Source organism: Sturnus vulgaris, chromosome 1 (assembly GCF_052056855.1).
Source record: "Sturnus vulgaris isolate bStuVul1 chromosome 1, bStuVul1.hap1, whole genome shotgun sequence".
In the NCBI taxonomy this organism is placed as follows: Eukaryota; Metazoa; Chordata; class Aves; order Passeriformes; family Sturnidae; genus Sturnus; species Sturnus vulgaris.
In genome coordinates this window covers 146,032,730-146,176,908 of record NC_142243.1, presented here as the reverse complement: position 1 = coordinate 146,176,908, position 144,179 = coordinate 146,032,730, and the positions used below count along the sequence as shown (strand labels likewise).

At 41.8% G+C, this 144,179-nt stretch overlaps 1 protein-coding gene and 1 long non-coding RNA gene across 4 annotated transcripts; one reads left to right on the top strand and one right to left on the bottom strand.

Moving 5' to 3' along the window:
• Positions 1–28,105: 28,105 nt before the first annotated feature.
• LOC148225575 (uncharacterized) lies at positions 28,106–110,929 on the bottom strand. Its single transcript, XR_015808519.1, has 2 exons — positions 110,636–110,929; positions 28,106–29,878 (listed from the first exon to the last, which is right to left on the bottom strand). It is a non-coding gene; the product is annotated as an uncharacterized LOC148225575 (long non-coding RNA).
• On the top strand, positions 88,687–95,568 carry LRATD2 (LRAT domain containing 2). Of its 3 annotated transcripts, none has more exons than XM_014888481.2 (2): positions 88,687–88,772; positions 89,588–95,568. In XM_014888481.2, the coding sequence occupies exon 2, from the start codon at positions 89,593–89,595 to the stop codon at positions 90,484–90,486; it is 894 nt and encodes a 297-aa protein (XP_014743967.1). In that variant the 5' UTR covers positions 88,687–88,772; positions 89,588–89,592; the 3' UTR covers positions 90,487–95,568. The 3 variants fall into 3 exon arrangements, with proteins under 3 accessions (XP_014743967.1, XP_014743969.1, XP_088035354.1); XM_014888483.2 differs by lacking the exon at positions 88,687–88,772 and adding an exon at positions 89,114–89,161; XM_088179228.1 differs by lacking the exon at positions 88,687–88,772 and adding an exon at positions 89,299–89,431.
• Positions 110,930–144,179: the final 33,250 nt, after the last annotated feature.

Below are 144,179 nucleotides of genomic sequence, written 5' to 3'. Positions count from 1 at the left end.
CACTCAAGTCCATTACTGGTGAAACAAAGAATAGAGAGAAACTTATTTACGGGAGAGATTTTCAATTTGAGATGCTGCCTCATTTATTTTCCTTCCTTTGCCTGTCCCACAGTAGGAGGAGAAATACAGCACTTGGAGAGAGAAAAGAATTAAAAAGAAAGTGAGCTTTCTGAAAATATGAGAGCTTCATCTTTGCTCTTCAGGAATATACATTTGGAAATTGGAATATTTTGGTTAATTTAAGTTCACCAAGCTTGTTAAAACAGATTTATCTAGGACAAGTTAATTTTGTCCATTTCATCAGATATATGACACCAAACTCAGAAGAACTTCTCTATTAGGGACAAAACACATCTAATGATAACCTGCAAACCTCTAAAATGGTATTAATGAAGACAAATGAAACTCAAGGACAACAAATTTATTTCTAAGCAAATGAAATGCTTCTTATGCACATTTTTCAATGGACTTGAAAGAAAAAGTCATTAAAAGCACCTGAATATATGCTTTATTGTTTCTTTGAAATGTGAGTCATTAAAACAGACACACTGGCTAAGAAAATGAGTAGTCTTTGAAGCTATCAAAAAGACTTATGCTGTAGATACTTATCTACAGTTATAGAACTTAATTTAATTCTTGCTTGCTACCATTTTTTAGAAGTTTAGTTTCAGCAGTTCCTTCACAAAATACAGAGTAGATTTTGCTCATCTCCATTTCAAATGCTTCAGGGAATGAAATAATTTCCAAACCTGAGCAGATCATTCTGAATCTTTCTGTGAGTGACAGGAGTAGTTTGCAAGAACTGGCTTTATTTTTTATTATTATCATATTGTTAAGGTAAGCATACCTGTCATTCAGAGCAGAATAATGAAGTGCCAATCAATTTGTTTAATTATTAATTGCTAAAGGTTGACTGCAACCTAAAGATTTCATGGACAAATGCACAGTTGCAACAACTGCTTTGTTCATGACTTTTTCTTTAGTTATGTCTCCCCTTTGGAGATCAGCTCTGATTTTTCAGGATCAGAATCTGTCATGTCAAAATATAATTGATATCTACTTGTGATTATTGACTGTCTGGAAAAAACCCTCCCAAAACTCTATGCAGTCACCTACAGCTGATAATGCAGTTCTGCTGGGCTGGGGAAAATAGATGACTTTGCATGGATTAGGTTTGCAGCCAGGACACAAGCACGAGCAGAACTCAGGACCCTCTGGAGAAAGCAAGAGGACTAGAAGCTGGAGTGCTTTACCTGTGAAAAGAGGCTTGCTCAGTCTGGGAAAAAGGAGGCATTGGGAGGATCTGATAGCAGCTTTCCATTGCTTACAGGAAGGTCATTTATAAGCACCACTGTCTTTAGGAATTCTGCCAGCCCCAAAAGAGCATTTGACAATAGATCAGGGAGTCCAGGGTTCTTCCCACAAGAATCTCCGTATCATTTGTGGGGATTTCTGTATAGGCTGAATTCAGGCATGATGAAATTTTCAGTGATTTAAAAAATCTTATTTGAGCATTTTATATAAGCTCCAGAAGTATAAAGCCCTCTGCTCTTTGTAAACACTTGTATTTATTTTAACTCTTACCTATCTCATTTAGAGGACAGAAAATACAGGGAATTGTGAGAGTCCAGAAACCATCTGAGTCTGGTGAACGAATGCATTAGGGAACTGTGGAAACACCAACTTTGCCATCAGACATTCAAATAAGTCAGATCAACTGGATACCTAGGAACCTCAATCATCTTTCTGGAAATCTGCATTCACCTCTAGATTCAGCCAGCAACCTTCAGAACTGCCTCTAGACCCTGCCAAATAAAACAAATTCTAAGAGATACTTTATCATTCTGGAATTCTTTCAGAGGGTGTTTCTCTGGGGTTGGAATGCCAGGCAACTCATCTTCCTTGTGTACTGTGTTCAGTTTTTGGTCACTCACTTCAAAAAGGACATTGAGATGCTGGAGCATGTCCAGAGAAGGGCAACAAGTCTGGTGAAGGGTCTGGAGCACAGGTCTGATGAGGAGCTGCTAAGGGAGCTGGGGGTGTTTAGTCTGGAGAAGAAGAGGCTCAGGACAGACCTCATCACTCTCTGCCACACTCATCACACTGAACAGAGGCTGTAGCCAAGTAGGGGTCAGGCCCTTCTGCCGTGTCTCAAGGAAAAGGGTGAGAGGAGATGACCTTAAGTTGCAGCAGGGGAAATTCAGATTAGATACTATTAAAAAAAAAATCAAAACACTGAAAGACTGATTAGGCATTGGAATAAGTTGCCCAGGGTGTTTGAGTCACTGTCTCTGGAGGTGTTCAAGACTTGTCTGGATGTGGCACTTGGGATTGGTTTAGATTACAGTGGTGCTGGTCTGACAGTTGCACAAGATAATCTTGAAGGGTTCTTGTTATTCCTGAATGGTTGCTCCTAGACCCAGGAGACCTAAATGATTTTATATACACCATTGAATCTGATGGTCTTCTGGGACTTTATTATGGTGCTGACAGTGGCCCTTGAAAAGGCACTGCACCTCCAGAGATCCACTTCTGCTGCTCTTCATTGATAATGAAGGAAACTCTTCCTGATGGAGTGTGCAGGACACACGGTTGGATTTTTCTGGTTCTGTCTGGTGCAGAAGAATGTTCTCCATATATACAAGTTAATTTACAATGTGGGCCCAGGAGTGGCTAGTTGGGGTTGAGCTTAGAGAACAGCACCATGTTATCTCTGAATTTGTAAAATGACCACTATTTGCTTCTAATATATACAGACTGACTATACCAATTGCTGGCAGATTTAGAGTTTTATATACTTCATAAAAAAAGAACCAATCTAAAGTAGTCAGGAGGAAGGAATCACATCTGGACACATAGGCAAGCATTAAGTAGCCTTTCTAGGGAAGTCCCAGCACTTACTTTCTTAAATAGCGGTTAAAAAGTCTTTCTCAAACAATTTCCTTATAAATTCACATACTCCAAAGGTCAAGCCAGAGCCATTGTGAAATAGGCTTTAAAAGAAGCATAAAACTCCTGTCTGACACAGAGTCAGTGGCAATTGAAAAAGCAAAGACTTGGGAAGGTTAAAGGCTAATTACTAGAAGAAATCTGGCCTGCTGGCCTGAGGTCTTTGAATGGGAGCACAGTCAAATTGGAGTTGTGGGATTAATTGGGTGAAAGACATTGTCACCTTGACATTCATGAAAGTACTTGAGAAGAGCACTGTTTGCTGATATACTGCAGACAGTTCATTTGAACCATGGAGGTAAGATATCTCTTTTCCACAAAGATTTCACCTTTGCTTTTTAATTGGTGTCAAATACAAAAATTTAAATCTCTGATGTGAGAAACCATATTTTCTAAAGTTTGTAAATGCCTCTTCCAGTTCTCACTGTAATATATGAAAAGTAAATGTATATCCCAAGGACAAAATTTCCAAACCCAAGGCTTAACAAAACGAAAACTGTAAAACTTGCAAGCTGTGAGTCCCTTTGGAGCTCTTTGTGCTGTAGGAACATAATGGGCAGCTCTTTGTGCTTCTTATAAATAACTCTGACATCCAGTGATCAGCAGCATGACCTCAAGCCAGGCAATTCAGCTCTCTACTTCTCTTTACCCAATAATTGTGATAGGATGAATAGATATCTTATCATCAGGGATGACAGTTTGGCTACAGGGGGATCAGGTACATTCCTATGCATAATAAATACTGTTTGCTGCAAAATTTCACTGCAGTCATATTATATCAATGTGTGGAATTGTCTTTTCCTTCTGCTACATCTTTTACTCATAATATTCTTTTGCCTCACAGCATATCTATTCATAAAAGTTTAGACTTCAGGGTACTTTTATCCCTTCAGGCTACTTTTGAAACACTGTGTGGGAGATGCTTGGACAGTTTTGTGAACTGGAAGTATAAATTAACACAGCTGATCCCTCCTGATTAATGCTTTAGAATACCTCAGATCTTCCTATAAAGGCCAGTTAATACAGCACAGGTCTCTCTCATTGTTTTTGTTTTTTTTTTCACTTCAGCATCACAGTCCAATAGAAAATAAATGAGATTTCAAGAGAAATTCCCCAGCTTTCAAATCTGAATCCTGTCCAGCATGCAAGCCTCACTCCTGTACAGAAGCATGATAAGCATTAAGAGCTGGTAAATCCTCAGCAGAGACAGCAGAGATCCACTCTGGTTCAGCACTCCTCATACAGCTGCCAAACCCTGCACTGGGTTTCTGTGTGATGTGATAATCCAGTGATTCCAGAGGAGCCGCCTTTCAGGGTGACAAAAACTTTGCATATCTGGAAATTTAGTTTGGTCAAGTATCATGGAAGGACTGGTAGGCACACTCTCCCCAAAACTGGACACAGCAGTTACCTGAACCAAAGTGGAAGAAAAGCTCTGATCTGCTTTTCAAGTGTTTTAAAAGAGATAATAATCCTCCAAATCCTTAATTGAATTACGGTTCCAGTGAAAAGGACTGGTCATTTTTATGAGATATAATTACCTCACGGTGTTCATCTGTTAAGCCTGCAGTATGAAATACTCACTCTGTTGGAGATAATCAATGTTTCACTGCCAGTGGATGTGAGACCAGGATTTCAGACACAGAATATCAATGGCAAGTTACGTGGCTTGATAAGTGAGACATAGCAAGACTCTTTACTTTCTTGTGAATTCAGATGGGAATATGCACTAAATGCTGCAGTTTTGTAAAAGAGAGTGCCTCATGGAGCATTTCAAACAAGGTGACTTTCACATCATCAAAAGAAAGAAGAAGCAAGCCCGTGACTGAGTGAGAATACTTCTGTCAATTCAAAATCTTCAGGAAGTGAAACATTTAGTCTAGTTTATTCTGTTCTAAGAGTTTTTTCATTGTTTTCCCAGATAGAGGAAATCAGAAGTTTAAAATGGGAATGAATTGTCAGACTATTGATTTAAATGTAATTTTGAGGTTACAGTTCAAGTTCAATGAAACCATTTGTTGGGCCAGAAATTCACAAGCATGTAAAGTCCTATTCAGACACAGCCTGCAGTTTTTACTTACTAGAGCAACTCTATTGAAAGCAGACTGTCACAAGGTGAAGAGAAAAAGCAAGAGTGATAGATGCACTAAAAGTCATGGATGCACAAAAGGCAGCACCAAAAATCAGAGGTGGACAAAAGCCACTTAAGCTAAAAGATTACATTTATCATATTAACAAATGCTTGCAAATTATGACTAGATATATTTAGTTAGAAAGTAGAAATCAGTTTCTGGTTTCAAAGGAGTAAATTTGTTTATCAGCCTCCTCAATACGAAAAATGGGAATAAACTTCAGATGGAGTTTGATAAAGGTATAAATGAAATCAGGGACTGCTTCAGGTACACACAAAATATACAGCTGCTAGTGTAGGTACCAGGGTGACTAGAGCAACAAAAAAAATTGATCAGACTCCCTAGACATCTCTACTTCAGAGCAGATTTGTGAGTCAAACTTAGGCAAACCTTTAATTTTTGCTCAGAACCAGCCCCATGACTCCACCTGTCCCTACTGCCAGGGTGGGAGCAGCTGTGCCAGTGCTGCCCCTGCTCGAGGGAGGCAGGGCTGGACCATGGCTGGAGGAGTTCCCACAGCCAGAGGGCTTGGGCACAGTGTGGGATGGACACATGACAGAGCTGGGAGGTCAGGGGATGGGGCCAGGTGCCTTCTGTGTCTCCCGTGCTCAGGAATGGGGGTGCTACAGAGCAGCCATCCAAGTAAAAGCTGCCTGCTCCAATGAGAAATTGGAACTGCCTGTAGTGGTCTCTAGTTTTCTGTTTGGTTTTCAGTCCACATTCCTAACTTCAGTCCTCATCAAGTCAGTTCTGCCCTAGCCTCTTACATTATGAAAACTGATTTACATATCCAAACAAATGGCCCTCGAAGGGAATATTCAGGCTGACAAAACATAATTCATGCTCATCCTTTTTAGAGCTATCTTTGCATTAAAGAAAGATTAACAAACAAAACCAAGGAGATAATGAAAGAAATGTCATGGAACCACTGGGAATTTTTGAGAAACTATTCAACCATCCATGTACATTCATGAAGATGGGGCTGGGGGTAAAGAGATTTCCCAGTTGACACGTTTCTCCACTTGTGAACATGCTGAAAGATCACTCATACGTTTTCAATGAAGTCACTGACAGTCAAGAATGCTGGAGGCAACAGCTGTTGGAGATTGATTTACCCCAAGGCTATTTAATCTCTCAGCCTCTCATAAGGATGCTTGCTAGGGGGAAGGTAAAAAAGCACTACTAAAAATTGTATTGCTTTCAGCAGCTGTTGTTATTCCTGAAAGCCAAGAACGGGTCAAAAAAATGTGATGAAAGTCTCGGTTTGTTATCAGCTATAGGGGTGGCCAGAGCTTACTGCTTCCTTTGGGGGTAGGATTTCCTTTGTGGAATGAAATACAGTAAAATTTCTAGCTCCAAGAGGGCTTAGTTGCCTGGGAGTTACCATGAAGTGTACATATGCCTTGGAATTTCCAGAATTATAAGTATATTATGTCAGTGTGGAGTGATACAGGTCATGAAAGGCAGCCCTTGTGTTCAGTAACAGGAGCTGGGACAATTGAGCAGCAAGAAAAGAAAACATAAAACATTCATTAAAATGGTGGAAAAAAAATTACTGAAAAGCAGAGTGCAGCTGCTGTACATGCCAGTTACTATTTCTGAATGGTGTCCTCCTGTGAAGCTGAGTTCTCATTAAATCACTTTGTCCAACCATGCATTAGACATGTAAGACATTTGCCTACCTAGCTGAAAACACAGCACATGCATCTCCCAGCAGAGCTTTCTTCTGTAACCACGTATTTTCTGTGGTTTGCTAGCAGAACTTTTAAAACAGGGACTGCATTTTCAGAGGGAAGGAAATAAATTTGCATCTTTGGCTCACCAGGGGCTTCATTGCTGTGAACATGCAGGATGCCTTGTGACTTCTCAGATCCCACCACTGGGCATAAAACTTCTGTCTGTTCCCTCCAGCAGTGCAAGCTGTTGAAGACAGTGCTCCATCCTGGGTATTAGTTGTCTACAGTCTGACATCCTTCCAAATCTTTCCTGCATATCACTCAGGATGTACCTACATCAGGGCTTTAGCTTGCATCAAGAATACGATTTTGAAGCTAATCTCACATTATCCCCACTTAGGGTGTTTTGGTTCCCATCATGAATTTGTCTTGGAGACCATGAGCCAGATTCCTGTCAGACAAAACTGGAGTGGGAAGTTTGCCTCAGGAGCATACCTCATTGCACTGCACCACAGAGTTCTGCAAGACCAGATTAGAGCTAGCTCAGAGTAGAATAACCCTGAAAAGTGAATAACATGGACATTAGACCTTTAGTATGAGCTGTTTCATTATGCAGATTTGCTCCTACCAGTCCTCAAAAGTTGCTGATACCCACATAGCCATATAAGTATACCAGATAATTAAAATCCTCTGCATAAAAGGAAAAAAAAACAAACCCAAAACAACATCAGGTAGTAAAACTATAGATGTAAAAGACACAGTTATCCTGTGTCTATTTTCCTATCTGAAAAATATTACAATCAGAGCAGGATGTGTATTTTTCATGCCATTGCTGTCTCAGCTATAGAAGTGTTCTCATGAGTAATAAAAATGGCAGCAAAGATAGAATTCAAAAATGGAAACCTTTGGTTATAATGGGGCTAAGATTGCTTTAACTATTCCTCAGGAACTGAAAAAGGGGACAAAGCCATAGAAAAGGTTATAATGCTGAAAACTAGTGTGCTCCTATAACAGCAGTTAACTTTACAGTGTATTCAGTCACACCAGTGCAGCATAGACTATGGATGTCTGTAAAGGACTATATAGGAACTGTTTGGCACAGGGCCTTGGGATTATTCCTTATCCTGTGAACTTGATTCATAAATGAATTTTATCCAACCTGTTTGAAATGTTTAGTCCTGAGAAAACTGAGAAAGGGTCATTTTTGGTGAGTGGTTTTGGTCTACAGGGAAGAAATAACCAAACTACTGAAAATGTCTGTTCCACATGTATTTAAGAGAAAAGTAACTTTTTGTTGCTATTGAGAAGTTTTCTCTCTGAACAAAGTGGGAATTGGAAAAAGAAGAAATTCAGAAATTAGAGAAAAATTAATTATGGATTCTATCCATCAGAATCTAACACTTTTTCTGCTGATAGCATCAAAGGTTGAATCAAGCAGTTTTGTTACTAGTTTTCAGAACATATGATAGTCTCACAGTGGTATGACTAGATAGATATCCAACTCCTTTTTTATATCCATTTGCCACCAAGCTGACAGTCATTTTACACTAGTGATGGAATAGACAAGTCCTGTGGCATGGTTGCCTTCTCAAGCAAGAAGTTTCACGCACAGATTATTCAATTTCCTAATTGCAGTTTAAAATAACCCAAAAAACAACAACAAAAACAAACAAAAGTCCCCCCCACAAAAAATCCAAACAAACCCTAAAGCTTCTGAGCCAGACACTAGATGGTAACTAGATGGAAAAATGGACTAATGAAAATACTTGACACTTGCATGAATTTACACATCCTGTAGTTATCAAACTCCCGCCAAAGTGCAGCCATTCCTGGTCCATGGGTAACCCGTGTCCTTGGAAGACCATGGCACAGATGTCTGTGCTTTTTTTCGGTAATTGTAGGCAAAAAGCAAAGCTTGCAAAGGGCCTGACCAGAGCTCCTGCTGATCTCACTGGAGACCACAGCCTTTCCATGGGGCTGTTCCTCAACAACTGAAAGAGAAGGGATTTGTTCAATTCCAGTTCCAGCGTTTATAGATGTATGATCCATCCGAATTCCATCCTCACAGGTCTCCAGGATAATTTTCTTTTTCCTGAACCTATCTTTCCACATCTCTTGTAGACACCTGAAGAGACGCTGATGCATCTGCTTCCCCTGTCATCTTGCAACAGCAAGAAAGTATTTCTTTTTTCAGCCACCAGATAAATTCCTGTGATACTTGAAAACAGGAGGGTTTAGGGACTGTTGGTTTCAGTTTGTTTTGTTTTGTTTTGTTTTGGGCACAGCCATGGCCATCCTGGCTGAATCCTTCATTCCAACTTCAGTCATTGGAAGCAAAATCACCTGTTCACTACAGGGAAGGGGACGGGGATGGTTCCTATCAGTGCAAAGGGGGCTGTAGCCAACAGAGCCCCTGGCCTCTTGAAGCTGCAATGACACACTCAACTCAGGTCACAGTGACAGATGTAGGCTTAGCAAAGGACCCACTTTCATTATTACATATTTTAGTGGTTTTTTTCCTTAGTAGGTTGTAGTAATTGCTGATACCATTACAAAGGAGTGAGTTCAAGGTATTATAAATCAGATAACAAACATACTTATCAGGCCTGTTTGTTTCTCTCTTTAGACCAATTTCATAGCACTTGGTTCTGTAATCCAACTGCCTTGATCAGTGCTGGAACATGGAGAAAAATATAATTCAATTTCATGAGAGAGTCAGGATCAAGATAATCTGGCAGGTGTTTGATCACTTTAAAGCCTTCACAGTTTAAAACCTATTCTCACATATAATCAATGTCCTACTGTAGATGGAAGTCTTGGGAGCAAGAGACAGTTGCTTCTGTCTTGTTCTTAGGTGTGAAAATCAGTCGAGAAATGTGAAAGACTTAGAACATGCCATTCCAGAGCAATAAGTCTCAGCTTGCAAAGGACACTCTAGTTAGGCAATGACAAATTCCTTCCTCTCATTAGAGACCAGTTCCTCAGTATCAGGAGCCTTGCCTGGAATGTGTCTTTGAGCTCCAAGGTCATTCTAACGATAAAAAAAAAAGAGATCTTGATGGCCCAAAGTAAAATCCTGTGCAGCAGCTTTCTCAGACCCCACAGGCCTTGTGTGAAGGAAAGAGCAGCCCATGAAGCTGTGAGCTGTTTTATGGCACATGGAGAGGTCAACTCCTGGGGCAAGTACAGAGAGACAGATAAGAAATTACCCACACCATTTCAGAATCTGTATCTGGGCAAAAAAGACAAAACAAGGCAAAACCAAAACAATAAAAACCAAATAAAGCAAAACAAAACAAAAACCTCAAAAAACAACAGCAACAAAACAACAGCAACAAAACAAACAAAAAAAACCCAAACAAACAACAACAACAACAAACAAACAAAAAAAAGCAAACAGACAAAAAAACCCAACAAACACCAGTGTTGCTTTCCACAAAACAGGACAAAAATAAAGGAGAACCTTTTGTGGCCCTTTCCAGTGGTAAGGAAATATTGGATGATGGTAGAAAGCAAGGAAGCAAACCCAATTCCTGGGCTCCGTGGTACTGCAGACTTCTGAAGTCTCTAAAGGACAGTGGGATCAACATGATAAATGGAAAAAAAAAAAAAAAAACAACAAAAAAACCTGAAAGTGGAAAAGAAACATTTTTACCTTCCCAGCCCTATCAGCCATAAATTACAGCAACATGGAAACTCAAAAAAATATCACTAAAAATGGCTTTCATTGATCTGACCATCCCTCTGCATCCAGAGACAATGGGGAATTCAGAGCCACAAGGTACAACTATGACAAAAAGCAAGGGAAAGGACAGGAGAGAGAGTTAGTACTGATATTGAAGTAGAACAGCTTCCCTACAGAAAAACATTAAAATAATTAAGGATTTATAGGAAACGTTGAAGAGACTCTTGAAAACTTTACTAGTTTTATCCTCAGGCCAAGGAATACAAGTCAGCTGAATTTAGTAAAATTATCTTTACTTATTTGCATATAAGTGCCTAATTATTTGCCTATTACAAAAATTATACACTTGCTTCTAACACAAAAAGGTTTTGTTTTCCTTGTCAACGGCTGAATCTCAGACTAGATAACCTAAATATTTCAGGGAAATATTACGTTCTGAAATGTCTACTTATCTGAGATGTTTTGGCCAAAAGAAGAAAATCCCAAATTTCCCAGCTTCCATATCAGATAACTTTTTACTGAGTAAAGCATTTTGCTGGTGGAAAAATGAAGAAAGAAAAAAAAAAAGGAAAAAAGGAAAAGAACCACAACAAATGTATATAAAAGCAGAAAGTGGAAACTTAAACAGCTGTGTGTTCATTTATATAGGTGCAACCTTCTTAGAGTCAGCATTAGTCCCAGGCTGACTGCAAATGCCCTTTAAAAAACATTGATCAGTCTGTTGTGTGAAGGTAGGTGTGGACACTTTCCTCCAGAACACTTCCTCATAAAAATGTCTTGAAGGAGAGATGAGTTACAAAAGTGAGTGTTTGTGTACCTGTGTCTGTACATGTGATTTCTGACTGAAGGCAGGAAGGAATGCTCTGCCTCACAGGGGAATATCTCTGTCCCAGATTATTGCAAATGGGGTGAAAAATGATAAAAATTAGCATGATGCCTGGTCCTATTTCTCAATTCCTCATGGAGCCTGGAGGCACAAACTATTCAGCAGCTGGGCTGGGAAAGAAAATTCCCCCTCCATGAAACATTACAGCACAGTTGAACACATTTATGGCTGCACAAAACTTTTCATGGCATCAGCTATTTTCTTTTGGGAAAGACAAAATACTTGAAAGCATAGCTCTGTTCTGCTGCTGCAATTTTCTAAAGAAATTTTCTCTTTTGCCTGAAAGAATAGCCAGTCATGAATATGCATGTATATGCAGGCTCTGGGCAAGGCAGGAGAGCAGAGTGGCTTCCCCAGGGATGCTGCCTGCAGGATGTCCCAGAGGAGCTGCCCACTTCCAGTGCCCACCAGTTCAGCCTCCCAGTGGGTCTCAGCACAAACTGGTGGCCTGCCTGCTGGAGGTGATCTGAACAAACACACCAAAGTGCAGTAATGCATTGCCCAAAGAATCTATTTTAACACAAATTTCTCTCTACCCTTCACCACGAAATTCACAGAGAGAAAAGTGGATGAAAAAGAAACAAAATGCAGGAAGATTTAACATCTGGAGAGCAGGAGTGAGAGCTGCCTTAATTGATTACTGTGATTTCTTTATCACTTTTGAAATTATGTTGTCTATGTAGGAAGTGGTAAAATAGAAATATATATTTTATATATATATTCTAATATGTGGTAATATAAAAATATATTTACTTGTTTTTCACCTTTCCTTATCCTGAGGTCAGAGTGATTCCAGAGCAGCTGGATAGCAAGAAGGCAGTTCTCTGCCAAGCCTGGGTTGGAGCTATCAGCAGGGGCACCATCAATGCCACAGGTCCTTGCAAGTCCACAGAAAATCAAAGAATATCCAAGCACATTTATACAGAAAGTGTGCATCAGGGAAAAGCAGTCATCATAGGGTCAGAGGGGGAACAAGCACCTTCCTAAGATGATGTTAACTCTAGGGGTTCTCCAATGTGCAACAAGACCTTAGAAGTGTGTCTGAAAACTGAGTTTGTCATGCTCTTCCTAATATGACTTAGGTTGGGAGTCACTAGTTTATGGGGTTTGTCTTACTAGCATAATATTACCATAGCTCAAAACCAGTGACTGTGAAGCCACAAAATCCCTTCCTGAAGCAGTGAGATGAATGTAAGATTAGGATGGTGAAAAGATTTTCAAATTTTTGGTTTGGTTTAGTTTTGTTTAGTTTTTGTTTGTTTGTTTACTTTGATTTGTTTGGGGTTTTGTTGGAGTTTTTTGGTTTGTTTTGGGTTTTTTTGTTTTGGTATTTTTTTCTTTTTTGTTACACACTTTCTGATTTTTGTTACACAACTCAAGAAATTCATTTAAATATGCCAATAAAAATTACAAGTACTGAGAATTTGTATAAAATAGGTTCCCCATATGCCTCACCATATTGTTTCAAATTTTAGCAGCTGGTTTTGAGCCTACATTTTTAAAACAGCTCCTTGAACTGGCCTCCACTTTCTAAGATCCACAACTCAGCCCTTATCACCAGAGTCAATTGTGTAGAAGTAAACTCCAAGGTCCTTTTTCTGAAATTTCTAGCCCTAAAATGAGCCAACCCATGGATGTCAGCTGGCCAAAGAAAATTTTTTTCTGCATGTGACCAAAATAGCAGATATGCTTTCCCTAGCCTATGTGACTTACAAAACGTGGAATGGAATATTACAGGACTGAACTGTTCTGTGGTTTTTTTATTCATCACAATTTTTCCCTCAAAGTGAAATCCACACAATTAGAAAAAGTGCAGCCATCATGCTCCCAGGAATAAGTAAACCTGAGATACCTGGAAAACAGTTTCTGTTATTTGCTTCAGAAGGAATGCTTCAAGATACTAATTGATAGATCTCATCTTCCTGTCTGAAATCAACTGTCGTGTCCATTACCAACATCTGCTTGGATAGAGAAAAGTACTGGAAAAGGCAGAAAGTTTAAAACACAGCAAAACAGAGAACTTCGCCTGCCTGATAAGTTGGATAAGTGACTGCCTGCAGAGCTTTGCCTGCTTTTGAGGGAAAAAAAAGCTCTATCTAGAAATGAACCCTTTTTGTGAGCACAGGAGCATGCAGCCAGGTTATCTTTCCATCTTGAAATAGTATTACAATGAAATAGTATTAGGATTATTTTGGGGAGGGGTTTGCTAGGTATAGCATTGTAATTTAGAAGACTAAGAGTTTGAAGTCAGAGTGCTGGACTCCTCACATGATGTGTGACTTTCAATATACCAGCATTTCAATCCCCACTCAGTCTGAACAGGTAAATGGTATATTACATGGAAATGTTTAGATGTGTACTCTGGGCCTTGGAAGATGTTTAGGCATTTGAATTTACCTGAGTTTCAGCAATGTAGTTCTGCTGAGGACTTTTTTTATTTTTTTTTTTTTTGTAGTGTTTGGGGAAGAGAATGAAGATGTCAGACTCACAGCCCAGACCTACTAATTCAAACTCCTTGTTCAGGATTTTTTTCTCTTTCCCCACTTACTACTCAGATCTCAGAGTTGACCAGACCCATACAAGGGAGACTCTGTCCTTTGTCAGTGATTTTGATTTGAATGCTGTCCAAGCACCTGAATTTAGACTGCACTTTTGAGACATCTATCCTCCAGCCACAGAATCCTTAGTAACAATTTTCCTAGCAATGTTTTCGACAACTATTACTGCATTGTAAAACTGATGTAGAAGAAATACTCAAAACATTTTCTAATATTGATGGTTTGGTATTTTTTCCAAATAAGCAGCTTCAGAGATGCTAAAAGCACGATTCCTCAGTGTGGAAGTGAGTGTTTCCAGTGCAAGCATCTACATTTATGCTCACTGCCTAAGCAGCTTTTAGTCAGTGGTGAGTTACTCCATATAATTTAGGGTACACTTTCAAAGTAAAATACACTCACATCTGGTCCAGAGGATCCTATTCTGAATGCAATTGACTTTATTGACTGTATCTCTACCGAATTTCAGAGGTGCTTAGGCAGCTCATCCACACACATATGCATTGTAGACATCTAAAACTGGCAGATAAAAATCCAACCTTCGTGTCTCAGTTTCACTGATACACAATAGAAAGGATACTTTCTAGATAGATCTTTTTTTATACTCAAGGGTAAAGCTTGTCATTTGGATTCTTGTTATTAAAATCTAAAGTGTAAATTTCCATCATTCCTTGCACTCAGATACACTTAACTCATTCCCAAAACTATTGTATCCTGTACTTTTGTTTTGCCTCCTCTCTACATTGTTGGTTGCAGTTTTAAGAGGAAATCTGGTCCTTCCCTGAAGAGATATTTTTCAGCACTGCGAATTCAGCTGGGATTAACCAAAGTTCTTTGGATTTTTTGAGAGATGCTCATGCAAGTGCTGGTTCTCTTTCTTCTTCTCTGTTTTCAAAGAAGTTGGCACTGCTTTATCTCACATACCCACAAGAAGCAAAGCAAAGGAAAAAGCTCCCAAACACTGTGATGAGTTCTCCCCTTCAAAGAATACTAATGTCAACATCACACTTTGATCCTCACAGGCAGTCAGAAGTGTTTCAGAAATATCTCGTTATTCAAATATTTAAGAACTTATAGTGAAGATCCACAGCAGGTAACATAATTTAGAGGTTGTAGAACTCTGTTCCATAATAAAACATACTGCTGTCCTCATACTTAGCTGCACCAGATTTTTCTCTCAGAGAGAAGTCAAAGGACCTCTCACCCTGGTATAGATCTGGGATAACCCTGCCAAACTGAACAGAATTAAAAGGCTGTGAAACAGAGTAAATCACAGCCACAGCAACTCATTTAATTTTAGCAGAGCTACTCCAGGTTCCCAGCAGTCTAACTAATTGCTTGGCCTTGTTCCACTTTCCCTAAAGACTGAAGCATACATTTTTTTTCTATTAAATATTAACAGGAGCCTATGTATCACTTGTCAGAAGATGCTTAGCAAACTGAACACCCTTCAGCAGCCCCTCTGCAGTCCACTCACAACTTCAGCTCTAGGGTCTGTTCTAACCCCAGCTGTAGGTCAAGGCTTTGACTGAACCTTAGACCAAGATCCTCAGTTACGGTCCAGAAGGAAAAGTTTTCATCAGAGACTTCTCTGTGTAGTCTATGCTTTCCTTTGGCAGCCCCTGCAGCCACAATCCCACTGAAGCTGATTTTTATTCAGGACAAAATTAAAATGTATAAAGTAATAAAAACAATAAACACAGAAAAACACACACAAGAGTAAGGTGACCAAGGCAAAACAGACAAATACCAGTATATGTAAATGGTAGCTGAGGAAAATAACTGGATAACAGCAATAAGGCAGAGTCCTAACAGCTGTTCTCCATTCCATGCTTTTCAGCCTATCTATCTTTTAATAGGTGACATTCCCTGTCATGCTCTTCAAACCTCACAGGTTTATTGCTGTTTCTACAGTGTAGCTTCCATTCCCAAAGGCTGTATGCCTGACAGGGGAAGAAATGTATGTAAAAAAGATTTTCCCTGTATTCCCTTGGCCAGAAGGAGGCTGTGCATCTTCCATTCAGAAGTGTGACAGTTCCGAAAACTTGCCAGGGACCCTGATGGGCTTTGGGGCCAAAACGGTAGCAGTCGAGTGGAGGACACTGACACAACAAGTCTGACACCAAAACCTTTTGCGTTGTGGGTGGAGAGGGCAGGGCTCAGTCTCTGGGTACAAATCCCACACTCGTGGGAGGGAGGCAGATTGTAAAGTCATTTGGTGCCCTCTAATGGCAAGGATGCTTTTAACCAAAATGATCCAACGAGTGTACTCAACCCCAAAACAGTCGCTGTCATCACTGGCAAGCTCAGTTCAAGGTATAGTCCTATTTTAAACATTAGTTTACTGGTTGTCTTGACTGATAGGGTCTCTCTCTCACACTAGCTAATTTATTTTGTTTATCATCTGGGCTTTGTAGAAGCTGAAATATCTTGTGAATTCAAATAAGTGAGATCTTACTAAGCTTTCTGAGGATTGTAATGACACAGCCACCCTCTTAGCTCTGCTACATCAGGAATGATGTCTGTTTGCCCGGTCTAAGATGCCATAAAATTCTGCTGGTGCCATGGTGGGGACATGCATGCTCCATCTGCAGTGACCAAAACGAGCACTGGGCAGTGCATAACGTGCATGCCTTTTGTACAGATAAATTTTATGAACTACAGAGTATACCTCTTAAAGATTTAGAATTTAGTGGAGTGCAATGAGAAGTTCAGTGTTCCCTGTAATCATTCAACCATTCACCTTCTGCAGTCAGATCATGGGTGTTAACCTGAACGAGGAACAGTTAACCACTGATCAGGCCAAATTGCCTGGGAAAATGGAAAACTAGGGAGAAACAGAACTAATTATAAATTTAATCTTTTCCTTTTTTTGCTGCTCTCTCACTCCAAGCTGGTGGTATTGCCTCCAACAATTTTCTAAGCCCTATCAGGGTATCCCGAGAGTTTTATAAGGTACATGCCCACAGAGCAATACAGGAAACTGCAAGTTTCTGTGCACCTTGTGTGCCCTGGCAGAATGGAAACTGGCTATCATTTCTTCACATGTTGGTTAAAATCAATAAGCCTTGGAAGAGCTGTGGAAGAATCACAGGATGCAAAGTAACTGGGTGATAACGATGTAATTCAGCAAAGATAAATCTAAAGTTATGAACAGAAAGAAAACCAAACACAACTCTATCTATATAGAGTGATAGGCTCTAAATCAGACTTTAGCACTGAGAAAAGTGATCTTGTAGTAATTGTTCATGCAGCGACTCTGAAAAAGGCAAATTGAATCAGTGAAAAAAAAAAGAGGAGATTAAACAAAATATAATGGCATTGTGCTCAAATTCTTTGTTGTGTCTAGAACCGTCTTTGTCTCTGGTAGTCTCAGCTCAGCAACTGATGTCAGAAGTAGAAAACATGCAGGGAAGTATGGCAGAGATGTTCAGTAAAATAGAGTAGTTTCCATGCAAGAAACAATTGAATATTCAAAGACACACAGAGTCATCGAAAATGTGAACAGCTGATCTGGTGGTTTTCATAGCACCAGAAATTGAGGGACTAGCTGCCTTTTAGATACAGGTTTAAAAGCAAAAAGTGATCCTTCTTCTCTTATGACCCACCCCCATTATATGTTGAAATTAATTGCCACAGGATTTTGGTGGGGGGATAAAGATGAGCTGGTCCTATGATAGACCTTGAGTTCAGGGATTTCATATCATCCGTGGTGGAAGGGAGAAGAGAGAAATTGTTCACAGAGGCAAGGGAGAAGAAAGATAGTCAGAAGTTTAACTTAGAGACCTATGACTCTGCAGGTCTTCCAGATTTTGTCTGCCTTTTCACTGCTGAATGTGAGGAAAAGAGCGTGTGAGAGAGTGACCTGTGGCTGAGACAATAATGAATGTCTGTGTCCCCTGTGGCTTAATCAGATATTTGACTCGTTTCCTGAAAATCACAAGACAGAGGAAAAGCAGATGCATGTGATGTTTATTTTGGCATTTATTAATAATATAAAAGCTTGACATTGCTCAAAATGTTTTATGTTGAAAAGCTTCCCTAGAATATTCAAGTACTAATAAAAAACGGTTTAAAGCTAGGTAATGTCATTTCTTCTCATCTGGCACCAAGGACTTTTTTTTCTTCCCAGGTGCTCTTGAATTTTTCAATTAATTTCTCTTTGGCATCTATCTGTCTCCTAGAGAGATAATAAATTTGGATATGAGGGTATTAGGGTTTGATAAAGCCACTGTTTTCTTCAGCTCATTCCAACAGCAAATCTCAATATTAAAAACACTTAGCTAATTATCCTTTGAATTCATCTTGTATTTTCACTCAACCATGAATACTTGCTATGCCTTTTTCTACAAAATAAGATTCCAAACCTGGTGGTTTTCTTCCCTGAGTGCTGATCACACAGTAACCATGTCTCTTGCTGTGATATTTGCAGTACGTGGCCAGAAAGCTCTTTGCAGTGCAATGTTGATCCCATCCTCTTGCCTCTGCACCAGTTAAGGTGTTCCCCTGACTGAGTCCTTTAGAAGGATGCTCTGTCAGGACTCCGAGCCTCCCTTTGCATAAACTAAGGAAAGAAAACTCTTCAGGTTCTTGAGTCTGTCAGGAAAAGCATCATTTTTCAGACCTCAAATAACATTTATGGTTCCTCACTACCTTGTCGCACAACACTCTTTCTAAAACCCTGGCAAATTAAATGATGCAGTATCCCTGTAGCACCAGAAGAGGTACCAGAGGCAAAATGCTTCAACTCCCACTCCAACATTTTTGTACTATACAATTACCCTAGGACTTCATGCCTTATTTCTTGCCCAATATCCCTTCCTTATTCCCCATTTTTTTTTCCAGAGAACCTGCTGTGGAGGATGTGGATCCAGTTTGGCAGCTCTTACCCAAACAGCCTGGTCCTAAATGCCACAATTGCTATGAAAGCCAATTACTGCACAGTAGTTCATCAGACTCATAACTTCCCCTAAAAAATTAATATACAGGCTGGAAAGTATTGCAGAAGAGAGATTAATTTTTGACAGACTGAGTCTTGGTATGCTTCCATGGGATTTACATTTAACCTCTGACCCAGCTGAAGGCTGTGGAGGAACCATGAACAAAAGCAGAGTTCTAGTTCCTGTCCCATATAATTTATTTCCCAAATGAATATCTGGTATCTGCAGGCACCATGAATTACAGTTCAGAGAGTTGGAGAGAAGTTCTTGGTGTCACAAAAAAGCACCCTCCTAAGGTCACTTAGATGAAAATGCCACTAAGGTGATAATACCCTTCAAAGAGCTTTTTGTCCATGGATGAGCACTTTGATTACATTGTGCTACTGCTGCAAAGAGAAAGAGATTTTAAGCTTTAGAGCTGAGAAAAGCTTCATTATGGTTCCACAGCCTCAGGCATGTGAAAACCAAGTGCTTCTTCAGCACCTTTTAGGATTAAACTGATGAAGATGAGAAGGAAATAAATTTTTTATCGGGTATTTTAACAGGTCATCGCTCCAGAATGTAAGCAAAGGCATTTTCTTGGTGGGCTTTGCTATATTCCTGGAGAATGGTTTCCTATTTCCTCCTTGCTGGTATACTCCTGCACAAATGATTAGTATTTCAGAAGGTAAAAAAAGATATTCCTGCATAGCTCCCCTGCGTGTCAAAGTGCTTTTGTTTCAGAGTCTCTGCTTAGAGTCTAGTATAAAATGCACAGTCTGAAATACAGCAATAGCTGCCTTAGTCTGCTTGTGGCCACAGAATCACACAGTTACTCAGGTTGGAAAAGACTTCTGAGATCACTGAACCCAACCTTTGACTGATCATTACCTTGTCACCCAGACCATGGCACTTAGTGCCACGTCCAGTCATTTCTTGAACACCTCCTGGGATGGTGTCCTGGCTCTGGCCAGGACAGGACTCATTTTTGCAGGAGCCAGGAGGAGCATGGCCAGGCCCCAGAAGCTGTTCTCGTGTCATGCACGGAGTCTCTTTGGTGGGGTGGTGGTGAAGCCTGGGGTCTGGGCTCCACATGGCGAGCACTCGTGAGAATCATTCATCTATCATGTGCACTCTGTTATGAATATTTGCTTTTACTGTTTGTTTCCTTATTTAAATTGCTGCTTCCAGTAAATTATTATAATCTCACCTTATGATCTTTATCTTTTGTGTCTCTGATTCTCCTCTCCCTCCCACCTCAGAGGGAGCAGGAGATGGGAGCAGGGAAGAGTGTTTCAGTGGGAGCACTGAGTTGGGGAATACCATTCCTAAGCCATGACAGATGGTAACCACTTCCATTAATCCATCCCACTGCTTAACAACCCTATCTGAGACAAAACTTTTTGATGTTCCAGCCTGAACATGCCCTGGTGCAGCTTGAGGCAATGTCCTCTTGTCCTCTCACCTGGGAGAGGAGACCAATGTGGCTACAACCTCCTTTCAGTGAGCTGCAGAGAACAATGCTCTCCCTGAGCCTCGTTTTCTCCAGGCTAAATACCTCCAGGTCCCTCAGCCACTCCTCATAGGACTTGACTTGTGCTCCAGACCTTCCCCAGTTCCACTGCCCTTCTCTGGACATGCTCCAGCACATCAGTGTCTTTCCTCTAGCAAGGAGCCCAAAACTGAACCCAGGATTTGAGATGCAGCCTCACCACTGCTGAGTATTAGGGCACAGTCACTTCCCTAAAGATGTGAAGTATTTTAATAAGGGCCACATTCAGGAGTTCATTATAGTTTAAAATAAAGAAGAGTTTGGGTTTGTGAGAAGAAGGCCAAGAATAAGAAAAGGACTATGACAATTAAGGACCAACCAGAGCACTTCACTAAAGACCAGAGTAATCTCATCCTTCTGCAATTACTAATCACATGAGAGATCTGGCAGAAGTCAATGTTGTAGAAAGTTATTATAAAGAAGATATTTTCATCCCTGTTGATCTGAGTAGGGATGAAAACAATATAATGGCAAAAGCAGAATATGGAACGAGATTCCTCCCGTTATTTAAACAAAAAATCAGAGTGTGCAGCCTTCTGTACAGTGACCTCCATGCTGTTTCAGACAAGGATCTTTTAAGGTGTTGCTTTGCACTGTCCTAATGAAAGGGGAAACATCCCAAACTCTCCTTGATATCTCACAAGGAACCTCCCTTCCACAAAAACAACAAAAAAAAAAAAACCAAAAAAAGCAAAAAACCCACACATAAACAAATAAAAAAAATAAACAAAACAAAACAAAAAACCTCTCCAGGAAAGCTAGAACACAGCAGTGCTATCCTTTGCTATACTCTGCAGTGTTTTCCTCTAAATAATAATACCTGCCTTGAGAATGATACTCCTATTCCCAGCAGCAGGGACAATAATGTTATGCTCACATCAGAGCAGTGGTGGTGGCCAAGAACTGTCAGGTGTTTGTCACCACAATAACCACATCTCCCTATTTCTGAAACATCAGCTCCCGTTTTCCCAGCTATTCACAGGCAGTTTGTTTTCCTGGCAATGACCACACGGTGGTGATGTATAACCATCAGTTCAACCTTCAGGCCTGGCTCCCGGGAACTCGGTGCTTTGTTAGAGGAGCTGCCAGCTTAGAGCAGTGCTCTTACAAGGATGGCTGGAGAGCGAGCCCTCTAAGCCTGCTTTACCTCACAATTTATGCTCACTGTTTAACTGTTTCATTTACGGGGTTGTGTAGCTTTCCAGCCAAAAATATCCTAGAGTTTTTCTAAGAGCAGATGTATCTCTCAGCAGGTACATCCAAATGCAGCAGTATTTGGAGTTACTCATCATGATTTTAATTTATTTGTCCATCTGATTCAGCTCCTAACCTTTTTTTTTTTTTTCATTTGGTTATTTGGTTTGGGGTATTTTTGGATATTGAAGGTTTGCTTGTTTGGTTGGGTTCAGTTTGGAGGTTTGGGGTGGTTTTTTTTTTGTTAATATCCTTTGGTACTCTACCAACTTCCCAGGGGAAAGAAAAAACAAACAACCACACTTCTGAAAACTCCTTTAAAGTCAGGTAATGATGAAAGCTCATTCTTCCAAATTTCTTCTTAAATGTCTTCCTCAACAAAGTTTTCCAGCCACCTTTTACCAAGGGCAGCTGCTAAATGGAATGTGTACTGAGTGGTCATTGTCCTTTGCATTTTGTTCACAATATAGGTCTTAAATTAGCTACTGTATGTCCTTGGCTGAATGTAGACAGTGACAGCCTGATCTAATATGCAGTGAAGTCAGTGAGAAGCTTTTGGTTTTCCTTCACTTGGCCCTGAATCAAGTTCAAAGTTGTCTGGTTCAGGAACCAGATCTTCTGTGCTTGTACAAGGATGATTATTCTCCAATACAGATGTAGGTTACAAAAAAAATCCATTACGACTTTGTGCACAAAAGGAGCTATAAGTAACAAAGACAGCATGTCTCAAATCAACAGAGAGATTAGCTCCAGCTTAATTGGTTTGAAACAAGGGCAGATCATCAACTGGGACAGGAGAACTGGTTTGGGCTTAATAAAAAATGCATAATTTCCCACTCACGAATTTTGCTGCAAACTCGTACTGAACTTTTAGAGAAAAAATTATTTTAATGATCTTTTTGTTTGGGTCTTTCTACTTCTATATTTTGTCAAGGATCAGAGGAATACACACTACCACAGAAAGAGGGCTCTTTTTGCAAAAGAAGTGACTAAATACAGGAAATATAAGAAATATCATAAAATATTGTATTCAGTATATATTCTGAATATATTTTGTATGCATTCAGTATGTATTCTGAATATATTATATTCAGTATATATTCATGCACCCAGGCTTTGACAGTTCATACAGGCCACTCTAATAACAGTTTGCCCTCTTGACTGGAAAAATCTTTCTGGGCTTTGGAAGTGTAGTTGTTTGGTATCACACCCTTCCACTGGTGTTTACAAGTCTCAGCATGGCTTCTTAAAATCTTTGGAAATGGACAACACATTAATCCACATTCACCTCTTTCAGATATTTATCAGATACTTGAAGTCCCCCATGTGGCTGCTGCCCACCCAGGAAGAACTGAAATTCCCTGCACTTTTTTGCTGCTGAATGTTTTGGATCCACCCAAGTCCTCACAATACAACAGAGATTAATATCTCCTTCCTCTGACCACCCTGACTTTAGACAGCTCCACTACTATTTCCATAAAACACTGAATTAGGCCTCTCTCAAAGGCTGGCATGCAGGACTTTCTGCTCTGCAGATGAAACTTAATGTATTAGAGCTCTTACTGGGATCTCAGATCTTCTTGTTTTTGCTTTGGATGAGACCTTGAATCAAAATCTTAGAATCACAGAATCATAGAATGGTTGGGTTGGAAGGGACATTTAAAGGTCACCTAGCTTCGCCTGCCCTGCAATGAGCAAGGACATCTTCAACTTAGTCACATTCCTCAGAGTCCTGCCCAGCCTGGACTTGAGTGTTTCCTGGGATGGGACACCAGCACTTCCCTGGGCAATGTTCCACTCTTTCATTACCCTCATCATATAAAATACCTTCCTTATGTGTAGTCTAAACCTACCCTCTTTCACTTTCAAGCCATTGCCCCTTGCTCTATCACAACATGCCCTAGTCAAAAGCCTGTCCCCATCTTTCCTATAAGACACCTTGAAGTACTAAAAGGCTGCTATGTGGAGCCTTCTCTTCTCCAGCTTACAGAGAGTTGAACAGTCCCATCCCCCTCACCCTTTCCTCACAGCCCTCTGATCATCTTCATGACACACCTCCAAACTCCCTGCCTGTCTTCCTGGCACTGGGGACCCCAGAAGTGGATGCAGCACTCCAGATGGGATTTCATAAGAACAGAGTAGAGGGCCAGGATCACCTCCCTCAACCTGCTGTCCATGGGGCTTTTGATGTAGCCCAAGACACATTTGGCTTTCTGGGATACAAAAGCCCATTGCTGGCTCATGTCCAGCTTTTCCTTGACCAAGGAAATCCAAGTCCTTCTTCACAGGGCTGCTCTCAATCCCTTCATCCTCCAGCCTGTATTGTACCAGGGGCTGGTCAGACCCACTTGCAGGACCTTGCACTTGGCCTTGTCAAACTTCGTGAGGTTCACATGGTTCCACTTCTTGAGCTTGTCCAAGTCCCTCTAAGTGGCATTCCATCCCTCAGGCCTGCCAGCTGCACTCTCAGCTTGGTGTCCTCTGCAAACTTGCTGAGGGTGCACTCGATCCCACTGTCTGTGTCACTGATGAGGATATTGAGTAGCACTGATCCCAGCGTACAGTACAGATCCTTGAGGGACACACTGGTCACTGACCTCCATCTGGACATTGAGCCATTGACCACTACCTCTGGATGTGACTATCCTACCAATCCCTCCTCCACCAAACGCTCCACCCACCAAATCCCTCTCTCTCCAGTTTACAGAGAAGGATGTCATGAGGCACTGTGTCTGAGGCCTTACAGAAATCCAGATAGATGCTTCTCTACTGCCCAGAGCAGGTCCAGAACTTGGCCAATATGGTATTTGGAGAGTTAGTCACTATTCAAATTGCTCCTCACATAAATTATATAAACATCAAGAAAAGGATTGGAAAAATCTCTAGAGCCCATGGTCAATGTTCTTAGCTAAGAAAGTAAAGAAGAAAGCTTCAACCTGTCTTTCCTCAAAATCCATGAGAAATTAAGCAAATTAGTTATTGTTATGGTTTGGAAAGGAGATATATCTTTAGAATCTTTAGAATCTTTAGAGTAGGTATCTGATTCAGATCTATGAAGGCTCCTAGAAGCTGAATGCTGCAAAACAGCTCAATTGTCCCTCAGATTAGACAGAAAATGTAATTATAAAGTAGAATATGACAGAAATTAGATCAGTCATAATGGTGACTAAATTTTCTCTCCCTGATTTTTTGAAAACTTCTGGTTTGTTTTGTTTTGCACTTAGAAGGGATTAGGTGTTCTATCCTCTTCATGAAGATATTCTGTCCTCTCAGTGTTCTACACTTGACCCTTCTTTGGTCATAATGTGATCTCTGCAATTTCAGAGCATACTCTTCTTCCAGTGCTATACTATATAATCTAATGAAATAAATAGGGGTAGGACCTGTCACAAATCCAGTGACAGTCCCATAGTGCCTTACTGACAATGGTTACTTCAGGGACATGGAGATATTCTCTTGGCTTTTCCACAAATGACAGAAGAGCAATGTCTTACCTGGAATTACACAATGAAATAAGCTGGGGTGAGACACCCACTCCTCTGCTTAGTATCCTTCATAAACACAAGTTGAGATTGTGTAAACCAAAGCAGAGCGTGGTGGTTCCTTACCTGCATAGCACCAACTAACACATGCTGTCCTTCCACACCTTCCCCTGGGACCACAGACCATCACCCTGGTCTCCAGTGGCTCCTCCAGGAAGCACTCATTGCATCTGCTGCTTCTCCTTGCTTCTTCAGTTTGGGAAGATTGAATACCTTCATAATTCTAATTTTTTCTTCATCCTCGATCTGCTGATGTCTGCCCAAAAGAATATTTGGTTGCTTTCAGTTGTCACTGCCTATTGTATTTATTGGGCACTGGATGCCAAAGGTTGTGTGATCTCTTACAATGTGGGTGGAAGAAAACTGGAACCAGGTAAAATTGTTCCAAATCCCTTGACCCTTTATGCCAGAGGCAACCCAGCTGGGAAAGTGAATGAAAAGAACAGTTTCACTGCAGATCAAACATAGTGTCTGAGCTGAGCTCTCCTGGGCCAGTGAATTACAGCGGCTAAAAATTCACATCTGAGCACAGGATCTGATTAAAACCTAGGTAAAATTGTAGAATTAACAAAATTATTTCTTTACAAAAATGCTTAGCTGAATCTAGGCTCAGAAACGCTACTCTGTATGAGCAAAACCAATCTTTTGTTTTCAATACTGGGGCCTGTTTGCTGGGCACTTCCAGTGATGTTAGCTAAAATATAAATTGCTGCTTATCAGTCAGACCTTTCCCTGAACTAACACCATGGCAGCTCCTTTTCTCTCTCTTGGAAGTATCTCAGACCTGAGAATGCAGACATGCACATATGGAGGAATATTCACAGGGCTTTTCACATGGCCAACAGGAGCTTTCCTCTCACCTCTAGACCTCTCACGAGCAGGAAAAAATACATCTCCTAAAAATAACTAATTGACTCCCAGTTTGCTTTATGTTGTCATGTGTCCTGAGAATTTTCTTCAAAACTTCAACATGTCTGTTAAGCAAGACTGGTAAGCCACTAGTTCTAATTAGGAGAAACTTTGAGGTGCAGCCATAGCAACCTGCCCTAATCTCAACTCATTTGAGATCCTCTTGGACTAAACAGTTAACCCACCTCCCTCCCTCAGCACATTCCTCAGCACTGATAACCGGGACTGGAAGTGATGCTGAGCAAGTTCACAGATGATACAAAACTGGGAGGAGCTGTTGACTCCCTCGAGGGCAGGGAGGCCCTGCAGAGACCTCACAAATCAGAGCACTGGGCAATCACCAACCATGGGAGGTTCAACACGGGAGAGCTCTGGATTCTGCACCTGGGATGGGGCAATCCTGGATGTGTGGATAGACTGGGGAATGAGAGGCTGGAAAGCAGCACCGTGGAAAGGGACCTGGGGGCCCTGGTCTGTGGTGAGTTGAACATGAGCCAGCAGTGCCCTGGCAGCCAGGAGGGCCAGCCCTGTGCTGGGGGACATCAGGGACAGCATCACCAGCCAGGCAAGGGAGGGATTGTCCTGCTCTGCTCTGCACTGGGGCCTCACCTGCAGTCCTGTGTGCTGGTTTGGGTGACACAATGTCAGAAAGACATGAAGCTGTCAGAGAGTGTCCAAAGGAGGGCAACAAAGATGGTGAAGGGCCTCGAGGGGACACTGTAGGAGGAGTGGCTGAGGTCACTTGGTCTGTTCAGCCTGGAGGAGACTGAGGGGAAACCTAACCATAGTCTACAGCTTCCTTGTGAGAGGAAGAGGAGGGGCAGACACTGACTTCTTCACTCTTGTGACCAGTGACAGGACCTGAGAGAATGACCTGAAGTTGTGTCAAAGGATGTTTAGATTGAATATTAAAAAAAGGTTCTTTACCCCGAGGGTGGTTGGGCACTGGAATAGGTTCTCCAGGGAAGCAGTCACAGCACCAAGCCTGGGAGAACTCAAGAAAGATTTGGACAAAGCACTCAGACACACGGTGTGACTCCTGGGGATGGTCCTGGGCAGGAAGAGGAGTTAGACTCAATAAGTCTTGTGGGTCCCTTCCAATTCAGCATATTCTGTGATTCTGTGAAATTACTTTCACCAACAGATACAGAGAGCAAGGTTCCTCTGATGAAATAGAGATGTTTCCAATGTCTTCAGTTAAAATTAGAGTCAAAGAGTCAAGGACAGCTAGATCAAAGGGGATCTTTAGTGAATCTTTATGTAAATCAAAGCCCAGTTGTGTGGAACTCACCTGGCCTAACATTCAGTGTGTCTGATACAAGTGTCTACCTCAGGTAGTATCTGGTCTGTGAATGGTCAGTGGAGATTTAACCAGCACAGTCAACAGATATTTTGATGTGGTTCATCTAACCAAACACAGAGCACAGTTCACAGAGGTGAACTGCATCATAAGCACCTCTGAGTCTGTGAAGGGACCCCAGGGAGGCTTGCTCAGCTGTACATACACCATTTAAGGCACTGCCAGCAAATGTGAGTTGCAGAAACTCGCAAGACCACAAATTGTGCTGAGCTCTGGATTGCCATATTCATTCCTTTATACAGCTGTCAGTCAGGAATGGTTGTAGCACATTTCAAACCACACAGGAGTGACAACCCTCCCTTTCAAATCTTAAGTGCTTCCTTGACCTTAAAGGAGGGTCATCACAGACATAGTTATTGAACAAATTTAGCAGTGTTGAATAAACCTGTCCTGTGTGAATGCTGTAGCATCATTCAGAGGGAACCCTTTGAAATATCTAAGGCAGAACATTTTTAATGGAAATTAAAAATGAACAGCCAGTGCAAACAGATTCTGTGGATCTTCTTTCCTATTCCTGTGGTGCTAATTTCTGTTTGACAGTCTATCACATGTTAACTGTAGTACCTGGAGGGAAGAGATTGACTTCAGAGCCCTAATACAGCCCCAGAGGAACACCCTGAGTTTCTCTGCAGAGTTGCTGATTGCTCCTTGGGTGCTACTGAGTATGGGGGCTGTGCTGAGCAGCTGGTAATTTCCCTTTAACATCCTGCTGGAAGAACTCCTGCAAATCCAGACGTTGGACCGACTAATAGAAGTAATAAAGCTGATTCCAGGTACATTTATTTTAACTACACAATAAGACACAATGTTAAAACTGCAAAGTGCCAGCCTGGTTTTCTGCAGTACATAATATGTCTTGCATTTTTCACAGTAACCAGAAAGGCATAAACATGTCAGAGAAACTACCCAGGATGCAGAAATATTCCTTGCAGAGTCACATAAGAAAAGGCAGGCACCATTCTTTAAAACCAAGCATGCACAATTAACAAGAAAAATATTGCCAATAAAAAAGGGAAAGATGGCCAGTGAGTATAATTAGATGGGATAGTTCAGGGTGTGGGTTTGGCAAGAAAATGACAGCTAGAAGTAACAAAAGCACTTTTAAGACAACTGATGCTTGTAGCTGCAGTTTCACAGAATCTTGTGAGCAGATGGAGCTTCACAGAGGACTCATGGCTGAAGCTCATGGTGAGTATCTGTCAGAAAAAAGTTGAGTGGGGTCCCAGAATGGTCAAAGGTTTGGTTTTCTATGGGAAAAGATCTCTTTGTTGCTATTTATCTCCAGTGAAGGGTCTGACTCAAAGGTTTTTAAGTATCAAGCTTTCAAATCTGGGGTGTAAAATCTAGCTCATCAAAGTTCCCATAAATTCTTTGACTAAATATTTCTGAGGACCTGACTCTAATTTTAAAAAGGACAAAGGCAAGCAGAATAGGGAGGCTGGAATACAACATATATAATGGAGTTTTGTGCATTACTCTTTACTCATGCACTGATCAGCTGGCACAGCCACCCTCATCATCTCACCCCTGTCCCAGCAGGACCAGCCCTCTGGTCATGACATGCCCAACCTCATGGAACTCCTCTGAGGCAGGAGATCATGAACTGGGCCCCACTGGGATCTAAGATACAAGTTCATATGGCCATATGGAGATGCTGTGGCAAAACAAACACTGGACTGTGCTCCTTGCCTTTGTTGGGATTCCTTTGTCACCGAACTCTTCATCAGCCCGTTGTATTTAGGAATACAGATCATCTCTAGTCTCTATATTGCCACAATAACAAACAGCTCAAACTCAGTGGGTTCAGCTCCAGAAAGCATCCATATGGGAACATTCAGTGAAATCCAAGGATTGTGCTGGAAACAGCTGGCAAATATACAGAACTGGAGGCAAGACTGCAAGCAATATAGCAGCAAGCACCACAAATTCAGTATGGAGAGTGTCTTTTAAAATGTAAACGTCCTCAGTGCTTTGCAGCAAGAAGCAATAAATGTTTTATAATATTTTAATTGAAAGCACATAAACTGAAATTATTTGAAAGGAAGAATCCATGAGTGTATATTCAGTGTTGAAGAGACATAGAAGCAGATTTGTGCCAAATTCCATTTAGAAATATACATTGAATGGGTTGATCTCAAAAATCCTTGAATTGCACAAAATTGGCCTGGAAGAGACCTCAAAGACTCATGTAGCCTAGTCATCATGTCTCAGAGCACAACTGAAGAAGCTCAAAAAAAGTCTTTACCATTGTTTAAGTCCTCCAGTAAGAATATCCTGGGGTCTTCTCAGGCAGAAAGAAAAGCAGTTCTTCCGCAGAGAAGCTCAAAAACTCAAGGTCAGTTTACAGTACGCCAAGAGGAAACTTAAATGTGGGAGGTGCCTTCCCCAAATATCTTCCATCCCCATGACTGGCTTTTGCTGGGTCAAGGTTGGGTTCAGAGCAGCCTTACTGAGTATTCATCATCTGATGATTATTCTTTGTCGATACACGTGGCCACAAGGCCTGCAGATGATTCCAGCTGAGGAAACCAAAAAAAGGAAAGGTCTTTTTAGCTAGAGAGAAATGTGTTTTGTCTGTAAAGCTCGAAAAGTGCAGTAACATTCAAAGCCAGTTTTCATCCCTGGGGGAAGCCTGTGGGGTACCCTGGAGAGAGGCAGGACAGATAATGTCAGTCACAGGGGAGCACATCCACTCTCACAGCCAAAGAGAGGCTTTACTGGAAAAAAGCTTATTGTATCATAATCTATTAAAAAAAAAAAAAAAGGCTTGCAGTTGTGAAAAGGCCTGATCTTAAGAAAACTTGCATAAAATAATCTGTGTTTTCTAATTTGACAGATTAGTCATGACTATATTATGCCAGAAAACAGAGCTGCACTACAATTAACTAGTCCTTTATTATACAAAGTGCCCTCCTGTTTTATTTAAGTAATAAGGGATAACGACTCTATCTAGCAAGCGTGCTGTGCTGTGCTCTGACTGTCAGGTTTAATTGACTGTCTGCTTCTTGCCCAGCCCCCAGGGCAGTGCAGCTGAGCTCTCTCCTGTACTGGGCTGGATTGAGAGTTTTACTCCAGCCTGCTTAGTAGCTGAATATAGATGAGTTTAATTGAAAGCTCTGCTAGCGGTTTCTAAAAACATGCATGTTTTGCCCTTTAAGAAAACTTGAGGGGTGAAAAGGCATAAGCTTTCCTGGCTTTGCTATGGACATCTTTACTGTGGACGTCTTTGAGAAGTATTTTCTAAGCATTTTGATTGCAGGACTCCAGGAATACCAGAACAAGAGAAAATAGGAATCACTGTACTGAGTCAGATCACCATTTTCCAGTAGTTTCCAACCTGTGTAAGTAGACAAGAGAGTTCTTAGGGAAACATTTTAATCATGAGGGCAAACATGCTACCTCCCCATTTAATTGCCTGCCAACAGTAAGCAGGACAAAATCATGAAAGAGCAGTCACATCTTTATGTTCAGTAGACCTTAATGGATTTTTCTTCGATAAAGTAATTCTGTTCCTCTATGGTTTCATATGATCTGGTAGTCAGCTCTTGAACCCACAGCAGCTTTTAGTGTGGTTCTCCACAGCTCAGCCACATAACACCTGAAGATCCCTCTCTTTCTGTGCACTTTGTCATTTTCTAGCTGCACACAGTGCCCACCAATCTCATTCTTGGAAGAGACAGGGAATGATAATTACTGATGTGCCTACTTCTGGCCGCTCATGGTTTTATAGACCTCTATCATATATCCCCTCAGTAGTCCCTGAGGTCTCCTAATCAGCTTAATTGTTCCTTGCAGAGAAGTTCCATACTTTTATTATCATTGTTGCCTGTTCCTGAACCTTTCACAGTTTTGTTATAACTCCCCTGAGACAGGGGAGCAGGAACACACACTAAGATGTGATATTTATATAGAGACACACTGTGCTGGTTTTGGCTGGGGTAGAGTTAATTTTCTCGGTAGTACATGGAATGGGGTTGTGTTTTGGATTTGTGCTGGAAACACTGTGGTAATACAGGGATGTTTCATTTACTCCTGAGCGGGGCTTACACAGAGTCAAAGCCTTTTCTGCTCCTCAGCCCTGCAGAGAGGAGGCTGGGGGTGCACAAGGAGCTGAGAGGGGACACAGCCAGGACAGCTGACCCCAGCTGACCCAAGGGACATCCCTCACCACATGGCATTGGCTCAGCTCATAAAGCTGGGGAAAGAAGAAGAAGGGGGAGGAAATTCAGGGTGATGGCATTTTGTCTTCCCAGGTCACTACCACATGTAATAGAGCCCTGCTTTCCTGGGCGTGGCTAAACACCTGACTGCCCATGGGAAGTTGTAAATTAATTCCTTGTTTGGCTTTGTTGGCACATGTGGCTTTTGCTTTACATGTTAAACTGTCTTTATTTCAACCCGTGATTTTTATCACTTTTGCTCTTCTGATTCTCTTCCCCATCCCACCACATAGAAGTGAGAGAGCAGCTGCACGGGGCTTAAGCCATGACACATACTCACTACTCTGTTCATTAGCCCTTTACTAAAAACTCCTAGATCAGATTGGTTTTTCCAAGTGTGTGAGCACTGACAAAATGTTTATGAAGATAATATCTTTGTAAACAAGGTATCCAGAGATTGTGTTCATGAGTAGTAAAGTCATGTGAGCTCATCATTTATTCAGACAGCTTTGGACCATTTTTTGTGCATTTGTATTATTTATTCACACTGAATTTATCTACCATATTATTGCTAGGGCAATACATTTTGCAGTTCTTCAGAGTTGGACTTTGTTTCTAGTATCTTAATTTTGTCCTTCTTTCCTAGATATTGATATGTTGGGCAGAATGAGCTGTAGCAATCTCCTTGTAGAACTCCATTCCATAATGACAAATGATCATTTATCATATGTCTTCTATTTCCTATCTTTTATCCAATTCTTTGAGAGCTTATGCTGAAATTCACATGTCTATATGATCATTTTAGAGGTTATGTCAGGCACAAGAGTTGATTTTCATCACTGGTTTCTACCTGATACTAATTTTAACTAAAGACAGATCCCAGCATTAGCTCTCTGAGGTTACAATCTGAAGGTGACAGTCTGGCAGATAGCATGTGAGACCTATTCCAAGACAAAGATCTTCCCCATTTCAACACCATCCTCCTCTCCATCTCCTTCCCTTTGGAAAAATCACAGTACCACGGCATAACTTAGGCTGGGAGGGTCCTCAGGGGGCCATACACCCTACTCAAAACAGACTATCTTTGATGTTTGATCAGATTATCAGGGCCTTGTCTAGGCCAGTTTTCCATATCTCTAAGAATGCAGAGACCACATGTATTGAACCACATTACACATGAGGAGAGAACTGGCATACAATTAACTGCAGCATATACATTTGGAGTTTCTCCAACTTAAGACAGTTATATTTGTGTCACCACCCTTTGGCTTTTGGTGGTGATGTATTTATCCCAGCTCATCTTTATTGTTCTGCTGGTGCTTTGTATGATGCATATTAGACAATGTTGATAGGATTTGGTTACCTAAATATAGATATGTGCAATCTGAGATGCCCCAGTGTATTCCTTCCAGCTTCTAACCCAGGCTGCTGAAAAACACAGGTGTCTGCTTTCTCCTGTATTATATTGGTCAGCTCCCAGATGTGTCTTAGACACAAAAGGCCCATCAAATAGCACAGACATTTATGTTTAGTCAACTAAGTAATCTTAGCACAAAAATTCAGTCTAGGCAAAATCCATTTAGGTTTGGCTCTTCATCTGAAGGGAAGAATGTTCAATCATAGCTCTTCCCTCATAGCATCACTACTATCTATAGATGCAGGCCAAAGTTAAATGTTTTCCTCCTCCTGTGATGGAAGAGCACAGCTTTTCCACTGCACTGTACCCATGCATTCCACTCTTTTGCATGATAAAACAATGTTTCAAGTGATGGGGAGTAAGCAAAGCATAGTTCCTAGGGCAGTGGGGCTGGCCGAGGGACAGCTGAGATCCTGCTTGTCCTTTCCCTACACAGAAGCATCCTCAACATGCATCTCAAGTCCAAGTCTTAGATATAAATAATGTTATAATAAGAAAAACTACAGGGAGCTCCTCCCCTTGGATATGGCTTACATTACTCACAAGTTACAAATGAAACAGGAAATGGGAAACCCATGGACCACAAAGCAAACTGTTAATATAAAATGAGCTGGTGGATCCAAAGCACTTCTTTTTGTATTCTTCAGTAAAAAAAATTTTCATTGACATCTTCTGCCCATGCTGTAAGCCTAGCAAGTGTTGCCTTTTACTTCACTGGTGACAATCTCTTTGAAACTGTTTTACTTTACAAAACCAAATCCTCCTTCAAACGATATGTTAAATGAAGCCTGAGTACTGTGAAAAGGTTGTAGTGGCCTCTGAGCAACAGGGAAATAATTTTACATCAAATTGATTTAATTACATGAAAGTCTGCTTTTACCAATGTGTGTTGATCTGTGAAACAGTGAAAGAGAGTGTGAATTTCTGTTTTGTTCCATTAGGGTAATGTTAACAGAAACTAACTTAAAAATTTCAGTCCTTTAACTAACTTAACTAGCTGAACAGGTATTCCTTCCCATTTCTTTCTGCCACTGCCTGAAAGGAGGTTGTAGCAAGGGGGCATTGGTCTGTTTTCCCAAGTAACAGGTGATAGGATGAGAGAAAATGTCCTTAGATTCTGCCAGGAGAGATTTAGATTAGATATTAGGAAAAATTTCTTCATTGAAAAAGTTGTCAAGGATTGGAACATGCTGCCCAGGGGAGTGGTGGAGTCATCATCCGTGGAAATATTCAAAAACCATGGAGGTGTGGTGCTTAGGGATATGGTTTAGTAGTGGATCTGACAGTGCTAGGTTAATATTTTGACTCTATGAACTTAGAGGCTTTTTCCAATCCTGATGATTCTACAATTCTCACAGATCATACAATCCCTCTCAAAAAGTAGCAGAACTATTCAGAAATGTTTTTCTGTCCTTTTCCCATATGAAGAGAACACTTCTGTTTTCCACATTAATTTATTCACAACCAGCCTTTGCCCGTTGTTTTCATGGCAGTGCTGTCCTGAAGGCCAAGCAGCTCTCATCTTTTTCCTGGTGCTTGCCTTCTTGTTGTGTGTGCAGACAGAAACAAATCCCTGGTGCCTGCAGAGCACTCAGAGCTCTCTGTCTCCACAGCCCTTTTCTGCCCCTTTCCAGGCTGTGTTCTTCTTTTCTGACTAAGGGTGACTGGCTTTACTGTCATAGTGTCCAAATCCCTTGGATTTCAGTGCTCTTAAAAGATGAGCAAATGTTTAAATCAATCAAAATACAGGCAAAGGACAACCAGACATGATGGTTGCCATGCTGTAAAATGTTATCACCTTGGCAGCAAAGAGCTGATCTCTGGCAGCATGAGTGTTCCTTGTCCCTTCCCATGCCAAGCTGGTTAACCACTGTGGATGCAGAAACTAAGCTTTATCCCAAGTTTATTTCCCATTGTAATTCACTGGCTTCACGGATAAGGTTCTTCTCTGCAACTTTGCTCTCTGCAACTTGCATGGCCATGATTTTCAGTTCAGGTCCAGACTGGAATTTCCCTTTGCTCATTTCAGTGAAGAAATAATCTTAGATTTCCAAGAGACTGCTTTGCAGAGAAGAAGCCCACCTGCATGAGGATGGATAGTCAAGATTTATCTGCAATATCTAATCCTGTTCTTAAACTCGGTAGGAGCCTACACTTTGGAGAAAAATCAACAAGAATAAACCTATGAAATTACTGACAAAGCAGAGGCATTAATGTGGAGAAGCCTGACACTGAGATTTGTTAGGCTCTGGAACTGTTTCCCAAGGTTAATGATAAAAACACCATCCATCATTTAGGTCTTCTAAAACTAGTCAAAGCACTAGAAAAAAAATGCACTTTCAGAAAACAATGTTCTATTATCAGGAAGATGGGCTGGATGACCTGATAAATCTTTTCTACCTCTGATCTTTTGTTCTATTAAAAGCATGGAAAGGCTTTTTTTTTTTTTTTTTTTTTTTTTCCCAAAGTAGATCTGCCAAATGTGGTTGGTTGGAAAGTAGAATAGGTAGACTTTTATTCTGGACAATTCTGAAGTGATGCTTGTATATCTGATCCCTTTTAGAGAAGATTTTTTTTCCAGTATCCCTTAATATTCCCTGTTGTAAATATTTAAACTCATCTTCAAAATTCCAACGTGTTCTGTTAGCCCCTCAGCAAAAGACCAGTAGCTTTGCTGACAAATGACAAGATTTAGTTTTATACTGCTCATCTATCATTATCAGTACAATGGACAAAGACACCCTTCAATGGTAATATCTGGTAGGGAATCAGTGTAGAGATAATTTCATGGCATTCTAGTCAGTTCCTGGTTTTGAACTTCTGTACAAAATATAATCAGTGCAACAGATTTAATCTCCATTGGGATTTGCCATGAAAGGCAAAGCAAAACCTTGCCATGATAGTCATCAGCCAGCTCTGAAAACTGTCCCAAGTGCTATGAGTAGACCTGACACAGGGTAAGACTGGTTTCTAGCAAAGGCTTTTAGGTGATTAACTACTAAAGGCAGTAGGCAGAAAAATGGTTTCAGAAGAAGAATAAAATGCTAGGTCGCCCTCCTGCTATGAACCTTTACCTTAAGTATAATTCTCAGAATGGTTTGGAATAATTCACTCTCAGGTGCCTTTACAGCAACATGATGGGACTTAACAGTTTCATCTGTAATATCTAAGAGAAAATTTTCTCACTCCTTCAGAAGTGTAGGGGTGGTTCAAAATTCCTAAAGAAAGGATAATGTTTTCCATTTAGTACTTTAGACTTTTTAAAGTAATTTTGATAGATGTCCATTATATTGTTGTGTTATTTCCAAAGTGAAATATTGGAACCTAAGTGGTTATTTTCAAAGTGATAGAAGTCTTTAACATAAAAGGCATTAAGAACTAGGCAAGGCTGAGGTACAGCTGTGTACACTGTAATTTTTTCATCTGGGATAAAAGATTTCCCCATGTGTACAGCTGTGTTTGCTGATTTCCTTCTATAAAAAATGTAAAACAAGCTAACAGTGAGACATCATCTTTGCCTGGATTGGCAGAGCTAAATCCTGATTTACACAGCTGGCATCCTTTTACACAGCAAACTACCCACATTAGCACTCCCCAGCCTACTTGTCAGATGCTTCTTCCCTAAGCATCTTGTTTTTATCTTTCCTACACTTTGTAAGAATTTACCTAATACTAAGTGCCACAAATATAAGTGTTCCTCCATAACTACCCCATGGGAAGAGGAATTTCTTTAGAGTCACTTTATCGTCTGCCAATAATTTGCCAGAATTTGGTCCTCACAGGTTATCTTACTGAATTTGTCCTACAGCCTGCCACAACCCCGGCTCTGCAGAAAAGGAAAGTCTTTTTCCAGATCCGTTGAGGATTCCAGATCCTCTTTTCCAAAAAGCTAAGCACGGTGACTACATAGAAACACATCAGCCAGCTAAGGGCCACCTGAACACACAGCATGCACAGGCTTGCACAAGCTTAGTGACTATGTGCACAAAACCAGACAGGTATCATCAACAAATATCTCTTCCAGCTCCCACAGCAGACCAGTGAAGGGCTGTGAATGACATTGCTATTATCCCTGCTGAAATTATCTCTAGGTTGTACTGCTTGGTCCACAAATTAACTAGGCTGACATGGCCTGATAGCAGTTCCATGATAAGGAGAAGGATTCAGTGGCTATGGTGGTTTAATGAGCTGCCAGGACAACTTTGAGAAAAAAAAAGGTTTTTCTTCCACCAGAGAGTTCAATAAGCCAGTGTGTTGGTTTTTCAAGGTGTGGTTTTTGGTGAAGGGCCCACAGAGGTGGCTTCTGTGAGGAGCTGCTGGAAGTTGCCACCATGTCCAGCAGATCCAATCCATGATGGCTCTGAAGATGGACATGCTGCTGGCCAAGGCTGGGCCAATTAGAGAATGGTAATGCCTCTGTGATAATATATTTAAGAAGAAATCAAAACAAAGGTAGTGGCGCAGTTTGAATTCCAGCTGTAGAAGAAGAGGAGGTGAGAACATGTGAGGGAAACAACGTGGAGACATCAAGGTCAGTGCAGGAGGAGGGGCAGGAGGTGCTCCAGGGGCCAGAGCTGAGATTCCTCTGCAGGTCATGCTGAGACCATGGTGAAGGAGCTGTGCCCCTGCATGGGGGATGCCAAGATCCACCCACAGCCCATGGGGATCCATGGGGAATGCAGAGATCCACCCACAGCCCTTGGGGATCCATGGGAGATGCACTTATCCACCCAGATATCCACCCAGAAAGAGCTGTCTCCTGTGGGAAGGAACCCCATGGTCTCACAGGGGAAGGATTCTTCTCCCAGAGCAGCAGAACAAAATCTGTGATCGTGATGAACAGACCAAAACCCCCATGCGCTGTCTCCCTGTGCTGTCAGTGGAAAGGAGGGAGTGGGGGGGAAGGGCTAATTTACTTCTCATTATCCTCCTCTGATTCTGTTAGTAATAAACTCATTTTCTATGTCTAAGTTGAACCTGTTTTGCCCTTGGAGTGTTTTCTCCCTCTTGGTCCTCACCTCAACTCATGAACCCTTCATTAATTTTTTCTCTCCTCTGGCCAGCTGTGGCAGGGGAGAGTGAGTGATCAGCTTTTGTCCGTGCCTGGCCTCAAAAGTGTCAAACCAGCATGGCCAGTTAGGGCACAGCCCCCAAGGCAGGCACAAGGGAGGAACAGAGGCAGCATTTTCTGGTGCTGGCATTCCCCAACATGTCCAATGATCTAAGATCCTTCTGGTGTTCCTAAGGTCTCTATTTCTTCAGCCTGAGTCCTCTGCTGAAGAAATCCACTCATATTCTGCTTACGCCCATTGCACAGTTAACAGAAAGTGAATCATAGGGCAGAGCTTCCCTGCATCTGAGTGGTAACAGGATGGTTTATTTATCTGAGGATTAGGAGTGAATGAAAGCCTGGAGTACTCAAGATGTGACACTCCAATACACAGTGAATCATTAACAGCAGCTAGTACACCTTGGAAAGGCAATATCCAACCTCATGCCAGACTCGATGTTACAGCAGTGACAGGACCAGGAAAAATAGCTTTTAACATCTCTGAAGGCAGAGCTGTAAAGCACTGAGATGCCTTTACTATGACAGGGACACACCAACAGAGCACTCATAAGGGTAAATCACACCTCCCTCATTTATTGGGGGGTGTTGAGCAGGCTGAGAAGGGAATGTGTGAAGAAGGGAGGTGGGAGTTCATCATGATCAGTCACTGATTTTCCAAAGGGCTGTTTTGAAGCTGGCCCTGGGCCCTGTTGGCAATTGCAGCTCCACAGTGAAGGACAAACATCGGGGCTCAAGGTTTAGGGCAATGGTGAAGGCTTGAGTCCAGATTTCACCAACAACCAGATTTCATTAATGTAACAGAGACTAAGAGGAAAATGTGACACAATCTCTCATATCACATTCATGGGTTAGATTCTCTCTTCTGGGGGAATTTTGGCCAGTACAACATGATGGCTGCGTTCCTGCCAAGGATGAGACTGGAGCTGCTGATACTGCAGCAGAAGCATCTGTGCTTCATACAGATGGCTCTGGCCATCCTGTAGACCAGTGAGATTTACAAATTAGCCCCATGGCAAGTTTTTCCAGCAATGGGGGAGTTCCAGCTGCTTTCATCTAGCAGAGCTCTGACAAGAGCTACAAAGCTAAAAACCTCTTCACTCTCACACAAATCTTTTGCCTGCCCCTTTTAGCAAAATAACTGAAAGCAGTAGTATCAGAACACCCTTTTTAAATAAAATATTTTTCCCCCCAAACATTGGAAACGCACATTTATCTATACCTATTTTACCTCCATTTTACTTCTCAGCATCAAACCCTACAATTTCTCTTCCATTTCTATATACTGTGCTGCACAGCTGACATATTGCTAACCCCATGCCAAAGCACAAGCTGTAATAATACTATCAGACCAGCATTTCAGAGAGTTTTTCCTCACTAACCTGTGTTTGACCTTTAATTGATAAACAGCAAAGTGGATCTGATAGTAGGGTGATGCAGAGGCCTTCTATCTCTCTATAACTTCAACTGATTGCCTCTAAAATTGAGATAAAGTGATACAAGACCACAGTGCCTGATATGAGAAAACACATTACTTAGCACACAAGCTGAATGTTGAGGCAGAGCATGGAAGGATTACAAAAGTAGAAGAAAGACAAAAGAATGTGGAACAAAAATGTCTAGGCCGAGAATCTTGGTTGATCTGTCAGAATTAGTCATGCAGTTGTATACAGATTAAAACCACCTTGTTTGATTAATCTCAAGGTTTACCAGGGAATTTAGCCACACTAGTCATTAATTTCAATGAGCATGTTTGTAGCCAACCACCTTTGTTGACTCTGAAAAAGTGTATGTCTTGATATGACATATTTCTTCCCATGAGCTTCTCATGGACTGAGAGCAGCAACAATGAAGAAGTGTTTCTACATGTGCGAGTTTATCCAAAGGAGGTGCTTAATGTGATGATATATTTTCAGCTGCTACTGCTCTTATTAAGAAGAAGATGAATATAGAAATATTGTTATAAATAGAAGGCCACATTCGTGACCATGTGCTGTGAGTCATCACTGTTAATTATTCAGATGTATTTTCAAAGATACCTGGGGATTTGCAGAAATGAATGGTTGTAGAATAAGAGTTTAGCTATTTAGTATTTTTACTGACATATATGTATAAGTCTAGATATGTATCTATTTGATTTTCTCCTGTTTACAGATTCTCCCTGTAAATAAAGAGGAGGAACTATCACATGCTAGAAGTGGCTAACATCACATGATGCAGTGAATACTGAACTGTGCGTGCAAACCAGCTGACAAATCTCCCATGCTAAGCTTTATTGTATGAAAACTATTTGTCAGGTGCTTGTGACTAACAGATGGATTTTTCTAGTAATCATGACCAGCTAGTGGACAGCAGACTAATCCAAAAAGTGATGGTATTTCTAATGTGTAGTGTTCTCAGAATAAATTGCTTTCACAGCTTTATTAGCTACACATGATCAGCCATGGGAGTGTTTTTCTTCTGTGTCCATTTTAGTTGTTGAGTCTAAGTGATTTTTTATAAGAACAGTAGCAACAGAGTACAGAAAGAGTGAGAATGTACAGGAGTAAGGGTCCACATTGAGGCTGGTTATATTTAATCAAGGATAGCCCTAGGAATCATTACTTTTTTTGAAAACTAAACAATACAGGAAATATTCCCAGCCTGGAATGGAGTTGTCTGCACTGACAAATATTGCAGTAGTTCACAGTCTGATTCAGATCTGGGACCACTAACATAACATCTTCCCAAACCATTCCCAGTTGCAGTTCAGCAGCTAGCACCAGTCAGGGATCATTCCTGGCAGGTTTTGTATGTGGAACCACACAGTTTCAGAGACTTAGGGACCAACACATCAGCAGCATGGATGTGAAATCTCCTACACGAGTTGTTCTCACTACCAAAAAATATATATTAAAAAATCCAATCTACTGAGGTTGATGTAACCCCTGTGCCCAGGAAAGCTTTTTCACAGAGTACCAACTCCTCTGCTTCCACCACATTTTTGCTATCCTTATTCCTAGTCCCTAGGACTTTTGTGGACCCCTGTGTTTCATTAGCGTCTTTATCTGTCCTTGCCTTCTTGCTCCCTGTGAAGAAGGAACTGGCTTGGCTTGGTCTCTTGCTAAGCCAATATTCAGCCCCACAGCTCAGCATCTGCAGAAGCTGCAAGAGCAATGCTCTGCACAAGTTCACTTCACTGTCAATAAATGTTTACTGGCTCTCCCTTCCAAAACTTTGTCTTCTGATTTATATCTCCTTATTTCTTAAGATTCATAGAATGTTACAGGGTTAGAAGGGACTTTAAAGATCATCCAGTCCCAGCCCCGCTGCCAGGGACACCTCCCACCAGACCAGCTGCTCAAGGCCTTATCCAACCTGGCCTGGAACACTGCCAGGGCTGGGGCATTCACAGCCTCCCTAGGCAACCTCTTTCAGTGCCTCCTCCCCCACAGAGTAAAGAATTTATTCCTAATCTCTAACCTGAATTTCCCCTCTTTCAATTTGTACCTATTACTCCTTGTTCTATCAATCACTACAAAACCCCTTATTTTTTACAAATCATTCTGAGACCTTTTAGCACCTTATCTCAGTCCCAAAGTGCCTCTACTCAATGCAGTGAATAACCAACCAACTTGTCTTCACTCAGCTCATTTGCTCTAGGAGGCACAATCCATCTCTGTTTTGCTAATTATTTCTCCTGATTACCATTCCTGCAGCAAATGCCAGGATTCTTCCTTCAGAGAACAGCCAAGCTAAGCTTTATTTCAGATGTGCCAATATCAGAAATACATTATTAAAATAATAATAAGCAAAAGAAAAGCCATATCACCTGCTATCAACTATTGTGGTGTCTGATAAGTTGTGTGCACCATGCACACAATGCATGGCACTGTTGGACAGCACAAGTTTTCTCTGTGATCAGAGGACAGCCAGTGCTTTTGAACATATAATTCAATAAGGGATTTGTTGAAATCCAAGACCACTAGCACTACAATCCTGGGCTTCCTCAGTGTTTATAAAAAATACCCTTGCTTTTACATTTGTAGGGAAAGTGTTTATCATGTATCCCAGAGGACCAGCATTACTTTTGCTGCACAACAACAGTGGAGCTCAGGGTGAAGGATGGTGTGTAAATACCAAATCTCTGACCCACACCCTCCTTTCTCAGCTCCACATCTTCTCCAGAACAAGCAGAGAGGGGTTTCCATGCATATACAGAAGAAAGAAAATCAGCTCTCCTCACAGCTAGAATATTTGGCCATGCCCTGAGAGCTCAGTTAAAAAAGGTCTGTTTGATGTACTAGGGATGGAAGAGAGCCTTTTCCTCACACCAGTTGCCTGTGTCTGTAGCAGGACTGATATGAATTCCTCACTGCATTTGGTGTTGGGGGATACCACTGTGCTGGCCAGCAATTGCTCACCTTGATAAAACCTCAGGAAGCAGCCCTACCTCCTCCTGATGCACACTGCAAAATGACTGTGCCATGGCTGCTGGGGATGCAGACAAGAACAGGTCCCCTACAAAGAGCCATTATCACCCAGCCGACACAGATGCAATGTGTTGCTTCTTTACAGACCACGTTGGCCAATTAAATCTATCAACCAACTAATTTATGCCTTGCAATGGGTGAAGTAACAGGAAAAGAAATGTGTCTTGTTTAATTCTCGTCTCTGTGGCAGATGTCAGTAGATTCAGTGCAATAATGTCCTGTATAAAAAGTTGTCGGGTGCCACTGGCAGTAGGCTGAGGAGAGCTCCACTGTGACTCCATTTCCAGAGTTTGTGCAGAGCCTCCACCGAAAGGAGCTGCTTGGCTTTGCCAAGGCAGCTCCCGAAAGGCTCAGTACAAAGGAGCACCAATAAAAGCCAAATGCAGGAATTTGTGCCCCTCTTTGTCTTTCTTTGTGACCAGAGCAACTGGCCTAAGAACTGGTACTCATTACCCTGCACCTTTGAAATCCCTGTCATTGTGCAGGGGTTACTTCTGGGGCTAAATTCTTGTCTTGCCACCCTGGAACAAATTTGGAAGGTTTCCATGTAAACTAAAGGGTCATACTTAGATTCTTATTAAAGAGAAGAGAGTTCCTCTCCTGAGGTTTTTCTAACACAGAATTTTTTTCCATTTTTATTTTTTTTCCTCATCTTCTTTCTTCTTTCCTTGTTTTGCTTTTGGTTTTTTGTTGTTGTTGTTGTTTTTTGGGGGTTTTTTTTGTTTGATTTTTTGTTTTTTGGGGTTTTTTTTGTTTTGGGTTTTTTGGTTTTTGGGGTGGTTTTTTTGTTTGTTTTGGGGGGGTTATTTTGGTTTTTTTTGTTTTGGTTTTTTGTTTCTTTTTTTTTTTTTTTTGCAACTTGGAATCTTCTAATTTTTTTCATCAGAACAATCTAAAATAATCAAATCAGTCTGTAAGTTGCTACAGATTGTTGCTATGAATTATCACAGTCTTTGTGCCAGCATATTGATTGCTTTAAAGTCAACTGAAAATAGATGCACATCCTGGTAGAGCCATAAAAACCCTCTACAAGAGCAAAGAGATAATTCATCAGTACTATTCAAAAATGTAGCTTGCAGGTACAGGAGTATGATTAGCAAATAAGAGTAAGTGCATCTCTGACAGCTTCAAAATTGTGACACATACATGCAGTCAACTGTCTGCCAATACCTTAAATAAACTGATTGTCTAGAAGGAAGCTTTTCTGATCAGTAATAGAGGATTCAGGTAAGGATTTTCCGGTTTTGTTTTTTGGGTTTTTTTGCAGGTATAAGGAGTTGATTTGTATACATTTTATAACACCAACAAATCAAAGCACTCTTTCAAATATTTATTAGAATTGTTACTGTGGATGTACCTTTATTCCACAGTGAGCTGTTTTATAATTTATGATTTATAATTGTATAGATTCTCAGTGTGCTGTAGCTAGACTTTGTTCCTCTCTCTGCCTGTCGACTCAATTGGGTGCTATCTCTTCCATGCTAGATTAGTGCTCATTAGCTCTGATAGATGTTATCCTTTCAAGCTGTTGCTAGCTTGACTTTGTGGCTGGGTTAGGAGGAAATTGTTTCTTAGAACCAGAGCTGAGAGCAAGCCCTTCAGTGCAGATTTTTAACTCTCATGGCTGTTGCTGGTTGTTAGACTGCTGTGCTCATTGGTGCTGTACTATGGATGAAATTGGTGCCGAGCAAAGGGAGGCTGCAGATGTTCTAAAGCAGCCATTTCTACCCAGCCTTATCAAGCCAGCCTTGCAGCTGCTGAGTTACTTTTCACCTAACATCTGAAAGCTGCTCAGCAACCTAAGTGAAGAAATCACTGTGACTGGAAATGTCCTCTCAGTTCCGCCAGGCATGTTAACAGAATGGGGTGGCTGAAGACAAAGAGAAGGGGAAAACAATCTTGTCACTACCTGCGTGGTCCTCTCTGCTTGGAGATACAAATCAGAGACCAGATCTTCGCCTGCAGTGGAGCTCCAGCATCTAAATGTATGTGGAGACACTCAGCTTTAGATGTGGTAATCTGGAGTTGTCTTCGACCTCCAATTTCCCCATCTTATCAGGAGTTGAGGGAACACCAAGGGGTGGTCCATCCCACCCTGTTATCCAGTAGAATTTGAATGAGTCACTGCCTGCAGGTGCCTGTGTCTGTGCACTCATTGGAGAGGACACAAAATGCAGCTTAACCTGGATACCAGTTACTACAGGGATGGAATTAGATTAGATCAATCCTCTTCCTGTGATTCCCTTTACCAAATATCCCAGCAAAGGCTGTGGCCAGCATCATTGGTTTCAGAGGGAAGGAGCAAGACATCTGCCCACAGGAAGTTTCTTACCTGTCAGTGTTTGGGGAGAAAGTGTACATCTTGCATGAAGATTAGGTTGGTGCTCTTCAAAAGTAACTGTTTCCCATTAATACTGGATATTACTGTCTTCTGTACAAACAATCTGTTTCTGAATTTCACGACACTCTTTTAAGTTTATCTATTATGGTAATGAATTCCTCAGGCAAATTGTGCATTGTCTGAGGAAAAAATCTCCCTGCATCATTTTTTTCTGAATATATTTGTTATAGTAATTAAAGGGCTTCACTTCCCACAATGTTTTCTTTTAATGTTAGCTTGAACTCTGCAGATTGGAGATGGCTGCTGCATGCATAGAGGTGGGCTAATCACAAGACTGTAATTAAGGAATGCATGAGTTCCTTAAAACTTCTCCAATATGAATTCGTCAGAAAAGCTCTTCATTAGCCATTTGTTTGCCTCTTTGTTTTGCTCAATCTGTACAAATTTTACATGCATATACATGTATTTCTGTGTCAGCCCTAGCAAGGACAGGATCTCTTGGCCCTGATGGATGCAGATAGTTTTCTCCTCTTGAGTTCCATTTACCAGTGCAGGAAGTCTGTCTTTCAGGGGAGAAATCGAAACCCTATAATACTTTTGATCTGTGAGTTTAGTGCAAACTGACCACTATGACACCTCTGAAGTGCTGGGAGGTCCTCCCAGACAAGGCCCAGTTTGGTGTCCTGAGATTACAGTGAGAACCAGTTCAGCTGGTTCACTGCCACAGATTAAATAAACAGAGACTGGCGTTTGTTTTCCTTCACATGAATGTGTTTAGTGGGGCTCAAAATCGATCAGGAAAGAGATGTTTGGAGCAAAAAGACGGAATATTTTTTATTTTGGTATTTGGCTGTGTTGGGGATTTTTTGTGTTAGGGAAAGTCTTTTGGCTTTGAAACCTGCCTGCCTCAGCTACATAGGTATATCAGGAGGGAATCTGTCAGAAAGAAATGGACATTTGGCAGGGAAAAATTTTCAAGTCAGACATAGAAATTAATCCTGATTAGGTTTATTAGGGTTGCAAGAAGGGTAAGTACTTATTCCATGCACTCTTTAAGGGAATTTAATTTCTGTGTGTTCTGGTCGGGTTTTGTTTTGTTCCTCCCAGCTTTCTAAGCTTCAATTTATATGACACAAACCAATTACCAAGCGGTGCTGCCTTAACCTTTATTTGTGCTGATCCACTCAAAAGCAGAGATAGTCACTCTCCAATAGATCATTGTGCTTCCAGAAGGGTTGTTGTAAACCAAAAGAGCTGCACTGTGCCTGCCCTTCAGCATCTTCTGGCATTGCTGATAATGGCCTTTCACCTTCCCCTGGCTGCTGGCACCTCTGCCACTTTTAGCATTTAGGCAGATAATCTTTGGGGCAGGGTCGTAGAGTTGACAAAAGCACAGAGGGGTGGTTCTGCTTCATGGAGCAGTGGAAACTGAACAGGAACAAACTCTGAATTTAGATTTAGAACCCCTGGGTGCTGAATAAGCTTGAGGCAGCTGTGGTATAGCCCAGCTCACAAAAGGGTGCTCCCCAAAACAGCTCCCAGTGATGGATGAAAGCACCTCTCAGTTCTCTGAGCCTGAGTGGAGCTGCTTAAAGAGAACCATATCTTAATCTGACATCTCTGAAAAGTGGAGATGTCCAGGAGGGACATTGTCCTTGGCACCCACTGCCTGATGCTCCAGCCTGCCTACAGTGGGGCAAGAAACATCAATCATGGCTGAATTCTCCAAGTTGCTTAGGAAAACAGAGACAATCAAGAATCTGAGGATTTTTATGTTATATGACTGTTACAAACCCTTGAAAACACAAGCTACTTCCCATTTATCTGCCACCTTGACCTAACCCAGGCTCTGGGATGTACATTGCTACAAAGAAGTCTCTGTGCACGATCTTTGCCATTTCTCAGAGAGAACAATGGGGAAGGAGGCAGCAACTGAGTTTTTTCCGGGGCCTCTGGCTGACGTTTCTTCACTCTTTGATCCCGAGAGGGAGTTCAGGATAAGCAAAAAGGCAGGTTTGCCTGTCAGTAATGACTGGAGGAGGGTTTTTGGAAGAGCCTTCGGGCGAGTTTCCTCCCCCCACATTCCTGTCCCTGTTACGGCATCAGCAGCTCAGACAAATGGTCGGATACACTTGAGTGCACAGCCCTGCAGTGCAATGGGAATGCTGCCCTCATCATGACTCTTGTGTTTAGGTATTTCAGGCAGGAGGAGGGGTTGGGAAGGAGAAAAGAATGAGATAAGAATGTGTGAAGTACTTTTTCTTTCTCTTTTTGCATACTGAGTCTTTGTTAGAAAAGCTGTCAGCTGTGCACTGTGTTATGCCAAACAGCTCTACTAATCTCTTTGCATGGACAGCAAGGTCCTGCTCCAAACACTTGAAAAGATCCAACTGGAGCATTATGATCAGCTTTCCTCAGAAACTGATCCCGCTTTGCTGAAAGCTGTATTGCAGGCAGCATTGCTGAAGCCCACGTTTTGGCTTTGCTCACTGGTGTGAAGCCTCCCTAGGGCTGCATGGCTGTAAATGGGAGCAGGAATTGGCTAGAGAGGTGGTTCACAAAACAGACACCGCCAACTTTGTGGGACTGGATGGGGCCAGCCCTTGGGTATTGCACCAAGACACTGCAAAACTCCGTGTGTGTTTATGTACGTGTGTGCTTGTGTGTGCTCTGCACCTGCAAGCAATTTGTTGGGGAAATCTTCACAAGCCTCTAGGAACACAGAACTCGTGTGATGAAGTTTGAGCATCCCTTTGTGCTCCCCTGGGACTGGAGAGAAAGAGAGAGAGAGGACACGTGTCATTCTTTCAGATTTTTATTTTTCTTAGCAAAAAGAGGTAACAAGTCAGGTGTCACATGCAAACAAGGATTATTTTCTCTTGCTTTTCCCCTTAGCAGCTGAGCACTGGGCAGACACTTGAGTGAAAGGACAGGCTCAGTTTGCCAGGGAACCAGTTGAAATCTGAAGTTATTCAGTTGAAACCAATAAAGAAATGGATCAAAATTTGGCCTTGTGCCTGGCTGTGGAGTCCATTCTGAACAGACTACAGAAAAAATAGCTGTGGATTGCACACCGTGTCTGCAAGGGAAAGTGGAATTTGCCAGTGAAGAAAACTTCTGATTTATAAAGCTTTTGAGCAACTTGCTTTGAGATATTTGCAGCCCCTTTAAAAAAACACCTCAGCTGTAATAAGCTTATGTGTTAAATGAACAAGTGTGGAAATTAGGACATGAGATATTTGCATAGAGGCCAGGAGATAATTACTGGTGATAGTCCAAGCTGAAGAATAGTATCTATTGTTTCCAGAAAACTAGTTTTCATAAAACATGAACTTCCTGTACTCAAAACACTAACATCAGCAATGCCTACAATATTATGTAGCAAAACTATTAACAAATAAGTACATGGGGGAAAAATCCCATCCTGGACAAACTGTAAAGGATTAAACCTAATTAATTATTAAACCTAATAATACAGCATGTTTAGAATGTCTCTGCATGTTTTAAATGTCTCTGTACTACTTTTCTTTCCATTTAGTATAAAGTGCAAGTATATGCTGGTGAAAACCACTGTATTTTAGTTACAGAATGGCTAGATTTGAAGCATATTTGTACATATGCAGAAATGTAGACATTTATTAATGACCTCTTAGGTCAGGAGGCCTGCAAGAGCTGGGTATCCCCTTGTTGGGCATGACTAGGAATAGTTCAAGACTTAGTCGAAGAGGGTTGGCTTGTAATATACACTAGGAAATATAATTAGTCACTAGAAAAAGAATTAATCTTTACTCTGGCACCATATGAGTTTGGTTCTCTCAATGTGAAATGCAGTCACCCAGATCGAGATCTCTGAGACTAGTTTTTGTTTGGTGAAACAGTAATTAATGCTGCATAAGGGAAAAAAAAAAAAAAAAAAGATAAAGCTGAAAGAGCATTGATGGAAAAGTGGCAAATGCCACAGGGAGTTTTAGGTCAGTAAGCAGGGAGGACAGGCCTACCAGACTTGCCTCGTTTGTAAGCCTAACCTCTTGACTGACAAAAAAGATGCTCTTTAGCTGGAAATTTCCTGTGGATGCACGCAAATGGAATAAAGAAAACCAAATCTGTGTTTATACTTTTAATCACATGGAAGCTCTGAGTGTCCTGGTGAAGAAAAACCCCATTATTTGCTTGGTGTTACACTTCTCCTCCCTGTGCATCTGCCCTGGGTCACTGCTGGAGACAGATGCATGGGCTCCTAGCACCCAGGGCTGGCATGCTCGGGTCCTCCTTATGATCCTGTGACTCCTGACAAATAACAAAATGCTAAAAATGCTGCTGATTGGTTTCAGAGACAGAGACCCAGAAGGCCAGGTCTCAATTACACCCAATTACACTGGATGTACTATTAAATCAACTAGCAATCAAGGCTCAGTGTTTTAAACAGTTCCATGGACACCTGTGCCACTCCTCCTAGTGACTTCCCTAAAACTCCTCATGAATTTACCAGGACCTCCGTGCCAGTGAGGATGGAGCAAGCTGAGGAACGTTTGCCTGAATGCTCTTTTTGTCCTCGCTGTCAGTCTGTGTCACACCAGCAGATGCTGGGAGCAAAAGGCCAGGCCCCATGTGGTCTCAGCTACAGTAACTCCATGGCAGCAAGCAGAGCAGTGCCAGGCTAAATCACTTCACAGATCGTATCATCGGAACTACAGAGGATTATAATACCTGTAATTTTATCCTGCTAACCCAAACCCACCCTCCCCCCCCCCCCCCCCCCCCCCCGGATTTTTTCCTTCTGTTACATTCCTCATTCTTTTTACTCTTCGAAGGTCATCTCTTGGTGGAAACAAATGGTCAGGTATTGTTATGATATGTGTGGCAGAAGAAGGCAAGATAAGGCAAGATAAGATAAAATGCCATAAAATGTCTGTGCACAGCAACAGAATATTCATTTCCAGGGAAATTGGTGTTTGCTATTTAAGCCTGCTCATCTATTCTGCCTACTCCCTACCACCAAACTGAGAGACCTCCTCACAGTCTTTTCATGTCTTTCTGTTTTATCTTGTTGGCACGTTGCAATAGCTCTGGGAAAACCACTGTCACTCCCTTTTACTCCAAAGGAAGTGGAGAGAGCTCTGAAGCCTCAGAGGTACAGAGGCAACCAACTTTTGAAGAGTCCTCCAAGAGTCACACCAGACATGTCTATACAGAGTAACAAGCAGAATTTGGGACAGCTCTGGGAACCAACCCCAAGTCCTCTAATAGCTGAGTAAGTGCACAATCCATCCCATTTGGCTTCTCATAGAGGTGGTGCCTTCCTTGGGACTACCCGAGGGTCAGCCCCTAAGGCTGTAATTGCAGTGTAAAAAAATTCAGTAAAGGCAGGAAGGCAGGAAGGAAGGCAGGAAGGCAGGAAGGCAGGAAGGCAGGAAGGCAGGAAGGCAGGAAGGAAGGAAGGAAGGAAGGAAGGAAGGAAGGAAGGAAGGAAGGAAGGAAGGAAGGAAGGGTAAAATGCACGTATCCACCTAACACAAAGTTTCATTTATCTAAACTGATGTGTGTCAGTGACTATTTATTATGGGAAATGGGTGTGGGTGTGAGTGTGTGTAGGAGAGTGCAGCACAAGAATATATCTAAGAAAACTGAACAAGCTGAGTAAATCAATTAGAAGAAGCTGACCAGGATGGGACAAGGACAGAGGGGGTCTCAGAACACAGGGGTTGGTCTGGGGGTGCTGAGGTGGGACTGGAAATGATGTCTGGTTGCTCCCACTCAGGAATAACAGGCTTACTGCATGCTTGTAAATACACAGAATCATATTCAAGATCTCTAGCCCCAGTTTGTCCTCCTAATTAAAATTGGCTATAATAGCTGAGAATGTGGCAGTCTATACAGATCAGACTACCCTTCTTCATGCTACTCTTTCAAAATGAATATATCTCAAGTTGGTGATTTACCATTTTATCCTCCCAGTTCATATCTAGATGAAAATTTCTGTTGTTCAGTTACTCACCCCAGAAAGAGCACTGATAAGGTTTTCAAAAACATGGTCTTGGGAGAGCCATGCCCTTAGACCATCAATATCTCATCTTGTGCACCATGCAAGTACTGTACTCAGAAGGAAAGATAGGAAATATAATCTATTCTCCCTCATACTTCTGTGCCATTGGGAATTAAGCAAACTTGCATTCCAGTTCCTTTCACTGAAAACGCTCTCGACGGATTTATCAAACTGGGATGCCCCTCCAATGCCTTAGGCAATTAACAAAACTTCTTTACATTATGAAGGCTCCCCCCCAGCAATTTTAGACACAGACACACACAAACACACATATTCCAAGGGGTGTACTCTCCTGTCACTTGATGCTAAAGATGGGCTGATAAAAAAAAAGGCAAAATGTTCAGAGATCTCAGTAGCAGTAACAAGCCATAGATATGATGATGTCAAGGGATGCTACCTGGCACTGCTGGATAGAGCCAATGTACCCTGCTGCATTGCACTGGAGGCACAGTAAAGATACACATACATGACATAACGTTTTATATGTAAGAATATTTAATCAACTTTTGGTGTAGCAGAAGCAGTGACTGAGGCAAACCTTCCAAACAGCTTTGTTGACAGAAAAAAAGAATGGAAGTGCTTTGTAAACTGTTGGTATCACATACTGCATATGAACTTTTGACATGGCTTTCTCCCTGCTGTTGTTCACTGTATGCCATAATCCCTTCCTATCCTGCCAGATTTCAATCTGTATCACATAACCCTTGCTATTCCTCCAAGAAAGGATTTCAGCAGCATCATAGATTTTGTGCAATAATTCTATTTGAAAGTCATTCTTGCAGTTAGCCTTCTGGCATGCAATCTTTTAATATGTTTTAGGCTCTCAGATTGATTCTCAGGAGTTTGCAGGTCTCAGCCTCAATAGCAGGATCCCATCTTTGGATAGAGAACAAGAAACCACTGAAGAGTGGAGAAGCCAGACCTCCTGTACTATGCAGGTATGAACAAAGTTTTCAGAAAGGAACAACTGTTTTTAATCCCCTGTGTAGAGGTCACATGTTCAAAAGTGCTTAATGCTTTAATAGCTCCCACTATAATCCTTTTAGATAAAATTTAAAAGCCTGTATTTATATTTGGATCTTCTTGACTCAGTAGTGAGAATTGAGCTCTGAAAAATTCAGCTTCCTTTTACCAACAAAGCCTAAATAAATATTACTAAAGAATAAATATTGTAGTCTGAAATTAAAAAAAAAAAAAAAAAAAGGAAAGAAAAAGACATAATGTGGGAACTTCCCTTGTTACCTTTTCAGTTTCACTTTTGTGGGAGCTGCACAAATATGATTCTACTGAGGGAAAACATTGACTGCAATTTTATATCAACATTTGAATATGTGAAAAAATAACTTGATAATTTCCAGCTTGATATGAATGTAGTTGCATGGACTTCAAAAGTCCATCTTGGGAAAAACTCAAGAATTTGTTTGAAGCAGGAATATTAAAGGCCCTCATTGCTTTTTGCAATTGTGGTTACCTTGCAGGGTTTATATAAAACTTGCTTTGCTTCCTGAGATTAAATTATATTATTTCACCTGGTTTATCTGTAGGTTTTTCTAAATAATTTGATAAATGCTCAAGTGTTTTGTATTGTGTTTTCAGTGTTGTATATAAACTGAGCAAAAGGTGAGAGGGGTTCAGACCAAAGAACAAAGAACCAGTAATCATCTGGTATCAGCATGATTACCAAAACTTCACATGGTATCACTTCTGTAACCAGGTTATTGCTACTTCTCTTAGTCTAGAATGCTATGCCCCAAATCTGCAACATTTAACATAAAATCATTTAATGGTATAGGTTGAAAGAGACCTTAAAGGTCATCTCATTCACACCCCCTCTGCCACAGGGAGGGACACCTTCCAGTAGATCAGATTACTCAGAGCTCCAACCATCCTGGCCTTGAATATTCCCAGGCTTGGAGCATCCACAGCTTCTCTGAGAAGCATGTTCCAGTGTCTCACCACCCTCATAGTAAAGAATGTTTTTCTAATACCTAATCTAAATTTATTCTCTTTCACTTTGAAACCATTCCTCCTTGTCCTGTCTCTACATGTCCTTGTAAAAAGTTTCTCTCCATCTTTCCTGTAAGTTCCCTTCAGGTGCTGAAAGGCCACAATTAGATCAACCCAAAGACTTCTCCAGGCTGAGTAAACCCAATTGCCTCAGCCCTTCCTCACAGGAGAAGTGCTCCATCCCTCTAACCATTTTGGTGGCCTTCTCTGGACCTGCTCCAACAGGTCAATGTTCTTCTTCTGCTGGGGGCCCCAGAGCTGGATGCAGCACTTATGAGTGTGAATATAAGAGCCTTAGGTTATTCTTAGGGTGATATAACTTAATTTGGTACAGGATTTTAATAATTTCATTTATATAATAGACTCAGAATAATTTATGTTGGAAAAGATGTCTAAGATCAAGTTCAACTGTTCACCCAGCACTGCCAACTCCAGCACTTAACCATGTCCCTAAGTGCCACATCTACATGTCTTTTAAACACGTTCAGGGATGATGGTCCCAACGCTTCCCTGGGCAGTCTGTTTCAGAGATTTTTTATATCCAAATATCCAAACTAAATCTTCCCTGGTGCAACATACAACCACTTCCTCTTGTCCTGTCCCTTGTTACCTGGCAGAAGAGGCTGACCCCCATCTTTCCACAGCCTCCTCTCAGGGAGTTGTAGAGAGGGATAAGGTCTCCCCTGAGCCTCCTCTTCCCCAGACCGTCTGCTGCTCCTCATCAGACCTGTGCTCCAGACCCCTTCTCAGCCTTCTATGGACTTGTTCCAGCCCCTCAGTGTCTTTCTTGCAGTAAGGTCCCAAGATTGGACACATATTCAAGGTGCAGCCTCACCTGTGCTGAGTACAGGGCGATGATCATTTCCCTAGTCCTGCTGTACCATAGTTTCACAACCAGACAAATCATCAGATGACCTTGAAGTTGAGTAGAAGACAACCTCAATGCCCTTATAAAACAAGAAATTTCTGTAGGTACAAATAAAAGGACAACTTGTGTCACCACTGCAGAGAAGCTGGAAAGAGGTAGAAGTGAGAGAATTCACTCAGAGTTCAGAGAAAATGTCTGAGAAGAAAAATTAGGCGCTGTAAATAGCAAAAGTCTGAAATTCAGTTTTAAGTTTTTTTGTAAGCAACATGTCAGACAAATAACTTAAATTTTATTCAGCATTGCCAAGGTTAGTAAAACCCTTTATGATCTGCTGGCTACCATCTTGTATAATCTAAAATTACTTGGGTGACCTGCTCATGCAAACACATTTTTTTTTCTGACATTTAAGTGACAGGAGAGATGGTAGTAAATGACTGGTTATCTCAGGAGAGATACTGAAGTATTAATATATGGCTCTGCTGAAATATATGTGAGATGCAGTGTGTAGCCACATTCAGGAATACTGAATTGAAACTGAGATGGGCAGAGAAGGACTCCTAACATTACCAAGGGAACTTAACTTACTAGAGGAGAAAGAAATGCTGGAGAGAGTGTCATTGTTCCTATTAAATCTGCCAGACAGTAAAAACTGCCAAGGAATAAAAATACCTAAGACACAGCCTGAGGCCCATGTTAAGGCTGAGCACTGGGACAGCTACCTGCCCTTGTCAGTAGCCAATGCTATTCCATTGTGGAGAGCTAAGCTGCTCAGGTGCAATCCAGAGGTGGACAGAGGGACACTGAAAGCCTCTGAGACCAATCTACTAGGAGAACTCAAACTGCAATAAGTAGAGCTGAGAGCAAGAGGAATGTACTCCTGCAGTGGAGCCTGGGGTTACACAGCTGACTGAGGAGGTGGAAACACAAATCCTAGGCATTTTTCCATCAAAGATGGTATAAATTATGTTCTTGTGTCTTCTGGGAATGATGAAACCACTCAGTGGTAATTCAGTGGCAGGGAGAATACCTTGTTTTAGCTGATGAGGAACCACCTTGCAATCAGTAAAAGTGCCTGTTTCAGAAACAGCATGTATTTTTCACCCAGGAAGGTCATTACATGAAATAGAGCCAGGGGCACTGGAAATAGATAAAAGAATCCAGTACTGTTCAGCCACAGCCCCATTGAATAGGCTAAAGAATCAGGATCCTTCTGGATTCAGCTATCATACATTTGTTTTTTGCACAGTGGCCCATCCTCAGCAGAGTATAGTCCCATGAAGATTTTAGATCACACTGGTGGAAGCACATCCCTTGAGAGTAAGAGCTGCAGTACCTTCTCTCAGGCAGATGAAAGTCTTGGTCCCAGACTTGCTTCTTTCTCACAAGAGTTCTAGCCAGAAGAGACAAAATTCAGCTGCAGATGCAGAATTGCTGAACCCTCAGACAACATGGGTTTTGTGGCCCTGTTTTTGACCTGGAGAAAGGACTGGAGAAAGGTAATTTAGTTCCTCTCAGTCATAAAGAAGCTAAGCTCAGCCCCTCAGACAGCTTTTCTGATCTGAGACACAGTGAGCCAGCCTGTGAGAGATCCTGAGCAGAGGTTAAAAAGAGCTTCAGTCAGTCTGGCATGAAAACACCCACGTCCCTTATGGAGGTACACTGGTCTCAGCAAGGCAGCTGAAATGTGTTGTTTGAATAATGACAGCAATTAACATGAAAACAAATAAATACTGGATGTGAATAAATGCAGCATGTAAATAGAGGGAAATGTAAACATCATTATCAAGGTGTGTAAGATTCTATAATGACATTATGGAAATATTAGGGGGAAGAAAAAGGTAGTTGATTAAGGACAGCAACCAACACATGGAAATAGGAATACTGGTCACACTGGCCCAAGGATTTCATTGTTCCTTACTGGATACTGCTTTTTTCCATGGTTCTGCTCTTTTTATGCTCTCCTCTGTATCAGAGGGAACTTTCACCCCTCTGATTACATCTCTGTTCCCATTCTCTCTAGATGGACACAGACTGTTGAAAGTGGAAGGCAGATTTTTGCACTATTCACGTCTTCATTCAAATTACCTTTAAGCTCATTGAAAACTAAGGTCTAAATAAAGGAGGAATACAGCCTGAAGAATTGAAATAAAAATGCCTAAGGGCTTCTGCAGGATGTTAATTAACCTGGTTCATGTGGGGAAGATAGTTGATAACTCAGTTAATATTCGATCTATTTCAAATTTACAAGAATTTAACTGTTTTACATACCATACTCTGTAGAAATCCCCCACTGGATTTCACCCTCTAATGTCTATAAAATAAAGGCAATACATATTCTTAGCACATAAGCAATAAATAGGAAATGCTCTTATGGGATACACATTAGTTCCCACAATAAAAGAACACAAATCAAACCCAGCAGCTGAAGAGCAGATGAGCAAATGATTATTTTGGGCCTCTAATGAAATGATATTGTGAAAGGCATTAGACAGATTGATTTGAGCTCAGCTGACTGACAAAACTACCCATGCTGTCCACCATTATAATGAATCTACCTAAACCATTTCCTTGAGTGTCTGCACAGGTGTGTGTATCCCTATGCACGTGTCTTTGTGCTTCACAGCCAATTATTCATTGCTATTTCTTTATAGTGCAAAAAGCAGTCTAACTTGTACAGATCTATGCTTTAGAATTAGCTATGAATACACTCTCTGGGTAGGACTCCTGCAAGGATTCATTTTCAGTATTATCTGACAGTCATTTCAATTAACACATTTATCAGCATATTTACAACATGCAGTGTGAAATAAAGATCCTGTTAAAGAAAGAAGAAAGCTGAATCAAGAATCTCAGATTAAAAACCAGTCAAAATTAAATCATTATCACAAATGAATATTGAAGCTAAAAGCACAGTAAGAATAGAAATTAAGATTGGATATTTATACCATTAAGGAGGATATTCGGAGAAAAAAATATCAGGATTAAAAAGAAAGCAAGATCAAGATATTTTGCTATATAAATGTAATTTGTTCCATTTCCTTTAGCAGAATTCTGCCAACACCCATTAGTGATGGATCTGACATGCAGTCTTAGAACCTGTGAAGATCAAGGTTTGGAAATTGTTCCTGGAAACAAAGATCTGCATGTGGGTTGAAATAATTAAAGGCAACAGCTCAGGCTGAGGAGTGGCTGACTAGGAATCATCCTTGTAGAACAGACCTGGGGTGCTGGGGGACAAGGAGTTGAACATGAGTTTTGCTAACCAGCTTTATAGTGAGAAATGTCAACTGCACAAAGGGCTGCATTGGCAAAAACACAGCTGAGAGTCTGAGCAAGTGGATTTCCCTCTCTGCTTTTCACTTGTGAAGAGAACACATCCAGACTACTGAGTTTAGTTTGGGCTTCACAGGATAGCAAAGTCATCAATGAGCTAAAGCAAGCTCTTCACTTGGATGGTTAGGGACCAAAGCAAATGATGGACAAGATGAGGCTTCAGAAGCCAAGCTTCTGCCAAAAAAGAAGGCTGAGGGGAATAATGTTAGTATTTTCAACTACCCAAAGAGAGTTTAAAAAAGAGATGAATCCAGACTAAGGGCTGGCAGACACAGGGTACAGCAAATGGAAACTAGAAATACCAATTAATTATAAGGGAAAAGTTCTTCACAGTGAGGGTGGACAAACATTACACCAGAGACCCAGAGAGGCTGTGCAGCCTCCAGTCTAGGAGATATTCAAAGCAAGGCAGCACAAAGACCTCGAGGGACCTGATCCAACACTGATGCCACCCTGCTTTGGCCTCTGGAGTTCCCTGTCAATCATGGCTTTGTAAGATTTTAAAGAAGAATAGAAATGAGGTGTAGGGAGAAAAACAGAAATGTCACTGCTCAAAATGAGATTCAATAACCAAGGAATATGTAAGTCAGACAGAAAAGAAGTGCCTAAATTGAATACTAAGCCAGGCCTAAAGAATTGTCATCTGGATATAATAGGCTTAACAAAGACAAACTTCATCTCCCTTTGGAAATCAAAGCCCTGCAGGCTTCTTGTAGGAGGTAATTGAAGACAAGAATAACCTTGAGCTCTAGTCACACTGTACTTATTCATTGCTTATTTAAGACATAGCAACCTATTGTATATTGCTGCAATTTGTATAGCTAATTATATAGAACTCCAGTTACACATTGTGTCTAATTGCTGGAATATACATTCTCTGAAGCCATTAGTAGTGCTACCACTGACTCATTTGAAGAGTCTAATTTAGCCAGCTGAATTATCTGACTCATCTTAGTGGGCTCATCTCAGCAGGCTTTTCTAATGTTGCCCTTTGGAGGAGCTTGTCTCTGTACAGAGAACCCGGGGAGACTAACCTGAGGGGCATGCTCAGTGCCCTGGGAATGCTGCCTTTTCTTTCCTCCTTGATAAAGGAGGGATGCTAATAATTGATACATTCACATTTGATGTGAGAATCAGTTGATGTCTGAGCAATTTAACTATAGGAATACTAAAAAATCTATTCCATTTTCCAGAGCATAAAAATGACCTTGTTGAGAGGTTGGAAGGATGAATTGGAGGAAGGGTTGCTGACCACTAAAAAGCCAGATTTCCAACAATATCAATTAATATGGTGTTTTCAGGGCTGTCTGAAAACCCTGCCAATAAAACAGTGTTTAAAGGAGGTCCAGTTAATTAGGGTTTGAAGAAACCAGAAGATAGGCAAAAACTCTATAATAAAAATTGAACTAAGGAAAAAAATCTGTAGTAGAATGGCTTCAATGAATAGGGAGCTGTGCTGAGTTTTCCTCTTTGTGATTTGTGGCCACTGAGTAGTTACACAGGTACTCAGAGGGCTTATGAGGCATAAAAATGTTTGAAGATGCACATAAAATAAAATACAAATTCTAGAATATTAAAAGCAATGTTTCTGAGGTCAAATACAGCTGCTACAGCTGAGTTATATATTCTATACAATAATATACTCTATATTCTTACAGATATTCTGTACATTCTACTAAAATAGATTTGTTGCTGTACTTTAATGGTAACTGAATAGGGCGGGAGAAGAGCCTCAAATATTTCATTTCTAGAATGGAATTACCACTTTGGAGAGCAAATGAGGAATATGGAGAAGAAAGAGTTACAGATGGGGAAAAAGGTAAGAGAGAACGGGGTCATGGAAGATATTGCTGATAGTGTCAAAGAGAGCTGAGGGTAGAATGCTGGTTTGGAAGAGGTCATTATGATTAGTGCAGTGTGAAAGGAGCTGAAGAAAGGGATTAGGAAGGGTCTGGCATCATCAAAGTCTGACTTTAGGTACTGCATTTAGCATGTGCAGGGTTGAAGTCAAAGAATTTTGATAAATTCAAACAAAAGTAGGCCTATATTTTAGAAAAAAAAATACATCCTCTGAGTGAAGAAGGAGCATGAAGGAGGAAATGAGAATAGGATAAAAGGTAGACAGGCAATAGGTTGGGATGCTGATCATAAACAAAGCAGTAGGGGTCAGATAAAGTGAGAGTTCCTGAAGGAAGAATTGGTGATTATATTTTATGTGATATGCAATATCTGATCTGGATAGCAATCAGTGAAATCTTTTGTGGAGAGCAAAGTGGAAAAAAAGGGCTTATGAAATGACCTGCCACCAGGAATGTGTGATATACTTCATGTGAATGAACCTCAGTAGGGCTTCAGCAGAGAAGTAAGGTGAGGATAAGCACTAAAAGAAGTAAACTTAGAGCTGAAGAAGGAAACCTCTACAGGACCCCACTGAAACTGGTGCTGGGACAGCCATGCTGGAGCCACCAATTTTGTGAGACTTCCATGAATGACCTGGCCTGTCCTTGCTCTGGGGAGTGCCAAAGATCAGATCCCACTCCCATGGCTGAGGCCACTGAGCTGTGTCTCTATCTGAGGGGTTATTATGCAGATAAGGGCAGTATCATGGCTTGTTGTAAGATTGCCTCCAGGCTTTCAAAACACTGGAGCCACATCAATGCTCAGCAGAGATGGACCTTATTCTACCTGAAGCCATGCAACTTTGGCACAGACAGGCCAGATGGCCAAAATGATGAATATCTTCCACTTATCATTCACCCTCAAGCTTTCTTGAATTTCTTCTGGACAGCCTGCTTTGCTACGGCATGCTCTAAGACAGCCAAGCCCATTTTCAGAAGCAGACAATACAAAAAACCACCTACACTACACAGAAAAAGGCTTCTGTGATGCAGATTGCAGCAGTCTAAAGATTGTTTTGCCAATTTTGTGTTGGCTCTGGCAAAATATGTCTCTCACTAACTAACTTTATTACAGTCTATTCAGACCCCTGCATCTGCTTAGGATCTCAGCACCATGGGTGCCAACTTCAGCAACACATCAGTATTTGTCAAGACAGGAGAGCTCTTACAAAGGCATCACTGTGCACAGACTGAAATGGGGTGTTATTCATCTCTTTAAATTAGGTTGTCTCTGTTGGCTGCATTCCTGTTACACTGGCTGGAGATCTGGTCAATACAGCCATAAGGCATCAGTCAGTTTATTCTAAAGCAGACACTCACATTTAGGTCAGATGAATCATGCCCCAGGTATTATGGATAGTATTGACTGGCTCTCCATAAACAGAGTTGAATTCCACATAACTGGCTCAAAGGTAAGCACTTACATTTTAGAAATGTCAAGTTAGAAAACAGCATCTCGCTAATCCCCCTAACAGTCACTTGGGATCAGAGTGCTAACACAGGTCTTGGGAGGTTCACATAAATTCCCATCAGGAAATACGAACTCACAGCTGTACAAGTGCTCCAAGAGCATCCTTCCAGTCCTGACCTCACCACAGACTGCATCTGCCACCTCCTGTGTAACTCAGTCACTTTGTTTCTCCACACTTTTGTCTCTCCCGTGGACACAATGACATTCCACTTCCCGGAGTGTTCTGTTGCTTGTTTAGACTGCGAGTTCCTACCACATCTTACGGGGCTTAGCACATGCAATCTTGTATTTTATTTCAAACCTCCAGCTGCTACTGTGATATGAGTAAATAATGGAGAAGACACAACAGCTAGTCAAGAGAGATTTCAGTCCCAAGAATGATTGCACTTTTAACTAAGGAAAGTATGTTTTCATACTGGATTTTGTTCTCTTTTTGGTGTATGTTATTGTTACTGCTGCTGAGAAAAGTGATTTATTTCAATGTTCCCTCTTGTTTTAAAAGAAGAAAGCTTAACCCTTGCTCTTTCAAGAGTAAAGTAACCTTACAGGGTATAAAATAAATATTTAAAATGGATAAATTGAAGGAGGAATGGGGAAAAAATCCTGTCACAGAAGGATAGCAAGGATTTTACTTCAGGGTAGTGACAGTTTCTGTTGTCTTTGCCATCAAATAACTCTGAACTCAGGAAGGTTGCTGCATGCAAATGAAGGCAAATGAAATATATGTATCCACATGATGTGCATCATTGTCATCTAAATGGCAGGTGGGTCCCCTCAGCAGAGCCAGGCAGTGGATGCTGAGTGCTCCCACATTAGGGGTGGTCCTGTGAGGACAAGGTTAAGAGTGGTTAAAAGCACAGCAGGGAGAGCCTTGCCTTGCACCTTCCTTCAGTGTCTTAATTTTGGATTGGATTTCCTCCCTCAGTGCTCTCAGGCCACTATGCTCCTCCAGGAATGGAATTTATTTTATCCCTGTTCTAAATCACTGTGTGCTGATTAGGTGATAAGCTGTCACCACTCTACCAGGCAGCTACTCCACACCTGTCTTGAAATCAAATGCTGGTCTTCAGGTCTGTTTTCAGCAGAGACATGGAATGACCATTTGGGCAGGAGAGACTTTCCTTCCAGAGCCACAGATTTTCACCTTTGTCTCTAAAAAAAAAAAAAAAGGAGCAGCAGATTGATTGTTTTCCTTCTGTACTCCTGGTTTCCAGGGGAGTCACTTTAAGTCATTATCCAGGTATTTTTTATTTAGGGAAACTGAGACACAGGAAATTGAGTATTTTATTCACCTTTTGTTGGGAGTCTGGCAGAGTAAGGAATGGATCCTGGCTCTCCAAAGCCGTCCTTACATATCACAGGGAACCAGTCAGACCCATGGTTGCTGTCTTCTCAGAACTACATCAGTGCCTACCCTGCTGGAAAGAGCTTACAGTTTTGCACCTCAGTTTTTCCTGATGCTCTGAAATACCATTGACTCCACATCACAGCCATGACTTTCTACATTCCCTTAAGCTCAATAAGACAAGAAATAACAAAGCAACAAAAGGCCAGTGTAACCTAGAAGTGATTCCTGCCAATGCAGAGTATAAAGTACATGTTTTTATTACTCTTCTGATCTGATAATGGTGAAATCACTAGCAAGCTACAAAGTGATGATGACTGTATTACAAAAAAAAACCAAAATTGGTTAACTAATAAAAATAGAACACATCTCTGAGGAGAATCTTCTGAAACGCTACTCATTGAAATGGTTTTTTGTCCTCTAATTGTGCTGAAAAACACATCTAAATCTAAACCCATTTTATATACTTAAAAATGGCTGAAATAAAAATTGCTTTTACTAACAAATAATCAAGTAATATTAAAATGTCGTTATCACATTTATCTGTTTACCAGCTGGAGTCCTAATTGAAATTTGTTCAGAACTCATAATAGCATTAGGTCATGTTATGCTTACAACATTAAGCAATGATTACATCTGTGACTTTTGTTTTTAATTAGCTTTTTTCAGTTATCTGGGAAAGATAGAACCTTTCAAGTTCGTAATTCACTTTTGATTACAATGGAAAGAGGGCAAACCAAATCATCTTACAGAAGAATGTGCTATCGTGTCATTTACATTTCTGACTCTAGGTCTGTTAGATCTGATTGTATTTTGGTTTCCTTTCACTCATCAGTTGTGTTAATTGGTTCTTGATGCCAACGAGGTGTGCTGGCGTTTACACATTTGGGGATCTGAAATAACTTTTTACAAAATAGGGATGAGTGTGTATTGTCTCTTACTTTCCCATTGGCAGTACAGAAGGATCATTTTTAACACAAAGTACTGAAAAACAGGCCACTTTGTATCAACCACGCAATGGAACATAGCCAGAGGTGGATTTTAAAGGGGGTCTCAAATGTAGCTGTAGCTGTGATTCAGAAAAGTGTTTCAGCATGTGCCTTCATCATGCAAACACACACATGATTACTCACCTGCTTCAGCTTAAACATCTTGCTGAGTTTCATCCTACAGAAAGGGCAAGCAGCAAGCCCAAAGCAGGGCTTCACAAGCCTTCATCAGTGGGAATGACACCAGCTGCTGGCTAGTGGTGAACTGACTCCAGCAGGTCCCTGGACTAGAGGTGCCCTGGCTGCCCTCTGCTTTCAAAATCTTGCTTAGCTTGTTGTAAAGAGCCATGCTTGGAAGAACAGCAAAGTAACTCCACGAGCCAGAACAGGGAATAATCAACCTTAATCTGCTGGAATGAGTAACTGGGAGAGATCGAGTAGTCTCATACACTCTTCTGTGAACCCTGGGAGTCTGGAGGTATCCATGGCCCAGCAAAGCTCCCCCAGGCTCACCATTCTGTGCCCCTTCTGTGCTCTTGAACAACACACTGCAGAAAAGAGAACCTGAACATGGGCAGACATGGGAATGTGGTGGCACTGTTTGCTGGGCAAGTGTTTAGGATGATGAATTAAATAGGGTTGTGTATTGGTTTTGCACAGCCTGGTTTTTGGTGGTAGGGAGGGTCCACAAAGATGGCCCCTGTGAGGAGATGTTGGAAGTTGCCACCATGCCCAGCAGAGCCAATCCCTGATGGCTCTGAGGATGCTGCTGGCCAAAACTAGGCCAATGAGAGAGATTGGCAATGCCTCTGCTATGACATATTTAAGAAGAATATCAAAACAAAGTCAGGTAGTTCTGCTTCTAGTCAGAGAAGAGGAGGTGAGAACATGTGAAGGAAACAACGTGGAGACATCAAGGTCAGTGCAGGAGGAGGGGCAGGACGTGCTCCAGGGGCCAGAGCTGAGATTCCTCTGCAGGTCATGCTGAGACCATGGTGAAGGAGCTGTGCCCCTGCATGGGGGATGCCAAGATCCACCCACAGCCCATGGGGATCCATGGGGGATGCAGAGATCCACCCACAGCCCTTGGAGATTCATGGGGAATGCAGAGATCCACCCACAGCCCTTGGGGCTCCATGGGGAATGCAGAGATCCACCCACAGCCCATGAGGGAGGTGCCCATGCTGGAGTGAGTGGATGCCTGGAGGAGGCTGTGATCCACTGGGAGACCCGGTGGAGAGAGAGGAGCCCTGGTCCCAGGCTGGAGCAGCCTGTCCTTGGAATACTGCACCCTGTGGAAGAGTGACCCACGCCACAACAATTTTGGGAGGACCGTGTGCCTGTGGGAGGAACTCATATTGCATCAGTTTTGGGAAAACTGCTGCTTGTGAGATTTGGAGCCATGCTGTGAAGTTCATGGAGAGCTGTCTCCTGTGGGAAGGAACCCCGTGGTCTCACAGGGGAAGGATTCTTCTCCCAGAGCAGCAGAACAAAATCTCAGTGATCGTGATGAACTGACCAAAACCCCCATGCCCTGTCTCCCTGTGCTGTCAGTGGAAAGGAGGGAGGGACTGGGGGGGAAAAGGCATTTTAAGGGCTTATTTTGATTCTCATTATCCCCCTCTGATTCTGTTAGTAATAAATTCATTTTGTAACTTCAAGTTGAGCCTGTTTTGCCCTTGAAGTGTGTTCTCCCGAGTTCTTTCATGAGTCTCACTCATGAAGTGTTTGGGTTTTTTTTCCCCTCTCTGCCCAGCTGTGGCAGGGGAGGGTGAGCGAGTGACTCTCGTGGGTGTGTGGTGTTGGGCCAGTGTCAAACCATGAGGTTGGTAGGTTATGGGAAAAGAACAAGGTCATTTATTTCCAACACACCTGTGGAAGTGTGAGGAACAGAGTGGCAACCACAAGAAATCAAGTCTGATGAGATTACACGATGGTGATTGGTATCCCTGGGGAGATTACAGGGATTGTATGAATGTCAAAAATGGGCTCAGAAGGGATATTGAGATGTAACATAATCCATTCCCTTGCCGAGATGATTAAAGGGGTGAATTGCCCATAAGAAACAGTCTATAATTCTCTTGCTCTGCTCAGAGCCAGAGGAGTTCAGCAGTTTTCCTGTGTCTAGTTGGAAAAACAGCTTTCAGGAACTGAAACAAGAATTGTAGAAAATTCAGGGTGAAGTAACAAGAATGGCATAAGGTCTAAAATACACCTGTACTATTCAGTCAGTCTCTGCAGATGAGTATAACCAATTAATACCACTTCGACATGAAAAACATCTAGACTGGGCTTCAAAGTGTCTGACCTGATTTCCCTGCCTACACACCAAAAAATTATCCTTCCCCTCATGACATCTCACTGTACCGAAACAATCTTTTTCTGTTGACCTGAGCCACTGGTCCAAAGGCTCAGTCCTTTATCTCTTTTCTGAGAAGACAGGGAGAGGCTTTTTCCCCACTGCTGAATGAGCCTGTGGTGCCTGTACCATGGCCCACCTAGCATGTCATTTTCAGTGAGCACAGGAACTGAGTCAGTACCTCTCACTGGTTAAATGCATCCTTTTCCTCCTTGGGGCAATTGGTCTGCAGGGTAATGATCCTCAAGGGTTATTCTGGAGCAAAGGATTGAGAGGTTTTGGGCAGGCTGTCAGTATCAGCTGGGATGTGATGCTCAGCCCCAGTTGCAAGGGAGGTGAAGGACTTTCCCATGGCAAACTCCTGCCATGCTTTGCTTTCTGTGACTGCTTAGACCTAATGCACACTAAGTTGAGTGTCCTCCTTGACTCTGCAAACAGAGGACTTTGTATCTCTGCTTATATGAACTGGTAGTTCTGAAACAGCCATGTGAGGCTTTAATGTAGGAGGGCAGCAACACTGATTTTTTTTGAAAAAACAAGCATCAAGTTTTGTGTTCTTTACTCTGCCTTGCCTGCAGTGACCTGTGAGATCAGGATAGTCTTGCACAGAGCAAATATCTATTCTGAGAAGAGACCAATCACTTCCTGTTGACACTCTGCACTATTGGGAGACCACACGAGGATGTAGATGTGGGTTAATCCCACGTGGGACAGGTGCCAACTAAGGAGGCACAGTCACAGGTGCAGCCTGCAGTGGCTGCACAGGAGATCCTGGGAGCAGAAAGACTAAAAATGATGATATGAGACAAGTTTCACTGAAGATGAGCACAGCAGCTGGAGGAGGCCATTCCTGTCACTGCTTACAGCCACTGCAGACTTTACTGAGGACAAGATGGGCAGCAGTGGTGCTGTTACAAATAAACCTGCCCTGCTCTTGCTCTGTATTTTGTACTTGTTCCTAAGCAGTGAAGTTTTGGGGTTTTTTTCTCAGTGAAAAAAATAAAAGGGGACAATAAGACTCCTAGGGTCATTATTTATCAAGCATCTTTCCTAAGGTGCAGGAGTAATTCTTATTTCCAGTTTAGCTTCAGACCAGCTAATGCTGGAATTCAAACCGATTCTTTCTATAACATAAGTCAGTAACCCAGCTTCCCAAGCACTGGTTGTGCTGGGGCTGCTTGGGATTTAGAAAAATTTCTGCTGGGACCTGAATAATATTCCACAGGCAAAATTTCAGTGACATGAGTGCACTCCCACAGAAAAATGCTGGCTCATTTCTAAATTCAGAGTAGGAAAAAAAAATCCAACCCAATCTAACCATCAATGTAACACCATTAAAGCAATGTAACAAAAATAACTCTGGCCTGAAGACCTGGAGATTTAAGTGAGACTAGAATAGGCCTTTAATTACTTCCATTTTTACTCTTCAGCAGCGTCAACAGGACTAAAATAGTTCCCTCCCTCCTGTTCCCACTGTGTCAGTAGGACAGAGCCCTGCATGAGGATTCACATGCTGCCTTAATGTTGTGCCTCCTTAGACACAACAATACTTCTCTTAGCTTTCTCTCCCCTCCCACAGCAGGCAATCAGTGCGAATCAGCCATACCACAGCCAGAATGAGAGGCATGAAGGTGGATTTCCTTTTCAGTCTCAGCTCTGTCCCTTTTTTCCCTTCCTTTTTTTGGAGGAGATGCAGATGGCAGTCACTCCCTTTGCTGTGTGCAAGCGTCTAGACGGGAAAAACTCCCCACAGCTTGTGCAATTTTCTGAGCTGCCTTCTGCTCACCTCCACCTCCTCATTTTCCTCTTTATCTGCATTCCGTATTCTCCATGTTGCTATTGGTCCTGTGAAAATGAACACATCAAAGCCATAAGTAGTAGCTTTTTTGCTGCTCCTATGTCCTCTCTCCCCTCTCTTCTTTTAACATTAATATTAATAGCTACTATACCTTTCTTCACTGTTGCTTTCTTCTTGACCCTCAAGGGAGTAAGCCTTTTCTTCGACTTTCTGCTACCGTGAATGTTTGCTTGAAGGAATGCTAGGGCATGCTGGGAAGCACAACACCAGTGATGTCTGTGATACAATATTGGGTCGAGCAGCAAAGATATTAAATCTTATTGTACTTGTCGGAAGAATCAAACATTCTTTTATACCTCCCGCCTATGTCTGGGGTTTCTTTCCGTGTTGCTTTCCTAGCAAAAATAGCTTTTTAATCAGTCCAAAATCTCCAAGGAGAAGAAAAAAAATAAATAACCTCTTTTCTATGCCCTCCTTGATGCTATTCTACAGGGCAGCTGCCTGAGGAGGGAAGAAGCAAGGGCTGTTTCCCACCTGTTGTCAAACCACACAGACACAGACGCACACTACAGGGACACTCGTCACCAGCACCCTCACCACTGCTGTTATTTAAAGCACTGAGTTAATGAGCTCTCCTGCCCTCCAAGGTTTGCCTGCCTGTTGCTAGTCCCTGGGGCTGAGGGCTGAACTCCTCACGCCTGCGTCAGCCCAGCTCTCACATTTGTATTCTGCGGTGCAGTTGCGTGTCTGGAGTGCTGCGAAGAAATCCCCCAGGTTTGATTTCACTCACACACATATAATGGAAAAGGAGCTGTGTGACGTCTGTGCTCCGTGGGGGCTGCTTGCAGTCCACAGCCAAGGTGCTGCCTGGGATCACAGGGTGCCCAAAAGGCTAAGGTGAATTTCCTGATGCCATTGCCACAAGGAACGGGTACCACAGTAAGGTGAAACTGACTGTAACCCTCATAGTGAGTAATTCCAAGCATGATTCTGCCTAGATAGATGTAAAGGTTATTATTGCTCCTGTCTTGACACCAGGGATCATCTCCCTGTGATAGCAAGGACTGCTTTAATGTGCAGAAGCAAAACATGCATCTGGGACTGGAGGGATGGGGGCACTCAAGTGAGACTCCCCTTACACTTCTCCAGGGACATGTGCTGCAACTGGACATGGTGATGAGTAACCCCCATTCCCTCTCCCATGCTCTCCCAGAGCTGCAGTTGATGTGAAACCAGTGATTGTTATGGTCAGTGGAAAGAGCCCCACGGACACCAGTGGGTTTGCATCAACTGAGAAAGGTTTGGTGCTGCCTTTCAAGTTATTGCCCCTTCCTATTTTTATCTTTTCTTTTTCCAGCAAAGCCTTTTGCATAGGCACAGACTAGCTGCCTTTTATTCTGGGGAAATCTCTCCTATTCTGACCAAAAGGCTGCAGGACTGAAATGTGCTGTACAGGCACCACAGCTATGACGTGGTGCGGGAGGAGAAGAGCAGTACACTAACTTATGAACAGGAGAGAAACACCAAACACTTGTACAAAAGCCCACTGCAACCAAAGGAGCTGCAGATTACAGAGACACAGCTCAGGCTCTTATTGCAGCCTTTTTGGAGAATATAAAGCCTCACATAAGCACACCCTTATGTCCAGCAGTGCCAGTCTCACTCATTTCAGTTTCAACCTGCATCACCACAAGAGCTCTAATGGAAGAATGGCAGATTGCTTACCCCAATGACTCAAGAGAGTCATTAGTCCAAACAAACAAAAGAAGGTGGGGGGATCTATTTGCTTGTCATAATCATCAGTTTGATCTTTTAAAAATGTGAAGCAGATTCAGAATCTAATGGAGATTCCTTGTGTTTGCAAATGTGAAACCTAAACAGTTTCGGGCAGTGATGGGAGGATGATTTTGAGATCTCTGCAGGAAATCTAATAGGAAAATTCTAATGAGGTCATATGCTTTGCTGCTTGTCTACAAGCTTCTCCCAAAGGTCTCTCTGCTCTCCCAGCTTATGAGCCTAATTAACCCCCTGCACCTGGTTGCCAGGCATGGAATTTTAAGTCATTATAGGGATGTGTGGCTTCCTTAGCAGCATGTCAAACTCTTCATGTCACACTCCAAGCGCTGGAATTTGTCTTGCACTTCTTTGTTCAGTGTTGCAGGAGGTGGCCAGCTATCTGCACATGCAAAAACTCCACTGAAGGGACCAATTTACAGGCATTCTTTGGACCAAGGGGGATAACAATTCCCCCAGAGGGTCTTTCAGGCTTCTGCAGCACACTGGAGCAGGAGGTTTTGAGCCTGAGTTGCCCTTAGATGTTTTAAACTACTTCACAGGCATTAACTATGCCCATTTCATACACACAATCCTACCTTAACCAGCTCCCCTGAGCAACACGGATGGTGTGAGAGCTTTCTGCATATTCAGCTGGCAAGGGACGGCCTGAAGAATCTACACTGCTCCCACAACTCTTTACACATTCCTCATTAGAGAGCCTGGATTGAAGGAATAAAAACAGTAACCAGGAAAAAAAAATCTCAGAGCAGCAATCAGAGATCCAGGAATCAGACAGGAGCTTTGGCACAGGCTGCAATGGAGGTTTCCCTCTCTGAACTGCTCTTTCCATTGCAGCAATGAATCCCTGGCTATCCTATGACTTGGTGAAGTGTAGAGGGCATCTTTGCTCACCCCACTGCCCTTTCAGACTCTGTTACACCCTGGGAAAAAAGCCTCAAGGCTTTTTCATGGAGTTCAGAAGACACAGAGTCAAACCTCTTCAGGTGAAGAAGGACTCCAAACCCTTCTGACTGGGTGCTTTCACCACAATGTCAATAGGCAAAATGGTGTCAGAAGTATTCTAACTGTCTCCAAATATGCAATCTTAATTTAAGAGTGGTTTCAGACTCTGAGTAGCAGGACCAATAAGCCCAGATGACAGTTTCTCAAACTTCTTTTTTGATTTTTTTCTTGATTGTCTTGGAGGACCCAATGCTCAGCACATTAGAGGTAAATCACATGGTACTATCACAAGTATCTATTTTTCCCACCATTCCTTACAAAAGGAACTGGGAAGTTGCTCAGTAATGTACTAAGTATACACTAATTTTACTGCACTGAGTTTTAATTAGTGTGAATTCCCAGAGCCTGAGCCTGCTTGGTGGAGCTGCAGACCCAGTATCATCATGCCCAAAGAAGAGCAATGGAGCTGGTGAAGGGTCTGGAACACAAGTCCTCTGACAAGCAAATGAGGGAGCTGGGGGGGCTAAGCCTGGAGAAAAGGAGGCTCACAGAGACCTTATTGCTCTCTACAACTTCCTGACAGGATATTGTTGCAAGGTGTGGGTCAGTTTCCCAGGTAAGAAATGATAGGACAAGAGGAAATGGCCTCAAGTTTCACCAGAGGAAGGAGGTTTAGATTAGATGTCAGGAAACATTTCTTCATGCAAAGGGTGGAAAAGCACTGGGACAAGTTACCTAAGAAAGTGCTGGAATTACCATCCCTGGAAGCATTCAAAAATGTGTGCTGTGGCACATGGGGACATGGGTTAGTGGTGAACAGAACAATGCTAGGCTAACTGTAGGACCAATGGTGCTAGAGGTTGGTTCCAACCTTAAAAATTCTATGGTTCTATCATTCTATACAGTGCAGACATGAAACACTCTCTGTCTAAATTTCTCTCTCCCCCTTAAGGAGTATTTAGGCCACTCGTGTATAGCTGGGCATAGTAGGTTTCTATTCCAAGAGGAATCCTTATATATTGGAAATCCTCTTTGGTTGCTTTCAGAAAAAGACATGTAAGTCTTTCACTGAATTTGAAGGCTGCCTTGTATGATGCAATCATTGCAGCAGCCTTCATGACATCTATCTTGATTTAACTCCAATTTGCATTTTGTTGTCCTTTATATTGAGGCAGCAGTAGATTTTTCTATGGCCAGTAATACACTGCAAAGTGTACTAGAACTATTTTCAAAATGATCAGTAATAAGCTGAATAAAAAGGATACCTCTGAGTAAAAAACTTTGTAAATAGCATGCCAGTCTCTTTTTAACAAATCAGGAGATGATGGTACAAATTCTGACAGCACATAACTTATGCAGGTTCCTAAAGATGAACTCTATAGCTATGTGTATTTTAAGTTGGCCTCTACGAAGAGTTTGGGCTACTAAACGTTGACAGTCAATCAGAGATGCAAGCAACTCTTTATGGTTTAAAATATCTTCTGAGAAGATATCACTGTCCTATAGCATTCCGATGTAATGATTTGATTAACCAGTTGATTAACCATTTATTTCAAGCACATATTAGTCCTGTGACCTGCTGAAGAAAGAATGTAGCTTGATTCGGGAGTTTTCATCCACAAATCTTACTTGGTGACTTTTCCTTTCTCTAGTTCAGTTTCTGCAGACATAAAACAGGGATAATGATAATGACCTCCTTAGTAATGCCATCGGGATTTACTAATAAGCTAATCATTATTGGGGAATAAAACTTTATGTGAGGAACCATTTATTAAAGCATCCCTATGGCTTATTCACTCTCCAAAAGTGATTTATGAATGAAGCCTTAGAGGGAAGGTTGATGACAAATGCACCAGTCCTAAAGCAGCCAAGATCCAAAACTCATGGCCACAACTCCAGCAAATAGGTGAGTGTCAAGGCACAAATGTGCACAAATTCTCATTAGTTCCTCATCTTTATGTCCCTCCTCAACCTCCCTCAGTTGCTAATTTTTCTGGAGGTGGAGAGTGATATTTCTTTGATCATTTTGGTGCAAAAGTATGGGATTCTTCCATGTTCAATCCTGTCACCAAATGAGTGGCAAACACTTCCCCTGCAGCTGTTTCTGCAGTGTTACACCATCAGTAACAAGGGAGAACATGAGGAGGAACTGTCCTGGAACAAGTATATTAGATGCAGGTGGAGAGAGCTCCCTCATATGGCCTGAAGCACACACCAGGACCTTTCAGACCATGACAGTGATAAACAGTACACAGAAACGTCATTTCCCACTTTATTTTGCTTCTACATGGACAATCTAAAACGTTAATAATGTGTTCCTTTTTATTTTCCCTTCTATCTACTGAACACTTTTTCTAAAAACTCTTTATCACATATCCCATTTAAGCCTCTGCAAAACACTTGGCTTTCTCAGGTGCAAAATTTACTTGGACTGTGAAACTTTGAGATCTGACTGGTGCCACATATGGCTCCTACCATCTCCTCAAATAAGGACTTTGGTCTCTATGCTTACTTCTAAAAATAGGAATTAATCACTGCAAATTACAATAAGGTTATATGTGAACATTTGAAGCACAAGTAGTGTTCTCCTCCATCCTTCCAGTTGCAGGGAATGATGGGAGAAGAAATAGGAAGAATAGCAGCCCAAAACCTGCCTCTGAACCTGCTGTCACTGACAGAATTTTGGGTTTTATGTTCATGAGCTGGTCTACATTACACCAGGCCTGCTGGCAATATTGGGTATGCTTGTCTCAAAGAGGGAAAAGGAACTGTGCAGGAGATAGCAGGGCTCACTGAAAGAGCTTTAAGCTAGAGTTGAGGGGGGAAAGGGATAAAACCAGGACCACTAGAGAAAAGCCTGGCATCATGCCAGTGTTTGAGGGATGGTGTGATAGCAAGGTCCTTCAGTTTGTTTTCTCAGAGGCGGTAGAGAGATGCAGACACATGGAGATCCATGTGTCAGCAAGGACACAAGGATTATTGATGTGATAGAAACCATAGATGTTCCTAAGGATGGTCACGTAGGAATTAGGGTTTCCCACTCAAAAAAGATGGTGAGATCAATAACCCAACCTGGCCAACAAGGCCAAGTGCTGAGTCCTGTACTTGGATCACAACAACCCCCTGCAACACTACAGGCTTGGGGAAGAGTGGCTGGAAAGCTGCCCAGTGGAAAAGGACCTGAGGGTATTGTTCAACCAGCTGAACATAAACCAGCAGATGATGATAATGTCCAAATGGCCAAGAAAGCCAATGGTATTCTGGCTTGTATCAGCAATAGTGTGGCCAGCAGGACCAGGACAGTGATTGTCCCCCTGTGCTGGGCACTGGTGAGGCCTCGAGTGCTGTGTCCAGTTTTGGGCCCCTCACTGTAAGGCAGATATTGGGGTTCTGGAGCCCCCAGAAAAGGGCAACTTGGGAACTGGTGGAGGGTCTGGGACACAAGTCTGATGAGGAGTGGCTGAGGAAGCTGGGGGTGTTTAACATGGAGAAAAGGAGGCTCAGGGGAGACCTCATCACTCTCTACAAGCACCTGAAAAGGGGTTGTAGCCAGGCAGATATCAGTCTTTTCTCCCAGGTAAAATGGTATTGTATCTTCATAGCCAAAAAACATTACCTCAAAATCTGTGCATAGAATCTTCATCAAGTGAAATTACTATAATCAATCTGTAGGAATTATGAAGGTCTATGATCAGGGGAAACTGGCTCAGATGGAACTACGATTCATTTCAAAGTTCATAAGTATTGAATAGAAATTGACATTCAGCTTCACTGTAAAACACTGACCTTTCAAAGCTTGGTGGTATGAGAAGTGGCAAAGAGGGTCTGGCTTTTCACAGAGGCCATGTGCTGCAATTTGTTCAAGATGAGCAGACTGCTTAGAGGGAATGGCTCTGGAAAAGGAGGTGTCTGGACATTGTGCAGCCAGGTTTGCTTTGCAGCCATGTGCTGGACAAAGCTTTCCCAGTTAAGGAAAGAATGGCTCTGATTCCCCTTATTTTATACCAACGAAAGTAACATGGGCTGTGAACACTGGCAAAGAGAATTCAGCTTAGATGAGAGCTAGTCCAGAGAGAGGAAATTTGTCACCTGACAGTCTGCGCTGCAGGTGTTTCTTCTGTTACAGATGTACAAAGCTCCCCTGCATTGCAGTTTGAATCCAACTGGGCCCAGGTAAGAACTAGTGTAAGAAACACAATTGCCTTCTTCCTTAGCTCACTGACATGGTGACAACACAGAGTTGTATTGTCAGGAATCCCCACAGCACTTGGTAAATGACTGGGGAGGGATGCCTCATATAAACTCACAAGACAAATTATATTAAAAATTAAGTGAAAAAATAAATACCTCAACTGGGACTTAAAAGAATAGTAGCTGCACTGTGTGTTTTTCAGTCACTGCTTTTATGGCTGAATGGCTGCTAGAAATAAAGGACTAATTTTGCAAATCTCTCATATGCAGAATCCCTGGGACTTAAGACCACTCTGTCCTGACTGTGCAATTCTTACTCACTCATTTCTACTTCCCTCTTATAATGCAAGATGAACCAACAGCATATGTGGGCAAGCCCCAGTTGGGATCTTTTGCCCAAGGCAAGTGACACAAAAGCCTGAACAGAAGTGCAAAAGCCCTAAAGCTGATAATCTTACTCAGGTTCCCATCCAGGGCCCATTTCTCTGGAGAGAACTGCTTTTCTGTGCTTTCTAGTCTGGTAGCAGTTACACAATGGTTTCTGCTTGAATGCTGCCTGTCTTGGAGAAATTGTCATCACCATTAGCAAATCCATCCCAGACAGACAGAGGTCTTCCCCACCTATTTCTGTGTGTTTACAAAATATTCCTTTGCACATAAAACAAGATCACTCAGGCACTTCTTTTATTTAAAGACCAGATCCCAAGACTTCTATCTGTGCTGATAAGATAGCTTGTGCTAGTTTCAGAGGCACAGAAACTGTGCTAGTTTCAGGGGGACTCCTCTGTGCTAATGAGTGTACAGCATCTAACTGAAGGTTTTTAGTATTCAGAAACTGCCAGCAGCAAGGTCCCCACGCTCTGTCCTTCCTGTGATACCCCTCTCTCTGAAGGAGAGAAGCTGCCCCTCGCCCATGGGATCCTGCTGCCACTCCTGCAGTCGAGAACACTTCTGCAAGAGAAGCTGGTCATGAAAGTCACCTTGAATATCTTCTTAATCATTTGCCTCCACCATGTACCTGAGAATCCTGTCTTATATGAAATCCAAGGCCCTGATGTAACTTCAGGTTGAAGTCATAAAGGATTTTTTAAACTGGTGACTAAGCATTCATCAGAAAATGAAATTATGTTTGGGAGAAAGTGAATGTAGGATCTACCCTTATTTTAAAATTCAATTAGCAGCACAACCATGAAGAACAGCCCTATGGTTATGTAGATTTAGTAAAGTCATTAAGATCTAAGATAACATGGGGTCCTATTTCCCCTTACTCTCCCTTTTGCTGCCCCCAGCAATCCTGCCTGTTTTCAGCCTATCACAATACAAACGGAAACAAATCACCAGGGGTTAAACAGCCTAAATTGGATTACAGTCACACTGTTCAGAAAATAGAGTATTGCTGGTAATTGCATTCTATTGAATAAATATCTCTACACTAGTTTACATCACATTAGTATTCTGACAATGATTATTCTCATTGTAATTTCCCTGTCCATGAATAAGTGTAACACAGAGCCCAGAATACAAACAACTGATGTGTTCTGAGTGCTGGTATTTGTTTTGAAGATTAAACAGCATCCTGGTTAGACATTAATAAAATCTTAGAATCAAAAAAGTCCTAGACCCTTTTTCTTTCAGTCTTGCTGAAGGTTTATGAGTCAAATAACTCAAGGCCCATACTTGTTCCTGGTGAAGTCAATAGGAATTCTGCTAATTTTGCTTGCTTCATGACCCTCAAAACTCCTTTTATTTGTATCACAGCTGCCTCCTAAACTTGCTGGTTCCAAAATATTTATGAATAGTCTGTGATGCCTATCTCAATATCAAAGAATTCCAGTCTAAAACTGGCTGGTACAGTTATGGGTAAACTTTACACTTGATCACTTCTCAGGTATTTTATTGCAGCTTCTAGATAACAGCCTGTCTTAGAAGTCTCCATACCTCCAGCTTTATTGGGACTACTGACTGCAGACTCCAAGCAGCTCAACCACTTTGATTTTTTTCAGTGCCTGCTGTTCTTTAGTTTCTCAGGGAAAGAGACAATGCCCTGACAGGCAGATAAAACAGTAAATAAAGCAAAAAATGTAAAGAGCAATTTAGTCTGGCACTTCTCTGTTTCATCGGGTGATGGGGGAGACATGTCAAATTTCTCAGTTTCTTTGTTCCTCCCACTAACTTTGCCTCTGAGACCTTTGATGTTGCCCAGGGGAGTTCAGGGTCCCCAGTTCAGTGGGTTGGCTGTCTAGCAACTAAGAGCATCACCAATGTTTATGGGCCAGCAAGCCCTGGTGTGGAGCTAAGGAGATAAGAGAAGGCAACACTGGCAGGTAGACAGACTGACACACCATTTAATTCCTTGTTGTCAGCTCAAGAACAGCCACATCACCCCACTGAGCACATTTTGTAACACGGTCTCTAGCCCTCCCGTGGAAAAAAAAAACAGTGACTGGATATCTTAAAGTGGGAATTTGTGCTAATTATTCCCTTCCCTTGCCATAGGTCCAGTAATTAAAAAATGTCCCAGGAGAACTACAATGTTCTTTTCTCTCTGCCACTGAGCAGCAGCACGAGCTATGGATGACATGAAGATTCCATAGTACTGTATAACCAGCCCAAGTGCCTGTCTATCTCAGCTGTCACATCAGAATGTTTTAGGCACTGACATTTCTATGATTCCAGGAGAATATCTTAGTGATTATGGCCTCTCAGGGCACTAATTTGCATGGAAAGTTTTGGTTTTTTGGAAGAGATATCAGCTTTCTTGCATAAAATGAAAGGAAAAAAGAAAAAAAAGGACTGTGAGGGCAGAGGAAGAGGGGACTGACATGAAAGAACAGAGATGAGTATGAAGATCAAAACTTGAATTAGCTATACCTGTATAAGTATAAAGCTGAGAAGCTGGTCATTGCCTACAATATAAACATAATATTAGAATAAGGCTATCAATAATGGACAGCCTCTGGGAGGTAAAATCTACCGTGGCTGGCATTTTCCAAAGAATTATGGCACCTTGGAGTCCAATTTCCACAGTACTCCAGCCTGTAATCTTGTTGATAAATCACTTCCCACATGTAGGACTTGATGCTAAACATTGAGAACAATCCACATTTTAGTGCCAGTTCCAAGTGCATAGGGGGAGAACAAAGCACTCTGCAAAAACTGCTGTGAAACTGGAAACAGGAAGCAGTACAGGGCTGCATGAAAATGAAGCACAGCAAGGAGCCCAGCCCTTCAGTCCTCTTCCTGGCAGCTGACACCATATATGCCAAAGAAAGTGGTTCTATGCAGTGTTGATTGTCTGATAAACACCTCATGAAAAGACAGGACACACACAGTCCCTCTCAGCAGCATCTTATTCTGGTGGCACTGGTAGAAAGACACCATTGCTATTGGTATGAAGTTGAAGGGGAGGGTGAAACCCAGGGCATTGCAGAAGGTTCCATCCAGGTATGGGCACCACAAGGTCCCTTTGGCAATACAGAGGCAGATGATGGTGTTTGGAATCTGGTAGGCACAGGGAGGACTGACCAAGAGGACTAAGGATGGTAAGGTAGTGGCAATGCTCTCTGAGGCATCAGCATTGCACCTTTGGACTTTAGGAACATGAATATCCATATTTTATTGTATATTTTGTTTGTAAGTACATCTCTAGCTCATGTGCATTTGAGGCTGGGGGAAATGAAGATGTATCTGTTCTCTACATCTTCTTCCAGGCCTCCAGAGGGATAAAGCAATCCTGCAAGACCTGTGAACATCAGCAGAAAATTTCCGTCTGCATGTTAGCAAAGGGATGGATATACCCTCCTAAAGGAATTCCACCAATCTCCTTCTGCTGTAGCCTAGCACAAGCAAGCCCAGTGACAGTGATAAAAGCTGAGGCCACACTTCCCTGAATAGGGCATAATGCAACATTAATTCATCCTGGTTTTTAAAGAGGAGAGCTAATAACTTCAGTCAGGAATTTACAAAAATTGAACTTAGGCCACTGACCCAAGACACAGCAATTTGGAAGCTGGAAGAGAGATAAACAGAACCTATTACATGGCAGCAGCATTTAACTATAGCAGGAGTGCTGATATCTGACATCTGAGTCTTGGATCAGTAGCTACAGATACCATAAAACCACCATGTGCAATTAGACACAATCTGTGATGTGCATTTCATAATAAGACCAGCAGTACCACAGCATGGTTACTGACTTCATTCACAAACTACAAGCACAATTTTTCCAGGTCGCACTTAAGGTCATTTTTAGCAACAGCAAAAAATATTCTTGCTTCCTGATGGGTATTTACAATCTTCCTGAGGTCTTGTTAATTAGTCGGATTTTATTTTGCTTATGACATTAGCCTTGGGAAGAGGGGCATATTTTTTTCCTCACAGAAAAAAAGTCAGGAAAAAATCCTCTTCTAGAAAATCAAAACTCTTAAATCTGATCATATTCCATTTTTTTATTAGTATGCAAAAATAAAACACATTCTAAATTTTTACTGAAACACAGTAGCTGGTTTTGCTATCTTCATTTAAAACAGCCTAACTCCCCAATATGTTAGTGGTAAGTACTGCTTTTATTTTTTTTTCCAAATGAGTTACAAACATAAAAAATTAGATCTGACCCTTCCTTCCCCAAAACCATTATGAAAATTACATGCAAAACTGATCCTCCTGGAAGCCCAGTTTACTTGAAGCACCTTCGCTCCACTTGGCTGAAGAAGGAGCAATAATCCATGTGCTGGTCTCTGCTTGTAAGCCATTTCTAAGAAACAAATACCTTAATCTTAGCAACAACAGGGTTTGGTATTTCTAACCAGAAGTTTTAACAGAGAAACCTTTTTGAAAAAGTTAAAACCTAAGCAATCAACTTTTCAAAGCCTCTTTTGTGGAGTGAATAAGGCCAGCTTCAAGCCAGAGGAGCCCAGACATGCAGAGCTCTTGGTGACTTCACCCCAGATGCCACCCTGTTGTCCATCACAAGCACTGAACACAGCAGTACCAAGGAGACCAGAGCCCTTGAGAGCCAAGCTCCCACGGCCTTGCCTGCAAGAGCAGCACCTTCTCACAAGCCTGTTTAGATCAGTGGAGAATGGAAGCAGCCTCACGCCTTGAAGCCTGAACTTATTTGGGATCTGTAATGCCTTTCGTAAGACCTGGCACTGCAGTCACTTCACTACTGTGTTGAGCTTGGATTTCGGACTTAAACCCATCAGTACTAACAAAGCAAAATTTCTGATGGGAAGGGAATTAATGAAACTCTTGGCTGTAGGAACCCCTGTCTGCTCCAGCCTGTCAGCCCCATCCTAGGGCAGTGACAAGGTCCCCTGGGCACCACCCAAGGTAACTGAGAGGGTGCTGTTCACCATGGATAGGGTGCACACACAGCTCTACAACAAACAGCTGGGGAAGAATCAGGGGAACATTGGGGTCATTTGTTCAGTGTATCTGCAATTATCTGCAAATAGCTGTTATATTCTCAGGCATCCACAGACAAAGACATTTCCAAGCAGAAAAGTGTTTCTGCCTTTGAAGTCCAGGAAATTCAGAACTTAAGTATTTAGACAAGGAGAGCCTCGAGGATTTATTTTCTCTTCACAGAGTTTCAAACTGAGCAGAAGATTTTATCTAGTTCTTACTGAATCAGACTCCAGGATGGAATTGAAAGAAGCTGTAAATTATATTCACTGGATCTGGTAGGAATTATTAGTAAGCAGATTTATTGTGACCTGTGAGAATCATAGAATCATAATGTGTCCTGAAAGACACCTGTAGAGGTCATCTAACTCAACCCTTTTCAAAGAAGTTTTGCTTAGATCAGGTTGTTCTGGGATGGATCCAGATGAGTCTAATGCTTTCAAAGATGAAGACTAAATAATGTCTCTGGGCAAATTACTTCCATATTTGACTACTCCCTTGGTAAAAAAACCAAAACCAAAACAAACAAACAAAAACCCAAAACCACCAAAACCCCCATCTCTTTAATATTTAAAATAGAATTTTCCAGATTTCAGCTTGTGTCTGTTGGTTCTGTCACTGTCCTCCTTCTGCTGAGGTGTCCAGAAGTGAAGCAGCACTCTAGATGAAATTTCATAAATGTTGAACAGAGGGGAAAGATCACTTTGCTGGACCTGCTGGCTACGCTCATTAATACAGCCCCAGACACAGTCTGCTTGGAAGGACATGCTTGAAATCTGACTATTATATGTCTTTAAGTAGCCTGTACTGGAAAGCTAGAATTAGCAATGTTTCTCCTCTGCACTTATAAAAGAAAGTGCAACAGAAACTGTGATTGAGGCCACAAATTGTTCAGCGTTTCTCATGGATGGAGAGTGAAATGAAAAAAAAAAATCAAAACCAAAAGCCAACAAAAATCCCCAAACAAAAAAAAAAAAAAAAAAAAAAAAAAAAAACACAAACAAACAAACAAACCCACAAACAAACAAACAAACAAACAAAAAACCCCAAAACACACACACACACACACACAAAAACCCCCAAACAAACAAAAAAAAACCAAACAAAACCATTATTCACTCGACTGGTGAGTCTTGCTGAGTTTCATCAATACACAAAATTATTCTGTGTGGCACAGTCATGAATGCACTTCTTTAGAGGATCCAAAATCAGACTAATTTGTCATTTTTTCTGTTATAACCCAGCCACAGTTCATTAACCTATCCCAAAGTCATCACCTTCATGTGTATTTTACTGTTACTTTGAACAAGGAAATGGCAAAGACTGTAGGAATTGTTTTGCCTGGTCTATTCTATAGCAGCAAAATAACATTGTCTTCTTTCTGATTACTCTTAGGATCAGTAGATTGTAAATGTAAAAAAGAGAGGACACCCAGTAGAATTAGACCATTGAATCAATGTATCCCTGAAAGAGCACAATGCACACAAGTTAATTTTTCTTCCCTTGAAGTAATTTGGAATTTTTGCCTCAAGTTAACCATAGGTTGGGTTTAGTTCATAGTAACAAATAAGGGACTTGTCAGGTGAAATATGAGAATATGAATCTTCCATAGAGGAATGTTTTTATACAGCTCATTCTGATACAAAAGTGCACTGAAAAATGTCTTTGTGCTGAAATCACTTTGAATTGAAAGCAATAGAGATTTAAGCTGATCGTTGCAGACATTTGCTACAGTGTTTTGGTCCCTTGGCATGGTGGCCTTGCTGCCTTCCAAAAAACAGTGTTTCTATCTTCTCCTACAGATAATTTATCTTTACCCACAGCTTTGCTTATGCTGTTATCTCCTCCATGTGGACCACAAAACACTTGAATCAGAGCAAGAAAACACCATGTTATGCAGAAAAAGCCAAGAAAAGGGATTTAGTGTTGAGCTGACAAGCTGATACAGAGGCTGTCTGAGCTGAAGCACTGCCTGTAAGCATGAGCATCAAGCCCAGCCTTCAGCTGGTATCACAATGTGAGGATGGAAAGCATCATCAAGCTACTTGGAGTGCTGCTGAGCTGAGACAAGTTCAGAACCTGCCTGAGCCTCCTCCTGTGCTCTGATAGATGGCAGAGGATGAACTCAGATGGCCAAGGGGCTTCCCTGCAGCAGCTGATGTGATCTGTCAGGCTCCTGCCTAAAAGACATCCCAGGGAAGGAAAGAGAGACAAAAGGAGGGAAAGGAATAAAAAAGGGAATGAAATAACAATGAGCAGCACATTGCTCATGCTGTTCTCTTTCCCCAGTTGGAATCAACCCACATAACCAGGCAGGAGAACATCTGTCTCCAGAAAGACAAACACATAGGGCTGTCAGTTCAAACAAGTATGAAAGCCATTATTACTTATACACACATTATTATCCAGAGACCACTTTATAAATCCGACTCAGCACTGCCATCCAGCAGGCCAGAAACTTCCTTGACAGTAGATTCTACTAGGAATATGGTTTTCATCTAACTAGTTCACAGGACTTGAAGGAATAACCATCTGCTCCTTGCTCTCCTCCCACAGGCATCATCAGAAAGGGCATAGTGGATGATAAGGATAATACTGATGCTTTCTTAATAAGAACTAGAGAGGCATTTCCTCATGCTTATGTACCTTCCACAAAGGGGCAGCAATTGTTTTACACAGCAGATGCTGTACCTGTTATTTGTCTACAAGCTAAGGAGGTTGTCTCAAAGTGTGCATTTAACTAAGGTAGAAAATGGTTCTTGGTAGCAGGCAGTAATAAGTGAATCCACAGGAGTCATTCCAGCCTGGCTGGGCTTGGCTGGTCCCCTGCAGCCTACAGCAGCTCAGCAGCATCATTAGTGAGTTACAGGAGAGGGATGCTTGCAGCTGACTGAAAACTCCTCCCTGGAAGGTGTTTGGTGTGTGTGCTGCAGGGAATTTCATGCACATCATTTCCAGAGGCAGGCTCAGGTAAGGAGTCAGGGACCACCCCGAGCACTGTGGCCATCAGCAGGCTGATTCAAATATGGATACTCCTGCTCCTTGGAAAAATGTGTCACCTACCTAGCAATCTCCCTCTCTGCCTCCATGGACCTTGTTAGCAGGCACTCTGAGCACCTCAGGACCTTAATGGCTTTATTAATCATTGCAGCATTTCAGTGCAACAAGTAGGAGTAGCTGATATTCACAAAGGGAGACCAGAGCCCTGAAAGCATTGATCTTTCCATTTCATTTCATTAGAAGTCCAGATTCATTGCTGAAGTACACTTGGTGCTCTCAAGGGTGTCTTACTGCTCACGACCAGCTTTGCTGTGCCTCAGTCTGATGAGTGTGTGCAAAACTGCCTCAGTCTTATGCAAACTGCAGCTCATGAGCTTCCCTCAGCTCTGCCTCAACACTAATTCCCCAGAGCAGATCCTTCAGCTGCCTGTTCTTCCCTCCTAGTCTTGCTCAGCAAATCCTCCTTCCACAGGCATGCCCATAACACACCTGGTGCTGATGCAGGTTCATTCTGTGCATCCATCTGTGGTGAGGGATGTAGGAGACAAGCAATGTGACAGGAGGCTTCTGAGAGGCCTACAAGGAGGGCAAGCTGTGCAGCAGCCCTTTCCCACTCTCCACACACATATTACACACCCCATGAGCCAGGTTAGCCCAAGGCCTGCCTTGGTGCAGGTGGCTGTGCACAATCCCACAGCTGCTACACCTGCAGCACTGCAGCCTCAGCAACTGAGACCAGCCAGGGGCTGGGTCCTGCTTTGTTGGATTTGGAGCAAATCCAGCAGAAAGCCTTAAACATCACCTTCACAGATGGTTTGAGGCTTTGCATATCTGTTGCTTTCCATTGGCTAGAGAAGAAAAAATATTAACCACTTTCTCAGTCTAATGGATGAAGGACAAGGTGGATTATCGGCTCAGCTATTGCTCCCATACTTTGCCAAAGATCTGCAGTTGAGGGGAGCAGCCATGGCCAATATTTCTGGGTAAGTTAGCAAGAATCCAGAGCTGGGCTGAAGAGAGCAGACCCCACACATTCCTATCAGTGCTACCACCTTGTATATGGTCTGACCTCACCAGCCTCACATTCTGGCACAGACACCATCCACAGGAGACTCTGCTCAGTGTTTCCTCTGTTCCACCCCATGTAAACGGGGGCATAAGCACACAGTCAGAGAACCATACAATAGGTTGGGTTGGAGCAGGCCTTAAAGCTACAACCCCATGCACAGGCAGGGACACCTTCCAGTAGATCAAGCTGCTTGAAGTCCCATTTCTCTGAAACACCTGCAGTCACATCACAGATTTGCTGGAAAAGGTGATGTGTTTGCCTCATATTAATACTTTCATGTTTTATCGGCAGTATGGCAACAGCCAAAGAAAAGACTCCTTCCCTGTACTAATGGCTTCTGCTTAGGTGCTGCACACCAGGAGCAATCATCAGAAGCTCCTTCCATCCAGTCCCACCCCTTGCCAGCTGCAGGGACACGCTGTGCTACCAAGGCAGCCAGCAGCCCTGTGACGTGCTAAAAGGCACATCACAGGAGGAGCTTCCAGGGCAGAATCTCAGCATGAGACAGATGAGAGTTGCGAGGGATGAGTAGTTCTCATGCTGGAAAGATGTCTGTGCCGTACCTCCTTACTTGTTGTGTTTGAAATATAGTTTCTATTTTCTGGTAAAAAAAAATACGGACCACATTTTAATTAAGCTTTTCCTGCTGCTCAAGTTGGTTTGATAGCAATTCCTATGAATCCAGGCCCCTACTGATATATGAATTATTTTGTTTTCATTTGCTGAAATGCACCAATTAAAAACTCACAGTGCAAGAGCTTCTGAGATACAGCTTGGATGTCTCAGTTAAAAACCTGTAGCTTTGGCAATCTCGGCAATTTATTTTGCCACAGATCACATTTAGTCACAAATTACAGTGTTGGAAGTAGGTAACAGAGCCATAAGCTTCCAGTAAGAGCTTCAAAAAAAACCAATTTGCTCTCTGATGTGAGTCTCTTTCCTATCTGCAGTTTTTCTAGCTTTCATTTTTAAAATATATGGTAAGCCATGCTACACTATAAGAAATAGCAAAGATCATATGTGTAGAAGCACACAGATGTCAAACTCTATGATATAATCAAAGATTTACAGGCTAAATGCAGATAAAACCTTCCTGACACCAGAGGCTCATTGTCTCATGTTATGTCAAATATGAAACTCAAGGTTCAGAAATACCAACATTCTACTATATATTTTCAACATTTTGAGGTATATAAATTTTCTGGTTCTCAAAATTCCTGATATTTCTCCTGGAGACAGGAGCAGAACCACCAAGTAGTGCCAAGATATTTCCCACAGAAGCCCAAACTCATATCATAACCTCTCTCTGCATTCATGAGGCCTGGGCCAGCAGAGATAGCAGTATGGCTTGGCTCTAAAACAGCAGAAACCAAGAGGAGCTGATATCTAATGGCATCTGGGTTACACCAGTCATGCAGGATATGTGAGACTCAGAGGTCCAGTCTCTTCCGGGGTAGACATGAAGAAAACTCTCTCATGACATCCTAAACCCAAAACTTTCAGATCTTTCTGGTGGGTCTGTCTGAACAGCTCCTGGTGAAGATATTGCATGATTGTGAGACATCTGAATATTCATTAGAGAGGACCTCAAAGCACTCTCATCCCCCTCCTGCATCTGATCTAAGAGATGTTGTCATTCTTTTATTTTCTTTTCTTTCAGACAGATTGAATGGGTATTTAATGAGCCTATACAAAGCTGAACAGCTTCAGTGGGACAGAGAAAGACTTGCTCAAAAAGAGCTTACAGTCTAGTGGCTTTCAGTACCCTCCTGGGAGATATCAGTTCAAATTCCTTCAGTGAGATAAGAGACTTCAACCTTGGTCTTTCATACACCAAAGAAGCAATCTTAAATATTAATGTTTTTATTAACTGACGTAGCACCATTTCCTCTTGTGTGTGAGAAAATCCAAGCTCATTAAAGCACTCAACCTTGGGAGAGTATTTGTGTGGCACAAGTGAAAGGAAGCACCATATTCTAACAGCTGTCAAGACATTAACTCTCTGTCCCATTCCCTACCAGCTACCACTGCCATGCCAGGTTTATGAATCTCATTTTAGGTGGCATTCCTGGTCTTATAGGACCTTGGTGCCTTACTCGGGGATGCAGCTTCCTCTGGAGGACAAAAAAGTCACAAAAGAAATGCTACAATTCTGAATCCAAATATCCTTAGAGGACTTAGTTATGGCTGTCATGGAAGGACACCATCCACCAAGTGACTCTCAGGTCATTTAAGGGCATGATTGATTTCTACAGAATTCCATGGAAGAACTTCCATGGACTTCACTAGGAAGTGGTTTATTTCTCCAGTGCCCCTAATTCCACCATGGTGTTTAAGCACTGTGGTTCACTAGGTCTGTGATGTAGAGTACTTGCACGCCAAATGGAGCATAGTTTATCTCAGTTCTCATAAAACTCTACCACAAAAAAATAAATGGAAGCTATTAAATAATTCAAGGGTGTCATAGCCATCAGCTGGCTGAATACCTGTGAAACAGAATGTGCTACAGAATATGACACTAAACCTTATCTTACTCAGAAGCAAGAGAACGCTTTCTGCTAAGAAAAAAATAAACACACAACAAAACTTTTTTTCTCATCCTGGGTATCTTTTAATAGCAATAACAGTGTGACCACAGCACTTCATACCCAAGTGAGGATGAAATGTGATTTCAAATCAACATCACCTTTTCAATCTCTGGATGTAAAATTTGTCTAAGTTTCCAATTGGAGCAACAAGATGATATACAATAAGGACAACAAAATAACTGTTACATCTAATTCTCAAAATTTGCTTTAGTTTTAAGCAACTAGCACTACAAAGGCCCCTGGATCATAGCAGCTACATAGATTAATAGAAGTCACTTGCTCCATAGATGTCCCACAGCCTCTAAGCCAAGAGGAGCAGTCCCCTCTGTATACACCAATGGACTATATGGCCAAGCAGTTTTGGCTTCCCAGAGAGCCCTCCAGTATGGCAATTATTTTTGCCTTAAAAGAGGCTATCAAAGTTTCTGGCATATCAAATACCATAAAACCCATACTGAGACCCAGAGAATGGTATTTTTATTTCAGGAACCTGTAGATATGTGTTGCTGCATTCAACAATAGATTGAGAGCATATGGATGTGAAATTCAGCTGTGAAAATGCTGGAGGGCTCTTGTAGAGCTGAGCGAGACAGATCTCACGTAGATTCAACCCTGCTTCCTTGCAGCTTTGTGGGGACTCAGGCAAAGGAGATGCTGGAAGGAGCCCACTCCAGAAGCAAAGCTGTGTTTTGGCTGGGGTGGAGCATTCTCTCCAAAACAGAATTTACAAAGAAGAAATACTTCTGCAGTATGAACAAGCAAATGACTGGAACCTGAGAGTGATGCCAGGGAGGTATCATATTTAACAGTGTGGGCTTCCCTGTTGACTTCAGTATGTGTGCAAGCACAGCTGCTTTGAGGCTTAGAGGTTAAGCGTGAAAAAGTTTTAAGCATCATAATTTTAGGCACTAGTCAAAGTGATATATAGGGACTGTAAATTCTTTGTGGATTTTCCACCCAAATCCTTACCTATGTGTGCAGTAAGCCATTATGGATGTGGTTTACAATAAAAAAATACTTAACCAATGGTTTCTTACCCTAGAGAAGAGCTGATTGAACAGACAATATGGATTCCATGGAGCAGTCATGGCAAGGAAACTCAAAGAGATCAAAGAGGTTAAGCAGCAGAAAAGGTACAGAAAATTAAGCAGTGAGATGAATTGAAACAGACAAGAAAAAGAGGAAACATGACAGAGAGCTGTAAATCTTTGTGGATGTGCACAAACACACAAGTAACTGCCTGGACCATACTGAGTTTCCACTCATACACAGACACATCTTTCCATACATTGCAGGAGATTCAGAAAGAAACCTGGCCTTGAACACAGGGCTGCCAAATATTTTAACAAAGTATAACTGGTCCAGAGATAGTAAGATACAGTGCTGAGACAAAGCTTCCAGTGGAAATAGGAGAACATCAGAAAATAATTTCTATGTTCAGTTTAGCACCTCCTTTTAGGATACTCTCACTTTCACACATGCCCATCTTTAATTAGCGAAGCAATTTCACAATGCTCTGATTATGAAGCATGGCCCTCTTTTGTCCAAGAGCCGCTATAGAGGAGAGGAACTGCAGAGGGAAACATGCAGTGCCTAGAAATCACATCTACATTCAATTCGTTTTGGACATTTGCTCAACTAGCCTTGGTCCAATCCTGCCGCAAGAGCACATCTAGTTTGGTGGGATGTGAGAGAAACACGGGCACTGTTTGAAAATACACTGGCATGCAAACCAAAGTGCTTGTGTGTCAGGGCTGGGTATTTGGGAGGTTCATTTCAAAAATGCTCCCATGGACATAGCCGCCAGCTGAATCCAAAACAAAAAGGTCCTGATCTGGCTGTCTGTCACTGCTGCAATTGCTTGCAATGCCCCACCACCCCAAGCAGTGCTTATCTCCCCAGTCATGGATGGAGCAATTCTTCCCACCCCAAAGGGCAGGTCTATATTTGAAACCACAGAGATGTAGAATCTGATGGAAATCGTGTTCTTTGAGCCTGTGGGCAGTGCCCAGGGCCCTGGTAACACTATAATTGTTCCTTCATTTGCACCTATTTAGTGGATACTCAGAACAGCAGTTGCAGTTGGGCTCGTAAATTACAAGACAACAGACAAAGGGAATAAATGAGACAAAATTAAAGACATTACTCCTACATCCCATAAATTATCTCTGTAGTCTATTTTAACAGCGGGAATTTACCAGTGTATGTTAAAATAGTGTGAAAAATAAACCCACCTAGCACACTAACTAGGCATTAATGAAAAAGCAAAATATTGTTTTGTGTTCTCCAAAACACAGAAAGCAAAATATTCCCACCACGTCTCATAATGCCTTTCCAGGGGAGAAAGAATCACAATCTTCTATATTGAAAAAGAGACTGAGCTCTTGTAGTCGGAAAGGAAATAAATTAATAAACCTAATTACACACTCCGCGCAAGGAGGAATCGAAGGCGCTAAGTCAGCCCAGGAGAACCAGGCGCTTTGATTGTGTTCACTTTACAACTTCCCTGCGCCGGAGCGCGGCCCCAGGGAGGCACTCCCGGCGCTCCCCCGGGGCAGCTCCGCGCCTCTGCGCGGGCACCGAGCGAGGCTCCGCTTCGCCTCTCGGCGCCGTCCCGGGCAAACTCCGGCAGCGGAGCCTCCCCCCGAGCACACCGGCGGGCTGGGCTGCTGTGGCAGCGCTCCCTTAAAGGCGCCGCGCCTGTGCGAGCCGGGGCTGAGCGCGCTGCCCGCCCGCTGCCCGCGCAGAGCTGCGCAGCGGCGGCGCCGGCAGCCCCGCGCCCGACCTCCGCCTGCCACCGGCCTCGGCGGGAGCAAAGCGCTTGGCATGTAGGAGCGAAGAGAGGGAAAAGGTGCGGGGCGGGGAGGTGAGGGGGAGGAAGCCGGGGGGGAAGGAGGGGGAGGAGGGTGAGGGGAGGAAGGAAAAAAAAAAAAAAAAAAAGGTAAAAAAAAAGCTAGAAAAAAAGAGCTGCCTCTTTAAATGCTGGGGGCTGAGCGCTTGCTGGGGCGTCCGCGGCGGATCCAGCCTCCCTCCCTCCCCTCAGCCGTGCCCCTCCGGCGCTCATGCCCAGCCGCGGAGCCGGCGGCGCGGCGCTCGGGCGCTGCCGCTGCGCGGGGAGCAGCAGGAGCTGCGCGGGGAGCAGCAGCAGCCGGGCCGGGGCCATGATCCAGCCGCGCCGCCGCCCCGCCGCCCGCTCGCCCTGAGCCGCTCCCGGCGCCGCGCAGCCGCCGGCCCCGCGGGGTAAGTTCGCGGCCGCCCGGTGCCGGGGTAGGGCGGGGGAGGCGCACCTGGCCGGCGGCCCGGCGCGGCTCACCTGGGCGGCGGGGGGGGGGGGGGGGGGTGCGCTCTCTGCGGTCCCCAGCTCGGACCTCCCCACCTCCCCAGGCGCTCGCAGCCCCTCTCTAACAGGTGGCTCGGTGCCCGCCCGCTCCCCGGCGGCTCCTGCTCCTCTCTCCTCCTCCTCGCCGCCGCCTAACAGGTGGTGGTGCCGCCGCGCCTTCCTCCGTGCAGGTAGGGAAGTGTCGTGTCCCCGTGTCCCCCCGTTCCCCGGGGCGCTGCTCGAGGCTGCGCTGAGCGGGGGGAACCGCGTTTGTGCCCGCGCTGCTTCTCTGGGAGCCGCTCACCCGCGCCCGCCCTCATGGCCCCGCCGTGTGTCTGTCTTTGCAGCGGGCATGGGGAACCAGGTGGAGAAGCTGACCCATCTCAACTACAAGGAAGTTCCCACGGCCGACCCGACAGGTATGGACAGAGATGAAGGGCCCAGGATCGGGGTCTCCTACATCTTTTCGAATGACGATGATGAGCTGGAGCAGCAGCAGGATTCGGTGCATGACCTGGGGGGTGAGAACCCTGCCCTGCAGCCCTACGATCCCCAGCTGCACGAGGTGGAGTGCTCAGTCTATTATCGGGACGAGTGTATTTACCAGAAGAGCTTTTCAGAGGACACACAGCTCGAGGAGGGTGATGAAGGAGGTGGGGGGCACCTGAGCACCTACACCCCAGAGAACCTGCTGAATAGGTGTAAACCAGGCGACCTGGTGGAGTTTGTGTGCCAAGCCCAGTATCCGCACTGGGTGGTCTATGTCGGGGATTTTCAAGTTGTGCACCTGCATCGGCTGGAGGTGGTGAACAGCTTCCTCACCGATGCCAGCCAGGGCAGACGGGGCCGCATTGCCAACCAGCTGTACCGCTACAAACCCCTCAGCCCGGCCGTGGTGGTGCGCAATGCCCTGGAGCAGGTGGGTTGCAAGGATCGGGACTTGAGCTGGAGAAACTCTGAGTGTTTTGCTGCCTGGTGCCGATACGGCAAGCGAGAGTTTAAAATCGGCGGGGAGCTGCGCATAGGCAAGCAGCCCTACCGATTGCAGATCCGTCTGGGTGACAAGCGCAGCCACACGCTGGAGTTTCAGAGCCTGGAGGATCTGATCATGGAGAAGAGGCGAAATGACCAGATTGGTAAGGCTGCTGTGATCCAGGAGCTCTCCAGCCACCTGCAGACTGCAGAGGAGGAGGAAGAGGAGGAGGAAGACCATCATCATCCAGGTGCTCAGACTGCTGTGGAGTAGCAGCCTCAGCACCACCATTCTGCTTAGCCTGGGTGATGGGGATTAAAACTGAAGGCTGCGAAATTGAGCTGTTATAAGCCCTTTGGGCTGCTTCGGTGCAGCTTCATTCCAATCACATGTGAAAGGAAGGGGGAAAGCTGATTAAGTGTCTGTGCTTTAGTGCTTAACTCCTTCAGTGCTAGATGATAAAACCCCTGACTTATTTGTAGAGGATAAAACTCAGGGCAATTCTACCCCTCTCCTCTCTCACTTATTTCCCTTCCTCTCTGCCATGTTCGCCCATAGCCTTTTCCTCAACCATCTGCCGGTAGGCCTGACCCTACAAGATGCTAAATGCCTTTGACATCTACTTATCAGCAGAAGTTAATAGTATTTAATACCATTAGGAAGTAGCCAACAACTTCCAGGACATGAACATGTAGCTCTGAGCATGAGGATATTGTTTTCGCTTCTCTGCTGCTGTTTCTCTTCAGCTGTGGCTTCTGTTGGTATTGCAAGGAGCTGCTTCTCGCCTGGTTCAAGGCTTCGTGCCTTGAAATCTCCGCTGATTTTAGTGAAATGGATTTGATGTGCTTGGTGCCTTCTTAATTGATAGGAGGTTGCAGGTGGGCTGGGGTACCCTCGCCTTTGCCATCAGCGTGTGGCTTTGGGGACACGATGCATTTATTGCTGACAGGTCCCAGGGAAGGAAGTTTGCCACCCCAGTTATATTCTGCATGCTGGTGTGTGTTGGGACTCCTACAGGCAGATGCTGAGCTGTGTCAGGGTTTGTTATACGCTGCCTTGACTTCTAAAGCAAATGGTAGAGCTCGTGATTATGCCTGTAATACACACAGAGGGAGTAGAAGGTTGTTCATATGTAAGAGTTTGTCTTGAGTAAGTTGTCCCTCAAGAGGGTGACCTCTTGGCTAGGTGCTTCTGGCAGTGAGCATTCTGCACCACAGTGAACACAGCTGTGATAGAAGGGAGCATAGGCTGGAAGACATTACAGGCAGGGGGGCTTGGGTGTTCCAAAGCAGTTTCCTCTTCATTAGGGATTTCATATTTCCATTTTTTGCTAATTTCTATGTATGCAGCTGAGCTATAGCATTAGAAGAGAGGACATGCCTCCAAAGTTGTGCAAGTCCCTCAGGAAGGTCTAGTGTAATGCTGCCTGTCCTGAATATTCCCTGAACTTTTATTCAGCTGTTGAACCGATCTACCGCAGAGGCAGCACGGTCAAATCTTTGTCCTGGGATCTGGGGTGTGTGAACAAGCACTGATTTGGAAGCAGTTTCTGATTCAAAATTCCTTCCCCTTAAAACTCAGTATGATGATGTGAGCTTGAAGATAAGCTTGAGTTCATTTCAATAATGGAAACTAACAGTGTGATGTAAACTTGAAGCATAATTTATATGGTCTTCCCCGAAGTTGTTTACAGTTATACCACAAATAGCAAAGTACGCCATGTCCTTTCCACCCCTGTGACAAGAGCAAAGTTTGTTGTTTAAGAATAGGTAGATACAAGCTTTTGATTAGTTGAGATTATGTGAAGCAACTTTGCCAATTTGAGTCAAGTGGGTTGTGGTGTCATGTTTTCTGCCTGAAATAAACAAGCTAGCATTTGGCCTGTGAAACCCCCAAATCCAGGGGAAAGTTTAACATCAAGCTCCTTTAGAATGCTATAGCTCAGGTGCCTACACTGTGTGGTTTTTTCACCAATATGCAATTGAGTTATACTCAGGTTACTGTGGTTGTTCAGCAGATGTCTAACCTTGTTTTGAAAGCATATCTACCCATATCTGTCTGTGATAGGGTTAATATGTGGATGTCTGCACACAGGTTTTATACAACTACTAGTAACTATTAAAGCTGAAATGATCACTGAGACAGTTTGAAAAAGAGTGAAGGAGAGTCTCTCTGTTGTACTTCGGACTGTTATAAGACAACAGATTATCTAGACCATGAGCAAATGTCTAGCTGTGGTTTCTTTCATACTGAAACCTTGTACATAACAAAGTTTATTTCACTGTGTAATATAGCTATGTAAAATAATATTTTCCTAGAGATATTTTTGGAAGTTTAAAAAAACCCTTCATAACCTTGCATTTGAAAGTAAATTGTTATGCACGTTATTTTCCAGTCCTCTGAATGGGTTTATTTTTCATTCATGATCTAAAGTATATTCTAGGTCATAAAATATAGAAACTGCTATAAATGTCAAATATTATGTATCTACAGGGTACAAAACAGTAAACTAGTTGTGAAAATATTTTTCCCTTGTGTCTGAAACATCAGAACTATAAACTTAGCCATTTCTCTCCTTCTGAGATATCCTGAATAATCTGATTTGGTTTCTTGGGGGTTTTTTTTGTTTGTTTGTTTTTGGTTGGTTTTTTTTGTTGTTGTTGTTGTTTTGTTTGTTTGATTTTTTTTTGTTTTAATTTAAAGAAGGACCAAATCTGCTTGAGAATGGAGAGCAAAGCTTCTTTGACCAACTGAAATCTTGTCTTGTGCTTGTCTTGGTGCTTCTCTGTACCGGTCATGCCTTTTGGGATAAATTCCCCCACAGGCACAAAGCCTTAGCAAAGAATTCCAGAGCTTGCAGTGCTTTGCTAGGACAGAGAGTGAAGGGGGAGCTTGCCTCACAGCAGTTTGGCATGCATTCTGCTGTGTTATAAAACCTCTGTGTTCCTCTTACACCTGGGATACAGATGTTTCATATTTGGAATCTTAAAATTTCCCTGCAAGCTATGTTTGGGAATTTATTGTCCCCTGACATTCCATTATGTGTAAAAGTAGAAGAGGGTGGAAAGCTTGGCATTTTAAATTTTTTTTCTGAAAGAGGGCTACCTCCATCCAGGGATTTCTTATTCCAGCAGATAAAGATGCAACTGTTGAATCTTTAACAGGCAGGTTCTTTTCCCCTACCTGTTGATTAGGCGGTGTTATTTAATAGGTGCTACTAAACACCACTGCACACATTTCTAAGCAGTCTAGTTTTAAAGCCATGGACCTGTAATGACCTGGATGCGAGAACAGAAATTGCTGCAGAAACATCTCAACTGCTTGGTTTTTTGTCTTTGTTGTACTTTGCTCAGTTACTGTCAGCAGAGTAAGCTGGCATTTCTGGAGCTTGATTTAAAAAAAAAGAAATCTCCCAGGAAAACTAATTCTTTTGTGTATGTGTCTACTTCAGGACTTTTACATAGATCACAAAAGAGAGGAGAAAGGAACAGATAAAAGTGCTCTTCTCTGCATCTGCTTTAACATAGAGAAATGCAGGTGGGATCCTTCTGCAGAGTTTGTGCTTTAGCAAAGGTCTGAAGCCTATGTTGAGTTTAAAGTTTTGAGTAGACCTTACCTACTTGAGGCCACTTGAGAATCAGTAAGCCTATTCTTGAGCTTGAAATTAAGTGTATATTTACATTTCTTTATGAACAAGGGTCTGGAATTTCAATGTGATGTCTCCGGTGGGAGCATGGAGGATCTGAGGTTGCATAATCAACAGGGGAGAACAAGTAGTGCAGTGAAAGCTGTTTCTCAAAGGGCCTCTTGTCCAAACAGAGCTCGTGGAACCCAGCCCAAACTTTGGCCTCAGTTTCCCCCTGGAAATCCGGGAGCTGCACTGATTTGGTGGGAGGTGTGTTGCAGCAGTTGTAAGCTCAGCTTGTTATCTGCTGCAGACTTCTCCGGTATCTTTGTCTTGTCATGCTTGAACTTTCCCTTGTATTTTTAACATGTAAAGTTAATATAATTTATTTTAAAAGCCCTTTGATTGTGCAAACACTTAATCTATATGAATTTGCTCATTTGGGCATATCTACTGCTGTGAATATCAGTATGCACATGTGAAGACTGGCAAGGCTGAGCCCCAGATGTGCAAATGTAGCTCCAGCTAGGAAATGTAGATGAGCAGTCTTATTTCCCTGGAGTATTGGTGTGTTTGATGCAAATAATGCCTTGGAAAAGGCGTTCTAGTAAAACCTACAATTATCCGTTGATTGAGTAATTTTAAAAACACAATTTAGACATTCACCTTCCATGGCAGTGAACAAAGACATAAACTGAAGACTATTTTGTTATCCCTGATTCTGTGTGAATGCAAGGTATTGATTACAGCAACCCTAGAACTCCTCTGGCCAATATGGTAGGCAGTTGCAGAGGGAGGGAAAATTCCCAAAAGCTACTTCAAAAACTATTTTCTTACTTGGAAAAATACGTTCTTCAGACTGAAGGACCCTAGACTATGAAAGTAAACCTTAAATTGTTTTGTATAAATGAAACCGTAGGCAAATTCTTTTTGTTCATTTGATTTCACTATTCCACTCAGTACTATAATAGGTGATATTGTATAATTATCTGTTTCAGGTTTTGAATGTAATGGTGGTTTTCTTTTTCTCTTCTCCTTTGGTTAAGTTTTACCAAAGGTCTGTCCTTGGATATGTGAAGTGTGTTGTCGAGTGGTTTCCCTCCTGTGCTTTTCTGACAATTAACAGCCTCAACCATAAAGCTAACAGCCATGTAGGAACAAATATTTTTTGAAAGCAAAATTTTAATTTTGTATAAGAGATCAGAGACTAGTAACTAAGTAGAGGTAGGAAATACATTGTTTCCAACAGCAGTTTCTATTTGTAAGAAATCTACTGTTAATTGAGTATGCTTGACTACTCTTAAAAATCAGTGTGCAGTGGTAAGGCCAGGAGTATTGTATCATGGGCTTAGACTTTCAGATTAGGCTTTTTCTTTAACTGTGAATAGGAAGAAATCAGGGTGATTTTGAGCACCAGTGGTTTAGATGGTTTAAATTCCTTTGCATTAATACTGGATTAGAAACTTTCTTTAAATGCACACTTGAAATTCCTGACATTGTAACACTTTATGAAATCATCCACAATAAGAAGTGTAATCACAAATATGATTTTTTTCCACCATGAGCATTTTCTGTAAGCTGTCTTTTGTCAGTAAATGTTGAATTGTTAGTGCAAATATCTTCTTTTCCTGAGAAAGAAGTACACATCATTGATTGTACCATTTCCTTCAAAATGAAGGGCATTGCATAGTAACTCAAAAGAAATAAAAGATTTATAGTATCTTTTACAACCTTTCTTTCTTTTCCTTGTTTTTTTGAATGGCATGTTTTTCTCTAGCTTTTTGAAAAAATATATAATTTCTCATGACACAAAACAATATTTTCACTGCCTTCACACATCAAATCAAAATCAAAGAGAGAGGAAGAATAATCTCTATACAAGGCCAGACCATCAGATGCCTAATAGGTGATAGCTGTATTAAATCCAATGAGGATCTGGCCCATAATTTAATTTTTAAGTGGAAAATTAATTCAGCAGCAGATCATATAGTATTAGCTGGCACTGGGGCTTGTCTTGTCTGCCAGCAACTGCTGAAGGAACAGATGTAGTGTCTGCTAGAGGGAGAAACGAGAGAACAGAACTCACAGGGAGTTTTTGGGAAAATCTGTACAACTGTTCAGTTTGTGTGTTTTGTCTCATGGCACATCCATGGCTGGTGTGGGATCATTGTTCTACCCACACTAGGCTTAGGGACATTTCTTAATCAAGGTGACAAGGGTTGTGTGTTGTGGTGAAATATTACACCATAGGGTAACCATTCTTAATTCATTAAAGCCTTCCACTGGATGCATATTCACAATGGCAAAAACAGTGATAACAACCAACAAACTGTACTTGTCCTCAAGATCCTGACCACAAGGATTTGAATCTCACACAAAAGGACCGAGTCAGCTCTGGCAAGAATTCTTTGAGTGAAACGTCGTGAGGAAATCTAGCTGTAACAAGATGAGACTTCTGCTGAAAGTATCAGTGGAGATTTAGTTCGTCTGTGGGTGGCAGCTGTCCGTGACAGCTGTCTTAGAGGTGTGAGAAAGTGAGACAAATTTTTATATCAGAGACAGCAGCTTTCAAGGCTCAAGGCTGCAGGTGTGAATCTACCATAACATCGAATTTGTAGCTCTGGTACGGACTTAGGTGACTTTGAACAAGATGTATGAGGCATCCAGCTGTGCTATATGTCACTGCAAGAGTGCCTGAATTTTCAAGTGTCTAATACTAGATTTGAAAACATACAGAACCAAAAACATGATTTGGGCGACTGGATCAATATGTGAAACTGCTCAGTTATCCCCTAGCACTGAACTCTGAAGCTTCATAATTTGACCTGGTTTTTTTTGTGCATGTGTGTTTATTTACTCACCATGGTGTTTTCTTGAGGTTCTGGGCCTTTTTTTTACCCTGAAATTTCTCCAGGTACATAAAGCAAAGCAGTCCATGAGTTCTCTCACAGCCTGTACCCATAGGGAGGGAGATCCAGTAAGCAAGATCTCCCTCCCAGTGGCTGCTTCCAGAATGTATGTAACATCAGATACCAAAAAGAAGCGTCTTGAAAAGGACATTTGCATTGCCCTTTTATGTTAGAACATATCTGAGCTAGAAATAGGGTAATATAAAATGCATATACAGGGACATGGATTGTGACGAGGTCTCTGCACTCCTGGCTGGTTGCTCTGAGCCACTGGACTTATACAGTGAGTTTTTCTCTTCAGTTCCCTCTTCAGTGCACTGTGGATTACTTCCAGTACAACACCTATGAAGGTCCTCACCCCACAAAAATCTGGAAGTGATGGGAAGATTGAATCCCCATCATCCCTAGGCAGAAGAGGAAATCAGTCTTCATCTGTCCTGAAATTCTGCTCAGGTCTCTAAGATACTGTGTAAAATCCTACTGCCCACCACCAACCACTAACATTGTCATTGCAAAGGAAGATGCCCAAGTTTCAATTTGGGAGTGGTTGCCTTGTGTTTTTTTCCAAAGACCTCTGCATTGTGGCAGGAGGCAGTGCCTGTGGCCAAGGGCAAGGTGCCCAAGGGCTAGAGGGGAAAGGAAGGGAACAGGGAATAGGAGACTTGTATAATCATGGCAAATCCATAGCAGTGGAAGGGACCTCTGGAGATCCTCTAATCTACCCATGTGCTCGAGACACAGCAGCTTCCTCAGGGCTGAATCCAGTCCTGTTTTTCATAACTCCAATTATGGAGACTGAGGACTTCTTAAAGCAGCCTTTCACCACTTATGTGGTGGAGTTTTTTTGTATTTGCAAGGACCTCTTGATCATCCATGACACCTCTGCTTGGCTTCTTGTGCACAGGAATGGACCATTCTCTATTTTCCAATCTAATAAGCAGAGACTGCCTGTCCCTCCTTCAGCTGGAGGGTCAGGCTCCCCTTGTACCCAGGAGAGCATCCAGTCAGCCTCCTTTTAATCATCTGTGGAGCTCCACAGTGTGCTGACCCCCTGCTGCAGCTCCTTGCCTTGGTCACAGAGGTGCTTCACCAGCACAGACCTGCAGAAAAGGAGCGCCAGGAGCACCCTGCAGCCTGAGACTGCACAGCTGGGTCCTCTCTGGGGCAAGGGCCCCAACCCTCCAGTTGCTCTCTCACTCTTACTGAGCAGGAGAAGAAGATGGAAAAATTTGTGGGTTGAGATTAAGACAGCGACATCAGTGACCCATGACTGTCACAGGCAAACCAGACATAATGGGGAAAATTACATTTATTGTCAAATAAAATAAGTTTGAATAGTGAGAAAGAAAGAATAAAAATAAAACAAACATTTCCTTCCTTTTCCCCATGACACCAGGAGGTGTAGAAGTGGAGATGAGCTGTGGTGAGTCCTTCCCAGCCCCTCCTGGCTGCTCCTCCCTCCTTCCCCTTCTCCCTGTCCTGGCACAGGCCCTTCCTTGGGCTACAGGAGTGTCTCTGCTCCAGCTGAGGTGCTGCCTGAGGGGGATCTCTGCTCTGGGCCTGCAGCCCCTCGTGCCCTCCTCCTCCTCCAGACCCCTCCTTGGATGCCAGTGGCACATCACCACCACTGCTGAGCATCTCTGTTGCTCTCAGTGGAGTTCCTGGCTTCTTCTGGGCAAGTGACTGTCCCTGTCAGCCACAACACGCTGCTGGCTGTGTGCCAGGGCCAGCAACCACATAGGTCTCTCCCAAACACCAGATCCAAAGTCCAGTGGAAATTAAGAACTCAAAGCACCCTTTGGTCAGGAAGATGTGGCAGATTGTGTTGGAAGGGTCTGGAGCTTGCTAGAAACCTATGTCAAATAATCGGTGAGGATCATTTGTCTCACCCCAGGTCACTGAGAATTGTGGTCAGTCCCTGTTGAAACCAGAATTTGTTGCTTGCAATTAGTCGGTCAGCAGGAATTAACTGGGACTATTAAGAATTGAGAACCATATAGAAGTCTATGCTCTCTATTTTTTCCTTTCTCCCGAGCTTCTTCCATCCTGTCCTATTCAGAAGAATCATTCTGGGACAAGCCCTATTCTTTGTACAGTAGTTAGTGTGATGAGGTCTCGAGATGTTTACAAAGTATTAATTAACTCAATAACCAGAGGGCAGAGGAAATGAAATGAGTATGTTCTGGACCATGAAATAGATGACTCACATCCATGGAAAAGGTGTAATTGAGCAAAACAGGTACACAAGTGTACCTGGCTCACCACAGAAATTGAACAGAGGAAGACAAGCCTCAAGAGAGAAAAGGATCGAGGCACCCTGACAGCACACAGAGAAATGTGTGCAGTGCTTATGTAAATCCTGTTTGTGGAAAACAGGTCTCTGCACACAACTCATCCAGCTCCCGGAGAAGGCAGCTAGCAGCGCTCTCCTTTACAAAGCTTTCATTAGAGCTGTTGCTCATGTCCAGTGGGGAAAAGGTGCTCTGCTGGGAAGCTCAGCACTGCACACAGTGAGGAACACATCCCTGATGCCCAAAGGTGTTACTCCTTTCATGCTGTTGTTTTGTTTTTGTGTTTTCTATGCTTTTGTTCCTCAGCTTGTCAAGAAAGCAGCACACCCTTGAAAGGGATGTGCAGAAGGGGGAAATATTCAGTAGTGGGGCAGACTTGTGTGCACACTTAGCCGTGGTGCTCTCTGCTACAGCCCGTCCCCTGGCGCTGGGTTCTGCAGCTCTCACTGCAAACTGAAGAAATGAGACCCCCACACTCATGCTTACAGGTAAATGGGCAGCTCACTCAGCCATGTTTTCCTGGATTTCAAACCTCTGCTCTGCCTAATCCAGACCATGGTCTTGGACATTAAACCTAAGCAAGTGCTCTAATCAGTGCTTAGGGCCAGACCCATTTGCATTCTCTGAGTCATATCGAAACAGAAGAGCACTACCAGCAGGAAACAAGAAACCTCATGGAAGTCTTGCAGTTGCAGTGTTCTCTGGAGAAGTGGGACACCAAGGCTTCAGTTCTTTCAGCAATCAAGGATGGCAGTGACAGGTCTCATCTCTTCCATGTGATAAACACAGCAGCACAGCACTAAGCAAGCAAAAGGGACAAAATTCCATGGTGGACTGTTTAATGTCAGGCTCAAAGTGTCTCTGCAGTATCTGCTTGAGGTATGTTTTCAGGAGGCAGAAGTGCCCACAGCTCATGGGTATGCACACATGCATGCAAGATGATCTTTGAAGGCATTGAACCAGATCTTCTCAGCCCAGGAAGTCAAGGAGTCCACCTTAAATTTTGTCCACTTAAATAAGTAGACAAAAATTAGTTGGTTTTACTACTATTATTACAAACTACAAATATGATTGAAAGACATATCCAACTATCAAAAAGTAGTTTCTGACACCCCCCAGGGATAAAATAATGTATTTTTTCTGCATACAGCTCTGCATTTGCCCACCTTAAATAGGCCCTAACACAGGTTTTAGGGCTGTTTACAGCCCTTGCATGTCCAGATGCATCTCAGATCCCCAAGCCTAATGAGTTCCCATCACATGGATTAATTATACAACAAAGCACAGAAAAGAAAGCTGTTAAATCTTAAATTAAGTTATTAAAATATTACTTCAGAAATTCAATAGCAGCTTGTAGCCTGTGGGAAGTGAGTCTTCAGGGAAAAACATCACTTGCAGGTGAGGTGGCACTTGGAGCACCTTATCATATTCATGGGGAGGGGGTGCTGACTCCTGCAGAGAAGGCAATTATAATGAGTCTCTTATCCAGTTATCCCAATACATTTGTGATGGAAGCTGAGGTACTAAATAAGATGCTAGCAGGATATAAATAATGAGGTGGTACATGGCTGTGTGTTGGAACTGAGCCACTAAAGCAAAATAATGGCAAAGGCACAAGCTTAACTCACATTGTGTTATTCCTGTGGGAAAGGGGGCGGGAGGATAAAGCCACATGGGAAGCTGATTCCTCAACTTGTAGTGAGTAACATAACTCCATAGCCCCTCTTGTCTTTGTTCAGAGCTGGAACAAGCAGAGTTGCATTATTGCAGAGGTCTAGCCCTAGGTGTGAGGCAGGATTCCAGCTGAATGTGCTCTCAAAGTCTAAACATACAAAGGCCATTTCTGGCTTCACATAACTAAACCCATGCTGAGAAAGGGAAGAAGCTGCTGAATGCCTGGGCCTAGATTCATCAAAGAATGAATTAATCAATGTCCCACTGAAAAGGATTTGAACTTATGCATGACTGCTGTGATAGTCTGAGACTATCACTGAGAGTATACATTATTTTATGATGGTTTCTTTTTACTATGCAAGGCATAACTCATATTTCTAATTAAACATTTTAATGTAACACAGTGTGTATGTGTCTCATGGTACAGCCTTGTAAAGACTCAAGCTGGGGTTTTGAAAAAAGAGCGGTGATTTTTAAAACCACCAGTACCAATGCTTTTCAACATGATTGTGCTCTGCCCTTACCCTCTGCTGCAAAACCTGTGGCAAGAATTCCTAACAGGAACATCAGTCAATTGTACAGCAGTGTGTGTTGTGACGGGTTTGCTCAAATATCTTTCACTGAGATAAAGGAGGTTCAAAGAAAAATGACACTATTGTGAATTTTCCCTGTTTTGTAACTCTATATGGCCAGATTTACAGATTGCTGAAATTCTTTACTGCTTTGATTAAAGGACAAAGAATTAAGTAAACTTCTCTGCTGATTTTAATGGAGAAAAGTAGTTACTAGTAATAACATTCCTTTTAAAAGTACATTACGCTGTTAACTGGCCTGGCCTCCCACAAGCTAAATATATAGCCCAGCAAAATACAAAAAAAGACTTTCCATTGAGACATGATCAAAGATGTATTGTGTGTAGCTGATCACTGGTGAACAGCAGAAAAAAGAGTGATTTTTTTTCTTGTGAATGAAATGGCAGCTAATGCCTTATAACTACTCTGTGCAATATTGCCTGGCATTCCCCTTGTGACAAATTGAGTACACGAGAGCACTGAGCTCCTTGCTAACTGAAAGGCTGAGGTTTTTTGAAGTCCCTGGTGAGCCTGTCAGCTCCTCCCTGACCGTGGTAGAAAGGGCATCCCTTCACAGCCTGTGTTAGAAACCAGATATTCTATGCAGTCACATTTGAAGGCCATAGCTGTGACTGGCATAATGACTGCAACTTGCTTATTGTTCATATTTACTGTTCTTGTCCCATAATGTGCCATAATGAAGAGCGAAGAGCTGGAGCTGGGAGGCAGCCCTGGCCCCCTCTTTTTAGGGATCCCCTTAGAAAGGGAAAGTATTATTTTAGTTCCCATCCGTAGTGCTTCCAGATACCCAATTAAAATAAATTCTCTGTTCTCTGTTCATAGTTTTTCCTAGATTCATAGCTAATTGTTCTGACCAGCAGTTTTCCTCAGGGAATTGTTATTAGGTCTCTCTTACCCTCTTTTTTCAGTCACTTCCTCTCTACTAAGCTGATGGTTTCTCCAGCTTGAAAAGGTTTATCCACCCTCTTTGCTTTAGCTCAGCAGCTTCCACTTCTCTCAGGGCAGCAGCAGGGTTAAACTCACCACTCAGTAGCTCTGACAGAGCTATTGGAACAGTAGCATTGTTGCAGGAATAAAGGCATTATAAAAAGAATCATTCTTCAAATAATACAGAGATTATCAGAATGTCTCACTCTATATGCCTTTAACAATTTCTACATGTAGACTGAGAACATTTCCTTGCTGTTCTCTAGGGTTATTGCACCCCAAAGAGTCTTGAATATGTAGCACAGTCTCTCTTTCTGAGTCAAGCTGGTCTTGCTATAAAGTTTGTACTCCTCTCCCTGCCACCTTCTTGAACCACATCAAAATGGGATATTTCCTCTGTGACTGAAGTGTTGAGGTATAGGAGACTGCAATTCCTTTAGGGAATGTATTTCTTTGCTTGACCCATTTAACTGGGAGCAGAACCTGTTGATAGCAGAACCTGTAGGAGATATATAAATTCATAACACTGATGAACAGTCTGTCAATGCCCACAGCATCTGTCCCTTTGCCATCTGATAGACCTTGAATAATAAATGTAATAAATGACACTGCAGCTGCCACAGGTGGTCCCATGATGAATGTTTTTAGCCTAAAATTTTAGAAATGTGAGCTAAGCAACTGAGCTGTGCTGTTTCGTGTGTGTTCTACCTGGGATGCCAGCTCTCCTTTTGGGAGAGGGCTAGGTGAGGAATCACCACCCAGCACAGACACCAGCATTGCTCAGTGCTCACTGAGCACTCTCAGCCTCACCGTCTTCAGGCTCCTCTGCACAGACACCTTTCCTTGGGCATGGGGTTCTGTGCCAGCATCCCACCCCTGCACTCTTCCTGTGTGAAATACCCGATGCTCTTTAGCTGCTGCTTCACATTTCTGGAATAGACTGTGGTTAAGGTGACCATAAAAACACTAGGAGTTATTTTTTCTTTTCTCACAAGAAATTGTCACTGAGATTACAAACACCTTTTGAAGATGCTTGCCTAAATATGCCACACGGAAACAACAGATGATAACATTGCAAAGTAGATGTGTTGTCTGTGTCAAGATCTTCAAAGCACAAAATGTTCTTTCTTGGACTTTTGGACTGCTTTGCTCCAGAGACTGTAAAAGGTTGAAAGTTCTCTGAAAGATTTTGATGTCCTGATAAATAACCATTTATTGTCTACCATAGCTGAGGTATATCAATGTATTAGGCTTATGAACACTACTTTTGGCCTGATAGAATGTAACTTCACATTGCACTAAGATTTTTATAATACAAATCAAGAAGCTCACTGAATTTGGTCATTTGTGTGGCAGGAGAGCATTTTGTGAGCCTGATGTTAGGCAGGCAAATGATGCATCTGGTCTGATAGGGTTCTCTAGCTATGAAAATAGACAGACTACTCTTAGAATTAATCCCATCACCCAAACGAGAAACCTTTAAGGGCAGCCTGTCTTGGGAGGCTTCAATGAGAAACAACACCTAACTTGCTGAACCTCACCTTCTCACCCAAATAAAACCTATCACTCACACATGGTGACTCCGTCCTCAGGAGAATTTTTACATGATTCTAATAGGGTGTCATTTAATTAAATAAAATCTGCTTAGAAGATATAAGCAAACTGCAAAAAGCAAAGACAACCACAGGGGAAATGACAAGGTTCATAAATAAAGTTTACCCGGGCTGGATCTTTCTCTCTCTGCCATGTAATGAGATCAGAGACCTCCATATTCTCTTCTGAATCAGAGATTTATTCATACAAATGGCTATGTGTCTTCTAGGTGATTTCTGTTTTCTATTACCACCATGCTTTCCCAAAACCAAAATGGAACAATTCTAGCGTATCTGCTAATTAAGCGTAAGGTTGTCTGATTTTTTTATTATACAAATTTTAGCGTATCCATTGAATGGAATATATTTTGCTACCCCTTGCTTCTGAGTTACCAGATTTGTACTGTGATCTTTCCCACTTCTCTACAGATGAGAAGGAAAACCCCAGACTTTGCTTATAAAGAACATCAGTTTGTCAAGCATTTTGTGCATCCTCTGGGATTAGAGGGGATATGAAATGGTATCATTATCATTGCCTGCTGCATTACTGAACCACCAAGCAGGGCCTGAGAGAATATGCATGCATGTTTGTGCAATGACATTTTTAAACCACCCTTTGGCTTTTCTTTACTTCCTGCATACTAATCCAGCCCCAAAAGTATTCCAGGCTACTCCCCAGAACCAGAATTTCCTTCTCTGTTCTAAACAAGGATTTTTTCAGGTATTTGAGCTATTTCACCCCAGCCCATTATTTACAGATGGGAGAACTGTTGCTTTTTGCTTAGACACATTTACAGCTTCTGAAGAGAGAGGCAGACTTGCAGACTGCTGTGAAGTGATTTGGGTTTCAACCTTTGTCTCCTCAGCATGTCTGTGAAAAACAGGCCACTTGTAGACACAGAATTCGTCTCTGCAAACACTGAAACGTGCACATAAAGATAAATTGCAACAGCAGAGCCCTGACAGAATAGAGGCCTTATTTGAAAATGTGGGTAGGCCTGGAAGCACCACATTTTTGACAAATTCAGGTTTTCCACTTTGCTACAGCAAAACATGTTTTAGAGCTAAGTAAGGCCTGAGCTGACGGGAAACTTGTAAGCCTGTTAGGAAGGGAAGTGCACTTGAAAGAACATTCTGACACTCTGCGGAAGTTCCTGCTTCTTTTCAAGCCTACACCCAAAAAATGCTTCTGAATCAAGAGTCTGAAAATGAACGATGAAGTGATAAAGCCCGGTCTCAGTGTTTGCTGCTGCTCCAGCTCTGCCTCGCCAGGGGATTCTCTCCCTGCTGGTCCCTGGGGACTGCAGGGAGAGCTGGCACTGAAGGAAAGCAGTGGCACTGACAGGGTGTAACTGTGCTTTGGGGCACAGCCCTGAGCAAACAGCCGTGTCAAACTCTCAGTGCTGCAAGGGAGGTCACCATGACGCAGCCAGCCATGCTAGGCTGGGCTAGGCAGGATTAACTCTTCCCAAAGCAAGGCGTTCTCCTCTCCCTGTCGTTCAAATCTGAGCAGAGGGCTCCTTCACCCACCCCTCACTCTACCTTTCCTCTTCCATTTCGCAAGCAGAGAGGCAAAGACTTCAGTGGGTTGGCAATATGTGGTTGTGGAGGGTGTGAGAGGTTTCAAATCCCTCATGCACTCGTGCAAAAGTACAAAGGTTAAAGCAATGTGAACACTGCAAACTGAGCAAACTGAGGGAACATGGTCCCAACAGCCTGCCAGCTCTGCTGATGTCCTGTTTATTTACTGCAGGCTAATGCTGTGACAGGCTGGAATGTTGTTTTGAAAGATGAAAATAAGATGATTGCTTACATTGTATCATGAAATGTAATTCTAGAGGGAATTTCATAATTTTGTACAAAACTTTTGGTTCATGTTTTTAAACTACAACGTTTTATGTAGCTTCTGAAAAACAAGATGTGTAATGAAAATAAGCGGAGTGTAATGTTAGAGTGGGAAATAGAGATCTTAAATGGAAAAAAAAAAGGAGTTTGGGTATTTTCACACAAACATGTTTTGAATTTGTGGATGGTTTTGCCTCTTTTTCCAAGAAGGGAAATTACAGTAATTTCCTGACAATTTACTGCCACTCTTAAGACCATTATTATAGGATACTGAAGGTAGTGTTTTGTGAATTAATAAAGAAGCCCACCTACAAATGGGACAAAATATATACTGTACATTTTAAAGTGTTATGTTAGCAAAAATGTTTTGCAAATTTGAGGAAAGGGCAGAGAAACTGAATGTCAAGGATTTAATTTGCCATTCATTGGTCTTTATTCTCTTTTGGCTGCAAATGAGACATCCTACTGTGGTACATGAAAAGAAACAGAGATAGAGAATATGAGTCATTATTCCTGGTCTATAAGCAAAATAAATGAAGTTTGTGATCTGGACTTTGATCTCAAGCAGCCATTTTTGCTTTAGATAAGTTTTCAAAAGTCTGTTATCATTTTAGGCTAGTGATAACTAGCACAAACTGTTTACTTAGCAAGCAGAGCCTGTTTGAAGCAATGCTGAGAGCCATTTCCGTTCAGGCACTAATGCACACTTCAGAATCTCTGGTGGAGAAACAAAAATACAGCATAGCCAAAGACAGGGGTATGTTCTAACAGAGGCCAAATGGAAGCTTCTTCTACAAGGAAAGGGCATGTGGAATGTATGATTATTTATTGGTAGCAGTACCCAGTATTTCATCTCTCTGAGTCAAAGATCCTATACTGATGTGAACTAAATCCAGTGCAGTCTTGTACACAGAACTAAAATTTTGGCTTGAGGATGGGTCAGTCTTGTCCAGTGGCTGCATGGAAGAGTCACTATGGGTAATGTGAGCAGCGTTGTGCCATTCGTACACAGAAAGTTGATGTGAGATCAAGGAGTGATTCCAAGATTCAGATTTGTAAGAAATTGGACCTTTTCAGTTAAACATTGACAATTATACAATTTAACACAATTTACCTGGCTAAAACTCCACAAAACTGAAACACTCATCAATAGGTATTCTCATCAGCATACCAGGTTCTGAATAACAAGCTGAATGCTATGAATAAGGAACAAGAGAGTTAAATTCTTTCTTCAGCCTCTTGCACTGCCCTCCTGTGACTGATTCTGCCCTGACAATAGGAAAGGGGGCAACTAAACACCCTTGTTTTCATCTGTCAAATAGTCACTAAATTATGTTTCTTCTGTTCTTTTAAGATGTACTACTACAACAGTTTTATCAACACGTAAATACTGCCATTGATTTAAGCAATGTTTTATCAATACAATTTTTCTGTATTAAATAACAACAGCCTTTTGGAAGAAGGGCTTTGGGCAAATGTTCCTCCTTCTTGAAGAAGCAGTCATCTCAGATGAAGGCTTGAAAATAAGAGGTTAAAAAGTCAACAATTCATGAAGTTGAAAGAAGATTGAGAAGGTGCCCTTTTGTGTACTCAGTGTCACCGTGCCTATTGTGGAAAGACAAACCATCTTCTGCATTTGGGGCTTGCCAAAGTATGCGAGAACGAGTCTGGACTGGCTGAGCTGAAAGAGGTTTGGGTGGTGTGAATTCACTTGTTTGTCTCAGCCTTGCAGCACTGAGAACCACTTTTATGTAGAAATTATGAAGTGTTCTGCGTGAACCTCAGACTAGCAGATCCCCCAGACTAAGACCAGAAATATGTTAAACAATAAGTTTTAGAGGCAGAATTGCACTGGAATTACGTAAGCAACAGAGACACTATAAAATATGTTGGTTTTCAAAGCAGACAAGGTTCCCTGAATTTTTGTTTATTCAGTTCTTTCTGCTAACAAAAAGAGTTTTGAATTCAGGAGAAATGTCTATTCTTGCACAGAAGCTCTGTGTACGTGTTTGAGAATGCAAAAGTGGAAGTGATTTGGCACTGATTGATAATAAAGGTGAAAGTCCACAGTTCATTTTCCCTGCCCACAGTGGAAGAAAGAACAAAGCAAACAATCAGAATTAAAAGCCAAGTTAATTAAATCTCAAACACCTTTCAGTGTAGTAAATTACCTCAGAATTAGTAGCACAAGCCAGGAAATGTATTACTAAAAATAGCCTTTTTTCAGTCTCCCTAGATTTTCTCAGTACTTAGCAAAGAGAGGCAAACACATCCAGAGGGCATTTTGGATCTTAGGAGAACTAATTATTTGCTCATATGTACTCGATCTCTTTCCTTTTCTCTCCATAGATATATATACGTGTACACAGACACAGAGTCACACACACAAGGAAAGATTTATATCTGTGTATACACATCTGTGTGAGTATATAGGTTGCACACACATTTTTGTGTGCTTGTGCTGACAGTCCCCTGCAAGCTTCACTCTGAATCCAAGACCGTCACCCACACTTACATTGGTTAATCAATTCATGGAAGTTTGACAGATCAAATTATGATTCTGCTCTTTCACTGTTTTTATGACTATGCTGCAGAGAGAAGTTTCATCTGACTTACTCTGATTTACTTCATATTAGTAAAACGCTTTGAAAATAAACCATATCAGACAATATCACAGAATCATGGAATCACAGAATATTCTGACTTGGAAGAGACCCAAAAAGATCATCTTATAATAATACTTATAGGGTTTTTAATAGAAACTGGTAGTTAAGTAGTTAATACATGGTTCAGCAAACTACGTATCATACCTGAGTGTTATGTAGTCACATCTTAAGCTCATGGAAATGAGCCCAAGACATCAGCCCTCCCCAGACCATTTGATGGACTGGTCAGAGCCTCCCTTGATCAGCATTTGGGTTCCCCTGCATGTCCCTGTAGGATCATTTTGCCTCAGGTTTTCTTCTGTAATTCCCTTAGACCAGGGAGATCTCTTCCTTCCAGCCTGGGTGTGCCCTTGATTCTCTTGGACCCAGAGGTGCCATTTCAGCTCTGTTTTGAGCATGGTGGAGAAACAAAACCCTGCTGATACCAATGTAAAATGCATGAGCATTACTGAGCTGCACACACCCTGCACAGTGCTCAGGGAAGAAGGCTTAACCTCCCACATGCAGGAGAACAATATTTTGACTTTTGTTTGCAGGTCATTACCAGGCTTAGGACAGAAAGTAGTATGTATCCTACTCCAGTCATAGAAAACTTGGGCTGGAGCTGTTCCATCTCAATCAGATAAACACAAAAAATTTTACCTTTTAGTAACAACATGGTTTCATAGTGTGACTGTTATCACTGAGTTTCAGCATCTTTTAAGATTACTAAATATAACTAGAGATAAACAGGTAAGCTCTTTGTCTGCAGTCTTTGCCTGCATAAGAAATACCATGAACATCAGGAATGCCAGGCTTATTGCAAATAATTGTCCAGTTACCAAATGCAGCTCATGGGATTTAAGGGAATTCCTTAAATTGTGATGGCTGAGAGTCTTGAGTAAAAAGCTCTGTAGCTGCACGGTATCCCTATACAAGTGGTTAATATTACATCAGAGTGATTCCTGTTTTCCCTCACCTTCTAGCTAAACATTCAAAGCAGGCTGTCTAAAGGAGAGCACCAAAATTTGGGTGGCACACATACCCCTGGAGTGTCAGCTCCACATCCCGATCATAGTTCCTAGTTCCCATGTGGCAGCCAGTGATTTTTAAGCAGCACTGACCAAAATTATTAATTCCCTTTTCTTTCTATGTAAAGAAGACTGATGGGCCTCAGAGATTATGTCCAATTCTCCATTCACAGTCACCTAAAGAGCAAGGAGTAAATATCAGAATGTGGGTAGATACTATTTCGACTAATGATACTTGCAGTTCTCTTCATTCTTTTAATATACTCCAGTAGAAGGAGATGGGTCTAGGTTATTAATTATTTGCTTTGTTTTACTGCAGGGTAAGCCTGTATCTGCTGTGGAATTCTATAGAAACCACAACAATTTTCACCCTGATGTGTATAACTTAGATTTACACTCCAGTAGCTATGGTTAAATGTTAGAAGAGCCGTCACTACTTTTACCACTGAGTGGAGCTGGTTACTTCCAGTGTCCATAAACAAAACGGGATTCTAGTCATGGGCAAACAATAGATACAACTTATTTTTCCTACTTGTATGCTGCCTATTATGTCATCCTCCTCAATATGAACTTTCAACTCAGGTTATCTTATCACACCAAAACTTTGATGCCTGAGGGAAAAAAAGAGCATTTAGTTTGATAAGGAGGCATAGAGGTGACCTCTAGCTACAATATAAACAACCAGGTCACAGACTGGAGTAGATTCTTCTCTGTAATTCCTCAGAAATCAGGAGGTGCTGAAAAAACAGTCAAAACAAACTGCATAGGTGGAAAAGCTCTAAGAAGATAAAGGTTTACTGGGCATATCAAAGCTGAGGTGGCTTGATGAATACATAATGAGCTGATAGGCAAGTGGCTTATCTCTGTGTCACTAGTGAGTTAGTTCTCTGTTAACTCCCTTACTCCATGAAGATGGTTTCATGTGTTTCCCTCTGTCTTTATTAATGTTTCAAACTGATTGCTGGAGTATTTGTTTTTCCAAACCTGAACCACTTTCACTCTATTGCTATTAATTTAGTTTTGTAGCCCATTAGAATCCTTTCAGTGTTGATGAATGTCTTTTTCTTCTCCCCCTGTGGGTGAATCAGTTTCCAGGAAGTATAGAGATCCAGCACATAAACAGGATATGGCATGCATTGGTGCTCAGTGGCTTTAGTACATCAAATCTAGTAGTGGACATGGTGAACTGGACATCTGTTCTGAGATGTCCTAGCAATGCAGCAGAGAGGGGAGGTCATAATAAGCCAAAAAACTGTCGTCGTCCCCCCCCCCAAAAAAGTAAGCACTCACCAATTATTCTGAGGTGGCCTTTCTTGTGCTCCTTCATCCTCCTTTCCTAGCTGCTCATAACCTGCTGTATCACTTATCAGCCCATCTCAAAACTTGTCTTTTCTCTTGATTTAGACTTCAGTTCTTGATTCTTCCACCTACGTCTGTGTTAATTTGCCTCCCTCATGTTGAGCAGAGAGCAGATCAAGGGCTGTCATTCTACTCAGCTTAATCTCCAAGCAGAAAATGTACAAAAACAACCATTTCAGAAGCTCACTGATTAGTCAGCGGAACCACTGTCTTGGTAACGGCCGGGGAGAACACACCTCTGTCACTGCACCCACACATGGCAGTGACAGGCACCTCAAACACTCCCTGCAAGCTAAGAGACTTCTCAGCCCCCAAGGTAAAGTTTGGGTTCTGGCAGCCTCAAAATGGCTGTGCAATTTTCTCAGCAGCATGTTGAGCAGCACCACACAAAAGAGGGCTGCTAGGTTAGAGCTGCACCTGTAGCAGGCTGTGGTGAATGTGCTGTGCTGAGCATCCTTAATTTTGGTGGCCTGGTGTCACCTCCTCCAAGTCCTTTCACCACCTGGGAGGTACCATGAATATCCTTGCACACAGAAATCCTAAAGAATCCTGATAGACCAAGTTCCTGTTTTCTTAGTGTGAATGATTAGCAATACTACAGTACATTTTGTCATGGATTCTATGTTGTAGCTGATATCCTCCAGTGATGGAGTATTTGGTAGAGCTGCCAAAGGTTTCAGGAAGGAAACTGAAGAGCCTATGGTATTCAACGTGAAAAGCCTTGCAAAAATCCTGGCAAGGTAAGGGATTAAATTGAATAAGGTATCTTGCCACAGATGTTTTTGAGGCACTGAATGACTGCTCAGTGCACATACTCTGCTGGCATGGAAAAGTGCACAGCTTTATAGTACAATCAAGCATCAACATCATCAGCCTCGCTCTTTAAAGAACACATTCGGGTTGAATTCTCATGAGGGATTTATGTGCCTTTCTCTTAAATAATGCACAACTTTGTAGCTTGTGCAGTCTCTAGGAAACACTGGCAACCTGCAGTCAGGAGAGGCGGGGGATTCTTTGGAGACAGCTGTTTTCACACATTTTCTGCTCCTGTTCATGTTCCCAGTTCAGCTGTAGGGGAAGCAGATACTGTAATTGATATTATATATACATTGCAGAGCACACATGTATGCACATGCACATTCTCACTCTAAAGACACATTTGCATGCATACACACATAATATAGTATAATATATTCACACGTTTCTTGTCAGGATGAAACTTCTGGAGCAGAGTCTTTGCTGAATTTGTTTGTCTGTGCTGTCAATTGTAAAATAAAAGTGCTGTTCCATGAAATCACCTGGACACTCATACCTCATCTATCAGCTCTCCTTATAAAGCATCAGGAACTTGACAACTCAATGAACATAGATACATAGGATATGTAGGGTTTTCTATAGTTCTTTTATGTATGAATGTATCTCTACATATAAAGTGACAGATCTCCAGTTGATATATTGATTAATAAACCAATACTGCTCTGCAGATGCCACTGAATCCCTCTTGATTTACATCTCTAGAGCATCTAGTCTGTGATATACTATGATGTACACAAACCACAATATTATGGTGCAGCATTATTTAACCTTTTAGGTATAACTTAATGAACAGACGGAGTGGCAAAACAGAATAAAAAATGCTGGACACTAAAAAAAGATTAGCCTAAGTCTATAAATTATGTATATGAGCAAAAATGTTTTTTTTCTTTTTTAATTTATTTTTCATTTTACTAGTATTGCTGTCATTCAGTCTAGAGATGATTTACTTACTCTGATCCAAAGCAGAACTTCAGAGTGAAAAGAAAATAACAGATATTTCACATTCCTCAAACTGGATCCATTGTTTAAAAGAAATTCTCATGTTGTATATCCAGCACTCATTGTGACCAGTGATAGATGAATACTCTGCTTGTTACTCATATAGGCAGAGATTAAATATTATCTATTTTGAATTCAGTCATAGTAGTTTGAGGAATGAAATTCTGTTTGGGAACAGAAGATAACACTTCATGAACACGTTGATTATAAAAAAGAAAGACAGTGAAACATAGCAGCTGTCTGAAAGCATACAGAAGTTCAGAAGGTTAAAAAGGTTGAGCCACTATTTTCTCACAAATAAGATTATAGATAAAGATAAACAGAAAGCAATTTTCTCACTATCTGTGGCAGTAAATGTTAACACCCCATGAAGTGCCTTGTTGCATTCTCAGAAACCAGGAACCATTTGTTCACAAGACCTGCAAAACTTCCCAGCAGAGCACTGTATGCCCAAAGCTGGGCAGAATTGAGGACATCTTCAAATTTCGTAAAAGGAGGAAGTTAAACAAAAGATTAATACCACAGCAAAAAATCAACATTACTAAGTACTTTGAAATTACTTTGAGACCATGCTTCAGTGCAGCTGTACTGTGTTAGTGATGAAAGACTTCAAAGGCTTTATGTGACAAAGGGAAAGAGAACTTGACCAAAAATGCTGTATATAATGCCAGAAACAGCAGTCAGAATTCAGGGACACACAGAGTGACTCAATAAACAAAGTATAACATAAAACCAACTCTGAAGATCATGAGTCATGGCTCCAGGTTCTTCTGTCTCTTGTGTAAGGGTTCATTTGATGTGAACTTGTTCATGTGAATTATCTTCAAATACCACATCAATGTAAAGGACAGTGGTAGACATCAACTGGCATCTGCCCTGAGGGTGGTCCCTACCTTCAGATAACACAGGGAAGGGGAAAAGGTAATTTTTGTTTTGAGAAAGAAAGGCAGAGGATTCAGTGTACTCTATTTGTAAATAAAAGCAACCACAACCAGCATAACCAGCATTGGTGAAACTAATTAGTTCTAATGGAGGCTCTAAAGGTGCTGCATTTCACTCATCAGTAACCATTCACACCAGCAGCACCAGGCTGAACCAGACATCTGTAGAGATGGGCTTGTTCCTACCCAGGTGGATGTTATCCATGTGATTGCATTGGTATCTGTCCCACCGTAAAAGAAAAGGCAAAATTGTACTATATCTGTTAATGGTGTCCTCAAGAAAACAAACTCCGTGGAAAAGAAATAAACCAATTTAACAGACTTTTCCATGCACTAAGCCTGGCAAGTTCTTGAATAAAGCAACTCAAGACCCTTCACCTCTCTGAGAGTTATAAAGGCAGAAGACCACAAATCTGATAAGCGTGGCAGTCCCCAGATTGAAGGTTTCCTGGAAATGGAAGCTAAATGCCAAAAGTTCTGTAAATGTAGTGTGCTGTATGTGATTACTGAGCAGAAGGAGCCTGTCTGTGCAAATGCTCAGTGAGGTTCATACACCCCGAAATTTTGCAATAAGCCAGCAAAGATTCATTAAAATTTTACTTGGGTTGAGATCAACCTCATCTCAGACAGACAGGATCCTGTGCACTTCTCAGCACTGGAGATGTCTCCCCTTGGGCACCACAGGTTCAGCAAGGGGTCAAAGTCACAGGCATCACTTCTCTGCCTGCCTCACTCCTATCACATCAAGGCTACTTATACTAAATTACCACCATAGGTTCATCAGCATCTGAAGGAATATTCTCTCGGATATGAATGCCCAAAGCAAGTCTAAACCAATCCCCACAAAACTGGAGCAGGCTAAATATAGGTGAGTGCAGAAAATTATGTAAATCATTCTATTAAATGAATAACTGGAAGATTTATAGGAACACCAATTTCAGAAAAAAATTCATTCACACTTTTGTAGTGACCAGGCATCACTGACAGCTGGGAAAAGAAAACAAAACCCCACCAAACAAAAAGCACAAACTCTTAAAGCCAGGGAAGCAGAGTTATCTCTAGGGCTCAGGCATAATCGGCAGACATTAGAAAAATATGCCTTCATATTTGAAATGGGGAGAAAAAGTGATCATTCTGTCAACCTCCACAACCCACACAAGGTCAGATAGATCTTTGCTGCTGGAGACAAACCACAGTACTTGACACAAGCAGTATATGAGCATAAAGACTTTCTGGGCAACATGGCACATTCACATTTCCCAGCAGCTTCCTAGAGCATACAATGATTAGTGCAACCCTGGCAACAAAGCTCGTTCATTAGCTGTGTTCCTTCCAAAACACAGAACAGGAATTACGACAGGAGCAAGCATGGCCCAAGTGTTGATGATGTAATAGAAAGTAAAACTTAATTTGTATTTATTCATGCTGCTGAGAGGGGAAAATACTATGGAAGCAAAGTCCCAACTTTCTTGTTTAAGTGAGCTTTGTAGTTTAATGATGCAGAAGCTGCATGTAAAAAGAGCTGGGCTCATATTTTTTAGATTGTGTCTCTAGATAAAACCACCTAGAGACCATTCTTCTGGTTGTAGTAAGCAAAGTGATAACATGGATTTTATATACATATACTTAATTCCCCCTCTCCAAGCCCCTGTCCTCAGCACAAGATGTTCAAGTCCACAACAGCTGCTCTGTGCTGGCCCCAAACCATTGCCAGGGCAATCTGTGGGCTACCACTCCGTGGTGTGGGCCAGCCCCACAGCAAGGATTGTGCTCACCATGGAACAGAACTGGGCTCTGTGGGACAGAGCATGGCCGTGTCTGTGCTTTGTCTGTGAGCATCCAGGCAGCTTTAGAGCCCTTCAGGCTGTGAGCACATTCCAGGGAAATCAGGCTGGGGTTCATTCCCTGCACGGTGTCTGAACCTTTTTTGTGATGAATACGAGCCAGTGCCAGAAGAATGAAAGGATCATGGTGTGCCTTCAGAGCAACATCCCACAGGTGTGGAGAGCTGACACTGCAAGACTGCACCTGGGTTCCACATTAAAAGTTCGGTGAAGTGGTCAGCAGGGTTATCAAAGTCAGCCATCTGTTTGGTGTAGCAGAGCCTCACCCCTTTTACTTCCTGTTTTTAATTTGAGAGAAATTACACAAACACATACATATCCACACACACTTACCATGCTTGGTGATGCAGCTAAGAAAGTCAGCATATTCTGATGTGTTATACTGGAATTCAGAGACTTTTTCAGAGGCTTTATTTAAAAATTCTCTGGACAAGGATACATATATCAACACACAAGCATTAGTCCTGCAAACATTTAAGTCAGATACATTTTTTTGTATATGTTTGAAAAAAAATTACAAAATTTGCTTCAGCTAAGCAGATGCCATAAAATTTAGCATAACTATATGTGGTATTTTATACAAACATCGACAACATCTGGGTGAGAAAGGAACTGGTTACAAGGAAAATTATTTTTATGTTTGATCAGAAGATGGGCAGTTGCCTGAATCAAATGCAATGATATATTGTCTCTGTAGGACTGATTTTTGCTTTGGGCAAAGATTTCATTTGATTTAAATCCTTGATTGAGGGAATCTGCAATAGATGCTGCAAATGGAAGTATCAATGCTTATTATAGTTTCTACAGCCTCATTTCAACACTGCTGGAGAAGGGAGCAGGATCAGTCTGTTTAACTATAGTGTTGAGTCCTTCTTTAAAGAAAAAAACCTACAAAAATTATACTTTTGTATGATCATTGACATCATAAGTGAATTTTCAATTTAGGTAAGTTACCTAGGAATGCACAGAACAAAAAATGTTGTCATCTGCAGCAAGCATAGCAGAAAATATATTTTAGATCACTCAGTTAACATCCTGTTTCCTAAGGTGCCATTTGGGCCAATTAACTGTTTGCAAACAGAATGGTTCCAGTTGGTTATTCAGAGAGGACTTGACTCCCATGTGCCATTGCTTGCATGACTTTCAGCTTATTTACAAGCCAAGGTTGCATGAATATAGAGCATTTCACTTTAGTCATTGTTTCTTTTAGGAGCTTTTCTGTTCCTGGAAATGGAAAGGACTCCATTTAATGATTTACCATCAAAATAGATTCCCTCTTTATAATCTCCAAGGGAAACAGTAAATCACTTTGACCAGTATACTTTCAAAACAATTAATTTCAAAAAAAGAGACCAGAGTAGCCAGGATCTCTAATATAGCTATAGAAAATGCAAACTGGAAAAATTATATAAATCCTCTGTTGTGTTAGAAACCCTTCTGTCCTCTGTATCTCAGAGTGTATCACTACCTACAAAAAAAAGCAACTCTCTGCCTCCAGCAATTCCCTTCATAGTTCTTCCAGTACTGGGAAACCACGTTGCTGAGATTGGTTTTCTTCCTCTAGGACATTTTGATATAGGAGTGTTGTTTTATGCATCTTTATTTCAATAAATAAAGTTGGTCGTTGCTGTGTTTGCTTTTCTGGTTTCAGTATTTTTACTGTGTGTAACAGATGGAGCTGCTAGCAACACAGAGAGATAAGGTTGCTTAATGTTTCCCATGCTAAGTCTCTGTTTTCAGTTGCTTATGTCTCATTTTATCCACTTGGGCTACAGCATTTCATGCTTGCTTCTTGCCTTGGATTGATTTTCCTCCCTAGTTTTCAGTACATTATTCTGTTATTTCTGAGAATGAAAAAAATACAAAAAATAAAAAGGAAAAAAACACACCCCACCACCTCTAAAATAAATACATTTAAGTTAATTTCTTTCATGTAAGGTCTTTGTATTTGGGACAAGAGTGTTGCATTTTGGTAGGAAGATTGTGGTTGGGGGAATTAAATTAGCAGATTCACTACTTCTAATCCATGAGGTAATCTCACTAACAATAAAAACACTGTGAGCAAAGTATGAACCTTCCTGTGTAGGAGCCTTCCTTGCTTTTGAACTCTCTTTTTAGAAACAGTAGTTTAAAGACATAAAAAACTTGGAGCTAATACAATCACAGCAAAAGCAAACCAGAAACTTTATTATCCTGCCTCTTTAGCTAGAATATAGTCACACACACAAATATCCATGGAGCAGACCATAGCCCAATTTTTTAAAGATATGCAGTCATGACCAAAAGATTTTAGGCAAAATGCTGCTACCACCAAAATAGTTGGAATATTTTCCTGATGACTTTGTTGGGAAAAGTGTTGTTTCCTTGGTGAAGCTCCCTGAAACCTTGCATTTTAAGTAAAGTTATGCAGCTCAGACTGCTCCTACGCAGAAAATACAGCTTTTGCCTTCCATGCTTCCACATCCTCTGCACACATGCCACTGCAGCAGCAGCTCCTGCTCTTTCCTCAGCCATTTCCAGGCTCAGACAAGCACTTGGATGTTAGAGGATTACTCTCTGCAGGGGCAGCTGTTTTCCACATTGTTCATCTGAACACCTTTAATACTGGCTGGTGAGAAAACCTCCGGAGCTGGCAGTGCTTTGTCCCTGAACAGCAAGTGCTGTGCCAGTGTCCAGGACATTAGCTACATAGGATATATATTTCTCTTGGAAATGAGGGTCTCCCCAGGGAATGGTAGCTTTAATAATGCCTTCAAAAAAAGTAAACGAATCAATTAAGATTTGTCGTGCAATTACTCTAAGAATTGGTCTAAACAAGTGAAATTAATCAATTAAAATAATTAGCCTTACACTTTATGTGTCTGGCTAATTATATAAACATTTACCATGCATGTTTTCAAGTTAAACTTTACTAGCTTCCATACAGAAACTCTCTCAGTGTAAGAGATTGTACCACAAATTACAGAGTTCACATGTTTAATATATGTCAATATATTTTCAAGGACATTTGCATAATATATGCAAATATATTGAAGAGTCTTAGCTCTTGCAAATTCTAATCCCATCCTTAACATCTAAGTCATACACAGCAGTATGTGATGTGGGTGTTGGTTTTTTTGGTTTTTTGTTTGTTTTTTTTTTAATTTTAACTGACCAGCTCCTCCTGCAGTTTAAGCAAATTAGTGAGGCTGCTGAAATCTGCTGCACAGGGGACCCTGCTCTGGGACTGCTCAGGCACTGGAGCAAAGGAAGGATGCAGCTTGGTTATTAAATGAAGTGGTTCATTGGAGACGTGGTAAAGTTAGAAACCCATAGTCCTTGCTGTTGCCATTTACCTTCTAGTTAGCAACCAAGGCGTTGGTCTTAGCCTATAAAATCTTGATGATTTGGGCTTGGTCAGAAGGGATTGTGCTACTCTCCTCATGACAAAAAGCTGTGTATTTTGCTTGCCTGGAGATCAAGCAAAATGGACAGGATTACTTATATTATATGGCCTGAAAGAGATATTGGCCTCCAGGCAGACTACCATGCTTCCAAGCACTCATATTCCAGGAATTGCTATAAAATACATTGCATTAGCACATATATTTTTCACTTCTTTAAAGCTACAGTTTTTGAGTTTGAGGTTTGACTTTCCAGCAATGAGCCAGCCTTCAATAGCAAAGTCATGGCACAATGTCAGGGAATCGTGGAATTATATATTAGAATCAAAAAAGAAAGAAACAATCTCCTGTCAGGTCCAGTATTCAGAGTCAAATTGGAACATCTCACCTTGTCTTCTCTCTAAATCTCATTCAGGGAGTCAAAACTGTGTTAAGCCAGTCCAAATGTTCCCAATGCACTTACAGTTCTCAGTGCATTATAGCCAAACTTCAACATCACTTTGAGACCTTTGTGTATTTTCTGCTACTGCTCTGGCTCAGCTGGTCTCTATCATGGAAAAACTGTTGTTAGGTAATTAAATTTAAACTTCAAAATATCCCTTAGACTTTTCCCAAATGCCACTGGGATTCCCACTAGAGACATCACTGTCCCTACAGCAACCTGTCTCTACTGATTATTGTCATGGCACTGAACACACAGAATTAATCTGTGGCATGCAACAGGCAGAGAGCTCCAGTGCAAGCCCTTCCCCAGGCTGCAGCTCTTCAGGGACAGCTGCTCCATCCAGGACTCTCCATGGCCACAGGTCCTGCAAGAAATATCCTCCTGCTATGGCATGGGGCCATCCCTGGGTTCCAGAGTCTCTCTAGGGACCATTTGTGGCCATTCCTGCTGTACTCCAAAGCCCGGCAGAGCCTTTTCTCAAACGGTGGAGGAGTGCAGCTGCTCATGGAAAAGGCTTTTGCACCTGGATCCAGCTCCCATGGGAAAGCTGGGACCAAGAGACACATGTCTGGGGACACTGGGGACATGTGTACTTGGGTCCTGCAGCAGCTCCTGCCCTCTTCTACAGACAGAAGGGAGGTGCAGATGTGTGGCTGAATGAGAACCAACAACATCAGAGAGGGGGGAACCATTAGGAAGCACCAAGAAGGGAAATAGTCCTAAAGTGTGGCCGTAGTTGCAGGCTACAGAAATGCCACAAATCAGTACATTTCCATGATGTCTTTACACCAAACTGAGCTCAGTTGCATACACAGGGCCAGCCATGACTTATGTATTTCAAATTTACACAGCATCAGTCACAGATTCCTTATTACACAAAGTTATTTTCCTTATCCTATCTGCCACAGACGATAAAACTAAACAAATGGATGAATATAATTCATTCACTGGTTTATGAACCTGAAGTCCCACAGAGACAGTAGGATATAGCAATCCAAACTGCAGTGCTGCTAAAACTGAGGGACCAAAACCAGCACAAGATCAGAGTGTACCAGCTTACAAGGATTTATTCCAGGAAACCAAATGTGCTCTGGGATTGATGCTGTTTCACTTCTTTCTGGGTTGTTATCCTTACTGTAAAACACTTACCTATAAAAACCAAACATCAAAAAAAGCACCATGATTTCAAGGCAATACATGAGCTCAGGATAGAAATGTATAGGGTTTACTTAGGGCTTTGAAATGTTTTGAGGTGTTAAGGTCAATGATCCCTTTTAATGGAAATGCTTGGTCCACCCGTTTGGACACTGTAATGGTGCAACAGATATATACACAACAAGAGTATTTCCTCTCATCACTGTATTGTTCCATCTGCTTTGGGCTGCGCTGCTCATGTAAAAAGGCAATGTAAAAATATCAGGTGGGCTGTAGATTTTCTGTCCAGTTGAGATCATTGTTAGCTTGGTGTGAACTTTGCACAAAAGCAGTGACAGCAAAGATAGCTGAGTGACACTGACATGGCTCAGTTTGGGAATTTTTATATTAAAAAAATAGCTAAAGAAGAGTGAGTATCCCCCAGTGCTCAGACAGAAATTGCACAGTGCAGGAAAGGGAGCTCATTGAAAAATGCTCTTGAGGACATCAGGAATACCCAGACTGACACTGAGGACATTTGCAAATGCAAGTTAATGCCTTTCAGGATTAGTTTTTAAACACACAATGATGCAAATGTTTATTTATCCGCAGAGTGGCAGATTGTTATTATTGCCTATGCCAAAATATGCTTTGGCTGCAATCCAATGACAAAGCCTTGTCTGAGAGATACAGATCAGTCTGGGGAGCTGAAGTGACACAGAAGAGATTTAAAAATCAAGGGGGCTTGTTCTCTGAGGCATACACAAAGTATTCATTAACTTTTATCAGCACATTTCTCTCCATCCTGTCTCCTGCACTGCAACTATATGGGAAATATTTTGGGGTGGCAGATATACTGATTACCCTGCCTCTGGCAAAAAGGTTTAAAACTTTCTGATCTTTTTGTTTGAGTACCTGTATACTTTCTGTGCACAGATTTAGGGTCTAGGAAGCAGTTCAGAGTGTTCATCTTTAATTGCACAGTTTCAAAAGCAGCACAGCACACCTCACCTACACATACAGATTTTATACCATCACACCTGCATTTACTGTTCCTGAAAAAATAAGATGATGTGGCACTACAGCTGCCCTGCCATGCTGAGAGTGAGGGCTCCTCAGGCTGGAGCACCTCACATTCTGCTTAGCCAATCCCAGAGGAAATGCAGTTGATGTCCAGCATAGATCATTACCCACCTCTGCCTCAGCTGCCTCCATCTGCCTCAGCTTCCAAAGATAGTTTTAATAATTTTGCAAGTTACAGTGAGACTTAGTTCATTATGCTTTTATTTGTAATCTGTAATGGTCTCCAATTAAACATAACACTGCTGCATATACAGTTGAAAAAGGCTCTACCACCCCTTCACACTCTGAAATATTGAAAGAGAGCAAGTCTGCAATTTTCTTGGTTTGGTCCCCATAAGTGTGACATAGAATTTATGGTTCATCACCAAGACTGAATTAACATCATACATTTCCCAAAGGTGCCATGCACAGATTTCTCATTTGAGTTTTGCCATTGCTTGAAAGACCAAGAGATTTCCTCATGGGCTGAGGAGCAGTTAAGCAGCTGATGGCAGACTGGAGAGTGGGGAGGAGTACAGTGACATGGCAGAAAAATCTCATGGATCTAAAGAAACCTTTACTGTTATCCTGCATTTAGATTTGGCATCTTTGCTTATTCAAATTCCACTTTAAAAAGTCATCAAGCCTTCTTTAATAGGAATCACCTACTTACAAAGCTTCAAGCTATTATCTTTGTTACCATGTTATCGTAATGGAAAACACTGACCACAAAAATATATGTAGATATTAACGAGGAACATAATACTGAAAAATGGCAAAGCTTACTTAAGGTTATCAAATACATGAAATTAGTTAATGTTATCTGCCCAAAATTACTGTTAATCACGAAACTCCATTCTCATTGCTAGCTAAGCAGTCCCTCATCATCATACTGCAATAGAAAGAATGTTGGAGGAGTCTAAATTCAGCTGCTGGAGATTAGACAGAGTAGGGAGGATGGGTGTGCAGAGAAAGCTCTCTATACCTAGCTTCATCATTAAAATTTCCCTAGCATGAGCAGAAAAGTTATTAAATTCCCAATAAAAAATGTTTAAATGTCATTAAAAAGTTTCAGTTCTATCATAATTCTCCTTAATGGTAAGAATTTCAGTAGTGGTTCTCAGTCCCAAAATTGCATTTTCAAAGAACCCTGTGCTTTAAGTCTCAAATTGCCTAATTACCATATTTATTGCTGGATTCTGTTTTCTAATCCCTGATGACTTTGTCAGATATATTTATGTTCCCTTCATTTTACTCTCCTGCAAGAAGGACATACAGGAGTTAGTGAGGATGGCATGTTGCAATCTGAGTTGGATAGGTGGTTGTTACCACACCGTATTAATACCATATTTAGCTACACAACATTAGAGACTGCAAACTACAGAGTCCTGAGTATGAAAAATCATAGCGGTTACATTCTCCTTAACATTTATCCATGTTATACTCACAGGATGGTCATTATAATTGATATAAATTAAACCTCAAGTGTAAACCATTCAGTCTTAGGTTGACAGCATCAAACCCCATTTTATTTCAATTGAAGATCTGAAGAACAATTCTTCTGTTTCTCAGCTCCCTTTAATTAAAGCATTGCCACGAAAAGTGTAATTCAAGGGAAGAGGCAGGATAAAATATTAATAAAAGCAAGTATCCAGGCAGTCCAAAAGTAGTAAAATCTTTAAAATGTTCAAAGAAAGGCTCTAGTTGTATTTGGCTCCTGTAAATTTAGAAAGGGAAGAAAAAGACATGGATTTAATTCCTTGTTGTTTAAATTAAGGTTTCATTAAACTACAGTTCTCTTTTAAAATGGAGTATATAAAACCACCAAATAATATTATTATATTACGCATAATATTACGCATTTATTGTCCTTTCATATTTAATCAACAACCATCACTCAGACAAATTTTCTTAGCTTTTAACCTTGTCAGCTCAATGCACAGTCTGACAGATATTTTTCCTACCTTGTGACTGATTGTTGAAATTCTTGTATTTCTTCCCATAACATATTGGTGATAAAATTCAAGATAGTAGAATTTCTGCAAATTAAAAATGTTAGAAAGGTCAACAGCAAATCTCAATCATATATGTCTTACCTCAACTTCACTCTCATTATACTAAAACAATAAAACATTATCTGTACCATTAAAAAAAAGAGAAAAATAAAATCTAAATATTGAAGTACTAAGTATCATTTCAGCAGTTTTAAACTACATCTGGAAGCAGAACACTATTTAAAAATTATCCTCTCTCTTGAAAAATGCAGGGATTTGTTGGCTTAAGATCTGTCAAAGGACCTACAAACTGATCTGGCTGTTAAAAGCTATCCTATTGCTATCACAAATCAAGATTTTGCAGATGATCATGAAATTAGTGTTCATTACAAGCTACCCCATGCTGGCAGTGACACTTAGCAAAGAATAAAATTAATAAAAAGAAAATAAGATCCATCATTTATTCATGTTGATACACTAATTCTCCAAATGTGAAGGAAGATAAAATCTACTCTAGTATTGCAATCAACAGATTTGAAGAAACAGAGCAGGTCTCTCATGCTTAGGTTTAATTTCTAACTCTTATTTCAGTACAGACAATTTTTTAACCAGACGCTAAGTCAAGCTGTGGTATTTTAATATGATATATAAATGGAATACAAAATATTCAGAATTTGGGGATTTATGGAGCAAAAGAACAATTTGTGGTGGAGAGTCTATTCCGTCCCCAGCGCTGACAGTGATCGGAATAAGGTGGTTAACTTCTGTATTTGAAGTTCTATATGAGCAGATCTTCCTTCTAATAATTACTGAATAAGAAAATACATACCAGAGAACACTTTCTAAAAATAATAGAAAATGAAAGACAAAGTATGAACAGTAGAAGCATAAAAACATTCTGCTGCATCTTAGGGGGTGTTTTTTCTTACATTCTATTCCGGCAGAAATATGCTTCATGCCACCATTTAAATTTCTTCAAATTTTAATCAAACATATATGAAATGATACTATTTTTTTCAAATAAACTGAAACCTGTGACTACTTTTAAAAAATGTTCTGTAAGCACAGTTTAAAGAATGAAAAAGTGTAAAGGATGCAGGATCTTATTTTGCAAAAAAGAAGTTAATTGTTTTGGTTGGAGCTCAAATAAAAATATTTGAATGCATTCCATCCAGAATATAATGATATGAATCACATATCACTTTCAGCAGATCAAATCTCCTCCTGAGTCTCATAAATGGTAAAATGAATGAGTTCAAGCAAAACTATTTTCTTGTTTAATTTACCAGGAAAGTAACTAGCATAAAGGCAGAAGGTAGTTCCTCCTGGAAAGGACAATCCCCAGTAAATAAAAAAAATCCTTCAATCACTCTAGTTACAAGCAGCACCTTTTCAGTGTCCTGCTCCTTGGGTTTTCTGGCAGTGGGCTGTATCCATAGGTAGTCACTAATTTTGGGAGCTGTGCTTAATGCATGACATCAGTGCAGCTTCATTGTGTGCAACCTGCCTGCTTAGCCCGGGAAATAAATACAGGATTTTGTCCAGAAAACAAAACCTATTAAAAATGGCTAGTGTATAAAACTGGATAATTTTCCACTGTGCTAAGAAATTTGAGGAAATTTATTTTTACACCAGCTTGAAAAGTCAAGCAGACCAGAAACTGGGGACAGCTTCAGCAAATCATATAAAATTCTGTCTCTAGACAATTTGGTGTAGAGCCAGTGTCCTAGGGTGATGTTATGGTGTTTCTATCTCCAATCGTGTGTCCTGATTATGTTTGGTATTATGTCCTGTGCTTCCAGGACTGAGTCTGAGAGTGAAGCTTTGTTTTGTCTTGTTATCAGCCGGCTCACCTCCCCCATGGTCTATGTTTAGGAGAGGTTTTAGCTCGGCTTGCTTGCTTGCTTGCTTGCTTGCTTGCTTGCCTGCTTGCTTGCCTGCTTGCTCGCTTCTGCCTTTTTCTTTCCTTCGCTTTGCCCTTGCTTTCTGCTTATTAGTTAGTTCAGCTAGGCAGTCCAACTTTTTCCCTGGACTGTTTTCTCTTCCACCCCGTCCCCTCCCTCTCCTGGATACCATCTGAACGGACGGGGACCTGGGAACCCCAAGAAACACCGGGAGGCTACACTTTGTCACCTGCAGCAGTCATCCCCAGCGCCAGAGACTGATAACTGAGCGACCACTCGCCAGAGAGACTGAGTTTGTCATCCCTTCAGAACGGTGAAAGAGTTTTTTTGTCAGCTGGTGTTGTCTTTTTTCCCTGTGCTGGGGAGTGTCTTGCTTGTTAAATAAACAGGTTTTTTCTCCCACTCTTCTCCGAGGAAATTCTTCCCGAACCCGGTGGGGTGGGGGGGAGAGGAGTCGTGGGGTTTGCTGTCTGGGGGCTCCTTCTGGAGGTTTTCCCCCAAATTTGCCCAAAACCAGGACAAATAAATTGGCGCCCAACGTGGGGCTCGAGAAAGTGGGAAAAAACCCTGTTCTAATAATAATAATTTGGTTCAAATTCTTTTGTGTTGGTATAGAGCAGTTATTGGCTATGTTGTTGGAATTCATGTCTTTTGGGGTGGAGGCTTGCATGGGATTTTGGTCCCTAGGGTTTTTTGAAGTCTTAATACCTTTGTGGTCCCTGGGTTTATTTGCTTATCCAGAAATAGCTCCGGTATTGTCCCTAATGCGTAGTTTCTGTAGGAGAGGGGCATTGACCAAAATATCCATCGGGCTGGGCTTGGTTTTAATGGCCTGCAGGAGATTTATAAAGGTGCTGGAATCTGTTCCAGGAATGTATGGTTCTTGGTTGTGGTTGTGCACTCAGTTTGTTAGAGGAGAAGCAGGGGATGAGGCTTTTCAGCCTTTGTTCTCCTTCTTCTCCTCTGAATTTGTTACATCCTTATTAGAGAATGTTCAGTTCCCCCTGAGTGTTAAAGAGACCATCTTTCTGGTGTTTAATATAGTAAGCTTTCTCTATACAGTCTGCAGTTTCTCTAGAATGAGAGCTGAGATTTCTAGAGGGGCTGAGACCCTTGACCCCAGAGTAGAGCCAGGCGTGAGGAATCCTGAATGGTGTGGGAAATGGGAGGATATGGGCCAAATCTTAAAGGAATTTTCTGACCCTACATCCTGGGATTTTCCATGTGAACAAATTCAGAACCCAGCTGAGGTAGCAAAGTACTTGAAAGAGAGAAGTGGCCAAAGCTTTACCTTTATACCGATTCATGGATGGTAGCCAATGCTCTGTGGGGATGGTTGGAGAGATGGAAAGAGGCTAACTGGCAGCGTAGAGGAAAACCAATTTGGGCTGCTGAAGAGTGGAAAGATATCGCTACCCGGTTAGAGAAATTACCTGTGAAGGTTCGCCATGTAGATGCCCATGTTCCCAGAAGTAGGGCTAATGAAGAGCAGAAAAACAATCAGCAGGTAGATCAGGCTGCAAAGATAGGGGTGTCGAAGATAGACCTTGATTGGGAACACAAGGGAGAGTTGTTCCTGGCTCGATGGGCCCATGATGCCTCAGGTCATCAGGGCAGAGATGCCACATATAAGTGGGCACGAGACCGAGGGGTGGATCTAACCATGGACAGTATTTCTCAAGTTATCCATGACTGTGAGACATGCGCTGCCATCAAGCAAGCCAAGCGGGTGAAGCCCCTCTGGTATGGGGGGCGGTGGTCCAAGTACAAGTATGGAGAGGCCTGGCAGATTGACTACATCACACTGCCTCAAACCCGCCAGGGCAAGCGCTATGTACTGACCATGGTGGAAGCCACCACTGGATGGTTGGAGACCTACCCTGTGTCTCACGCTACAGCCCGTAACACCATCCTGGGCCTGGAAAAGCAGGTCCTTTGGAGGCATGGCACCCCTGAGAGGATTGAGTCAGACAATGGGACTCATTTCAAGAATAGCCTTATCAACACTTGGGCTAGGGAACATGGCATTGAGTGGGTGTACCATATCCCCTACCATGCACCAGCTGCAGGGAAGGTGGAAAGGTATAATGGACTGTTAAAAACCACCTTGAGAGCATTGGGTGGGGGATCATTCAAAAACTGGGAGCAGCATTTAGCAAAGGCCACTTGGTTAGTTAACACCCGGGGTTCCACCAACCGAGCGGGCCCTGCCCAGTCTAAGTCCCTGAATATAGTAGATGGAGACAAAGTCCCAGTGGCACATATCAGAGGTTTGTTGGGGAAGGCAGTTTGGATCAATTCTGCCCCGAGTACAGACAAACCCATTCGTGGGATTGTCTTTGCTCAAGGACCAGGTTGTACATGGTGGGTAATGCAGAGAGATGGAACAACACGATGTGTGCCTCAGGGAGATCTGATTGTGGGGTGAGGCAGCATGAGACAGAAGGAAATGTGTCCGAATAAGTGAAAGATGGAAATTTCTACTTGCTGAAGTTTTTACATGCTGTTTAGTATGTTCACGATATGGAGATAAGGGGTGGAATGTCCTAGGGTGATGTTATGGTGTTTCTATCTCCAATCGTGTGTCCTGATTATGTTTGGTATTATGTCCTGTGCTTCCAGGACTGAGTCTGAGAGTGAAGCTTTGTTTTGTCTTGTTATCAGCCGGCTCACCTCCCCCATGGTCTATGTTTAGGAGAGGTTTTAGCTCGGCTTGCTTGCTTGCTTGCTTGCTTGCTTGCTTGCTTGCTTGCCTGCTTGCTTGCCTGCTTGCTCGCTTCTGCCTTTTTCTTTCCTTCGCTTTGCCCTTGCTTTCTGCTTATTAGTTAGTTCAGCTAGGCAGTCCAACTTTTTCCCTGGACTGTTTTCTCTTCCACCCCGTCCCCTCCCTCTCCTGGATACCATCTGAACGGACGGGGACCTGGGAACCCCAAGAAACACCGGGAGGCTACACTTTGTCACCTGCAGCAGTCATCCCCAGCGCCAGAGACTGATAACTGAGCGACCACTCGCCAGAGAGACTGAGTTTGTCATCCCTTCAGAACGGTGAAAGAGTTTTTTTGTCAGCTGGTGTTGTCTTTTTTCCCTGTGCTGGGGAGTGTCTTGCTTGTTAAATAAACAGGTTTTTTCTCCCACTCTTCTCCGAGGAAATTCTTCCCGAACCCGGTGGGGTGGGGGGGAGAGGAGTCGTGGGGTTTGCTGTCTGGGGGCTCCTTCTGGAGGTTTTCCCCCAAATTTGCCCAAAACCAGGACAGCCAGCAATCAAGAATTGGGGTATCTTGGCTCTCCAGTTAGTGAATCTCCCATTTGTATTTTCATAATCAAAGATGGGTAATTCTACTCCCCCAAATTAACTTTAATTATGGCTTTACTTTCTCAAGAATCTCAGCTAAAATCTAGTTCTCATTCTACTGATGTTTTTAAATTGGCAGAACTTAGGTGAAATTTTATATTCACAGTGTTTTCATTTAACAGACAATGCTTTTCATCTTGGATGTAGTTAATTTCAGTGGGATCTTCTTGATGTCAGTCTCATGGGTTCCTTTCCTACCTCATGGAGGAGCTGGAGGTTGTCCAAAGAAGGACAATGACGCTGGTGAGGGGTCTAGAAAATAATTATTACGAGAAGTGGCTGAGGGAACTCAGGTAGTTTAGTCTGGAAGGCTTGGGAGGATCTTATCTCTCACTATAACCCCCTGAAAGGAGATTGTATCCAGGTGAGGAATCTGTGTCTTCTGCCATGTCTCAAGTGAAAGGACAAGAGAAAATGGCATTAAGTTTACCAGGGGAGGTTCAAATTGGATATTAGAATTTTGTTTTTCCACTGAAACAGTGGTCAGACACTGGGATAAGTTACCCAGGGAGGTGGTTGGAGTCACTGTCTCTGGAAGTGTTCAAGAGGAGTCTGGATGTGTCACTAGAAGTGTTAAAGTGGAGTCTGAATATGACACTTGGGTTAGGAATGGTTATGGTGGTGCTGGGTAGATGGTTGGACAAGATTATCTTGAAGGTTTCTTTCAGCTTCAATGATTCTGTGATTCTGTGATTCATAGGACCTTGGAGGATGCAAATAACAGCAGCTTGCTAAGTGGATTGAAAACTGGATGAAGGCTCTCTGAAGTGAATTATTATTAGAATAAGAAAACTAGCCTAGATGGTCACGGTAAAAAAACAAAAATTGCACCTTGCTGTTGAAAAAGAGGTCACAGAAACTACACAAACAATAACTGAAACGATTAAAGCTATAAATAAAGCCTAGAGAGGAAAAAAAATTGTAATCATGATAGCACACAGCCAATTTGTAGTCGTCTGATGTTAGATGCCTAAGGCGGGACATAAGTCTCTGGAGGCTCCCTATGTGGTCAATGAAGAGAGAGAGCAATTCAGTCAAGTACTCAATTTACGTGCCTAAATAAGCCTGGAAAGGCAAGGCAAGAGCTCCTCTTCCTCCCCTAATTGCTCACACAGTGAAGAGGAAAAAGCTTTCAGATTTAAACATCTCAGCTGGTTGTTCCGTGTCAAAGATCCCCGAAGGACCTGAACTACTGCAAGGGTCTGGCAACAGTAAATGATACAAGGATGTAAGAAACAACCTTTCCCCAGAGCATGCACAGCCAAGACAGCAGCCAGAAACAAAGGACATCATGCAGGTGGGAGGACAGAGGCAGTGATCCCAGCAGGTAAAAAAACCTGGCATGGTTTCATGAGTCACTGCTGCTCTGTGCCCCATTGCAAGAGTGCTTGAATCAGAGATGTTTTGTCACTGACAGGCCCATGTTTGTATGTCAAGGCAAGCAAAGGTAAGTTTCCTGTTTTTTGGTTCCAAAAAATCTACCTCCTATTCAATTAGCTAACAAAAAGCTGAAGAGAGGACTGGGTGGATTTTTAAATTCTATTATATTCCCTTTTCAATGGCTAGGGAAGTACCTTAATACCTCAGAGGGAAAAGGTCCCACTGTGACAGACCATATAATTGAACTGAACTCTCTGAAATTGGGGAAATCTGTCTCACTTCTCAGAGTGTGGGCATTAATCCTAATACCCTTTGCTTATGAAGGAAGCAATCTCCTTTGTAAGAAGCCCATGAAAGTAGAAAAAGGTACCACAAAGATGAAGTTTTGGGCCCCTCACTACAAGAAGGAGGTGCTGGAGCATGTCCAGGGTAGGGCAATGGAGGTGGGCAAGAGATCACGAGTCCTGTGGGGAGCAGCTCAGGGAGCTGGGGGTGTTTAGCCTGGAGAAAAGGAGGTTCAAGTGGGACCTCATCACTTTCTCCAACCCCATGAAAAGAGGGTGTAGCCAGGTGGGGATCTGTCTATTCTCCAAAGTAACAACAGATAGGACAAGAGGAAAAGAGACTCAAGTTGCACCAGGGGAGGTTTAGTTTGGATATTAGGAAAAATTTCTTCGTGAAAAGGGTTATCAAGCACTGGAACAGGCTGCCTAAGGCAGTGATTGAGTCACCATCCCTGGAGGTGTTAACAAGATGTGAAAATGTGGCACTTAAGGGCAGTTTAGTGATGGACCTGGCAGGGCTAAGATAACAGCTGTGCTTCATGATCTTAAAGGGTTTTTTCCACTCTAAATGATTCTATGATTCTAAAGATCAGGCTTTCAAAAAAGTGGCTTTAAGAAAGAATATTATTGAGGATGCTAACTCACATGATGCCATCTCCAAAAGTATCTAAAACTCACAAATCTAGAACAAGCAGTTCCTCACAAATTTAAATCTATCAGCTATCCCACACTAATGGAATTTATGGCACAAACTCAAGGCTCAGTAGACTAAAATAAAAATCTTCATGTTTTCAGAATTTTCCTTTTATTAGTTAAGCCACAGAGAACTATGTTGTCTCAAGAAACACTAATTAAAACAATCACACAGATTTTTCCAAGCCTTAATCTGAAATAACTACAGGATATCAGATATAAGCAGAGTACTTCCTTATCCATATATTTACCCATACACTTCTTTAGTGTTCGCATTTTGCAATAAATTGCCTTTCAGGATATTAAAATGTTTCTTATTTTCAAATTGTGTGCTGCACTTTCTGCTGAGTCAAAACGTCTAGACCTTCTTTAAGTCAAAAGTTTGATTATTACTTTTGCTATTGATATTTAATCTTCACAGCAACACTATATAAGATTATGCTAAGATTCATGCTTTCACCAAGAGGGTTAGTTGTACCTGGAATCCCAGTAGAAAATAATCTTAAGAAGCCCAAGTCTTGTGATAAACACTTCATTTTTTACAGTCATATTCTACAGCTGATTTTGAAACACAGACTGTAAGATACAGAGAAAAAGAATAAATTATCGTTTTACACATTCCCACAATTACAGCTTTTTTTTTAAAAAAAGCATCATAATTCACTCAAAATTAATTTTGCCATGCAAGTAAGAAATATTATAAAGATATTAGTGAACAGAGCATAACTAGATGACAACTAATTTGAACATAGTTTTAAACTCGTCAAATTAAGCAGGTTAATTAGGTAACTATTGAGGTGTGCTGTAACTTTTACAGACTTTTTCAGTCTCTCACCCATTTCTGGCACTATGCTGAACATCTTGGTCCTAATGTTTGGGCTAAAGAGAAAGGAGGGGTAATAAGCCATATATTATGTTTATTATAACAATTACTTGTCAGTCTGAACATCAAGAATCACAGTATCATAGAATGGTTTGGATTGGAAAGGACTTTAAAGATCATCTTGTTCCAGCCCCCTACCATGGTCACAGACATCTTCCACTAGACCAGGCTCAGAGCCCTATCCAGGCTGGCCTCGAGTAATTCTAGGGATGTGGCAGTCACAACTTCTCTGAGCAACCTCTTCCACTGTCTCACTGTCCTTACATCAAAGAATTCTTTTTCTAATATCTAATCTAAACCTACTCTCTCTTAGTTTGAAGCTGTTCCCCCTTGTCCTGTCACTATATGCCCTTGTAAAGAAGACATCAAATTGCTAAATAAACATATTTCTCAGCATGGCAGTTGATGAATAATGCATTCAATGGTCACTAAAGGGATAATCACATTTCAGCTTCTTTTCTGTTCCTTCCTGCCCTAGCATCATTCCTCAGGCTGTGCCTATGCAAGACCTTTTGGTCCAGGAGTGAATCACACTGAGGAGCTGATCTGTCTGGAAAACAAACCAAGGAAAATTAGTTTCAGCATTCAGCTGGCTTAGTTCCTCAAAATGGCTCACAGCACAACTGTGCAAAGATTCACTTTAGCACAGAACAAGAGGGCTCAAGCAGAAGACAGAAATTGCAGATAAGCAGCCTTCTTTCCTGGATTTTGTTTTCCCTTTGAAAATATTCCCAAAGTACATACAAATTTTGGACACTCTTTCTATTGGATGCTATGATTTGATCTCCAGCAATTAGCTCCTTCACTTTCATGGATTTCAAGTCAAGGAGATGCTCCCCTGTACACCAGCATAAATAAGGTCAGCTCGTTGTCTAGACAGGATACCGAGAGCAGGGCCTTCTCCTTTTGTTCTATAAACCTACTTACATGTTTTCTGGATTGATGATCATCAAGAAGGCTGAGGGTTTTAATTATCCTCTGAATCTCAGCTAGCAAAAATGTGCTAACTTTTGAAGCTTATTCCTTTACATGTGAATTTATTTAATTTGTGTGTTTGCGTTTAAATTTGTCATTATGTAAATTCCCTTGATATCTTAAGCAGAATAAGCTCTATTATGCTTAGCTTTAAATTGTTTTGTGAGACACAGAAAATGGAATAATCATAAAAGATTATCCACAAGAGTGTGCCTTATGGAGGGCTAGCCAATACAGGCTTTGTTTTTAAATAATAACCAGCTACTAATACACAATCATAATTTCTCTCTGATCTTATGAGCTCCTGTCTTTGATATATAGCTGATGAACATTAATAAAACCCCCACCAATCATCATTTAAGAGAGAAAGCCAAGGTACAACATGAAAGAATAAAATTTCCCATGCATAATATAGCCTTGTATTGCTTTGATGAGTTGCTTGTTCAGAGGAAGTCTCTGTTAACTCAGAGTGCTTCTTCTCATTGAACTGGAAAACGGAATGACAATGTGGAAATACAATTGCTTGATAAGTTCTTTTCCTTAGTAGGTAAAGCTGAAATATATGCAGCTCACTGAAATTGGTGGACTAACTGTACCCTTACAGCCCAGCTTATGTCCAAATCTTTTGCTTGAATAAAGACTATAATAGTTGTCTTACAAACCTAAGTCCTGATTTTGTAAAACAAGATTTCTTGGAGCAGGTTGCTTCTCTGAAGCCCTGGGTGGTGCTGGACCTATGCTCAGAGTTCCACTGTGTCATCACACTGGGCAGGGGGCCAGTGGCTGGCCTCACTGAAAGCCCATGCAGGATGCAGGGTTTGCAGACCCTTTTCTGAATTATTCCTAAGTGGTATTTTCCTCTAGGATTAATCTCTTGATTCCAGGTCTCACAATTTATTGCCATTCCTTCAAGCCCTGGTACAGCACTTCTCCTTAGGAAAAAGAGCAGCACTAAACCTGTGATAACTCATCTTAGCAAGGCAAAATGCTATGTCTATTTAGAGGAAAAGCATTATCTTTGGAAAACACATAACAAACCAACAACAAAAATTTTAAATTCAAGCCCATTTGCTAATATTGCTTCAAAGCTTCTTGTAAGACTTGCCAAGGAGCAAGACACAGTGTCTGATTCTGGACAGGACCATCTTTTGGCACCATTTTTGCTAGCTGTTTTGAACCAGAACAAACCAGGATATGGCTCCTCTCATGGTGCAAACCTTCAGTGGGATTATAACCAGCACAGGGAACTGGAAAGAAATATCCCCCACTGACTCTTATGCCCAATGGATCTCTCCAACAATTATTTCTTACATATACATTAACCGTCTAAAAAGCTATCTAGTTCAAAACCTCACCTGAAAATCCCAGGTTTTAAAATTTTTGCTGTTTTTACTAGACCTGTTTATGTAATTTAAGGAAAGAGAGTTAGAGGAGTGTTTTTCCAATGTCTTGTGAGAATATTCCGTCACAACAGCTAGAGCAGCAATTAAACCAAGAGTATTTATAAGTACACACTAAAAAGTGTTTTATTGAAAGAATTGCTTTTTGGATGACTTTACAGGACAAGATATTTGCCCATGATGGGAATTTGGCAAAGGCAAAAATATATATATGTGAAAACTTCCAAATTGAGCCCTCTCAGAATGCAGTACTGAGAAATATTTCTAGACAACAGACTGAAATTAGGAATCAAAAGTATAAATAAAATTATTACAGGTAATGTAAATTAGATGGTTATTTCCATCTAGGCTGATAAGTTGGAGAATGCGTTCTTCTCAAGAGGAGAACAGTGAAAGGATTAAGGATTTTCCTTGCATCACTTCTGATCCAAGCTTCCCTGAACCTACCAAAGGGTCTGGACCACAAATCTGATGAGAAGCAGCTGAGGCAGCCAAGCTGTTTAGCCTGGAGAAAAGGAGGGCCCTTATCCCTCCCTACAAGTGCCTTGAAAGGAGGTTGTGGTGAGGTGAGGGTTGGTCTCATCTCCCAGGTAATGAGTGACAGGATGGGAGGAAATGGCCTCAAGTTGCTCCAGGGGAGGCTTATATTCATTATTAGGAAAAATTTCTTATTGGAAATGGTTATCAAGCACTGGAACAGGCTACCCAGGAAAGGGGTGGAGTAGCCGTTGCTGGAGGTATTTAAAAACCTATGGATGTGGCACTTGGGGACATGGTTCAGTGCAGGAGTTGTCAGTCCTGGGTGAATGGTTGGATATCTTAAAGGAATTTTGAAAACTAAATTATTCTATGAGTCTATGATTCTTCAGTCCAGGTATAGTTTTGTAGTCTTAATACAGGCTTCAGGAGTCTATTAGTTCTATGAAGATCCTAAAAGGAAATCAAATATCTTGTCCTACTATAGAAATCACTCAGAAAACCACCAAGATACTGAAAGGTAACCCCTTTACACCACAGTATTCTCCTCAAAGCTAAAATAAGATACCACATTATCAGTCTCTCAGTAGAGACTGATGCCACCTCTTGCTGTCTGCCTCGAGAGGTGACAGAACGATGGCAGCTGCACATCCAAGTGGCTGTCAGGGGAGCAATGATGCTGAGCAAGAGAGAAAATGGACAAGTTGAAAGCAATGTGAGAAGCAGAGCTGTCAGACTGGGCAAGCAGTCCTTGCAGCTGCATGAGATTACACTTAGTAGCTTTGAAGCAACACAGCAATTTACTCCCAAATTTCTGTTTAAGCTGTGGCTTTTAATGCATAGCTCTAGTGAAAATAATCATATCCTAATAAAAGTAAGTCTTTAAGCTATTTCAGAGCATCTCTTTAGAGCTAAGGCCTAATGCCTCTAAGATTCAGTCAGCTTCAATTTCTAAATCTTCTCAGATATATGCACGTAGATATAACATAAGGCATAGGTCTTCACTATATACAATCATATTCATACAGAAATGAAACAAATAATGGTGATGAAGGTGAATAAGACCACTTCTGAATATGGGAATGACTTCTTTGGAAAGGTAAGAATCCTGTGAAATTATCTTTTTCTGCACCACAGGACACCAGAAATTTCTTGCCTACAATTTTCTGGTTACAGGCAGGAATCCTCCACGGGTAGAAGGATTTGCCCACCACAGTCTAGATACTATTTGTATTCTCACTTTATATAGTGCTTGGTAGCAGAAGCCCTGTCTCCTGGAATTCTTGTGAATTATATTCCTTGCTTACAGTGGGAAAAATGAAATGCTGAATCCAAAAGGATCAAAATCCTAAATTCTAACAGTTCAAAGAGCAACTAAAAAAAAAGATACGTTTAAAACTCTCATTATTTTTATCCATCTGAGGAATTTCTTAATTTTAACTTTGGGTTTTGACCATATTGGTTAACAAACTCAGAAAAAAACATGATGTTACAAAGCAAAAAACCCCCCAAAAAACAAATGAGAAAACCCAAACAAACAAACAAACCCCCAAACAAAATAAAACAAAAGCCCCAAACAAAACAAAGTTTAGAGAAATAAATTGCATAGAAAGCATTGAATATCTTGCATTTAGCTTTAATTGACTTTAAGGATAGATTACAAGCACTTTTGTTACTGTGTTGAAAATTGATACAGTACTAGAGAGTGCCCTCTGGAATACCAGCTTTATTCATTTCCACTCTTGTCATATTTAAGTAAGTTTAATCAAGCTATCAAAACAAGATTCCAGGGCAGTAATTTCTGGGATCATCAGATTGATCCCACATTCAATAAGTGACTACATACTGATAAACTGGTTGCTGACCTTGGATTAACCTTCTGAAGTTGTTAAACCTTGGACTTTTATTCCCTGTCCACCATGATGATCTTGTGACCCTCATCCTCCTGGCGTTTTTCCTGCCATTGAGAAGGCACAATTAGGGAAATAATCCTGCCAGCAGGCAGAACAGAGCAACATCCTTCATTTTTGCTTCCCATCTGCAGCAGAGGAAAGACAGTATTTTTCAGGGATAGCTGGCATCCGTTCCTGAGGCCCAGTGGCTTGGAATAGAAACTGACCAAAACTGAGAGAATTTCAAAGTCCTATTTTGCTGAGTTTTTCCTTGCATCTAAGTGGAATAAGTCAGATTAAAGCCTCATTCTATTCAAGTCTACAAAGTAACTAAACAATCAGGAAGAATCAGATCACTGAGCAAATTGTTCTCTGTCAGCAAAGGAGGAGCTCACCCTCTGCAGAGAAAATATATGTTTTTGTCTAACTTGTAACACCCTTGCCTTGGGTTCAAGGAAGGAAATACTATCCCTAACCTACCAGGACCCATACTGGGAAGCTCACACAGCTGTGATGTGTACTGCAGCTGCCTTATAGCCTGAAAGGAGATCCCACTCCACTGGACAGATTCTCATTTGCAGACACAATCACATGCAAAGATAGAAAATGCAAAGAGAGCTGCACTTTCTTTGGATCCTATAACAGAAATTATTAATTAATTAATAATCTAAGTCTTTTCATCCATCCAAGTGTGATGTGCCTTGGAGGCTGTGCCCATTCTGCCTTTCACTGGTGGACTCATCCACCAAGACCTGGCTCTGACTCTGTTACTCCACCTCTTGTCTGCTGCCAGATGCACACCAGATGGTGACTTTTCATTCTGTACATGAAGAGTGCTGCTTTTTGGGAGAGGGGATGACTTTCTGGCTGGTTTTGGACAGTCAAAGCACAATGCACTTCTGGATACTGATAATTTTGCTAGCCACTACAACCCATAACAAAAATCATAATTCTGAGGCTGGCTGTGATAGATCTAACATCCATCCCCAGAGTGACTGTGAGGCTTCACAGCTATAGAAACCTCCACAGTGCCTGAGAAGCCTATTAGTGGCAAATGTGTCCAAATTGGCAGCTCCTACCAGATTTTCCAGCTTGTTAGATGAACAAGCTCGTTTGGGTAAAATTTACTCTAAATATGTGAAACCTGATGGTTTGAAACTGAGATGTTTTCTGGAACTGTTCAGCAGTTTGTTATAATTGTACCATGATTCAGTGCTTGGGCATCCTCCATATCTCAAGTGCTATCTAAGCTACCAGCAGAGCTTCTGACAGGAGCTAGCCAGAATGTCACCCTCACATGAACATCAGAGCAGTGTGCTTCTACCAGGCAAAGATTTCCTTGAAGAGTCCCTTGCTTCCTGCAAGGTTGAAATCATCAGATGAAGAAATACAGTATACCTGCTACATCCTTCTCCCCGACCCCTTCCTAATTGTTATAGGTATTTTCCCAATCTTATCATTATCAACATTTTTGAAAACTTCTCCATCATCACCCCAGAGGGTAGGACAGTACTGGGATCCACATGTTCCATGTAGGGAAGTGGGACACAAAGAAGGGATGCCTCTAGGAAGGCTTGAGACCTGATTTAGCGACCCTCTCATTAGGTAAATTTTCCTAATAAACTACTTCAGTCCTGTTGTTCCCAATTTTTTCACAGCATTGGGAACCACTTAACTTCTGTCATTAATTTCTGTGTTAAGGGATGGAGCACAATGCATTGAGCTATGTACATTGAGCTATGTATTGTGCTTTCAGAGGCATTTTATCACATTCAGCATTGCCTTTTCTGCCCATTTCCATTGCAATCAGATTTCAGTAGAAGTAGAGGGCTACTAGAAGAGACACCAACACTTGCAAGTATGTACCAGATCAGAATACCAGCTTCAAACATTGCATGCCATTGTCTCTAAGTGGGTCAGTTCATAAAATATCACCTGTTCAAATGACGCCTATGCTGCAGTAAGGAAAAAGGGAAAATGCAGCAATAATTGAAAATGATCTGATTTTAAAAGTCTTGCACCTGGTGCATGTTCAAAGAATATTTCAGTGTTCCATTAATAATGCTTCTAGGACACAGGAAATTTGAAAAATGTTGCTCCTAAAGATCATGATCAGACGTTAAAAGAAAAGAGAAAGAAAGGGATTTTAAAGAAAATTCTGTGTCTGGCTCTTGTGACATTATTATTTGCACATTTCCTTTCCTTTATTTTTGAAGCGAATGGGCTTTTGGGTGCATCCCTTCCTCAAATGCCTATTCAGTGTGCTAATGAGATAAGAAATATATAAAGAATATGTTGTGCAGTAGCAAAGCATTAACTATTGCTCCGTTTCCATGTATTCTTAAATAACACACTTTCTAATTCAGCAGAAGAATATTTTACTGACCTTTCCACTTATTTCTAGTTCACTGGTGTGTCTACAGCTATCTTGTCATTTTGTAACTCATTTTTGTTTTAGCCTAAGTGACCGCTCAGAAGCAACAAGCCCTGCTGGAATGTCAGGCACAAACTCCAATCTGGAGGCTCTGAAATGAGCCCCACAGCCACTGGGGAGCTGGGAAAGGGGCAGAAACTTGTGTAGAGGAAGTGACCCATGAGACAAATCGAGACATGCTCCTGCAGTCTGTACCAGCTGAAGCCCTGGCGGGCAGTGTTTCATCGCTGTTGGGACTCTCAGTACTGAAGCCTGGAGGTTGCAGAGGTTGGACCAAATGGCCAGGTCTGCTAGTGAGAACACAGGATGTTATTTTCTGCCTAAGCACAATGGGAATTATTATTTTTCTTGGTGCATCTCTCTGAGTATTCTATAACCACCAGTCTCAAGATGAGGTAGGCTCTGAGAGATGAGGCCAGATTCCCTAGAGACTGGAAGAAATGGAAGAAATTCTTCAAGTTCCTTTCACTTTACAGAAGTCTGGTTTTTCTCTGAGACTCGAGAAGAAAAAAACACTTTGGTAAATTAAAAACTAGTTCAACTCTTCTATTTAGTGTTCTCTTCTAGAGAGAAGGGAGAAAATTTTGTATTGACTTCAGACATGGACAAACTCTCTTTCACCTCACACTTTATGTGCTATGTCAATGATGCTATGAGCAAACCCAGTCACATCTACGTGATGCTAATGTGTCTCTGTGTCTTCCTGGGCAACCTTATTACACTGATAAACTCTCCAGACCTCCTGATCTTTACCTGATACTTCAGAAGTTACTCTTTAAAAAATAAACAACACTTTATTGCTTGTGTTCATAGTCAAGAAGAATCCAAGGCATAGCCTCACACTTCGTTGTTTTTTTTTTTTAAGCATTCCTGAGTGCAGAGCTTTCAGTCAATGGGAGCATTGGTTTGATTCCACTGCAGTGGAGCTGAAACAAATAATCTGGCAAAAGACTCAGAAGCCTACTCCAAAATTCTTTGTCCTCTGGTAGCATACTGGGCTTGGATAAACAAACAAGCAAACAATATTTTAATACGTTTGATATCTTTTGGAGTCAACTACAACAGATGCAGGATTGCATCCAGCCAGGTTTTGAGCATCTCCAAGGACTGAAACTCAACAACTTCTCTGGGCAAACAGTTTCAGTGTTTGACCAACATCATTAAAAATCATCATATTAAAAATCATGGTTATGGTTATGTTAAAAAGCAATTTCCCACACATCAGCTCATACCTTTTGCCTGTTGCCCTTTCAATAAACATAACTGAGAAGAGTCTGACTCTATCTTCTTTACTGCCCTGTTATTTGGTCCACACTTTACCAGTTTATCTATGAATGCTGTAGGAGTCAGTACCATCTTAGCATAGAAGGATATCAGTTTGGACAGCCTAGATTTCCCCCTCCTAAATTCATGTTGACTACTCCCAGTAACCTGCCTGTCACTGATAGGTTTGGGAATGCTTTCCAGGCTTATTTGTTCCAACACCTTCCCAGGGACCATGGTGAGGCTAAGCAGCCCAGAGTTTCTCAGATCCTCCTTCTTGCCCCTAATGAAGATTGGGAATGACATTTATTTCTTAGTATATCTAAACTGATCATTCTACCTCTCTGAGGAGTTAATGGGAACAAACAGGCAGTTCTAGGGAATTTCATAGAACAAGTTCATTTGAAATTTTCTTCATTAAAAAAAGAAAGGTGCAGGAGAATTGTCTTTTGGCTGTAAAGGAAGGGCAGATGACTAGGTCACAAGTGGATGCCTATATGTACGCATCTATATCTGGCTGAATAAATCCAAAGAACTTAAAGAATCCTCGACTTCGCTATCAAGGACAAGCAGGTGATAATAATAAAGTTCATTTTTCCCCACAAACAGAAGCCTTCCTCTGCAGCAGAGTCATGCACTAGTCAGGACAGCTAGATGGATGAAACAATATATTTGATGGCAAAGGGACATTCTATTTCTTTCCATTTGAACAATTCTTCTTCAGAGGGAAAGAACTGCAGTCCACAGTCAGGTCCCCTTCTAATCTACCCTGTTTTTCTGAAATCCATGAAGTGCTGCGGCAGATTGGCTAGACTTGCAAGGTGATCTGCTGGCTACCATAGAACAATGAATGTCATATATTAAAGCAGCAGAAGCATGAGTCAAATTAGAAGCTTTTTTTTGCCCTAGATTTTTTATCTATCACGAGTGATCACAGAAAGAAGCAAGAAATATTGCACTACATATGTAGTGGAGTTTTACTTGGAAAGTAGCAAGAGTGTCTTTGGATACTTAAGGGTATCCTTTAAATGACAGTCGGTCACTACCTTACATGTTATAGTCCCTTTGACTACAATAAAGAGTGCTACCTTTCACTTTTATTGCGGGATACATAGCCTGTCTTCCAAATTCTACAAAATTCAGCCTTTCACTTCTCCATGTTAAAAAAACCAACAAAACACAAAACCAATCAAAAGGAACACAGACAAACATAAGAAAAATGGCTGTCAGAGAAATACAGCCTGAAGGGTTGATTCTTCCCTCTAGCACAGATTACTTCCCAACTCAGATTCCCTTGCCTAGCAGCAGCCTTTAAATTCTGTTTTGTCTTTCCTGATATCTGGTGGAATCTGGATCCAAGTCCAGGTGTGTGTGTTGCACCCACAGCTGCATCCATGGCTGCCTGCCCTGCAGTGAGTCAAGCAGCTCCTGCAGAGACCTGTTGTTCAGATATTCAGGAGCAATGATCCCAGGTGGGTTTGATATATGATCTCAGAGTGGTGAAAGAAAAGCATACAGCCCCAATGTTATTCTTTTCCACCAGAGATTTTCTGAAAGAAAATGTTGAAGAAAATTTAAAAGCAAGCAAACAAAAAATTACCAAGGGAACAAGGCACAAGAGAGGCAGGACAAAGAGGAAAAATGCTTGGAAAAACATTTCCCTCTCCTGACAAGTCTCAGTTATGTACAGAAAGCCTGTGAGAAATACTGAGCCTGTGACAGCAGAAACATCCCAAAGAGAGCAGTGTGCGGGGGGAACACAATTAATAATAAAGCCCTGTGGAATTTGTGAAGGTTCAGCACAAAAGCTTGAAGCTGTCTTTTGAGAAACCGAATCAGCTTTAATTACTGTACTCCGGGTTATTCTTTTAAAATGCTTTTGCAGTGAAAGTTTCTCAGTCTGAGGGAGGGCAATGCTGCTCTGCTATCATTTCCCTTCTTTGTTACAGGCTTCAGCACACAGTGAAAGTGTGCAAGGACAAGCAGGTCCTCAATGTCTTTCTTTTCAAGTGTTATTTTTTTCCTTTTTCATTAACAGCCTTAGAGAAGAAAGAAAATCTACTTAGGGCAGGGTTTTCTTTTCCTTCTCTACTTTTTTAATTTTTTTTTTCTTTTGGCAGACTGCGTGAGGCCCTTGCATTCAGTATACCTTGTTATCTTAAAACCAGTATAAGAGACACACATGTGCTCATTACTAGTAGCTGTGCTTTCTTAATGCTTCCTGTGATAGTATTTTCAGCTCATAATAGACAGTGGATGATCCATGCAGAATAGTGAATGTGGTGTTGATTTTTCCCTCACTTCAGCACAAGCAGTGAAGGATGTCCCCAGTTTGTAGCAGTGAGAAAGAGGGAAGAATCCACTCCCTGCCATGGCTTTCCAGAGCCTGGTTGCTGCAAAGCCTCACTCACCAACAGTAACCGAATTTACTTCTGCAATAAGGTAGAAAGCTCTCAGTTTCTGGACTTTAGACACTGACAGAAATAAGTCATGTTTTTTAAGGTGACTAGGTATATTATTTGAGAGGACAAAAGTAACAAGCTGAGGGGGAAGCAAAGTGGGAGGAGGAATCTAATAATTCTTCAACTGCTGCTAGAAATGTAAGTAATGTCTAACACAGAGGGGAAAACACTGAGCACAAAAAACAAGCTTAGCCAAAACATGATTGCTATTCCTCTCTGTTTTGTTTGGTAGTGCCTTTTATGTGTTTTTCAGTGTACTGATTTTTTAATAAAAATTAGAAGTGGCTACATATCATTGTGTACCATCACATAGCAGAAGGCACAGCTGTGTCCACATTTGTCAATGTCTTGTAAAATATGTTTAATGGGAAGAAATTAGATAGAGAATTTCAAAAGATACACAAAACCCAGTAAGCTGTTTGCCCAAACCTGAAAACAATGCAAACAGATATGTCAGTGGCTGCGACAAGAGCTACCAGTACTGCTCTGAGGCCAGAAATTTCCAGTGTGATCAGCTCCAGTAAATATAAGTCCTGAATTAAACTTATTTTCTTTTTGTTTAGAAACAGATACATTCATCAGGCTTAACTATCTCTCAAGACTTTCTTAAAAGCAGCAACATGGGTGCAGGGAAATAGCAGTTCTAGAATCAGAAACTGCACCTCAATGATCCAAGTTTCTCTTGTTTCCATAGGTGATCCAGTGTATGGCACTTCCTTTATTCCAGTTAAAATCAAAGAGAAAGATGGTGAGGGCAGAAATTAAAGTAGGGCATGATAGTTACAAAGGAAGAAGTATGATTGGAGGGTCTTCAGAATCAGCACTGAGAATTACTTTTGAGGATGATTCGAGTGCATTTCCCTTGTGTCAAATACATCACTGTGTGTGTGCTCAATTGCAATTCCAAGGTTCAAATGCCCTCAGTACCACCCAGCAGACAGTTCCAGCTGTGGGACCATAATTGTTTCCTCAGCTCCTATCACTACCAAGCACTTGTTCTCAAGAGTGTCTGAACAGTGGATGAGACTAAGGCTAAAAACCACTTAAGAAGTCATTGCCTACTCCTTTAAATGCATTTTAAAAGAGGAAAACAAAAGGGAAAAATCCCAGCAGCAAAAACCTGTATATTCTTAGTACACAGTAACTCATCACCTTAGGTAAATTGTCTCACTCTGAGTTCTTTTGAAATCCCATCCCACCCAATTCCACCTATGTTCCTCTCATTACCAGACATTAATTTCTAGCAATAAGCATCTGCACTCTCTCCTTTCTCCTCTCTAGATCAGAACATCAATGTTTGGGGTTTATTTGCTTATCTGGAGCCAGACAAACAGACATTCTTTAATTAATATTTTCTCATTGTTTCCTTGAGGACTTCTGGAATTTCCTCAAGCCATATTCCATCGTTGTTATTGTCTCATTTCCTGCCCATGCCGCCTCGCTGTCTGCTCTGCCTGC

Excerpts from the sequence above, each read along its gene's own strand:
- LRATD2 (XM_014888481.2), top strand. The coding sequence starts at position 89,593 with ATGGGGAACCAGGTGGAGAAGCTGACCCATCTCAACTACAAGGAAGTT.